This window comes from Rhododendron vialii, chromosome 11a (genome assembly GCF_030253575.1).
Source record: "Rhododendron vialii isolate Sample 1 chromosome 11a, ASM3025357v1".
Classification (NCBI taxonomy): domain Eukaryota; kingdom Viridiplantae; phylum Streptophyta; class Magnoliopsida; order Ericales; family Ericaceae; genus Rhododendron; species Rhododendron vialii.
Genome location: NC_080567.1, coordinates 32107719 through 32210490, shown reverse-complemented (window position 1 = coordinate 32210490; position 102772 = coordinate 32107719). Strand labels below are relative to the sequence as shown.

Below are 102772 nucleotides of genomic sequence, written 5' to 3'. Positions count from 1 at the left end.
TGAACCAAACAGGGTCGACAGGTCCACTTGCCTACGCGGTTTTCTTGAAAATGGAAAAAAAAAAAAAAGCACTTTTAAAAAAAATGCTATCCCCACCCCAGATAGAGGTTAGAAGGCACTAAAATGTTTATTGATATTTGCAAAATCACCCTCGGTTTGAATTTTGAGAAAAAAAATATTTATAAAGAGTAGAGGAAAAGAAATAATTTCATTTTATTAAAATCATGCATAAAAATTTTGAGACCCAAAATGAACAAATTGAATCGATCCAATTCACTAGTGTAAATGATAGACTAGTCTTACACCACTCGTGGAACTCACGCTTAGACTAGTTGTTAACATAATCCCTACGTTTCACTTCAATGGACTTTAATTAGGTTGGAGAAAGTCTCTCAAGGAGCATCTCCAACACATTTCCAAAACTCCAAAATAGAGTATAAATGTGACATATAGAAGAAAGATTATGTAATTTATCTCATTTTTTTATTCAACTTGTTTTAGTTTATAGAGAAATTTAAAGTAATCCAACATCTTTTTCTAGAGACTTGTCGTTTAGCCAAGTGCATTGCACGTGGTTTGTTTGAAGCCCAGCTGTTGACATTGTAGTTGTTCTTGGAGAGGGTATATCATTGAAATCGAGGTCATGAAAATTATTAAGATATACTAATAACTTTGTTATACATTCCATGACCATCATTAATTATGCAAATTAATTTGTAAGATTAATTTCACCCATTTATGCATCGGTTTTCACTTCTTGTGCATAACATTTCAATCAAGATATTGAATGGGAGAAGATGGTACATATATACCAACCAAACGGACAAAATGGAGAAATTTGGGAATTATCAAGAAATTAAAACACTGCAAGCATGATTATTTTTTTTAAAGGGCGGATCATCAATTGTGAAATTGACATGTTTTTCCTTGTGAACGAAATCAGTATTATTATTATTATTATTATTATTATTAATATACGTTGAATCCAGAATACATAAATATACATAGACGCATGGAAATTAAGAATTAAGATACCATTCAAAACAATGATGTGGCCACTGGAAGACTTTTTGCTTGAACATGTCTTCATGATGTTTTTGTTTTTGTTTTTTTTCTCTATGTATGGGATTTTAAACCCGAAACACTACAAAACACATAGAACACAATTAAATCAATATAATCAAAGCCTGTGATTAGAGAGTCACGATGTCGTAGTCTTAAAATTGTTATTGCCTCCCCATGAGAGTGTTCCGATGAACAATCAATAACTCCAAGATAAAATCCAAATCACGGCCAAGCTAGAAGTACAATGAACCGTCTATGATCAAAGTGGCCCGAAGATATACAAAGTATAGTGTACTGATAATTAAAGAGAGGATGAGAGGGAGGGAGGGAGAGAAGATGGTTTTTTTTTTTTTCTTTTACGTTAAAAGGTAAGTTTAACGTTAGAATAAGAAGCCTTATATAGGGATATGTTGTGCTTCTCCACATGAGACACAACTCTTACATGTACTTCCTTTATTCCTTTTTTAAATTTCAGTATTTCATTTTGTGTTGTCCCTTAATAAGTGTCTATTTTGTAAAGTTAGTGGGTAAAAGTTGGTACATTTTTCATTTTGCCCCTAAAAGTATATTCCATTTTGAAAAGTTAGTGAGTAAAAGTGTAATAATGATGTAATAAAGTTGGTGGGTAAAAGTAGATGTCTTCATAGAGGGTAAATAGGAAAGTGGAGGTAAAAGTTGATGTTAAAGGTATAAATATGATAATAAGTTGGAGTTACGAAACGGGATATTTAAAAATGGACAGAGGGAGTATCTCCTATTAATGAAGAGACACCTATTTAAATGGTGACTCTTGGAATTATAATTAAATAATAATACTTTAAAAAGAGTTTTAAAACTTGCATAAATATTCCAACATTCTAGCGGTTCAACAACGGTTTCCTACCCAAAGTAAAAATATAATACATAAGAACATTACATTTTAGAAAAGTTAAATGTTATTTCCAAATCAGAGTTGTAAACATGATTATATATACACACACACATGAATATACAGTCCGTTTCCCATAAGGACCACCTCATTTTAATAAAATACTGACCTCCCTTTCCCGATCGAATTTCGATGATCCGAGCAGTTTTGTTTTTTTTATCGAACGGTTCAAATAAAAACTGCCCAAATCAAGCCTTTCCGGGTCTTTTTTTTTGCCGATTTCTCTCGTGTACCTTTAAAATCACTTTCTGAACATATTGAGCGGCTCGGATCATCGAAATTCGATCGAAAAATAAAAAAAAATGAGGAGGTCTGTATTTTAATTAAAATGAGGACTCCCCATGGGAGACTGACTGCATGAATATATACATATATAAGTTAATACATATACATAGATGATAAGGGAGTTTAAATCTAGAACCAATGTATGCTACTTTTGAGATCTTTTTCGGGACAAGAATTCTAGTAGTAATAGTCGTCCCAAACAGGGTTGATGGAGATGATAAGTTTTTTGTGGTGGTATGGTGTGTTGCTGCCCGAAGCAGATTGTGCTGACGAAATAGCACACAAGGAGGTTTTTTTAAGAGGCACCCATTTGTGTTAGTTTGTAACCGTTTTGTATTTTTATTTATTTAAGAGGCACTCGTTGGTGTTCGGTTTGTAACTGTTTTGTGTCGGTTGGGAAGAGGCGTAGGATGAGCCAAATATTAATTGTAAGTGTTCGGGGCAAAAAGACAAAAAGTAGAAAACACCTTCGTACATTTAATAGATGTAGCATAGATATAGATGTGTAGTCTCCAAATGTAACGTTCCGATTTCGGACACGTTAATTAAATCATTTTTAATGGATTTAATAATTCATAAAACTAATTTAAGAAATTAAATTTTATTAAATAGAGTTTAGCAGTGAAAATCTCAAATACTAAATTCAAAACTATTTAATTGTCTTACAACTTAACAAAATAAAACAGAGTTTGACAAATGTGATAACATTTTTGAAAATTCAAATAACAATACTTTAAATTAACAGAGTGAGTTTCTAAGGGTAAGACATTAAAGCTCGACAAACTCCCCTTCCTCAGCTGGGAGATCCTCACCCTAATACTGATCATCTAGTAAAGGATTGTGTTCTTCGGTCTCTTGATTACTTGGCATGAAATGCCAACCCAACGGCACTATAATGAATTTTGAAACTCAAAAGATAATCTCAACCCTACTACCCCTTACTCTACAGTTAGCAGTTCAATAATATAACAATTGATAATACACATAAGGTACAGAATAATAGCACATCGTTTTTTTCTTTACTATCCATCATCTTACATTACATAAAATCTAAGGATCCTCTCCATGAGATCCTTTCTTCTCACATCCACTAACTACAACTATCTCATGGGTCCACCCTTCCTCTCGCTTATCCTATACCAGGGTCCTAGGTTAGCGCACCTAAATTATATACTTAACATGTTCCTCACTTAAGACCATAACAGGAGGATCGAGTTTTCCCATGACGTGTCGTACATTATGGTTGGACATCCACTACCACTAACTATAACCGTCTCATGGGACCTATTCCCTCTTGAACAAAAGAAATCCACTATCACTAACTATAACCGTCTCATGAGACCTATTCCCTCTTGAACAAAAGAAGTGAATTTTCCTATGACGTATCACACATTAGCGTCACAACAATTCTTAACACTGGGCCCCGCAGGTAACCCATTTCAACACAAGGCTTGGCCTCATTGGTTTCCCATTTCAACATAGAGCCCCATTGGTTACCCTTGCCATAGCCTTGGCTTAAATCACAATCCACAAACTCACACTTCCAACACTTTACCATTTTCCATTTACTTAACATCGTCTATGCAACTCACTACTCGTAACCACCCAATGCACCTAAGTCTGAGCTAACATGTACAACATAGCAACTTCATAAACAACTCATTTAATAACATCATACATTTCAATGTGAACACAAACATGACAATTTAAAAGTACGAGTAAATACGTAGAAGTTAGAATTGGGTCGATGCGGTTTTGGATTATAAGTTTTGTAAAGCATGTATGTTTGTATGTTGATCTTATTAACCTAACTATTAAAATTTAAAGTACTTGAATTTACTAGTCCATAGCCTGTACTTACAATTATAATAGCTAGGTTAATAAGATCAACATATTACTATTCTTGTTACAAAATCCAACCCAAAATCTTAAAAATTACATCTTTTATCATTATGTTTTGGGTCTTCTGTGTTGAACTTCTACTAAAATTGGGGACTAACATTCTTCTACTAATTTTATATCTATAAATATATATATACACAATACATTGGTATGTACATTTTGGAGCTCCTAAAAATAGGCAAATATTTGGGGCAATGCGACTGCATTATCGGCGTATGCTCAAAGCTGGCCTGCCCATACAAAATAAAAAGTTAAAGAAAATAGAGTAAATTACAAAATCTCTCATCAATATGTCACATCCATTCACCATTTTGGAATCTACTATTGTATCATACCTAGCTAGATTTTGAGTTCCTTGTATGGGTTATGTAAAGCCGGTTATGAGCTAAAATTTGACGTACATCCGCTTGAAAATTTACAAATTTTAGGATCCCTCCTACTTTGGTACCTTTTTTATTATAGTTCAACAAAACGAACCCCGTCTTTCAGTAAAAAAAAAAGTCCAAAAATTACTCATGACCACAAAGTTTTGCTCCTGACCATGAAGAATTGTTCTTAGCCGCAAAGAATTACTCCTGACTGCGAAGATTTGCTCTTGGCCGTCAAGAATTACTCCTAGCCAAAAGGAATTGCTCCTAGCCGCAAAGTTTTGCTCCTGACCGCAAAGAATTGCTTCTGGCCATAAAGAAATGCTCTTAGCCGCGAACAATTGATCCTGGCCGCAAAGTTTTGCTCTGGCCACGAAATGCAAGTGGTTGGCCAAGTTAGAAGAAAGGAAATGGATCGATGGAGTGTTTCAGCTTATGTTTCCTCACCTTCATCCCTTTCTAATTGTACAAGGAAGTCTTGATACTACAAATTAGAAGAAAGGAAATGGATCGATGGAGTTTACGACGAGTTAGATGCTCTCGAAGCAGAGAACGGAAAGCTCAAGGAACAAAGCAGGGCCAAGAAAGAGCTGTCAAGAGAGTTCGAGGAAAGCTCACAATGAACAACTTGGTTAAATTCGCACAATTTAACTCACTTACTGAGAGACAAGTCCAACAGCTAAATGCCAAGCCCGAGGAAATATCTGAAGTGATGCAAATATAAATCCCACTTGCAAGAAAAGGAACTGTTGCTTAAGCACCTCCAATTTCGCTAACGAGAAGCTACAAGTTGAACATGGCGAGGAAATTAAAGAACTGGAGGGAGAAAACGAGGCGTTGGTGTCAGCTATAGATGAAGAAACAAAAAAAGCACAAGATTGCGAGAAGCCGATCGTTGGTAGTAATCAAGAAGCTGAGGGACTCAAAAGACAATTGTCGATTGCACAGAAGAAGTTTTCCGAAGTGGAGGAAAAGCCGAGGCATGTGAAGAGCTGAAGATTTTTTCCCGCAGTGGAGGAAAAGCCGAGGCATGTGAAGAGCTGAGAAAGCGAGACGATCGGGATAATCAAAATGGGTGTTCACGGTAAGTTGAAGTGGAGTAGTGAGCAGTTTAGACGTCTTGAAGAAGCTCATAAGAGGGTTCAAGCTCTATTCCAGTTTGAGTAATCAGAGTGGGAGAGAGAGAAATCAGAACAGTTTGAAGAGATTTCTTCACTGCAAACAAGCTTAGATTCACAAACTAGAATCTCAAGAAAGTAGTCATAGCTAATTAAAGACCTGCAACCAAGCCTTATCTCACGAAGAAAGATACTGGAAATTGAGGTGTTTGAATTAAGGTTGCGCTGTGAGAACGTAACTTTGGAGTGCCACCAAGCAAAATCCAATATCAGAGACTTGACTCTTAAGCAGGATAAAGATATTGCAGAGCTAAGAAAAGCACTGGGAACCAATGAAATCCGGATTAAAGAAATGGGGTACAGAATTACCCACCATGAGCAGGAGAATCAGGAATTGGTGGGATTTCTTAAAGAATTTCGACAGGCTCAGATCCAGAATGCCGGAGGCCATGCATTGAAAAAGTTGCAAAACAGGCTTCGAGGTTTGGTGCAGTAGTGTAGCCAACATTCTATTAATCTCAACGAAAAGGAAGCTCAATGGAGTTCTCAGTTCGAAAAGATGACGGGAAATAGAAACAGTTAGGCATCTTGTTTAAAGGGAAAAGACGATGAACTGTAGGAACTGCAGATGGAATTAGAAGGTTGCCGTTTTTTTGTTGGAGGTTCGGAATGAAGAGATTGATCATTACTCATCATGGTATTGAAATCAGAACTCTACGCAGCGTTCTCAAAGCTGTTTAATGAAAAAGCTGAATTGGAGATCAGCAATGAAGAGATGGAACAGACAATTTTTTTTTTATAAGAGAGCAACTGGAGAATGGAAACAGTTCCCTGCCAGAGGTTGATGGTTATACTGAGCAGTAGAAAGAGGAAGGAAGATTAATAGTACTAGTGAAGAGAGTTATGTCTTTGGATCATTTTAAATATCAGGAGAGCTTAATGGAGGAAGAGTGTGAGAAGCATAATAAAATGTTTGATGATCTATCTAACTTTCAGCTTCATTTGAAAAAACAAGTCATGCAAATGGAAGTTGCCCCGAAAAGAGAGGAAAAGATGTTTTGTATGCATCTGAAAGAGCTTGCTGTTAATTGTGAATTGGCCAAGAAAATTCCAGTAGTCGATCAAATCGAGATTGAACTGCTGAAATGAAAATCTAGTCCGGAAACAGAGAAAGTGTACCTTGAAGGCAACCAGAAAGTGCTCAAGCAAGAAAGAGAGCCTTCTTGGCATTGTGAAAGAGCAAGATCAAAAACTAGGTTATATTCAGCAACAGATTGTCCTACTAGAATCAAAAGTTGCAGAAAAAATTGAGGCTATGGAAGTTCTTAAGCAGGAGAAAAAAATTGTGCATATGATTTCTCGAACAAATTGCCAGGTAGTAGGAGCCATCATACAATTGTGGTGGTGAAGTGGTCGTGATTGTTGTTTAAAGACAAAACTAAGCTCCATTTCTGACTTGGTTCCATGACTTTTTTTTTTTTATCTGATTGGATCCATGACATTCAGTTCAGTAAACTCTCTTAACATGTAATTCTAGTGTTCGGATAAACTAAGGTGCTTCTTGAACATTGGGAGTACCTAGCTTATATTGTTTGGATTCCACATATGTAAGGCATTATACTCTTCCAAAACTGATGTCCATTGTGGTTTTATATACTAGTGTAGTGGTCGCCCACAATTGATACGTATATCGATTTTCCTAGGAATTTGCATCCTTCAATCTCTTGCCTTCTCAACTTTGCAGGAGTACGAGCTGCGTAAAGAGGATCTTGAAGCTTTGTTATTAGTTGAAGAGAGAGCTTGAGACAGCGACAGAAGGTTTTACCCGCAAGCCATCACATACACTTCTGAGCTTGAACTAGAAGACTAAAAAAATGAGTTTTTAGCTACGGTCATGAATTTTCATCGTGATTCATGTTTCCACCATATTCAGTTTTGTAATGGATTTTCTTGAGCTGCTACTTCTAAATGGATAGGAGCTCATAGCATGGGAATTTTGCTGGCTGTTTTTAGGGAGATCAATGGTTCAACAGTCTTAAATTTCTGCCCTTTGGGGTGTATTTGAACCATGACTTTCTAACTAAGCAAGGTTTTGAATTTCGATAAGCTTTTGGAAGCAACTTCAGTTTTTTCCAAGATTAAAGCCAAAGGTAGATGAGCGCGCACAGCTGTAAGATATGAGGTTATTGGAAACATGATTATGAGACATTGAGACCATTAATACTCAAAGCCATTTTTGAAAATAATAACAATGTACTTTGCATTCTCACCACCTCTAAGTGGGTACCTAAAAATCACAAGTCATTATACCGGCAACCCAACTATAAAGCCATGACAAACATGGGAGCCATGCTCTATCTGCATCAGGCTTATCCAAACTCTAAATCCTGATGCTAATTATTACACTGTATCCAATCATTGACCTATCCAAGACATTTTTCAGTACAAATTTTCTATTCTAATACAGCTTGTTGCTGCACCAAAAAAAAGGGATACACGTTTGATGTACCCGAAGATTGACGTCCCAGAGCTAGCTCTTTGTGAAGTAAGGTAAGTGTTCCCCATGTCCGCCATTACATCTTATTAGTCCTCTAGTGTAATAGGACCGGTCCAATTGTAGAACAAAAAATGGACACACGTTTGATGTATGTACCTGAACTTCTCATTTCATGCATCCGATTTCATAGGTCCTTAGAGAAAAAGCCTCTGGCCAGATTCAGTGGTTTCCCCATGTCTGCCGTTACATCTTATCTGCCGATTGCTGTAATGTCCTTCTTTGATAAATCCCTGTGAGGATTTGGCTCAGATTAATAGACCAAAAGGGTGGCCATCTAGAAGCCTTAGACATCAGCTGCAATTGCGCAGCCCAGAGAACAGAAGCAACAGAGCATTTAAGATATGGTCTTTGGCTGTGTGCCGCCTTATTTTCTTTCCGTTGGATACAAGGCTCCACTTTGTGCCTATTTATACATGTAGTTGTAGCGTGTATAGGAGTGGGTCTGAGATAAGTGCGTTGAGAGTGGAAGAGATGCTCAAGGTGAGAGAGAACCATGCAGAGAGTGGGAGTTGAGTTTGATGGAGGCAAGAGCGCATGCACACACACTCACAAAATAGAAGAAGACAATATGGGAGAAGAGTACTTGGAATTTTATTTCACTCATACTTCCAAAGACTAAATTAATTACGTGCTTATTCTAGGAATAACGGTATGTAGCTTATTACTTCTAATTATCATGCATTACACCCATGATCACCACTAACAATATTATTAGAGACTTTCACTAGCCTAACTCACACCTTTCAATTGCTCACCATTACTTAAAAAATACTCACAGTAACAAATATGAAAAGTCATAATAACCAACTAACAACTCTCGAAATAAAACAAGTTATATATTATTTTTCCAACAGAGTTGAGCTCCGGCATGGGGTGCTCCTCCTCCGAGAGAGATTTGTTTTGTAATCTGTGATTGTGAATAGATGAAACTTTTCTCTCTGTGTTGATTCATGTTTGGTTTTTGGTCCTTGCGCACTTCTTCTTCATAAGAAATGAAGAAAGGAAGAACATTGCACACAACTGTTTACATATTTTCGTACGTGTTAGTTCAAGACGAGAAACAACTAAGTAGAATTTCCAATGATATTGGCATCTCAGAGGTCTCAATTTTCTATGTATCATCTTTCTAAGATAAGAAACCTACGCAAACTTGTAGTTTGTTCAAGTCCTCATATATATTTGATGGTTTGTTCAAGACAGACCATCACTACGAGTTAGCTAGATGTTGCTGTTAATATGCATAGATATAAGAACAAAGGCAGAAAAGGTTCGCACCTTCCTCAGGCATACATAGAGAATAACTCTGATCCCATGAATGTTGTATGCTGCTAACGTATTGGGATACTTCTCCCTCTTTTTCGAAGTACAGAATGTGAACTCCACACTCCTTAATATGTCGATCAATAATCCCGAACGAAACTTCCACTTCATTGCCCTCTGTCAACAGATTTGCTTCGAAACAATGGCTTAACCACACCACATCTCCACCTTTTTCCGGAATGCTAAAGAAGCTTGACTCATAGACGGTCTTCACGCCACTGCTCTTGTTATTGATTTCAAATTTTAGGGGCTGACAATCTCTCTCGTTTCCAGGTTCTCTCTCTTCCAGAAGTGTATACACCGCACAAAGATTCAAGCCTCGAAAACCAAAATGAGGAGATAAGGTGGCAGTAAATGATATGGTGGATCCATCGTTCTTATTGCTAAACCAATGTGGAACTTCTCTCCCAGGAAAAACTGTGCTGAATACATTATCTTCATACAGTATCTGGGAAGATGAAATCCATGGTTACAACCATTAAATGCATATGAGAGAGAGAGAGAGAGAGAGAGAGAGAGAGAGAGAGAGAGAGAACCTGAATGGGGCACTTGACAGTCTTCCCCAACCTTTTCCGAAAGGCAATCTCAACATCTGCCATAGAGTCCAAGTTGAAGAAACCAATACTCTTGAGCAGTTCCACATCCACATCTTTGACGGGTAAGAACTTGTAACTGTCCTGAATGTGAGATAAATTAAGGGAAAGATTATCAACGATGATTTCAATATAGGTCCCAGCCTCGAACGTCACTTTTTCCAATGCATCGCACCTTTCGACATCCAGTTTATGTAAGATGTTTGATGACCAACGAATCTGCTGGAGCTTTGGACAACGTGATAAATTCAATGTTTGGAGGCCTGTAAGATCTTTAATGAAGTTTGGTAGACTGGAAACTGGATTTCCACCTAGAACTAAATGCTGCAACTTGGAGAGCTTAAGATCCCCGGAAAATGCAGCATCAGTGAGATTGCAATCAGAAAGATTTAAACGTACCAAAGAGCTTGGTAAAGTGGCCAATGACATTTTTACCCTTGGTTTTGGAACCCAAGGCCAAAAAGATGCTTGTGATACAACCTCCATAGTAAGGAAAAGATCAGTATCCATTCTACTTGCTTTAAGCACTTGCAGTGATTTCATCTTCTCAAGCTCCTCCATTGCCCCCATAAGGTTTGAGCAACCGGAAATATCTATTTCTACAAGAGAGTCTAGCATGCCAATATTTCTTGGAAGCTTTCGCAGATTTTTGCAATCTTGTAGATTTAGTGACTCTATCATCTGTAGTTCTACGATAGATTCATCGACCTCGAACAAACTTGGACAAGCTTTGAGAACCAATTTCTCTAGGTTTGGGATTCTCGAGAAATCCGGAGTTTTCACAAGTTTTGGGGAGTGACTGAGATTTAAAATTTTCAACGATCCAAGAACCTATTTCGAAAAGACACGTAATGCAGACAAGTTTAAAAGATGCTCTTCTCACGCAACTAAACAACCAAAATCATTATTACAAGATCTTAAAAAGAGAAGCAAAACATAGTATCTTACTTTAGTTCCTTTCCAAAGTTGTTTCAAGTTGCTATAACGCATGTCAAGAGAGACCAAGTTCTCGAGAGGAAAATCATTGGGGAAAGATGTTGATGGAAAACCACGCCAATACAACCATTGTAATCTCTTGGGAAATGCCTTGGATGTTCCAAATAGTTGAACACCACTCAGCTTGAGTAGTCTCAAATTGTACATCTTTTCAAATGTACTTGCTTCAATCACAGGCATGTCAAAATTTCTCAACATGTTCATGTCCAGTACAAGGCCTTCAATTATTTCCGTTCCCTTTGAAGAAAATTAAAAACAAAAAAACGATTGTTAGTTACTTGCAAGCATGTGCAAAAATGTTACACACAATCATGAGACGAAACATGTTTCTTACAATTTTTTGAAGCAAAATGTTGAAGGATTCTCTAGGGCGCCAAATTCTGCTACGCTTCTCCGGATGCTTAGATTCACGGCGAACAATTTGTTTTCCCATGTCCTGAAGTAACTGATGCATTTGCAGTGTCTCATTTTCAATTGTTAAGAGATTTCTATCGACAAGGTTATGAATTCCAGCAAGTGGAAAACAATCACATCCTTCTAGTATTTTGATCGTTTTATTTTTCTTTTTTCCAACAAAGAAACAAACTATGTCTAGGAATAGATCTTTATCGTGTTTATCATTTAGAGAATCATAACTTATTTCAAGTTTTTTCAGAATTGTGTTATCAGAAATTGCTTCCAATTTCTGTAACTCACTTTCCAAAACATCTATATTTTTCCGTCGTACAGAAGAGCCCAATACTTCAAGGGCTAAGGGAAGCCCACCACAATGGTGCACAAACCTTGTTGATAACTCCAAGTGACCTTGAATAGGATGTTTTTGCCCAAAAGCATGCCAACTGAAAAGCTCAAGTGAGTCATCGAAGGATAGTTTTTCAGGCCTGAACACCTTATAAATTTCATGAGCATTCATCATGCTCTCGATCCTAGTGGTTATGATAATTTTACTTCCTTGCATAAACCAATCTTGTTGGCCAGCTAATGCAGATAGCTGGTCCGTTTGATCCACATCATCAAGGACCAGAAGAACTCTTTTGTTGGCTAAGATATATTTCATCCTCCTACATCCATCATCAACATTGTTCACTTTGTGCTCTTCTTTTCCCAAAAGATTTGAAAGAAGCTGTCTTTGCAAACGGACTAATCCGTTGGGTGCTTTAGCAACTTCTCTAATATTTGAGAGGAAACAAGCAGCATCATATCTACCATGGTTTGAATTAAAAACAACTTTAGCAATCGTTGTCTTGCCTATTCCACCCATTCCACATATCAAAAGAATGCCAACCCCCGTTTGCCAATTGTCATCTTCTAGCCATGAATTAACTTGCATAGTTTGCCAATCCATACTTACTAGATGATCACCAACCATCAGATGCTTGCCAACTAGCTTCCTTTTGAGTTGACCAACAATTTCGTCAATGAATTTGGCTTCATACCTAAAAGTTTAATATGTGGAAAATGAAGCATGGTAAGATTAGAAAAGATTTGAGAGAAAAAAATCAGAATTTCCTTGCAGATATCCAAACAAACGATTGCTTAAAACATCTTACGCTAGTTTTTCTCTTCTTCTTTTTTCAAGTTTTATCAGTAAGAGCAAGGGTATATTAAAAAGAAGGCATCTAGTAGATGCCTTGGACAAAAAAACCGAAGGCCACGTACAAAGAGGTTCTATGCACAACCACTCATATAAGAAAAAAAACAAACTAGCTATGAACTGAAGTATTTGATAATGAGTAGCATCACTTTCCTTGGACTCCCAACGATGCAAACTACAAAGGTAAAGGCTTTCATTTCTACCTAAAGAGCTTTCCACACCATCAAAATGCCTTTCTGGGGAGAGTTATGCATGGCAACCGGAAATGGCACACAATCGAAGAAGAAGGGGTTGGATTAGAACTATAATAAACTCAAAAGTGTCATAAAGCTTTTAATGTTAGTTGGAATGCGGGAGAGTGGCTCATTAACTATAACTAGGACTAGGAGAAAGGAAAACCTCTTATAGGAGATCCAGACCAGCTCGCACCCTTTCACGTGTCCGTTATAACGGAACACGCCTTTTTGTGTTTCCATTCTATACAAGGTTTATATTTGCAACCTGCTTTCACCTCTTTTGGAGCCCGTTCACAAGGAGATTTGCTTTTGCTTTAAATGTTCCCGCTGTACTTGATGGTGAGATGCCCCCCACGGATTAGGTTAGCTGCGCAACGCCTTAACCACCCCCTCTCTAACAGCACAGTTCTTCCATTCTATACAAGGTTTATATTTGCAGCCTGCTTTCGCCTCTTGTGGAGCCCATTCATACAAAGATTGCCTTTGCTTTAAATGTGCCCGCAGTACTTGATGGTGAGATGGCCCCCCAAGGATTAGGTTAGGTGCGCGTTTCTTAACCACCCCCCCTCTCTCAGCACGGTCCTCAATAAATTTTCCCTTCAGTTATTTCTCCCATGTCTCTCTCTCTCTCTCTCTCTCTCTCTCTCTCCTCTTATTATGCCCAAAATCTCTCTCAAAACCTAAACTACAAAAAACATACCATAAAAAGTAGAGAGAAGGAAAGACGTTACAAAAAAACATACTAGAAAGAATCCTCAAAACATATGAACTTCTTCGAAATGACCGAAGGCCACAGAACCCACCATAAAAGGGCAAGTAAATACAGATACAGATCTTCAAAAGAACCCTAAGGTTCTACAGATGATACCCCTACCGACCTTTAAGAGGGATTCACTCAAGAAGTCCAAATCCTAGTGAGAGAGTATTGCTATGTTTATACTAAAATCAGAATCGTTGCCAGATTATGTTTCCTTTGTATAGAGTCCAAATCACTAAAGAAACTCCAAAACCAATCTTTAAAAAGTCCAAAACAGAATAAAATCCGCTAAGCCACGTATCGACAGTTTGGACAAACTCAACCACCGTCTGGAAGGAAACAACCGAAAGCTCTGGAGTTAAAATCACAAATGGGCTGTCTGGGCGACTGTGACCCGGAATTTAGTAATTTACATAACAAAAAATCGAGCCAGAAATCTCACATTTGCAACAAGATTAATGATGTGGTGGATACTTAGGCACTGGTAGCAGGTGTGGCAGTCAAGCACTAGTAGTAGATGTGCATGTTGCAATAAAATTGACGAAGAGGGTGAGGTGGTAGTGAAGAAATGAAGTGTAGCAAAGATAACTTGAGGATAAGAACACTAGTATGGTGATTACAAATTAATAGGTTATGGTTTTCCAATACCAACCCAGTAAATTTGGAGAAGGTTTAACTGTTGGCGTCAGAAAGAATAGTTGTAGGTTAGCAGTTCGGAACTAGTTTTCACCATGTACAGCAGAGATGGTACATGTGGGAGATTATTCAGTGCTCCTGGGGCAAGGACACATGGTGCCGCAACCCCTTTTTTCACCACACATTTGTGTGAACTCCACACACTTTGTGGTGAAGACCACACAAATGTGTTGTGAAAGGAGGGGTTGGAGCACCACATGTCCTTGCCCTTGGGACATTGAATACTTTTTCTAGGTATATACATGTGGTAGAGTGTGCTAACTTTATCTACTCTTATGACATGATATTTTAACAAATATAAGGGTCGCAACAAATGCATTACCAACATAAATAGTTGGCTATCAGCTTCAAAAGAACCCTAAACCAAATTATTCCTTTGTATGAAATAACCTTGTTGTAGTAGTTTATGAGGAATTCATAAAACAAATCTTTTGCTTTCATCAACTCAACTGTTAGTCATATGCTCGCGCAATCAACAATTTGCATCTTTTTTTCACAAATCAAGTGTCCCGTCTAGTAGCGGGGCTCAATTGAAGCCGGGGCAGAGAGCTCCCATACGGACAGGCCCCAAATCTTGGGAAACCAATTCCACCATCCACAAGCAGAGAGTCCTATGAACTTATCCCAATCCTTGGGACCAATCCCACTGGGGACGGAGACAAGAATCTCGCAGTGGGGTCAATATTTAGATGTATACCTATACCTGATCTTCTTCTTATTTGCTAATAAAAAATTGAACATCTATTACAACTAGAAAACGTGTGTTTGGAAATTTTCTTTCCAGTTTCTTCTTAATTCTGCCTCCACTTTTCCTCTTTATTATTCTCTCTTCCTTTCCCTTTCCATCCTCAAGTTCCAATCAGAGTTAATTTTTGGTATTTTATTATAACTGTAAAGAAGAGAGAATTAAGGAGAGAACTTTAGTAAAAATTAGAAAAATACCAAATACTAATCTCTCAATTACCCGTCAAATTGATTTTGGGAAACCATCCCGGCCATACTCGCAACCTCTTTAAGCGCCGCACTCCATCCCTTCACTTTTTCAGCCGCCGCTTCCTTTTTCCCGAAACCCAGATTTTTCGACTGCTCCTTAATTTCCCACGGATCCACCTCGTAAAACACGGGCAAAACGAAGTGATCCGACCTCTTGCAGAGCTCGAGAATCGTCTGGAGTTCAAACAGGCACGCCGTTGAATTGGCGTAGTTTTTCGACAAAACGATCACCGACGTCCTGGAATTCACGATTGCCTTCTGCAACTCGGGTTTGATAACATCACCCCTGTTGATCTCGTCGTCGTCTCTGAATGTTTGGAACCCCTCGCGCTTCAGAGCGTGGTGGAGGTGATCGGTGAACTTTTTGCGGGTGTCTAAGCCCCTGAAGCTCAAGAAAACATCGTATGATTCGTATCTACCTCCGGGATTCGAAGAGGCGGAGGGGTTTTGGGATTCCGGAGTAGCCATCGATTGAAGAAATTAAAATGCAGAAGTAAATGAGCCTACGAGGTGTTTCACTTCCACTTCAACGGGAGTATCCAATCCCTTAAGCACGAGGAGTGGGCATTGATCACGCTTTTTTTTGCGGATCCACCAACGACGGCGCAGAGTTAGCTAAACGCATGCGACTTGAACGAGATTCTGATTCTTTTCATATTAGTAATGCGATATTGAGGTGTTCCGGTTTTTGGAAAAAAGAACTTTTTGAAAAAGAATGCAATTTCAAGCTTAAAAATAATGTATTTATGCAAATAATTTTTCTATCAATATGGATCTTGTTTGATAGATCTCATTAAGATCTTTTAAACGGTGCAAAAAAAATTGAAATTTTTTTTTTATTTTCATTATATTTGAGTTTAAAATTACCTTCGTTTGAAAAAAATTTTTTTTTTTGTAAAAGTGGAACACCCTCTGTCAAAGGCACTGTGTTTGAAACCGTGGAAGGGGCTCCGGATCCCCTGTCCCATTTTGCCTATCCCACTCCTCTGTCCCAGTCTTCTGCATGTGCCACGTAGCCCACTCCTTCCTCCCCTCCACCAGAGTTTACTTGCCCAGTTAAAATGTTTTTTTTCTAGTGTGCACTACTCATACTATAAACATAGTATAAACAAACATTTGAAGACACCAAAAAACATAGAATTTGAAAAATCAACGTGATAAGTTTTTTTTTTTAATCGAAGTATATTCCATTAAAATGCGAAATGGCACTTACAGCGATTCCATCCGAAAATAGTGACAAGAAAAAATAACACCAACCCATCACAAAGCAAACAATTTGTCCATTTTTTTAATCGAAGTATATTCCATTAAAATGCGAAACGGCACTTACAGCGATTCCATCCAAAAATAATGACAAGGAAAAACACCAACCCATCACAGAGAAACAAAATATCCGAGTCACTAACATCCCGCTCTTATGTTAGTGACTCAGATATTTAGTTTCTCGGTGATGGGTTGGTGTTTTTCCTTGTCACTATTTTTGAATGGAATCGCTATAAGTGCCGTTTCGCATTTTAATGGAATATACTTCGATTAAAAAAAATTGACAAATTGTTGGTGTTGTTTTTCCTTGTCACTATTTTCGGATGGAATCGCTGTAAGTGCCGTTTCGCATTTTAATTAAATATACTTCGATTAAAAAAAATAACTTATCACGTTGATTTTTCAAATTCTATGTTTTTTGGTCTTAAAATGTTTGTTTATACTCACTTTGTTTGGTTGAGGTTTTTTATTGAAAACTATGTCGAGAGTAAAAGTTACTCTCAAAATAATGAACCAAGCGGAGTGACTATGTTTATAGTATGAGTAGTGCAGACCAGAAAAAAACATCTTAACTGGGCAAGTAAACTCTGGTAGAGGGGAGGAAGGAGTGGGCTACGTGGCACAAGCAGAAAACTGGGACAGGGGAGTGGGACAGGCAAATTAGGACAGGGGATCCGGAGCCCGTGGAAGGAGGAGGAAATTTAAAAAAAAATTAAAAAATTCCCTGATTGACAGTGAAAAGCAGAGAAGAACGGGAAATTCTTCGGTGCCGAGCGGGCATGGTGCCAAGCACATCTCGGCCGTCCAAACGTGTTTTGGACGGTCCAGATCTGTTTGGACTTGAGGGGACATTTTGATAATTTTATACTCAAAAAATATCCAAATAGATCTGGACCGTCTAAAATACGTTTGGACGGCCGAGACAGTACTCGGCACCACGTGGCACCGTGCCTACCCGGCACTGAAAAATTTCCCGAGAACAAATAAAATTCCCTCTCAACTTTCTCAATCTTTTCCTAACAGCCCCGGTGAGAAATGGTGAGATAAGAAAGGGGTGCAATTTCTCACAAAATCTCACCATTTTGATGAGATTAAGTTAGAAAGGGAAGGAGCTAATCAAAATATTTTATTTATACACTTTTCTCTCCATTCTTATCAAAATAGTCAATTCAAATGCGTAATTTGACTAGAAATCAAAACCCTCTTTTACTTTTTCTTTCTCTCGAAATCACTCTATCCAAAGCATCCAAAGGGGCGGAAAAAGAACAAGGGAAAGAATCCAATCACTTCAAAGAACTGCACGAGCGGCAACTTTCCGGTGAATGTTTCATATGTAGTTATGTAGAGCGGCAAGCAAGGGGGAACGTACTATTCCCTCAGTTTCTTTTTTAAGTGTTTTGTAACTCTAATTTATTAAAAAGACATAATCATTATACCTTTCGCATCAACTTTTTCCTCCACTTTCCCTACTTATCCAACATCATTATACTTTTACTCACTAAGTTTTCAAAATGGAATCTACTTTTAGAGATAAAATAGATAATACACCAACTTTTACCCTCTAACTTTACAAAATGGACACTTATCTCTATCATAAAACAGGCAACATACAGTATTACTATTTCTTTTCTACATGGGCAATGTCCTCATCGTGATAAATCAATTAACGGCTTGCGACTAACGTTACAATGAAAGATTCATAAAGAACTCAAGACAACCTTCAATCTCTTTAAGAGACGGGAGAGGATCCCATTCCAATGCAAAAAAACATCGGCACCAAAGACAATATAGCGAACATAGACACAAGAAGAGACGTGCAAGGTTCTAGCTTTAGTTGACAAATGGTCAAAAGCTTTGATAGTGTAATTATAAAACAGAAGGGTGTGGGGACAAGTTGTTGGAATTGTAACACCCCGTCCCACATCGGAAGTCTATATGGATGATCTTGGGCATATAACAAACCTTGTGGGCTACTATTAGTACCTTGTGCTTAAGCTTTTGGGTCATGTGGTGTGGCCTGTGGATCAAAATCAGGGTACTAGGCCAGTGGTCTGCTTGGGGCGTTACAGGAACGACTTAGATTTATTTGATCTAAAGGCTATAATGCATCATCCCACTTCCTGGTTAAGTGCCCATGGTTTTCACCTAAATCACACAACTGTCATCCCATTCCAATCGAGATGCGTAGTGCTGTAGGCACAGGATAGCACTAGTTAAGGGATAACCCAAAATAAAATACTAGGCTCTAAATAAGGGACAAAGGGAGTAGTTGATATGGGTTTTGAGGGAGAGTTGGGATAATGAGTGGAAAAGAATAGATAGAAATTATTAGGAAAACACACATACTGAAGATATTCCAGCCCGTGATTTTAGCACCTTATGGTCAATATCATTTATAGTAAATTCTGTAGTCATGTTAGCTGTAATCTTGCATAATCCCATGACTTATGGGATTTGATACTCTTGTACTCTGTATATATGGTGATCAAAGATGAATAAAATGTCAAGAACTTCCAGAATTTTACAGAAATATTGGAGTAATAAGAAGTGGATGGAAGCTCGTAAAAACTGTGCACAGAGAGAACTTAGTTAGAATGAGATTCAACCCAATATCCCTAGGTGTGAGATTGGGTCGGTTTTAGCATGCACTGTGATGAGTGAGTTCCACTGAGATGTCATTCTTGTAACTTGAATCGTTCATTTAATAAAATTTGAATCGTTCATTTGATAATAACTGTATGATCAAGTTGAATTTGTCGTACACTTTATTTTTGGAATCAACAAATCATTTGTATTACTAGAACACAAATATTGATCAAGTGTGGTTATCAAAATATGGAGTGACCAAATCATTTCCCTCAAGTAAAACTGTGAAAGTACTCACAAAGTAAATTTTAGATGTAATTTTGATCATAAGTTTTGCAAAACAAGCAGTTTCAATCATCGAAGTATGCCGTTTCGTTTCTTAACGGAACCCTCCAATCCCGAAATGGACCTGGAGAGGATTCTTTTCCTTTTTGATACCCAATGAGTTGTATATATTGATACAAAAAATCATAAGCAGGGTCTATGATTATAAAGTAAAATCACCGTAGCATTATTTTTTGATCATGCACTTGTTTTGGTCTTCTAGCAAGAACAAGTCAATAAACTACTACAGTAATTCAATACTCCAAAGACCACTCCAAACCTGACTGCTTAAGTTTTTTCGTACGCGAAAGATAGGACAGAGAGCGCCATGTAATAGAAAAGAGCATGAAAGAAGACAAAGGGCTCTATAAAAAAGCCGAGGTTCTCTTAAACACCTCTAAGACTTCAGCCAAAAGAAACAAGAAAAATAAACACTAGCAGAAATTCAACAAATAGAGTATTGGGTCAGAGCAGATACGAGACCTTTACCATTTTGAGATCTCTCAAGAGAATCGTCCAATACACATGAAGCATGTCCCAGAGACGCTAATTGCAATTCAACCAATTGTGTAATGAATTCATGGTGGCTGGCAATTCATACTGGGTGAAGAATTCAGTGACGCGGCTTGCAATTCAACATATTTGTAGACACCCCGATCTGACTTCCCGATCGTTTTACTTTGTTCTTCGGTTTCTTGATTTCCCGATGATGAATCAGGTCAAAAACAATCTCGAGAATTTGGAATGGCTTGAGTTTGGCATGTGAGGAACCCTTTCTTAGCCCTTAAACCCTTGAATCAGAACCTGGACCTTGGGTTTGAATGTCGCGCGACACACTAGGACCCTCGCGCGATGGTCCATTTGCCAGGTGGTGGTCAAAGTCAAAGCTTTGACCATTGACCCTCGCGGGGTTGGCTGGACCCTCGCGCGATGCTCTCACTTCATCGCGCGATGGTCAACACCTGTCATTTTCACCCAGATTGCGTGGTGGTCAGGGGGCTACAGGCCTATGTGACCCCGTTTTCTCGGCTGAACAGCGATCTGGGGGGGCTCCCCTTGCACCACCTCACCCCCCATTCTCCCATCACCTTTGCCACACCACTCCTCCACCAAGCAATTGTAACCAGCATTGTTGGCTGGTTACAAGGCCTTTGCTAGCCACCAACTAACCCCTTTTTCTATAAATACCCCCCCCCCCCATGCTTTCTTGCAAAGGGTTACCAATCTCTCTCCAAGAAAGAAGAAGGCAAACTCAAGCACAAACATCTCACACCCCACTCACTCTCACATAATCACCCTCCAAATCTCACCATCTCATCATTCAAGCCATCTACAAGACACTCAAGCAAAGGTATAATATCTTTCTGCTCACTGTTCGAACCCCTGAGGGGGGCTGGCAGGGTCAAGGCTGGTAATCGATACCAGTTCTGGCCCTAAAGCTAGCAGGGTTTCAAGAGCTGTTACCTGGGAAACCCTCGCGCGATGGTCCCATATACTCGCGCGACAATTCTGTCTGCGTGAGATTGGACCACGTGGGGAAGGGACCCTGGTCTTTAAGTTTATTATTGTGTTTGTAGTCTTTTTAAAGTCTTTTAAGGAGCTTTAGCTCACTGCTTTGCTGTTTTGCATGTTGAAAATCATTGTTTAGCTTAGTTTATAACACCTCTTGGTTTGGAATGCTCTTGGGATGCTCCTGAACATGTCTCAGAGCCCTAAGTATGCAAAGCAATTCCCGGAAGTCCAGTCTGAACAATCGCGCACCTATGTCACTCTGTCGCGCGATGGTTCTCTGTCTTCCAAGGACTGCCCTTGCATGAGCAGTTTGGCCTTGGCCTCTGTTTAAACACCCCCACTGTTTAGGGGTTGCGTTTTTATAATATTTCTGTCTGTTTGTTGTAATATTGTTTACTTTCAAGTACCTATAAACTGCTTGGTTTGCACCTGGGTGAGCACTGGTCCTTCCAGAGCCCAGAAGGGGGTGAAATTCAAACCATTGGTGAAGCGTCAATACTCGCGCGAGTATATGGTTATGTCGCGCGATGGTTTGCTTGCATGCGGATGAACTCACGCATGCAAGCTGGCTGTTCGTTTGTGCCAAAATCATACACAGCGCTGTCTTGATGTATGATCGACGTTTTGAACTTCATTCCATTTATTACTTGTCATCTCACTCATCCATGCTATCTATCACATCTTGCAAACTGTTACAGTTTTAATCCCTTAAACTGTTCCCCCGTCCTAAATGGCTAAAGAATTGACTAATCAAACAGAATCGCAAACAAACACTTTTCGCAAATGCCTAAGTAGATACCGATCCCCGGATTGGGCGAGAGGGGTGCCATAAAACCCTTCCCCTCTCGTAACCCGGCTCTCGAACCCAGATATGGTTATGACGGACTGGTTCCTTAATTTTTTCAAATCAAACAGCGCAGCAAGTGCTTCGAAATACGGTTCCTTGGGTGTCGGACCTTCAAACCCGAGTGGCGACTCTGTATTTTGCGAGCGCTTGCTTTCCCCGCACGCGCTCCCTCGACCCGGGCCCCTTGCCTCGCGTCTCGGAATCCGGAAATTCCGAAAACGGGCACGCATGCCCACAATATTGTGAGCTGGTACTGGTATGTTGTCAACTTCCTCCGCTAACTCTGAGACTTGATCACCTGCGGCATCTCTGGCTTCTTTACTCTGTATTTCACAAGAAGTATATACAAGTTATTATCAAAAGGAATCATAAAGCATTAAATTTGTGGGATTTGGATTCTAAGGAAGCATGTCAAGAAGAATGGTTATTGGGTGATATATTTTAGTCCTGGATTGGAGTGGGAAATCAACACTCATTTTATACAAGGGGCATGGATTACCATTTCACTAAAAGCCAAATACTGACGCCACTTTACTAAACAATTTTACATAAAGAAACTCACCTCTCTTCTAACTCTTTAAACTGGCTAGATTTTAACTCCAATTCCTTCCGTTCTGCAGTCACTTGATCGAGCACATTGTTTTTCTGTTTCTTCAATAGCTGCTTCAATTTCTTCTTCTTCTTCCCCTTCTTCTTCTTCTTCTTCAATCATAAATAGCAACCAAAGAGACTTTATCAATATCTTGAACCCCAAAATGCACTTTTTCTAATTAAAAGTTCAAGTGCCAAGTGATAGGCATATCCTGAAGAAAAATACACAAAATGCACACGTGACTTGCCCTAAATGTACAATGAACCACTTATCACCCATGCAAAGATAACACATAGGTGTTTCAGTGCATCTACGCCTTCCTCACTTCAATTTATTCTACAGACATTAAGCCAATATGTATCAAGGCCAACCATAGCGTTGCCAATATTGTACCATAATTATGAATTTTTAACATATTTTGTTCTCTCTTAGTGACGATGCTTTTCTGTTCGAAGCAATTATTACAGGTAGGATAGGAAATAAATCAATAAAAGCAACACTATAAAGAAACCTAAAATTGGTTTATAACATCACAAGATTCACAACAACAGCTACAATGATCATTGTGTATCACTCGTGAACCCAAATCACTGCCTAGAAGTGGTCATGCAATTAATATATCAATATATTTCCAAAAAATAACATGCCCACTCATCTCCTAGGTTTTGGGGAATGATCCTCTCTGAATTAAAAAAGGTTGTCCAGTCGTCTAAAAGAAACCATTACAGTATAATTTTAATTCATAAGTGTTGGATTGGTATGTTCAAAAGTGTTCAAAAATTATGCAGTAGAAACCAATGTAGATTTTGGGCTTGGATTGGCATGTTCAAACGTGGTGTTGTACCCATTTAAGGATAGGCTCATAACCAGGACATTGTTTGGGAAATGATTCAGTAGAAACCAAACCAGAGCTCGGCCATGAACTTACCAATCCAAGCCCATCTTCCTTCTTCTTCAGCCCGGTTGGGATGTTCATTGACCGATATAACCATATCGATAATATCCCTATCAACACTGTGATTGCATAGGAATGTGAAGATAATGTGAATTAAAAACGTTACTTGAAGTATGGTGTCATGATCTCGTCCGGTCAGAGACGAAGTCCATTGGGACAATCCTTTGTGTTTTAAGCTTATCTTTTCAGGGATTCTTCCGAGTTTGACTGCAGTTGTGATTCAGTTCTCCATTTCTTCATATGAAGATGAATTCCATTGGGACAATCCTTTGTGTTTTAAGCTTATGTTTTCGGGGATTCTTCTGAGTTTGACTGCAGTTGTGATTCGGTTCTCTATTTCTTCATATAATTGCTGCATCCAAATATCAGGCTATGAATATAACTCCAGAGAATTAACTTTACCATGGGCTATTAATAAACTTTGGAAGAAGAAAACTTGACAAAAGTACACAAAATTATAGTACCGATGCCAATCGGAAAAATCCAGAGCAAAACAACCAACCTTTGACGACGGCGAGCTGGAACCAATTGCCAAATTGGGACCCTAAATCCCCATATCACAACCAGCCAGACCTCGAAACCCTAAATCTAGCCCTATTGCGCTGAATCGAAGTCTTTCGCCCCTAATTCAAACTGTATTCCTTCCACTCCAGTACTGTCGGACACCATGTGGACCTTTTCGTAGCCTAATCGCGCATGTCAGCCTTCGATTCTGCATGTTCTATTTCGAACCTTATCAACCATTTCTAAAGTACGAGCTAAAAAACGAAGTCTTTCGCACCTAATTCCAAATGTAAAGACTCGTAATTTTAATTCGTTATTCTTTGATTATTTCGAATATGGATATTGATATTTCGAATGGAATTACGTTGTACACCCTCCGTCCCAATTTGTTTGTCCAATTGTCGAAATTCGTGTCTTTTAAAAATATACGTATATCTTACATTTTATAATATTTTTTATGATTTTGAAGATGTTGTATAATAAAACTAATTGAGATCTATCAAACAAGATTCATATTGCATATTAAAAACATTACGAATTAAAAAATATAGACAATTTTTTGAGAAGTCAAACGCTCTCAAAAAGTCAAAAAGGGGACAAACAAATCGGGACGGAGGGAGTATTAGTTTGGTTGTACGGATGTACGTGTTCCGTTGTGTATTGATAGTATGGTGGATAGTTGAAATAATGAGTTTTGATGTCAATATGATGTTTTAGTAGCGATCGGGTTCAATTCGATGGACGTTGGTAAAATTTTGAATATTTTTCAGACTTATACCAGTACAGCATTTTTCCAGTACTGGTACACCATGATCAATGACGGTCCGTTTTTTACTTATTTGAGACTTGTACCGATACAACATTTTCTTAGTGTCGGTACAACTTGCAAAAATCCTAAATTCTCATCACACGATCCGAATCCCTTTAAATAGAACCTTTTACCATTTTCCACACTTAAACCCACGAAATAATCCTAGAATCACCCATCTCTCTTCTCTCTCCAATATCTCTCTCAAATCTCTTAATTTCTTGATGAATCTTCAACAAAATTTCAAGATCCAAGCATCTAGCACTTGAAATCTCTACCGGGCTTTGAGTTTATCACTCTGGGAGGTAAGATCCATGGATTTCGGCTATTTCTTCTCTCTCCTCTCAAATACAAGTTGATCCTCACTTGTTTATCTTGTCTTTGGATTATCTTGACTCTAGATCTCATAGCTAAGCTTGAGAGATGATTGTTCTTGGTAGATCCAAGTATGTTTCACTTGGAGAGCTTAGGGTTTTGTGCAAAACCCATTGGGTAGGGACTTCTCCTCTCTCTCTCTCTCTACTTGTGTATGTGTTGATTAAGTGCTTAGTTCCTAAATTCCTTGGTATAATTCTTGATTGTTGTTGATTCTACCCATGTTAGAAGAAAACCCCACTTCTTGCTTGGAAAATCCTAGATTTTGATTAGAGGTTTTTTTGATGCTCGAGTGTTCTCAGACCTAGGTGAGGTTCTTAAATATGGTTTGTTACTATTTTCAACACACCTTCGTGTTTCTTAGTGGTATCTACTTGATGTTGGAATTTATTTATGTGGCTCACATGCCATATCAATCATAATTATATTTTATAGTATTTATATTCGTAACTAAAATATAGGTATTAGATTTGAATGAAATATTGCCTAAATAGTTGGTGATGTAGAACACGTGGAGGCCCAATTCCATGATCAGCTGGACCAAGCCAAGCCTCAGAAGTCCAAATGGTGTTTAATTTCAGATTACCCAAATTGGCTAAATTCGGACGAGCTCGGAATAGGCTCAAACTTGGTGGGCTGACTTATTTTCGTGCTCCGGTTCATACTCATAACCCTAAGGTTGATGATGAATGGTGTTTTTCAGCCTAATTCCTTCGTTTAGGCTTTCAATTGCGTTATTCTGCCGTTTTAGGAAATATTTGTTTCGTTAATAACTTCTAGATCGTAATTCCTTTTAAGTTGATTCTTTTTGGGAAAGTCTTGTTTTTCTTTCCCGTTTTCAGTTTTAGAAAAAGCCCCAAATTATGGGACTTTTTAATTTCCAAGTTTATTTTTAGGGTTTCGGCTTATAAAAAGGTTTGTAACTTAGGGTTTATGCAGCTTTTTGATTAATAATATTGCAGAGATTTTCTCCTTCATTCTTGTGCGCAAGAATTGCTCGTTGCGACGAGTTGCTTATCTCATTTGGATTAGTACGCTAACTAGTCTCTCGTGAATTCCGCTGCGTCAGTTGGTGACTATTCATGAAAAGGTTTGGCGGCTATTCATGAATAGATATGATGACTATCCATGAATGGGTTTAGTGACCATTCATTTGTAAGGTTACAACTATTAATGAATAGGTACCTTGTTACTTCTTTGATTGAAGGAAGTATGAAAGGTTGTATCCATTGGGAAAGGATCCCGATCTATCTATATAAAGGCATGTGATTACCATCAAGTTACATGTGTGAAAACCATTTATATAGATTAGATTGAAAATCCTACCCATTGCTCTCCGAAACTATTAGTGAGAGTTTGTGTCGGTGAAGTATATTGGTTCAAGTTCCAAATGATTTCCGGACTTCTCTAGACTTAAACACCAAGGCAGAAGATAAGTAATTTTTCCGCTGTGTATTTATTTTGATCTCCCACATAGGTTTAGCACTTGAGAGTTTGAGAAATACACGAAGTTGGGATCAGCCTTGTGTTTTTGGTTCTAGCATCATATAAGTGAGTGTGCGCTTGTGCATTTAAGACACAATAATGTGGAAAGGGCATGAGATTGTTAATATAAGATTATTAATGCATGTTTGGCACGTTTGTGGCATAGTAATTTGGTTTAAACGATAAATTGTTGATGAGATGACGATAAAAGGTTGACTTATTATATGAGTAAATTGGAGCTTGTATGTCTTTCTTACTCTGTTTGCAACAATAAAGTTCTTTGTGTAAATGTGAGGATTGTATAGTATTGAGGTGTGATACTGGACATTCCTTACGTTTAGTCTATTGTGTGACCGAGGATAGACGATCTAAGTAGTTGTTATGCAGTGGTTAGAATATAGAAGTTGTTACAATGCAAGAGTGGTAATGCAGAAGCCTATTTAGGTAATGTTCACTGCAACACAAGGGGTGGAATTTGTCTAAGCGGATGGATTCCACAGCCGGTGAATGGAACATAAAACAAATGAAAGCGGTTATTAAGCCTTTAAACAGTTAAATCCTACACAATTAAACCAGTTATTAAGCCTTTAAACAGTTTAATAGGTGACCCATGACGGTAAGTAAACTACATGCAACATAAAACAAACGAAAGCAGAATTTGTCCAAGCGGATGGATTCTATAGCCGGTGAATGGATGTCACGGCCGTGGGATCCCATTGGATTAATGTACCAACCGACTAAACAAAGTCTGGGCTGGTGTTCTTCCTCACACCAGATTATAAACAATTAATAGAAAGAACAGATTAAATGCAAAAGACGGAAATTAAATCAAACCATAGGACCCTGGGGCTCACCACCTTGATCCCTCAGAGATTTATTGATCGGATTGCGATTGATTGTGGATAATAGTGGTTGATTGTGGTGTTAACTTCACAAAACCCTATAACAAAGTGGGTTCTTTGGGGGGTTTTCATTCTCGGATGCGGCTACTCTCAAGACATTAGGGCTTTTAGACAGGATTGATAGGAGATGACTTCTGTAGAATTTGGGGGCGGGTGATGGAATGGAGAGATGTGTATTTCAGAGCTCTAGATGATCCCTATTTATAACATTTCGAAAGGCCGATCAAATGGATGAGATTAACCCAATTGATATGGAAGTATAGGACTTTAAGACCTCTATGGTAAGTGTTTTCGAAACCCCGAAGTAATGTCTTGTGGCTGCTAGAGTTCGGGCGAACGGATCAAAAAGCTGTTTAACATTCCAGAATCTGAAAAACAACGATCTGCCGCTCGCCAAAAGGATGTTTTGGCCGAGAAAAGGATTTCCCAGCAAAAGACCAAATTTCGCGGGCTCGCTCCGGACACTCCCGAGCTCGATTTTGTGTGTTTTTTAGACCGTTGAAAAACTTGTTAAGTCTAATTTCTAACCCAAGTGGTTTGGATAAAAAATATTTAGTACAACAAAAGGAGAAACTTTTAAGTATACCGGGGATACCAAGCCCCATGGTATCCCCTCCGGTCCGTTTCTCATTTTTTGGTTATTTTTGGATGATCTATTTCGTTCATTTTGTATAATTTGGCAAGAATTTTAATCATACCAAAAATTGTGTTCATTGAATTTTATTTGATACATGATTGGCACACAATGAAAATTGAAGAAAATCAAAACTGCGCCAAAAAACACACTGAATTAAAACCTAGTTTTGCTTCTTCTTCTTTTTTTTTTGTGATTTTCACGTGTGCCGATCATGTATCAAATATAGTCCAAAGAACACAAATTTTGGTATGATTAAGGTTATTGCCGAACTCTACAAAATGAACGGAGCCGATTATTCAAATGTGATGAAAAATGGCCGAAAAATGAGAAATGTACCAGAGGGGATACCATGGGGCTTGATATCCCCGGTATACCTAAAAGTTTTTCCATCAAAAGATATGACGATTTTACCCTTGGTGGGTCAGAAAATGGATCATTTTGGTAAAATCATCGTATCTTCCTCATTTTAATCAGATTAACGATTATTATATGTCAATAAAGAGGGCTTTGAAAGTAAAACAAGATGGTGGACTCCAAAAGTATAAACAAGGAAGTTTGATTTATGAAAAATGGGTTGAAAGTAGACTTAATTGAAGATCGACGCCAACGGTGCTATTAAGGCTAATACACATGTCAACACAATTCTCTTCTCTTCACTCTAAGGGCGTGTTTGATTGCAAATTTCGTTTTGAGGGGATTCGTAATGATATGGGATTAGGATTGGGATTGAGGATGAGGTGGGATTATTAATGAGGAGATGAATTATTTATTCATGTTTGTTTTGCACGGGATTAGGATTGGGATTCGATTGAGAATGGGAAGGGATTGTAAATAACATGTTTGTTTTGGCTAGGATTAGAATTGAAATTGGGATTGAAGTGGGTTTTTAAACATGTATTGCTCAATCCCATGGGAATGGGATTACTAGTAACACACACCCCCCCCCCCCCCCCCCCCCATGGTATTGCTAATACCCCTATTTTGGGGGATTAACAATCCCATGGGACAACTAATCCCCCCTACAAAAACCTAACCAAACAAGGTATTAACATCCCCATGGGATTATTAATCCAATCCTCCCCTCCCAAACCTCCTATCAAACACGCCCCAAGTGTTGTTTGACACTCATATCACTCGTTTCAAAGTGGTCCTTCATCTTTTAAGAGTTCCACAAAGTTCCTAAGAGCCCGTTCTAGAACACTTTCTTAAAAAATAAATATTTATTTCACATTTTCAAACTACAAAAATAATGTAAATGAGAAATAATTTTTTGATTTTTTTTGCACCTTATTAAAGATCTCAATGAGATCTTTCAAACAAGATCCATATTGCATATTTTTAGATTTCAATAAGCCCATCATTTTTAAGCTTGAAATTGCCTTCTTAAAAAATAAGAGTTTTTTTTAAAGTTCCGGGACGGAGTCTAAGGCTTTCATAAGGTCAACCACAACAACCACTATCTTATTCATCATCGAAACGGTCCCTAAGGTGAGACCCGAAATACCTACTGAGTCAAATTCGGGTGTCTACGGATATTTAAAAAATATGGAATAGCAGGTTGCGGTCACACTGGAAAGATGTCTCCTACCATAAAAGTCTCGGCATATCCGGACAAAAAGCAGAAACTTCGGGAGGGCACAGAGAAAACCTGAAAAGTTTGATAAAGGTCATATCGGAGTAATTGGGAAACACTGCAAAATTACTCAAACACCCCTAAGCTTATCTAGCCAAGGCAACGCAATAAAGGCCAAATAGATGGGCCAATTTCGGCAGAGCATGACCAAAAGTGGTCATCGTCGTTACATGCCAAAGTGGCCAACGCTCCTACTCAAGTTGGTCTTTCCACGCAGGAAAATGTGACTATGCATATTCTGTTAATTAGAACAGAAAATGTGGCTATACATGTAGTCCAGAAACTAAAAAGAAGTTATGCGGTCAAGTTTCAAAGACAAGGGGGCGATCCACACAAGCCTTAAATCACAATAGGCTTAGAGTGAACTTTACCCAAAAAATAACCATTAAATATGCAAGTACAAAATACGTACCAATTTTGCCACTGAAGCTTGTAGTAGTGTCTCAAAACTCTTCATGCAAGTGTTTGGCTGGTGCTTTGTTATTGGTTTCAAATGCTCCCAAGGTCCCTCATACTTTGATGATGTTTTCTCTGATCAAGGAGAAAAATTCATACTTACCAAATACATTATCTCATAACATATTTGAATCTATTAATCTTTTATGCTTTTTGTTCAAATAAAGTAAATGCGGAAAAAAGTTCCATGCTATTCTCGTCACTGCACCAAAGCAATAATTTTAAATGCTGAGGGAAAAAAACGATAATTTTAAACAAAAACATAATTAAGAACAAAATCAAGCCAGCTTTATGTGCCTTACTCATTTTGATGCAATATTTTTTCCATTATCTTTCAACTAAGGGTACTAACATCAACTGGGCTGTTGACATGCAAGTTTAAGAATTCCCAATATGCTTTTTCGTTTTTCTCTACTTCTTGCAATCACTTCATATTCTTGAATTATAAGTTCAGTTGGCAAAGACCAAAAAAGTTATAAAAGACGGGATAAATAATACAAGGTCTAATGTGTTTATTCAAGTTTAGAATACAGCCTGGAAATAATAGTATAAACTTCGCTCAGCATGTGTTTTGTGTCTGTCATCTCCAATGTCTTCCCAAGCTATTGCTTCGTTTATATCGAACACAAAGGTTCAGAAAGTTGCTTCTTTTAGGAGGCGCGAGAGTGGACGTTGCATCTTTTTGCATTTTGGTGTCTCTTGGAAGAGATTCAGAACAGATGATTGTGTGAGTAATTTTGTTCATCATCTTTAAAGGAGGGTGGAAAAAATTATTCTCGATGATTGTGGTATTAATACGGTTGGGTTAGATATTTCTAGTGTTTTGAATAACAAGATGTAATAGCTTCTTTACAAAACTATCACATTTCTAGCCTATCATATTCCTAACCATTAGAGAGGCGAAAATATGTATGTGTGAAACATGTTAGGATTATTCTCAATGCCGATAGAAGTAATTCATCAAACACCTTATGTGCAATAATTTTTCGCTACCACAAATTATGTTCTGATCAACATGTTTGGGAATGCTTACCATGTGGAATTGTACAACTCGTATTTTGGGCGGAAGGCAACGGAATACGCACGCTTACTGGCCGTCACAAGGGGATCATGGAGAAGCCAGTGTAATTGATAGGAGTCGGTGAGGGAACGTATGTACTACTTCAGAGAGTCATGGCAGTTAGGATTGATCAATTCGTTTTGAATTGGACAGTATATATCAGAGACTTACTTTCGGTATTCGAGCGTTGTTTAGGGAACGATGCAAGCGTCGTTTGTAATTTGGGTTGAAAAGTTGTTTCAAGTGTCCTCAAGGGGTATTTTCGAAAGGAAAAGTGCAGGAAACACTTTTGGGCCTTCCGATTTCTCAAAGTAGTTGCAGACTAGCAGTAGATAGATACAAGCACAAGGGCAGAAAAGGTTCGCACCTGACTCAGGCTGATATGGAGACAAATTTGGATCCCATGAACGCTGTATAGTGCTCACGTATTGGAGTACTTCTCCCTCGTCTTTGAAGTACAAAAGGTGGGCTCCGCACTCCTTAATTTGTCCACCATCACGAGTAATAATGAATGAAACTTCCACTTCATCGCCCTCTGTAAACACTGGATGGAAACTGTTGGGAATGCCTTGTATTCTTTAGTCCCACATTGGTTAATTATGTTGTTCCCGTTTTTGTAGCCTATTATAAATAAGGCTTTTGGGGTACTTCTAGAAATTATCTTTTGGGCTTTCATATTGTGGCCTTTCTAGAGTTACGGATTATAGCCGGCTCTTTGTATCTCTTCTTCACGTTGGTTAGTGAATCCTCTCTCTCCTCGCCCGTGGACGTACCCATCTTGGGGAACCACGTACATCTTGTGTCTTTGTGATTTCTTGTTTAGTTTTCAATTTCTCGTTCTTAGCTTGCATTCATAGCGTTCGTTACAACAAACTGGTATCAAAGCCTTAGGTTGCAAAAACTAGGGTTTCGTTTCCGATTGTGGCTATGGCGGCTAAATTTGAGATTGCGAAGTTTGATGGGCAGAGCAGCAGTTTCAGTCTTTGGAGAGTAAAGATGAAGGCTCTGCTAACCCAACAAGGATTGCACAAGGTTTTGTTAGGCAAGACTAGTTCTGGAATCAAAGAGGAAGATTGGGATGATACGGATGCCAAAGCTCTGAGTTCTATTCAGTTGAGTCTGGCAGATGACGTTCTTCGCGAGGTGGAAGAAGAAACTTCAGCAGCAGGAATTTGGCTGAAGTTGGAAGGCATATATATGACGAAGTCGCTCACCAACAGGTTATATCTCAAACAACGTCTTTATACGTTTCGTATGCGAGAAGGTATACCTGTTAAAGATCATTTAGATGAGTTCAACCGTATTATTATGGATCTGAAAAATATTGATAGTAAAATTGAGGATGAGGACCAAGCCCTAATTTTGCTATGTTCTTTACCACTTTCGTATGAGCACTTTGTTACAACCCTATTGTATGGCAAAGACACGATATCCATGGAGGATGTTAAGGCCAGCCTATATTCGAAAGAATTGAGGAAAAAAGTGTCAGGTGAGGGTGATGCACATGCGGAGGGTTTGTTTGTTAGGGGAAGAACAACAGAAAGGGTGGAGTCGAGTAATAGGGGAAGATCCAGATCATCAGGTAAGAAGAAGGGAAAGTGCAATTATTGCAAGAAATCCGGGCACTGGAAAAGTGACTGTTTAAAACTCAAGGAGAAGGAAAAAGAAGACCAGAAAGGGGGTAAAGTAATTGCTGGAATTGCTGAAAGTTCAGATGAGTCAGATAATGTGTTATCAGTTACAGAGGGCGATTCTCGCTCTAATACCGAGTGGGTTCTAGATTCTGGATGTTCATACCATATGTGTCCGCATAGAGAGTGGTTTTCTACTTATGAGGCGGTCAATGGTGGTACAGTTTTGATGGGCAACAACATGGCTTGTAAGACTGTTGGTTCAGGAACGATTCAGCTTAGGATGCATGATGGTATTGTTAGGACTTTATCTGAGGTTCGACATGTTCCGGATTTGAAGAAAAATCTTATATCCCTGGGTGCTCTTGATTCTCATGGTTGCAAATTCCTCGGTGAAGGTGGAGTTTTGAAAGTCTCAAGGGGTGCATTAGTACTGATGAAGGGTCAGAAGCGTGGTAACCTCTATACACTCCAGGGCAGTACAGTTATAGGTGCTGCAGCAACGGTTGCTTCATCCAAGGTTTCAGATTCAGACTTGACTCGTTTGTGGCATATGCGCCTTGGGCATATGAGCGAGAGGGGGATGACAGTTTTGAGCAAACAGGGTTTGCTATGTGGCCAGAAAATTGAGAAACTGGATTTCTGTGAGCATTGTGTCTACGGCAAGCAGTGCAGGGTAAAATTCAGTACAGCTGTTCATCGCACCAAAGGCACGGTGGATTATTTTCACTCGGATCTTTGGGGTCCCGCAGAGGTAACTTCTAAAGGTGGTTTTCGATATTTTATGAGTATTATAGATGATTTCTCTCGTAAAGTTTGGGTGTATATGTTGAAACATAAGAGTGACGCCTTTAATACATTCAAACAGTTTAAAACTTTGATTGAGAATCAGACTGGTAAGAAAATAAAACGTTTGCGAACTGATAATGGTATGGAGTTTTGTCTTGGCGAGTTTGATAGATTTTGCAGTGATGAGGGCATTGTGAGGCATCACACAGTGAGAAAAACCCCTCAGCAAAATGGTGTGGCTGAACGAATGAACAGGACTCTTTTGGAGAAGGCACGTTGTATGTTGTCCAATTCCGGATTGGGCAAAGAATTTTGGGCTGAAGCCGTTTCCACAACATGCTATTTGGTGAACAGGTCTCCGTCGACTGCTATTGAGTGTAAGACTCCGTTTGAGGTATGGTCAGGTCATCCGGCTGATTATTCTGTGTTGCGTGTTTTTGGGTGTCCAGCTTACGCTCATGTGAATGAAGGTAAACTGGAGCCACGGGCCAAGAAGTGTATTTTCTTGGGTTATGCAGCAGGTGTCAAAGGGTACAGGTTATGGTGCTCTGATGATTTGAAGTTTTTGATCAGTAGGGATGTGACTTTTGAGGAAAATTATCTGATTAAGGGGTCTAAGCAGGTTGATGATACAGTTCAAGAACATAGTGTTCCAAAGCAGGTGGAGTTTTTGGGTGAATCTTCCGACTCAGGGAAGAAGCACATTGAGAAGCCAATTGAAGAGGAGTTCAAGAGTTCAAACACAGAGGTTGATGCATTAGTTGAGCAACCACGCACTATTGCTAAAGATAGGCCAAGGAGGGAGATTCGGCCTCCTGAAAGGTATTCGGCTTATTCTGAGATGGTGGCCTATGCTTTATCAGTTGCTGAAACAGTTGAGTATGAGGAGCCTTCAAGCTATACGGAAGCTGTTTTGAGCGCTGAGTCTGCACAGTGGTTTGTTGCTATGAATGAGGAGATTGAGTCTCTTCAGAAGAATCAGACATGGGAGTTAGTAGAACCGCTGAAAGGGAAGAGGATTGTTGGATGCAAGTGGATCTTCAAGCGCAAACCAGGTATTCCAGGGGTAGAAGACGCTCGGTTTAAAGCTCGGCTAGTGGCGAAAGGATACAGCCAGAAGGAGGGTGTTGACTACAATGAGGTATTTTCACCAGTTGTAAAACATAGTTCCATTCGCACTTTACTTGCTATTGTTGCATGTTATGATCTTGAGTTAGAGCAACTTGATGTCAAAACTGCGTTTTTGCATGGCGAGCTTGAGGAACAGATTTATATGCGTCAGCCTGAGGGATTTGTTGTTTCTGGTAAGGAGGATCACGTTTGTTTACTTCGTAAGTCTTTGTATGGCCTCAAACAATCCCCTAGGCAGTGGTATAAGCGGTTTGATACTTTTATGATAAGCCAGTCATATTCTAGGAGTGAGTATGACAGTTGTGTATATTTTCGAAAACTTCCAGATGGTTCATTTGTTTATCTACTGTTGTATGTTGATGATATGCTTATTGCTGCCAAGAGTGTGTCAGAAATCAACAGGTTGAAACAACAGTTAGGTGGTGAATTTGAGATGAAAGATTTGGGTGCGGCAAAACGTATTTTGGGTATGGAGATTTGCAGAGATCGAGTAGCTGGCAAATTATTTTTGAATCAGAAGTCTTATGTTCTTAAAGTACTTGAGCGCTTTGCCATGCAGAACTCGAAGCCAGTCAGTACCCCTTTGGCAGCACACTTTCGACTTTCAGCTGAGTTGTCACCACAGTCGGAGGATGAGGAGAAGTATATGTCTCAGGTTCCATATTCGTGCGCAGTTGGGAGCCTTATGTACGCCATGGTATGTACTCGTCCTGATATTTCACATGCAGTTAGTGTCGTTAGTCGTTATATGGGGCGTCCAGGAAAGGCACATTGGGAGGCTGTGAAATGGATACTACGGTATTTGTGCGGAACTGCAGGTGTTGGTCTATTGTTTGGGATTGTCAATTCTGGTGATCATGCTGTTGGTTATGTTGATTCGGATTTTGCCGGTGACCACGATAAGAGGAGGTCTCTGACAGGTTATGTCTTTACTCTGTCCAGAAGTGCCATTAGTTGGAAAGCTACTTTACAGGCTACAGTTGCGCTGTCTACAACAGAAGCGGAGTATATGGCCATTGCTGAAGCTGTGAAGGAGGCATTGTGGATGAGAGGTTTGCTTTGTGAGCTTGGTCTTGCACAGGGTGTGAGTTCAGTATTTTGTGATTCGCAGAGTGCTATACATTTGACTAAAAATCTGATGTATCATGAGAGGACTAAGCATATCGATGTCAGGTATCACTTCGTTCGGAATATCATTTCACAGAAGCAAGTTGAGGTGAAGAAAGTGGGTACGGCAGATAACCCAGCAGATATGTTGACTAAACCGGTTCCGGTTGCCAAGTTCAAGTATTGCTTGGGCTTGCTTGGTATTTGCAGTTGATCGCCCCTCGGGGGCATTTGGCGAGTGAGAGGTTAGAAGGGGATAGTTATATTTGGTGATTTAGTTCGGTGGAATTCAAGTCAAGGTGGAGAATTGTTGGGAATGCCTTGTATTCTTTAGTCCCACATTGGTTAATTATGTTGTTCCCGTTTTTGTAGCCTATTATAAATAAGGCTTTTGGGGTACTTCTAGAAATTATCTTTTGGGCTTTCATATTGTGGCCTTTCTAGAGTTACGGATTATAGCCGGCTCTTTGTATCTCTTCTTCACGTTGGTTAGTGAATCCTCTCTCTCCTCGCCCGTGGACGTACCCATCTTGGGGAACCACGTATATCTTGTGTCTTTGTGATTTCTTGTTTAGTTTTCAATTTCTCGTTCTTAGCTTGCATTCATAGCGTTCGTTACAACAGAAACAATGGCTTAACCACACCATATCTCCACCTTTTTCCGGAATGCCACAGAACGCTGATCTATAGACGGTCTTCATGCCACTGCCCTTGCTATTGATTTCAAAATGTACAGGATTTGGCAACCGAAATTCTCTCTCCTCCGAAAGTGTATACACCACACAAAGATTCAAACCTCCAAAACTGAAATGTGGAGATAAGGTCGCAGTAAACGATACGGTGGATCCACCGTTCTTATTGCTAAACCAATGTGGAACTTTTCTCCCAGGAAAAAAGGTGTTGAATACACAATCATAATACATTATCTGGGAAGATGAAATCCATGGTTAGAACTGTTAAATGAGAGAGAGAGCGAGAGAGAGAGAGAGAGAGAGAGAGAGAGAGAGAACCTGAATGGGACGCTTGTCTATCGCCCAAGAAAGGCAGTTCATAATGGTAACCTCAGCATATGCCATAGAGTCCAAGTTAAAGAAGCCAATACTGTTGATCAGTTCCACATCAACTTCTCTGATGGGTAAGAACTTGAACCTGTCCTGAACGTAGTATAATTTACTGCAATAAGGATGTGTGATGACTACATTATTAATGGACCCATTCTCACGAGTTATTTCTTCCAATGCATTGCACTCTCCGACAACCAGAGTAAGTAAGGAGGCCGATGACAATCGAATCTGCTGGAGCTTTGGACAAAATGATAAGTCCAAATTTTGGAGACCTGTAAGATCTTTAATGAAGTTTGGTAGGCTAGAAACTGGATTTCCGAGTAGTGATAAGTGCTGTACCTTGGAGAGGTTACTAAGATCCCTGGGAAATGCACCATCAGTGAGATTGCAATGAGAAAGATCTAAACGTACCAAAGAGCTTGGTAAAGAGACCAATGACATTTTTACCCTTGGTTTTGGAACCCAAGGCCAAAAAAATGCTTGTGATTCGACATCCATAGTAAGGAAACGATCAGCATCCATTCTACTTGCTTTAAGCACTTGCAGTGATTTCATCTTCTCAAGCTCCTTTAATGCCCCCATAAGGTTTGAGCAGCCGGAAATATCTATTTCTACAAGGGATTCTACCATATTAATATTTCTTGGAAGCTTTCTCAGATTTTTGCAATCTTGTAGATTCAATGACTCTATCCTTTGTAGTTCTACGATAGATTCATGGACCTCGAACAAACTTGGACAAGCTTTGAGAACCAATTTCTCTAGGTTGGGGATTCTCGAGAAATCCGGAGTTTTCTAAAGTTTCGGGGAGTGACTGAGGTTTAAAATTTTCAACGCTCCAAGAATCTATTCAAAAAAGAAACACAATGCTAAACAAGTTTAAAGGTGCTCTTCTCACAAAAGTTAATAACTGAAATATTTATAAGATTTTAAAAAGAGAAGCAAAATAGAGTATCTTGCCTTAGTTCCTTTCCAAATTACTTGTTTCAAGTTGCTATAACGTATGTCAAGAGCGACAAAGCTCTCCAAAGGAAAATCATTGGGGAAAGATTCTAAAGGAAAACCACGCCAATACAGCCATCGTAATCTTTTGAGAAATGCCTTAGAAGTTCCAGAGAGTTGTATGCCACTCAGCTTGAGTAGTCTCAAATTATACATCTTCTCAAATGTATTTGCTTCAAAGACAACCATATTTGCATTTCTCAACATCTTCATGTCAAGTACGAGGCCTTCAATTTTTTCTGTACCCTTGAAAAAAAATTAAAAAGAAAGAAAAATATAGTCAGATCCTAGCAAGCATGTGCAAATTCAGTACACATAAATGGGGAAAACATGTTTCTTACCATTTTTTCTAGCAAAATGTTGAAGGATTCTTTAGGGCGCCAAATTCTGCTACGCTTCTCAGGATTCTCAGATTCACGAAAAATAATTTCTTTTCCCATGTCCTGAAGTAATTGATGCATTTGCAGCTTCTCATTTTCAATCGTTAAGAGATTTCTATCAACAAGATTATGAATTCCAGCAAGTGCAGAATAATCACATCCTTCTAGTATTGTGATCGTTTCATTTTTTTTCTTTCCAGCAAAGAAACAAGCTATGTCCGAGAATAGATTTTTATCGTGGTTATCTTTGAGAGAATCATAACTTACTTCAAGTTTTTCCAGAATTGTATTACAAGAAGTCGCTTCCAATTTCTTTAAGTCACTTTCCATTATGTCTATGTTCTTCCTTTGTAAAGAAGAGCCCAATACTTTAAGAGCTAGAGGAAGCCCATCGCAATGTTGCACAAACCTTTTTGACAAGTCCATGTGTCCTTGAATGGGGTATTTTTGTCCAAAAGCATGCCAACTGAAAAGCTCAAGTGATTCATCATTGGATAATTTTTCAGGCCTGTACACTTCATAAATTTCATCAGCATTCATCATCACGCTGTCGAGCCTAGTTGTTATTATAATTTTACTTCCCGGAGAAAACCAATCTTGTTGGCCAGCTAATGCAACTAGTTGGTCCGTGTGATCCACATCATCAAGGACAAGAAGAACTCTTTTGTTACGTAACACATACTTCATCCTCCTACATCCATCATCAACATCGTTTACTTCACGCTCTTGTTTCCTTAAAATATCTGAAAGAAGTTGTCTTTGCAAACAGACTAATCCATTGTGTCCATTGGCAACTTCCCTGATATTTTGGAGAAAACAGGCAGCATCATATCTACCATGGTTTGAATTGAAAACAAATTTAGCAATCGTAGTCTTCCCTATTCCACCCATTCCACATATCACAAGAGTTCTAGCGTTGGTTGACCTATCTTTTAACCATGAAGTAACAAGCTTGGTTCGCATATCCATACTTACTAGATGATTGCCAACCCTCAATTGCTTGCCAGGTAGCTTGCTTTTGAGTTCACCAACAATTTTCTCAATGAACTTGGCTTCATACCTAAAAGTTCAATATATGAAAAATGAAGCACAATAAGAGCTGAAAAGATTTGAAAGGAAAATTCAAAATTTCCATGCCAATATATCCAAACATGCAAATGATTACTCAAAACTTCTTACACTATTTCTACGATCCTTCTTCTTTGTTTATTATCAGTAAGAGTAAGGGTATACTAAAAAGAAGGAATCAAGTAGATGCCATCAACATACATAAGGCCACAAACAAAGAGGTCCCATGCATAGACACGCATGTCAAAGAAACCTATGAACTGATGGATTTGATCCAGAGTAGCATCACTTTTCTTGAACTCCCAACTTTGCAAACTACGAAGGAAAAGGCCTTCAATTCTAACTATACAGCTTTCCGCACCATCAAAATGCCTTCTAAGGGTTCAATGTGAATGGTGGAGCTTTCTGGGGAGGGTTATGCATAGTAGTCGTAAATGGCACAAAAATCACAGAAGGGCTGGACTATTCTCTACAATATACTTAGAAATCATAAAGCTTTTAAGTTTGGCCGTTAGAATAGGGAGATCTAGAGTAGCTTCTGAATTGCGAGAGAGGAAAACCACTTAAAGGAGATCCTGACTTGCTCACGCCTTTTCACCTGTCCGTTAATCTAATGGAATACTCCCCTTTTGTGTTGTTGGTGCTAGGGGTGTGCAAAATAACTGTCAAACCAATCCAAATCAAATGGTTTAGTTAGGTTTTTTAGTAATGTAGTTTGGTCTCGGTTTTAAAAAATAGAAGGTGGTCTGGGGTTGACAGGGGTTTTGTGGTGGTGGTGGTGGTTTTGGCCGCTTTGTGGTGTTTGGTCGGCGGTGTTGCGGTGGTGTGCTGCACGGAGGTTGCGGTGGTGGGTGGCGGTTGTGAAGTTGTGGTTAGGGTTAGAGTTTTTCTGGGCTTCTTTGTTGGGCTTGTCCCTTTCCATTTGGGTTTTTCGGCCTTTTAGGGGTTTTGGAGTGTGTTTCATTCCTATTAATTGATTTATCTAGGCTTTTAGGTGTTAGGCTTGTCCCTTGGGGTGTTTCTAAGTTGGCATCTTGCAAATCTGGGAATTAGGTCTCGGATTGGGTACTTGTTGTCTCTCTCCTTGCTCTTGTTAATCTTTATAACATCTTCAAAGATTAATAAAAAGAAATTTGCTGTTAAAAAGAAAAAGAAAAAGAAACCAATATTAATGGTGGTTTGTGGATTTACATTAAGGGTTTTGGTTCCAAACTAATCTGAACCATATAATGTATACATATTATGTTTGGATACATAGAATAAAATTAATTAACTAATCTAATACTCTATTCCACCACCTTATTCTTTCACTTTCAAGATTAATTTCCTTAAATCGTATACATGATAGCATATTCCTATAACTTCAACACAGTAAAAGATACACGGTTTTGGGTTAGTCAATTGATTTTCCACTTTTTTGCTCGGAAACTAATTTTCTAATATAATACTCTACTTTCATGGCCTATTCCTTCACGAATTACTTTTATTCTACTCTTATTTAGTTGATTGATGTTAGTGAGTTTTGGTAATTTTAATATAACTTGTTTTAATATAAGTTTTGGTTTAACACTTATCTATGCAATTTCAAGTATTTTAAATAGTATATGGAGATGATATCTCTATTTCAAACAAACCATGGTTCAAAACCAAAACTGATCGAACCGCCTTTTAATAGTTTGAATAGTTTGGTTCTATAAATTTTATGGGTTAGTTTGGTTCTCCAAATTATTTTTGATTAGCAAAAAATGTTCCCCTATCATTAAAAATAATGATAAAAAACAAAATCCTGTAGCACAATCAACCAAATGAGTGCATATTAGAATGAGAACAAGCTCAACCTATCACTATAGATCACCTCATGAATTTTTTTTTAAAACAGGAAAAAAATAATAAACCTGTTAACAAGGAGCCAACAAGACACCCAAAGGGCCAAACGATTACTATAGATCACCTCACGATTTCATAATCCGTAGGCAGTGGCATAGTTTGGTTCTTGGATTACTATAAAACTGAACTAATCCGATCCATGCTCAACCCTAGTCCGTGCAACACGAGGTTAATTCTCCTATCTAATAGGAAAAATTTTAAAATACCCCCCCAACTTTTACTCTAAATTTCAATTAGACTCATAACCTTTTAAAAAAATCAATTTTACTCCCAACGTTATCTTCTGTTAATCAAAACGCCTCATTCTGTCTGAATGACTTAATGGATTTCGTTAAAGGCTCCGTTAAATAGTGTCTTGATTGAATTTCGATGATCCGAGCCGCTCAATATGATCAGAATGTGATTCAAGCAATTCAATAAAAAATTGCTAAAATCAAGCCATTCCCTGTAAATTTTTTTTTGCTGATTTCGCACAGGTATCCTTAAAATCATATTCTGATCGCATTGAGCGGCTCGGATCATCGAAATTCAATCGGAAAAGGGAAGGTGCGGACCGATCCAGATTTTATTCAAGTCAGGACGTTCGGATTTTGCTTCGGTTTGCACCTCCCCTTTTTCGATCAAATTTCAATAATCCGAGCCGCTCAATGTGATCATAACGTAATTTTAAGGTCACCCGCAATAAATTAGAAAAAAAAAGACTTGGAAGGGCTTCATCTGAACAGTTTTTTATTGAACAGTTCAATAAAAAACTGCTCAAATCAAGCCCTTCCTGGTCTTTTTTTTTTTTTGCAAATTTCTTACGGGTACCCTTAAAATCACGTTTTGATCACATTGAGCAGTTTAGATCATCGAATTTCGATCGGGACGTTATTTAACGGAGCCTTTAACGAAATCCGTTACTCATTCGGACAGAAGGGGACACTTTGATTAACGGAAGATAATGTTGGGAGTAAAATTGATTTTTTTAAAAGGTTGAGAGTCTAATTGAAATTTAGAGTAAAAGTTGAGGGGTATTTTGAAATTTTCCCTATGTAGTATATGCATACCATAGTAAAATGGGAGTTAATCTCAAAATTACCCATCAGATTCCTTCCGAGAAACCATCCCAGCCATACCCGCGACCTCATTAAGTGCTGCATTCCATACCTTCACTCTCTCAACCGTCGCTTCCTTTTTTTCGAAAACCAGATTCTTTGACTGCTCCTTGAGCACCTCAGGTTCCACCTCATAAAACACAGGCAAAACGAAATGATCTGACTTCTTATAGAGTTCGAGAATCGTTTGGAGTTCAAATAGGCATGCCATCGAATTAGCGTAGTTTTCCGATAACACGATCACCGACATCCTGGAATTCTGGATTGCTTTCCGCATCTCAAATTTGATATCCTCACCCCTCTCTATCTCGCCGTCATCTCTGAATGTTTGGAACCCCTCCCACATGAAAGCGTGGTAGTGGTGATCGGTGAACTTTTTCCGGGTGTCTAAGCCCCTGAAACTCAAGAAAATGTCATATCTACTTTTGATGAGTTGGGGATTCGAAGAAAAGGAGGAGGAGGAAGGGCTTCGGGATCCCGAAATACTAGCCATTGATTGAAGACAATGCAATTAGTCAGGTCCGAGTTTCCACTATCAAAATGAAAACAATACTACAAAACAGAGGGGAAAAGGTTTTTGGTGGATCCACCTATAATCGAAGATACTTATTTTATTAATCGTCAGGTCCGAGGTTCCACCAAACCAGAATATACTTCATTTATTACTCAAGCTAGGATTTTTTCCTCGTTTCTACCAAGTACCAACCTAGGATTTTACAGTATTTTAGAATCCTAATCTAAAGGGTAAAAGAGTCGGTAGACACCCACCAATGCCATGACCATGATGTACTCGAAAATGGCCCCAAGCAGTGGAGGGCGTATTTAGGTGAGCTCCCTTTACCCCTGTTTTGTTCTTTGATGAAAGAGTGAAGATCTGACGAAGAAACTACCTGGAAAGAGTTGTGTGGAGAGGCTTGCTAGTAGCCTGAGACAACTCTTTTTTATTTAGATGAGTAGTGTTAACTGTTAAGTGATACTAGCAAGTCTCGTTCATCTAACCCACTCAATATTAACAAATGTAACGTTAATAACGATGAACAGTGGAGGAATACTATCTCAAATTGGTTCTGGGGAAGAGCTATGCCCGTGTATCCTCTATGGAGGAGGAAACACCAATTCCTTGACTGCTCCACAGCAACTTTTTCTGGAGCCTGGAGGGTGTGGGCTTCGAATGGGCTTGTTCGACTAATGGTCAACCGTGAAAATACGGTAATGAGCTAATCTTTAACGATGTAATCAAAGAGGTTGATGAGATTTGATCAAGACAAGGGTGACCTTGTGGATAAAGAGTCAGTCTATGGGTACACCATTTACACACCGCGTTGTGTGGAATCTACTTTGGAGTTCAACACAAATTATTGGAACCGCTCAATTTGCTTTAAATCTCTTTTTGAAAATTCTTGTAAAAAAATCAGCTCAGTTGGATATCGGTAACGATTTGATCAATTCTTTGAGGACAGAACTGATAAGCCGTTACCAATATCTGACTGAGCTTATTTTTTTACAAGGATCCTTAGAAATACATTTTAAGTAAAATAATCGACTCTAATAATTTATATGAGATTCCGAGATGAGTTCTACACAATGCGATATGCATTTGGTGTACGCCCATAGTAATTTTGGAGGATAAAAGGAAAATTTTAGAATTAAGGAGTTTCTTCGCGTTTGAGTGTTTTTTTGTCAATCTCTCCAAGATCAGGTTTTGTTGACTTGGGAGGCCGTGTGGCCCCCATTTTCTCATCCTCAAACCACAAACCACAAACCTCAAAGTCTTTGCTCAACTGATTGGGTAAAAGCCATGCCTGGTGTGGCTTTGCAATATATACCTTTATAAAAGGAGACCTTGACTATATAAACCTTTATGAAAGGAGACCTTGACTCTGGTTATTGGCAAGGCCAGCAATGTAAATCTGGTTCATAGTGTGATGAGCCCATTCCTCCGTGGAATACCCGATTTTGGGGAACCGTGTAAATATCATGTTGTTCATGTATGTGTTTTGGTATGGTTTGATCCTTTAGGGCGATCCTTTAGGGCACAATAGGTTTCACACTTCATTTAGGATTCTTTCATCTTTAGAAGCTGAATAAAGCACTATGTAATATTTAGAATCATTCAACTAAGTACTAACTTAAGTTTATAAATTTTCCCGTCTAATTTAATTTTGCATTTATGTTATAAAATCTCCAAGACATAGTGGCTAAAAGCCTAAAAATGAATTCAAAATACTCTCAGTCTTATATATATATATATATATATATAGTCCCTTTCTCCTAAGGACCACCTTAACTTAATAAAATAAGGACCTCCTTTTCCCGATCGAATTTCGATGATCCGAGCCGCTCAATGTGTTCAGAGCATGATTTTAAGGGTACACGCGAGAAATCAGCAAAAAAAAAAGATCGAGAAAGGCTTCATCCGAGCAGTTTTTGTTTATTTTTTATCAAACGGTTCAAATTAAAACTGCTTGGATGAAGACCTTTCTAGTCTTTTTTTTTTGCCGATTCCTCGCGGATACCCTTAAAATCACGTTTTGAACACATTGAGCGGCTTGGATCATCAAAATTCAAACGGAAAATGGGAGAAATGGAGAGGTCCTTATTTTAACTAAAATAAGGACCACCTTATTTGAAAATGACTGTATATATATATATAGTCTATATCATAAAATAATATATGTCGGCCATCCGATATTGTTTTCCAAAGCATAGAGTGTCCGACACCGGTACTTATACTCAGTGTCGACGACACAGTGTTAGACTGTTAGTAGTGGAGTCGAGCTAGCCCAGAAGTAAATAAATAAATAAATAAACTATTACTATTACTATATATACTAATTTTTTTTCAAATTAATAAATGATTTGATGACGACACCACACTAGATTATTTCTCTACTTGAAATCCATGCTCTCCCCACAGCAAAAGTTAAAAGTTAAAACACTACCCTATTACGATTTGATGACAACACCACATGAGATTATTTCCTAACTTTAAACCCACCTCACCCTTTGTATACAAATTATTGGGTGGTCTTGGGACACTATCAGGTGGCGTCCCAATACTCCTAAACACTGCACATTTTCGTAGAGTCTACTCTAAGTTTATGAACCCCACACAAATGAGTGGTGTTAATGGATGTTGAGGCACCACGTGGCGAAATCCTGTGGCGAAATCCTGTCAAATGCAATTGTAGAACTTATTGAGTTTTTTTTCTTCTAAAATGGTGAAACTGAAAAGAAGATTATTAGTATATACTTTTGATATCTTTTATTTTTTAGTTGAAATGTTGGTTGAGCTTTTGATATGTTTTTTGTCGAACTAGATTATTAATGGTCATTACTATTTGATTAGTATTTTACTTATAATTGGTAAGAGAATTTATGTTTATGAATGACCCCATGTTTTCAAAACTAATCCCGGGGTTTGATCAAGGGTCTGTTTGATTAGCGAGAAAAATAAAATGGAAAGTGAAAAATGATAGAAAGTGAAGTGAAAGAAAAGAAAAAGAAAAAGTATTTTTTTTTCTCACATCTGTTTGATTAGAATGGAAGGTTTGCAAGAAAATAATAGAGAAAATAAGATAGCATTGTTTGGAGGGAATAAAATTGCCGAAATTAGAAGAGAAAATATGGAGGGAAGAGGATAAAGAAGGAAATTAGAATAATTGTTGTTAATTTTTTCGAGAAAATAAAATTTCCCTACACATTTTGTGAGAGAAAGTAAAATAAGCTCTTATGCTTTAGAGAGTTGTACAGGAAAGTACTCACTTTCTAGGATTTTCGTGTTAAGTGAACACAAAAAAAAGTATTTTTTTTTTCTCTTTCTTGCATTTATTTTCACTATCAAATTCGTACTACAGAAAAACATAAAGGGTTTTACCAACCTAGATTTATGTAGATATATAAGACAAGAGATCCAAACTGATAATAGAAGAGATAATAAATCCAGCCAGTAATCCAAGAGCAAAGCAAGCTCTTGGGAGAAGGAAAGTTTCTGTCTCTTGACCCTCTTTCTTGACATTCAAACTAACTTGCATAGATGAGGTAAAGTCTTGAATTTTTCTGTTATGGGTTAAGAGAGGACCTCCTCCTCAAATAGCCTAAGCTACATCTACCCATCATAAATGAGTACAACAAACTTTGGTCTGGATCTATTATAATCCGTTCAATCCAAAACCACCTCAAAACACTTGCATGTGATGTTTGTTATCTTAATAACATGTGGGACATAACCATTTAATGGGTCTTTTTTTTTTACATTATTCCACTTGGCCCACATGATAACTTATGTAAGTGCTACATACGGTAACATTAGGCGCGCAATAATTTGTATTTAGCTTTGCTTCAATTTAAACATAACACTATCATTAAGCAAACTACTAATGTGAGTCATAGCGGTTCCACATCGATTTATGACATAGTCCCTTCCATGTACCACAACACTGGCAACTTGTCTAACATATCCAAAGATTAGTGGGAGCAAGTTTATAATTTGACATTTATGTATGTTGACGGTGTTTTGCTTGCTACAGTGATCTTTATTGTTTGCACTTAAAAGCTTCTCTTGTTTTTTTTGAACTAAAGATTATATGCTCACATTGAGGTTTTCTGTTACTCTTGCGTTTATTAGCTACTCAAATTTAAGTTTTTTTGTTTTTGTTTGATGACCCATAAGATGACCTTTTTTTGCTTTATGTTAGCTTTTTTATTGAATGAAGATCTCAATCAATGACCACTCTAATTAAAGGGTTTACATTATTGAGGTAGAAAGAGCAAATAGAAAATAATGCAAAAATCATCAGTTGGGACATGGAGGATAAATATGATAGAATGACTATTCACATTGCATATTGTGATAGCTGAAAGAAATAATAGTACACTAGTAGACATGGTTAAAAATATGGTAACACCAGAGACTTGAATCCAAGATCTCTCCCAACATGAACTCTGATGCAATGTTAATTTACTAGTAAGGTAGTAATCACAAAAGTTTAAGTTGTTAGAAAATGGGTCTAACAATTAATGTCTATCAAGCTATTCAACACTATTATCATCTGACTAGGATGATATTTTGTGCATCCAATTTCTCTAAGTAAGCAACGATTATACACTTGTGGTGCTGAAGTGGTCATGATTGTTGTTTAAAGACAAAACTAAGCTCTATTTCTGTCTTGGTTCCTTGACATTCAGCTCAGTAAACTCTCTTGTTATAGTGTTTGGATAAACTAAGGTTTTTCTTGAACATTGGGAGTACCTAGCTTGTATTGTCTTTGGATTCATCAAACATAAGGCATTATTTTCTTTTAAATTGATGTCGATTGTGGTTTTACATACCAGTGTAGTGGTTGTCCACAGTTGATACATATATTTTCTTAGGAATTTGCATCATTGAATCTCTTTGCCTTGTCAACTTTTGCAGGAGTTAGCTAGAGTGGTGTAGAGAGGAACTTGAAGCTTTGTTATTAGTTGAAGAGCTTGAGACGGTGATGAACAACAAATTGATTCAAGTGAATTTTCTTTTCTGTATAGCTTCTATGTTTCTTCTAATCAAGTGTTGTTTTCTCGAGACTTCATACCTTGAAATGGCATATTCATTTTGAGATCGAATAGATTTGTGAAAATTGCCTTAGTAGTTGTGAATGCTGGAATAGTGCTCGACTGATTGTAATTACTATATATTTAGAGAGAGGAATATGATGACCGTCTGTGACATTCATCAGATATCAAATGCCCACTGAACTATTTTTATTTTGCAATTCATCGTGATTCATGTTTCCACCATATTCTGTTTTGTAATGGATTTTCTTGAGCTGCTACTTTGAAATGGATATGAGCTAAGAGCATAGCAATTATGTTAGCTTTTTTTTTTTGGGGATCAATGGCAGTCTTAAATTTTGCCGCGACTTTCAAACAAAGCAAGGTTTCGAATTCCGATAAGCTTTTGGAAGCATTTTCAGTTTTTACCAATGTTACAGTGGAAGTAGATTGAGCATAGCTGTAAGATAAACATGATTAGAGCATTTACATTGTGATAAGGAAATGAGTGTGGATAAGTAAATTTAACAACAATGCTCAAAAAATACTTCACATTGTAATACGCAAAAGTTACAAGTCTTTTAGCAAATGACCAAATTTCACTCATTCCATAACCAAACTTAACAATTTTTACTCAAAATTTAATAACTCAAAAACACCCCACATTGAAATCGTCTCATCAAGACAAATAATTTGGTATAGTCAGGTGCATAATTAGAACTCGTTTGCGATTGGACAAATGTGCATTGTGTATTGTGGGGATTGTTTTTGGTTAGAGATACAAAAATAACCAATGTGGAGGTAGAGATTGTTAAATTTAATAATGGACTAAATGAATAATCAAATGCTGACGTAACACATTTTAGTTATTGGTTTTGATTATTACTATTGCGGATACTCTTATGAGACATTGAGACCACCAACGACTATGTGGGTACCTAAAATCACAAGTCCATTGTAGCAGCAATAATGCGTTCGATCGACATGTCGGCAGTGATGACCCGTTCTCAGCTTGTTGGCTGCAAAAACATTTTGCTGGATTTAATAACATGTTGAAATTTGTGGTATCGACCCACTGGTAAGTAATTGAGAGAGAGAGAGAGAGAGAGAGAGAGAGAGAGAGAGAGAGAGAGAGAGAGAGAGTGTGTGTACATAAGGGAAAGGACTGTTTTTTCTCTACTTCGTATTTCTTGCTTTTACATGCACACAAGGCTGCCTTATATAAGGCCTTACCCGATTATAAAACCCAATACGTATGACAAGCATGGGAGCCCAAGCTCTTTTCTGTATCAGGCTTATCCCAACTCATTTTTTATGCTAATTACTACACTTGACGGAGATGCATGTATCCAAGCATTGACCTACCTAAATATCTCTTCCATGCACCGACAGCTTGTAACTCCAAAAAAGAATGCCACCCATGTGCTTTAGACTTTAGAGATTGTCCCATAGCTAGCTCTTTGTGAAGGTAGGTGTTACACAAAATGGATACTCGTTTGATTTACCCGAACGTCTCTCATTTCATGCATCTGAATTTCATAGGTCCTTGGCTAAAAACCTCGAGGTTCAGTGGTTTTAATAAGTGTGAATGTCCAAAACTTGTAGCAGCTCGAGGCTTCATATGACTTGTCACCCCATCTGTATCCTCCTCAGTGCTTGACGCTTCCCTGTAGCTTCTGCATGCATACAATTAGTAATTACGAACCTATGGTAAATTTAAACAACATGAACGAAACTTATTATGTTTGGGGTACACTATAAGAGGGGGAAAATGAAAGACAATAGAATCAGAAAAGATTTGAAAGGAAAAATCAAAGTTTCCATGCAGATAGCCAACAAATGATTACTCAGAATGTCTTACGCTATTTCTTCGTTTGTTCATCTTCTTCTTTTTTTTTTTATCAGTAAGAGGACAAGTATATTAAAAACAAGGAATCAAGTAGATGCCACTGACAAACAAAACGAAGGCCACAAACAAAGAGATCCTATACACAACCATGCATGTCCAAGAAACCTATGAACTGAATTAAGGATTTGAGTATTAAGAGTAGCATCACTTTCCCTGGACTCCCAACCTTAGTAGCACGAAGCAGGCATGGGGGAGCGGAAGCACCTAAAAGCTCCTAAGGTTTGGAGCATCTAAAGAGCGTATATAGATTACATAGAAATACATATATAAAATATTTTTAAATACTGAACCATTGCAGCTAGGAAAAGTGATACTTATTGAGATTTTTCCCGATCTTAAAGGGTAATTAATAGAAGTTAGATTTGCAAAACTTCTTGATTGATATGATTGTTATACTCTTATTTCTACAATGGCATTACTTCCTTAAAAGTAAGAACATAATTGTCTTAACAGTCGATAAGCTGCCATCTTGGGGGCGCCGATTCGAGCTCTTTTTTTGGGAGCGCACCCATTTTAGAAGGATCCTGCTACTAAGCTCCCAACTTTGCAAACTACAAAGGAAAGGGCTTTTTTTTCTAACTAAAGAGCTTTCCAGACCATCAAAATGCCTTCTAAGGGTTCAATGTGAATGGTGGGGCTTTCCTGGGGATAGTTATGCATGGCAATCGTATTCGACAAGATCACAAATAAAGTGATAACGGATGTCAATATGTTTGACTGAGAGTGTTGGATTGGATTCTTGAAAATGTTTGTCGCACTCGTGTTAGCACAAAACACGGTCATCACCCCTTGAGCTAACCCATAGTCAAATGCTTCATCCACAACATTTGGGTACAACCACCACCTGCCACTATATACTCGGCTTCGGCAGTTGAAAGGGACACACAATTTTGTTTTTTACTATGCCAAGCTACCAAGCAATTCCTTAAGTAAAACAACCACGTGAAGTACTTTTACGATCAATCGGCACTACTGCCCCAAACGGCATAGGAAAACATCGCCAATATGTGATGGAAAAAACCCTTTGAGCACCACATGACGATACTCCAAGAGCACTCACTCAGTGGCAACACGGGTACGCGAGGAGACACAAATTTTCGAAATGGGATGGCACAACGCATTTGGGGACACATTGAAAAGGTTTATCTATGTGCATTATAAGGGGATGTCCAAATTTAAAGTAATAAAGAGTGCAAAAATAAGATTCTACTCGTACCGAAAATACATAAACGCTACCATTCCCATACGTCGATAAACCACCACAAAAGTGATCCCACAAAAAGCATTTTCACATGTGTTGTTATAATCCATGCATCATTGTTTCTCACATAAAAGTAAGACTTCGAGTTTGCTATCTTGTTTGACACCTCCAAAGCTTCTCCCGAGTGTCTTGAGCGCGTTCTAGAATATCCTGGAGTGTCCAAATAAATAAATAAAAACAAAATAGGACACTTCTTATTTGACACTTGGACAAGAGTCCGAAGAGTGTGCGTGTCCGACACCGATACATGACCTCCAAAGAGGTGTCTGTGCTTCTTCACAGGATTATGACAGAAGATAAATAGTAGGACATAGATACGACGACGATATATGGGAAACTATATGTTAATTAAATGAGTTCTTAGCATAAAAGCATGGATAAAAACAAAAGAAAAAATGCAGGACTACATTTAAGTAGTTGTTAACTAATAGCATACCCTCGCAACGCGCATGAAAATGCGATAGTGATAAATATAGGACGGTAAGCATGGTGGCATGCACAACGGAGGACAAAAATCATTGCTTTATCATGTTGCAAAATTGTCGTCACTTAAATAACTGTATTCTATTACTTTATAATCTATCATGTCGCAAAAAAATAACAAACAGGGCAAGGTGGTGGTGAACTAAGAAGCACGGATACGAGACACAGACACGACATGATACCGACACGCGAACACGTCATTTCTCCTAAATTTAGGACACGAATATTAGAATATACTATTGGTATTAGTCCCACGTTGGTTAATGTAGTCTTATGTTAGAGTTAGTTAATACAACACCCTATACACTTTTTCTATCATTCTTTCTCTCACAAAAATGGCATCAGAACCGGACCTGAACCCTAACCCTAACCCTAAACCATCACAATCCTAAATAGCCACCGCTCACCTCTGTCACCGCCGTGCAGCCACCCACCTGACCAAAACCCTAAAACGCAGCCACCCAACCCCAGTCGACGTGTTGATCTGTTCACGCGCACTGTTCACACACACTGTTCACACCCAACCCCAGTCGACGTGTTGATTTGTTCACGCGTACTATTCACGCGCACTATTCACACACACTGTTCACGCAACTGTTCATCCGGGTCTCTGTTAGTTCACAATTCTACTCTTTCGCGCAACACGTTTGTCATTCAGTTGTTGGTTCGAGGTATTGATCTAATGAGGTAAGCTTAGCTCGTGATTTGTTGATTTTTGTTTTGTCGCTGCTCTACTTTGGGTTCTGTTTCATCGTATAATGGCTGGTAAGGTAGATCTATTGCTGGTTGTTCAGGTTTGGATATTCTAGTTGGTTGGTTGATCGGTTGGTTGTTTCTCATTGCATGGTGACATGTTTGCAATGAAATCTGGTTCCGATTCTACTTCTGCTGTCTCTGATGGGTTTGGTTCTTCATTCAACCATGGTTATGGTTGCAGCCGTGATCCTGGGTATCGTGGTCGGATTTTTGGCCATGCTTTTGGTGGGCATGGTAACATATCTTGTTTTGTTGTCTATTTCGTTAAAGTTGGTGATTGTTGGTTGGTAATTGAAGTTGGTTGTTATCGATCGTTGAAGTTGGTAGTTGAAATTGGTCCGTTGGTCGTTGAATTCGTTCATCGTTCGTTGGTCGTTTAATTCATTGGTTGTTCGTTGGTTGTTGAATTCGCTGGTCGTTAAAATCGTTCGTTGGTCGTTGAATTCGTTCGTTGTTCGTTGGTCGTTGAATTCGTTCGTTGATTCGTTGGTCATTGAAATTATTTCGTTGAAATCGTTGAAGTTGAAGTCGTTGAAGTTGATTGGTCGTTGAAGTCGTTTCGTTAGTTGAAGTCGTTCGTTGGTCGTTACCATTGAAAGTTGTTCCATTATTTTAACAAGTTGGTTATTTTTCTTTATTGCTCTTAGTAGTTGAGATAATTGTTTCGTTGGTTAATTTGTAACAAGCTAGAGAGTCACCAGCTTGAGGGGGAGTGTTAGAATATACTATTGGTATTAGTTCCACATTGGTTAATGTAGTCTTATGTTATGATTTTCTATTATACAAATAAGAGTTGATTGCGTTAGGGTTAGTTAACACAACACTCTATATACTTTTCCTATCCTTCTTTCTCTCACAACAACGGACACATCAAATGTGAAGTGTATTTGTATTATACTATTATAGAGGTATATTATGATTTCATATAAACGTCAGAGACATATTAATAAGCCCTTAGCATGTTCCAAGAGTGTTGCCAACATGTCCTGAGCCCTTCACATGTTCTAAGAGTGTTGCTAACATGTCCTAGAGTATCTACAATGTCTCTTAAGTAAAAGAAATATAATAAAAACATTGGACAAGTATTTATAAGGCATGTTCAATCGTGTCGTCTCCGTAACCGACACGTGTCGAACACAGATACGTAAAACTGATAGACGCGTCTGTACTTCTTAGGTGGTGAAGAAAGGAAGCATAGCAAAGATAACTTGAGGATAGGAAAACGAGTACAGCAGTCAAAAATTAAAAAGGTTATGGTTTCTCATTAACACCATCACCACCACCAATAATAACAGTACCCATGTAATCCTCATCAATGGGGTCCTAGCAAAAAAAGAAAAAGATAGAAAGAATACACGGATAGATTATTTGTTCAGAGTTAGTTTTCACGATGTATTGCGCAAGAGATGGTGCATATATGCATATATATGGATGGTAGAATGTGCAAACATTATCTACCCTTATGACGTGGCATTTTAACAAATATTAGGATCGCCACAAATGCATTACCAGCATGAATTATTGTGTCTCAGCTTCTAAAGATCCCTAAAGCTGTGCCTTCAAAGAAATTACCTTAATTTTGTCTGTAGCAGTTTCTTAGGAATTCATAGAACAAATCTTTGCCTTCACCAACTCAACTTTTTTTTCATATGTTCGCGCAATAAAATTTGTGACTTTTTTTTAATAACTCAGGTGTTTGGGCGAGTTTATGTGCACATCGACTAATTTTGGAGACCAATTTCACCATCCATTAACAGGGGCTCAATTGAAGCCAGAGTAGAGAACTACTATATGAACTGGTCCCAAATCCTGGGGACCAATCCAGGGGCGGAGCCAGTAATCTTGCAGTGGGGTCAATATTTGGACATATGCCCTCTTCTTCTTATTTGCTAGTAAGAAATTGAATATGTATTTTTTTTATCAGGAAAAGTTGAATATGTATTACAACTAGAAAATTATTTAATTTTGGTATTTTATAAGTGTAAAAGAGGGAAAAAAAAATCAAATCTATTGAGAATAAGCCATGTAAGAGAGAAGGAGAGAACTTGTAGAGACCCGTATTTTAGGCCTATATTTTTTTTTTATATAATTGTACGGCTTGTCGAGATAAACGGTGTGGATATATGGAATGACGTATTTGTGGAAGGATATAAAGGTAAATGGATGAGAGGTGCATGTGTGAGTGTGTGGTGTGAGGGCATGGGATTATTCCCCCCCACCTCTATTATTTCCAGGGAACACTTTCCCCTTCTCATTCTTTTCCTCTCGGCTGTCTCTCTCTAATTCTCTCGTCTCTCTCCGGCTCTCATCTCTCTCTCCCGACCTCTCCATCAAAGCCCACCAAATTGGTGCAAAACCCATACAAACCCACCTCCATTTTGGCTTCTATACGCGACTTCAACCTTGAATCTCGTGGGTCTAGCTCGGAGGAGGAGTATTCAATTTATTTCGAAGTTTGGAGAGCTAGGGCTTGCTCAAATTGCGTGGGTTTCGCTTCTCGACTTGAGGTAGGGAATTCTACCTCTTTTTATATGTTTTATGAGTGATTTGGTGCATGAATCGTGCTTGTAATGTCGTGTTTAAGTTTGGATTGAAAATTCGTAGTTGCTGTCAGAATTGTCTGTTTTTCCTGGATTCCTACCGGTAGGCCCGTCCTTTCTACCGGTAGAACGTTGTTACTTTACCAGAAAATCGATTCCCTACCGGTAGGAACTCTTCACCTACCGGTAGAACGATTGAGGAATTCCTTCGTAACCAGCTCAAACGTACAGCAGCAGCTCAAAAGCTGCTCAACGAATTCACTTTCTACCGGTAGGAATTCCTTACCTACCGGTAGGTCAAGTACAAAAATTGTTTCGTCCAACTGTTGACCTTTCTGTTCCCAATTTCTACCGGTAGGAACTTCTCACCTACCGGTAGGTCAAGTGCTTCTACCGGTAGGAACTGACCTACAAAAATTGTTTCGTCCAACTGTTGACCTTTCTGTTCCCAATTTCTACCGGTAGGAACTTCTCACCTACCGGTAGGTCAAGTGCTTCTACCGGTAGGAACTTTTTACCTACCGGTAGGTCAAGCGGTTTTGTTCAGATGTTGGCCCTTTTGTTTTCAAGTTCTACCGGTAGGACTTGCTTGCCTACCGGTAGGAGATTAGGAGTTTCACCTGCTTATTTGAGCTGCTGCAGTATCTTTCAGCTGCTTTCCTATATCTTTCAACTTACATGTCGAAGCCTCTCATCGACTCTAATGAGTTTGTCGTGTATTCTTCCAAGCGTTTTGGTGAGTATTGCTCGTTTCTCACTTAGAGTGGCATCCAATGGACTAGAGTGAACATGTCTAGGGATTCGATGAGTGGTATTGCAATCCGTTCTCTCTCTCGACTCGTAAAATTCTTAGATTCCTTTAGTACATGCTTTTACGGACTCCGAGTATATAAACTAGATAATCGGGCATCGTAGAGTCTAGTCGTGGATTAATATGTGGCGTGTGAAGGTACGGGAAATGTACTTAGAGGTACGGTGAGGACGCGTGAGATTATGGTGTACTTAAAGGAATAGGCGTGTAATAATAAATTAGTCCGAGTCTTGATATGGATGACAGTTAGGAACGGTTTGAGATGTAATCAACGTGGTAGATTGGTAGATTGTTTGGAATGCTTGAAGTGAAAATTGATGTGAGAAAGAATTGTTTGAAATGATGAAATAACTAGTGTCCTCTCGACTCGTCAAGCCTTTTAATCCTTTGACACTCTCTCTATGAGGCTCAAGTGTAGAAACTAACGGATAAAGTATGGTAGGATTATATGTACGGGCTTAGTATGCTATGTCAAACGTGAGTGGCTAAATTAATGAAAAGGCATGAACACGTATATTTGTGGAGTCACGTAATGATTAATTAAAATTCAGTGGTATAACCGTCAAAGGGATGATGAAATTGATTATGAAATGATGTCGATTATGAAAGGCGTGAAAGGTGACCCAAGTGGTCGTTATTGAGGGAAAAGACTCGGGGTGACCCTACGCTCGAGGGAACTAGACCCGAGGTGACCCAACTGATTCATATTATTGGAGGAAAAGACTCGGGGTGACCCTACGCTAGAGGGAACTAGACCCGAGGTGACCCCAACTAATTATTATTATTAAGGGAAAAGACTCGGGGTGACCCTGCGCTCGAGGGAACTAGACCCGAGGTGACCCTAGGGATGATTGATGGGAAATACCGGATTAAAAGAAAGGAAAGGTTTTGCAATAAATGGATTTAATGTAGATCAATGTGGACACGAGAAAGATTGTACTACCATACGAAGAATAATAAGATATTTTGATTTGATTATAGACAAATGTGGAATGACGTGAGTTTAATAACATAACTAGTTAAAGAAGTAAACGGATAGTGACATTGATCTGAAGTCTAGGACTCTTAGGCGATAATTCGCAGCTTGTTGGTAGTCATGTGCGGTATAGGCGTATCTGTCAGTACTCATTCATTCTCGGTGCATGATTCATTCAAACTACATATAGCTTGAGCTTAGAATTCTCTACTGGGCTAGTGTAGCTCAACCAAATCTTTCTTTTCAGGTTCTGATGCCGGGCAATAGATTGCATGCATTGTGTGCTTGACAGTAAAAGTCTTTTGGAAGCTGACATCACTGGTTATTTCGTCATCTTTGTGAAGATCTCATTTTGTTAAAGGTGGTTTTGTAACTTATTATTACTAAATTTTCTTTTGACTAAAGTTGTAATTATCTAAACTTAAGGACTTGTTTGTAAATTAAACAGGTGGGAAACTCATTTGGGTAACGTACATGATATGCGAGGTTTCTCTTTTATTGAAATGTATTACTTAATTATGTTGAAAATCGAGGGCGTGACAACTTGGTATCAGAGCGTAAGTTTAGAATACCTTGAGACCGTGGGGAGACTTTTGGTCTCATGGGTTCAAAAAAAAAAAATTGCTGCATCTTTTTACAAAATCACATGTGTGCTTGCATGAAGAGTCAGTATGTCGATGTGACATTGCATATATATATCACGATAGAGTGGCGCAAAATTGTTGACTTTGGTTGGAAAGGTTGGAGACCTATAGCACATAATTAGGTGGCTAATGTTGATGATTTCATTTCTTATGCTTCCATAGTAGGATGTCTTCAAGACGTGGAGATAGGTGTGGTGAAACCAGGGATAGTGAGCACCAGGGCTGTAGTGCAAACGGAGAGAATGAAGTGAGTCAATGTGCCAAGGATGAAGTGATGTTTCCTGAGATTTTTGAGTGTGGGAAAGGTGTCGAGACACTGGAAGGTGCGCAAGGTGGTGTGAATGTGGGAGAAACTAGGCATCGAGTCGTTACCACAAGATCATCTTCAGAGAGTGTTGAGAGTTCAGGAAGGAAGAAACCTAGAGTATCAGATCACTTTATTCAGGACCAGCAGGGCTTTAAGCCACCTTTTTATATCGGGACTCCAAGAGCTCTTCTCAAGTGTCAGACTGTGTGTTATCGATGTCGTCAGCTTGGTCATATTCGTTCTCAATGCCCATGGCGTGGGGGATCTTGTTATACTTGCGGTGAACGTGGCCACATGGCAAGGAATTGTCTTCGGGAATTGGGAGTACCTGGTGAGTCGAGCTCAATGCAGCAGGATACATATACGTCGAAACAACAACAGATGCAGTTCCGTAGCTAAACTACCACTTCCTCATATTCTCTAGCTCTTAGAAACGTCGCTTGTTGAGGTATTGTCTTTTTCTAGTTGTTTTACTCATTCTTTACAATACTTTTGATTTGGAAGCATTTCACTCATTGAGAATCCTATTCTTGTCCATGTTTGGAATAGAAAATAAGAAATCTTAGTCCACGCGTGTTGAGAAATATCGATAGATCATATTTGCCCAGATTAGAGGTTAATCATTCCATATTGAAGTGTTGTCCTTGACCTCTTTAAATTGTTTATATCGAGATTTGGTTTGATTTGGACAGGGATTGTTTGTATCCATGATGATTGGTGACATCTCAAATGTGATTTTAGAAGAGTTGTTTCTTTTATTACCATCTTTCGTTGGCCAAGCTAAATATTGTTAGAATTGTATCGTAATTTATTCTTCCGTGAAGTCCAGTGGGTGGATGACCCGTTATAATTCTCAGTATTTAAGTCAATTGTCATACGATCCCTTCCTAGCTTTTCTTGGACATATTTAAATTCTTGTAGCGAAGTATCTTATGACACTGTTGCTATCAAATTTGAAAAGTGTTTCTCGTTCCCTATTCAAGGTCTTATTTGACATCATCCTGCTTGAGATAAATTTTCATTGGTCAGTTTAGATTTCCTTGATGCGATTATCATTTTCGTCGTTTGCTTGTAACCGTTATCCCATATGAGTATTTAATTTGCAAACATCAATCTATTGAACCCAACCTTTGACTATGTACCGTATGAAATACAAATTCGTTAGCACTATCAAAATTTAGACCTTGTTCCCATTATTGCCTGCTTGGGCCATCATCCATTTTGGTCCCATGACTAAGAAGTCATATGATTTGAACTCATATCCGTTTTGTATCTGTTTGTTTGCCCTTGCCTGTTTGGTTGGTTCGAATTTCCATTGTTGGAGTCAATCTTGTGGTGACATATCTATTGATGTCTATTCATTGACACCGTTCAATACAAATTCAATTGTGGAAATTTCTTTCAGTGGTATTTTACTCTGTCGTGGTTCCTCAATTCTGGAGGCACATGATTCATCTTGTAATGCTTAGTCTCAAATTGTTGAAAGTTCTACTCATTTCTAGTATGGGAAATTTCCTATTTTGGATCAATTGGTTTGCGAGAGATCAGTCTCATTACCTAGTACTTATTCTTAATATCGAAATCTTTTGTTTGAGAAACGTTATCCGTTGACTCCCCTGACTTGTAGAGCAATAAGAGAGTTATGATCTGTCACTTCAAATTTCTTGGGTTATCATAAAAAGGTAGTTTGAATTGTTGCCAAACCGCCCTAAAGATTCCGCGTGTTCTCTAAATTTCGGATGCCTCGTTACCATTCTTCCAATTCTTGATTAACACTGCTTGAGTTTTGTAGCTTATTCGTTTCGTTTGAGATGACAAATCGAATCCTTCTCGAAATATAGAATGACCCAACCTAGAGTGAAAATTTGGTGCGACTTTTAGAAGGATTGGCTTGTGTTATGGACCCGCTAAAACAATTAATTCGATTCGCCAACGATAGTTGGAAGCTCGAGGGAGAATGACCGAAAAGAGAAAGGTAAAGATCGTCAAAGATTGCTAACTGCGGAGGGTTGACCAAAGGATTGTGTTGACCGTCGACGTCACCTAATGTTATTTGAAGAAGGAGAATCATGAATTTCGTAAAGCATAGTTGCGTTGGGGTTTGTCTCGTTCTGGCAGAAAGGAAGCGTTCACCGTAAGAAGGATAGTTTAAGTGTCGGACACTATGTACATGTTTTGGGATACCCAGGCGACAACCGGTGAAATCCACTTGGAAGAGGCGCTTGATCACCGCCCATTCTAGATGGAAGTCTCGGGAAGTCAAATGGATTATCTGATTATACTTAGGAGGTAAGATCTCTATGGTGAGATAGATAATTGTGTATAGGATTTGTATAATAAAGAAAAGTTTAGAAACTGTGAATCGTTTGACGTTGCCGCCTAACTTTTTCAAAATATGTGACGCATTCTGTATACGGAGATTGAGGAGGTATGAAATAAATCCATTGCATGTGTTAGAGAGGTCCGAAATTGAATTAGGAGCTCAAGTGTCCTATGATGAGAAACCGATGCGTACCGTAGACTCGTGTAATCCATTGTTGAAGGGTAAGCCGATGTTGTTAGTGCATGGTTACGTGGAAATGGGGGTACGAAGTTCAAAGGATATACGCGTGTTTGTTGTGGTCTGCTTGATATGAATCTAGACATAGACTTTGATGGTTATTGAATTGTTGTATAATGGATAGTGTTACAGTTGGAGTATGTTGATGTGATGCTTGGCATGATTAGGCTTGCCTTATCTAATTTCGAGGACGAAATTTTTTTTTAAGGAGGGTAGGGTGTAGAGACCCGTATTTTAGGCCTATATTTTTTTTTTATATAATTGTACGGCTTGTCGAGATAAACGGTGTGGATATATGGAATGACGTATTTGTGGAAGGATATAAAGGTAAATGGATGAGAGGTGCATGTGTGAGTGTGTGGTGTGAGGGCATGGGATTATTCCCCCCCACCTCTATTATTTCTAGGGAACACTTTCCCCTTCTCATTCTTTTCCTCTCGGCTGTCTCTCTCTCTAATTCTCTCGTCTCTCTCCGGCTCTCATCTCTCTCTCCCGACCTCTCCATCAAAGCCCACCAAATTGGTGCAAAACCCATACAAACCCACCTCCATTTTGGCTTCTATACGCGACTTCAACCTTGAATCTCGTGGGTCTAGCTCGGAGGAGGAGTATTCAGTTTATTTCGAAGTTTGGAGAGCTAGGGCTTGCTCAAATTGCGTGGGTTTCGCTTCTCGACTTGAGGTAGGGAATTCTACCTCTCTTTATATGTTTTATGAGTGATTTGGTGCATGAATCGTGCTTGTAATGTCGTGTTTAAGTTTGGATTGAAAATTCGTAGTTGCTGTCAGAATTGTCTGTTTTTCCTGGATTCCTACCGGTAGGCCCGTCCTTTCTACCGGTAGAACGTTGTTACTTTACCAGAAAATCGATTCCCTACCGGTAGGAACTCTTCACCTACCGGTAGAACGATTGAGGAATTCCTTCGTAACCAGCTCAAACGTACAGCAGCAGCTCAAAAGCTGCTCAACGAATTCAATTTCTACCGGTAGGAATTCCTTACCTACCGGTAGGTCAAGTACAAAAATTGTTTCGTCAATTTCTACCGGTAGGAATTCCTTACCTACCGGTAGGTCAAGTACAAAAATTGTTTCGTCCAACTGTTGACCTTTCTGTTCCCAATTTCTACCGGTAGGAACTTCTCACCTACCGGTAGGTCAAGTGCTTCTACCGGTAGGAACTGACCTACAAAAATTGTTTCGTCCAACTGTTGACCTTTCTGTTCCCAATTTCTACCGGTAGGAACTTCTCACCTACCGGTAGGTCAAGTGCTTCTACCGGTAGGAACTTTTTACCTACCGGTAGGTCAAGCGGTTTTGTTCAGATGTTGGCCCTTTTGTTTTCAAGTTCTACCGGTAGGACTTGCTTGCCTACCGGTAGGAGATTAGGAGTTTCACCTGCTTATTTGAGCTGCTGCAGTATCTTTCAGCTGCTTTCCTATATCTTTCAACTTACATGTCGAAGCCTCTCATCGACTCTAATGAGTTTGTCGTGTATTCTTCCAAGCGTTTTGGTGAGTATTGCTCGTTTCTCACTTAGAGTGGCATCCAATGGACTAGAGTGAACATGTCTAGGGATTCGATGAGTGGTATTGCAATCCGTTCTCTCTCTCGACTCGTAAAATTCTTAGATTCCTTTAGTACATGCTTTTACGGACTCCGAGTATATAAACTAGATAATCGGGCATCGTAGAGTCTAGTCGTGGATTAATATGTGGCGTGTGAAGGTACGGGAAATGTACTTAGAGGTACGGTGAGGACGCGTGAGATTATGGTGTACTTAAAGGAATAGGCGTGTAATAATAAATTAGTCCGAGTCTTGATATGGATGACAGTTAGGAACGGTTTGAGATGTAATCAACGTGGTAGATTGGTAGATTGTTTGGAATGCTTGAAGTGAAAATTGATGTGAGAAAGAATTGTTTGAAATGATGAAATAACTAGTGTCCTCTCGACTCGTCAAGCCTTTTAATCCTTTGACACTCTCTCTATGAGGCTCAAGTGTAGAAACTAACGGATAAAGTATGGTAGGATTATATGTACGGGCTTAGTATGCTATGTCAAACGTGAGTGGCTAAATTAATGAAAAGGCATGAACACGTATATTTGTGGAGTCACGTAATGATTAATTAAAATTCAGTGGTATAACCGTCAAAGGGATGATGAAATTGATTATGAAATGATGTCGATTATGAAAGGCGTGAAAGGTGACCCAAGTGGTCGTTATTGAGGGAAAAGACTCGGGGTGACCCTACGCTCGAGGGAACTAGACCCGAGGTGACCCAACTGATTCATATTATTGGAGGAAAAGACTCGGGGTGACCCTACGCTAGAGGGAACTAGACCCGAGGTGACCCCAACTAATTATTATTATTAAGGGAAAAGACTCGGGGTGACCCTGCGCTCGAGGGAACTAGACCCGAGGTGACCCTAGTGATGATTGATGGGAAATACCGGATTAAAAGAAAGGAAAGGTTTTGCAATAAAGGGATTTAATGTAGATCAATGTGGACACGAGAAAGATTGTACTACCATACGAAGAATAATAAGATATTTTGATTTGATTATAGACAAATGTGGAATGACGTGAGTTTAATAACATAACTAGTTAAAGAAGTAAACGGATAGTGACATTGATCTGAAGTCTAGGACTCTTAGGCGATAATTCGCAGCTTGTTGGTAGTCATGTGTGGTATAGGCATATCTGTCAGTACTCATTCATTCTCGGTGCATGATTCATTCAAACTACATATAGCTTGAGCTTAGAATTCTCTACTGGGCTAGTGTAGCTCAACCAAATCTTTCTTTTCAGGTTCTGATGCCGGGCAATAGATTGCATGCATTGTGTGCTTGACAGTAAAAGTCTTTTGGAAGCTGACATCACTGGTTATTTCGTCATCTTTGTGAAGATCTCATTTTGTTAAAGGTGGTTTTGTAACTTATTATTACTAAATTTTCTTTTGACTAAAGTTGTAATTATCTAAACTTAAGGACTTGTTTGTAAATTAAACAGGTGGGAAACTCATTTGGGTAACGTACATGATATGCGAGGTTTCTCTTTTATTGAAATGTATTACTTAATTATGTTGAAAATCGAGGGCGTGACAGAACTTCCTTATATTTCTTATTTTTATTTCCCGAAAAAAAAGTACTTTCGTCTATTTCTAGTAAATGCATTTGCTTAGTATGGTTAAATATCAATCCAGCTGAGCAAATAATAATAATCCCATCAATCCATGAATAATTCTCCAATCTAGTATATATCCATCCTCCTAAATAATAAGAACCAGTTTGAGGGATGCCAATTTTTGGCTAATTTTTCCAATTGTACCCTTCAGTTGCAACCCGTTCAGTTTACCTTGGCTGCCCAAAGTTGTAATTTTGCCATGAGGGCCACTTATGGACCGCATGCTGCCATGCCAGATTATTTCCCCTCCCCCTCTCTCTCACACCACCCACGAGCACAAATATACGGCGGATCGTTCGAGAGAGAGGGAGAGAGAGAGATGAGGAGCGATCGCCGACGACCACCGACCTACCCACCAGAGCGACGGCCACCACCACTACCAGTAGCGCCCACCACCACCTCCAGCGATCACCGGCGCACCCCTCCCCTTTCCCCGGCGTCTCTTTTTTTTCCCCCCCCCCCCCCCCCCCCCCCGGCACAGACGAACAGAGGCAGTGAAAGACGAACAGGTTTAGAGACCCAAAGAGGGAGAGGTAGATGCGAAATCTTGGCGTCTTTCAAGGTATATCTGGAGTTTTCTTCCACGTAATATCTCTTACTCTCTCAGTCCTTCTTGTTGTCTTCTAGAGCTTCGTTTGAATTTTTTTTGTGTTTTCTGAATTGCCAGCTTTCCATGTCTTTGTTATTAGCATGCTATTTCTGGAGTTTCCACTGTATAATACCTTCCTCTCCCTGTCTCTCTTGCTCTTTTCTGGGGTTTCCTTTGAATTTTTTTACTTTTATCTGATTTGCCGGCTCCACAAGTGTTTGTTAGTGCTAATTTCTCTGGGTTGGATGTATGCTGTTGCGATTTTCGCCCAGAATTTGTCTTAGGATGTAAATAGCTGCGTTTTCCGTTCAGAAATTGTCTTTCAATGTATGTACCTGTAATTTTCGTTTGGAATTTGCCTTTGAATAAAGTTTAGATGACTTGACGGATTTGTAGTGATTTGTAGTTAAAATGTGTTTTCCTTCTTCCCCAGAATTACAGTTTGTGCATTGAGAAAGTTTGAGTTCTCTGAGTTGGATGTATATACCTGTGATTTCCATTGGAAATTTGTCTTTGAATGAAAAAAGTTTGTATTTTTGCTCCGAGTTTATATCTCTTGGGGGATTTGTAGTGCTTGTTTTGTCAATGTATTGCGATCGATTGTCAATTTTATAAATTGATTATTTATTCAGAGTTTTATATTCCATATGAAAAATTTTCCATAGTCGTCAAATCATCGAGACTAAGGAAAATTTTCAGAAATAAGATGGCTTTATTATCCAATGGCTTATTTGAGAGGGCTGTAGGAACAGAGTATTGGGGGAGATCCAATATATAAAGCGTTAGTAGGTCTCTATTGTTGAAGATGATATACTTCTAGCTAACTTTGAGTTTAGGCTCATCAATTTAATCCGGATCATCATCTGTGAACCAGAGGATCCATGGCTAAAAAAAGGCGGCAATGTATCACATAAAACTCTTGTAGTCTTGTACTTGTTACGATGAAGCAATTCAGACCAATGAACAAGCTAAAAAAGCTTGCTCTAAAGGTTCGAGTTCTCAGAATTCACAAAATTAGATACCAACTACTGATGTGGCTGAGCTTGTCTTTGTTTCAATGATATTATGAATTACTTTATGTCACTCATACTGAGGATTGTGATTTCATTGTGGATTCTAATTTGACCTAATCAAGTTTGCATATAGCACAAATCTATGGAACCAATTCTGTTGAAGCCCAAGACATGAGGTTGGCCTATTTTGCATATTTAGGTTGAGTTTATTTGTCATGTTGAGTGAAGACTGATAAAAAATAGTTCACTTTTGATGTCCCAAGATATGGGTTTAGGCAATGAAAAAAGTGATAAAGAAAGGCAGGCAACCTACCTTTTTGAGGCCAACAAGGCAATATTTGTAATACCCCTAATCTTAATTATAATTAGAGTTTGATTATGTGCTATGTTTTGAGTCAATTATGTGAGTTAGGAGTCTATTTTACTTGTTAAATGAATTAGGGCACATGATAGGCCATGTACTCACACACACATGATACTCTTTCTTGAAGTCTGATAAAACAAAAGAGGCGAGAGGTTCTAAAACTTCTACGTTGTTCCTACCTTGTAACTATCTTTAACGTAAAGAGAGAGAGAGAGAGAGAGAGAGAGAGAGAGAGAAGAAGAAGAAGAAGAAGGGGAAAATTAAGGAAAAACCTGTTGGCTTTGAATTGAAGACTTGACTTGGTAATTTATGCTTCTCCTCCTTGATCACATGTTAGGGTATTTGAATTCCATGTCTAAGTGATGAATTTTATGGGTCTTAGTTTAATCACAAGTTGGATTAGGTAGAACTCCTGAAGAAGCTCAAGAACCCTAATTGAATCCCTTGAATTTCATGTTTAGATCTTACTTTGATCCATGAATTTGATGTTTCTAGAATAGCTCTACTGTATCTACATGTTTAAGTATGTTTTGTGAAGTTCTAGAGTTGGTTTTGATGTGCATTGAAGGGTTTTAGGGTTGAAAATTGAAGGAGGAATAAGATGAATTTTTCTGGAAAATCTGCAGAATTGAATCTGCCTTGTTCTTGAGGAATTTTTCTCACCAACTTCCCGACCTTAATATTTTTTGATATTTTTATTGAAGATGCCTGTATGTGTCTACTTTACTGTGTAAAATTTTTAGAACCTAACTCAAAATGTGGAAGGAGATAAAATTCATTAACCGACCGCTGTTCTGGTATCTGCAGTGCTGACAGCATCGTCGCACTTTACGGAAACGGTCATATTCTTCAGCTCGGGCGATGAAATTGCGATCCGATTTCTGATTTTGAAACTAGACTTATAGACCTAAAAAAATGCATGAAGATTGTGTTTTAGTTATTCCTGTGCAAAGACAGATTTTAAGTTGAAGTTAGAACTGCAGCTGTTTTCACTAGGCTAGGTATCTAACTTCTTCAATTGTTCTCAAATGTGTTTAGGACCTCATTTAAGTTATATTTATGCATGTTTAACAGTTTCTAATTGTGTTTCCATTGCCTAATTATTTTAGGAGGTTCGGGTGACACGTAGATACGAGGTGAGTGATTTAATACTTAAATTACATGATTTTGAACTTGTTTTCTTTAACGAATTTATTTGAACAAATTTTATGAATTGTGTATTCCATGGAATAGCAATGGAAGGTGGACCTATTTGTGAAATATTTGCGAATCTATTTAATGGCATTCCCAACGTCCGGTCTTGCTAGGGGACGGCTTAATGGCTAGCAAGGGTGTTTGAGGTTGGTGTGTGTTTTGGGATAATGCGTAGACATCTGGCTTATCCACTACCGGGGACGCCTGGTAGCTTTTGAATTTTGAATAGCGGAATGTGCATTATATTTGGCCTATGGATTTGAGTTCTTGTTTTGAAATTCTATCAAATTATTTTGCATTGTCCATGGAAGGCATGTGAGTTATGCATTAATCATTCGCACGAGCTTTGGCTTATGCATTTTCTTTTCCACCTTTAAGGAAGCGACGCGTAGGGTGGGGTGGTGTTTTACTTTTGGGATGTGTCATATTTCTTTTTGGAAACTTGTATAGAGGAAATTATGTTTGTGGACACTTAGCTTTGTACATGGTTTGTTAGCTTTTGAATTTGTAGTTTGTAAGTAAGCACAACTCTGATAGGCTTACTTTTGGTTTGTAAAACCTATGTAAAACTTTGGTTTGTTATCAATAAAAGCTAGCTTTTGCTTCCGCTGTTAAGTTTTAGTCCCTTTTGATTATCACTTGTTTAGGTGATATTTGATTTGAGATTTGGCCTTAGTGAGAAATCACTGGCATTTGTCATGATTACGACCTCAAGGGGCGGGTCAGGGTCGTGACAATATTGGACTCACTAGGCATCCTTGGTATAGTAGTATATGTTTTCTATAGCTAACATTTTTGGGTTGCTTGAAGGTTATTGCACAAAATGTTTCAGAAGACGAAATCAAGGCCTTGAAACAAACGTTCAAAAGCATGGATACCGATGGGAGTGGCTCAATCACATACGATGAACTCAAAGCTGGATTGACTAAGCTGGGCTCAAAGCTTACTAAATCAGAAATAATAGCGCTTATGGATGCTATTATGGATTGACTAGGCTGAGGAGGGAAAGATTTTTACTTTGTTGCGCTTATGGATTAGGAGGGAAAGATTTATTCTGTAAAGGAAGTTAGGCCTCCACAAATCCCTGAGGATCCTAATCCTCTTATTAAGAGTGCAAAACTTCGAGCGCCAACTCATATTATCTCTACAAATTCCGGTGTCAAAGGTATGATATGGACCTTTATATTTGTTTCCTCTAGGCTACTTGAAGGAACCAGACTTGAATTTCACTTTTAACTGGAAATAAGTCTATTATATTTGTCTTTTTCTCTCTATTTGCAGGTGAAAAGTCATGATACACTGGTATCCTTATGCCTTCCATCGTTGAACAGGAGTATGGAGTGGGTGATGTTATTTTCCTGTTGTGGTTCAAACGCAGCCTCCCCCATTACTGCACAAAGTTTATTGAGGTCTGATTTTTCTCCTAATAACATGTGCTATAAAAAATTCCTTCCAATTTCTTTTTTAATTTTTGAATTAGGTCGTGGGCTTGTAAAAGAGATTTTGTAGACTACTATTTCTCACTCTCGCATGTAACCTTACCAGATCTGCATAATGTTATGTGCCGACCATGGTCCCTGTGTTTGGTGTTCATAACACCATGAAGTAACTACTTCTGTCCAGTGGGCCGACCCAAGGATTTTTAGTACCCAAGGCCTAATAAAAAAAACTGTGCTCTTTTAGAGTTAATACCTAACAAGTTTTACTGCAACAATTACAATACAAGAAAGCCTAACCAATATAAAGTTATATTAATTATTACATACGAACACAAAATACAAAGTTTCCAAATAGGCAAATACATATTATCTCAAGAACGCATAAGTATCCTACATCATGGAAAATCCATTTACGCTCAGCTTCCAAAATAAAGTCGTGTTACCTAAAGGCATAAGCAACTGGATCCCGGAACAAAGACGCATTTGATTGTTAATTTCAATGTGGCAGATAGATAGAGGCATGTATTTCAAGTCCCGGTGACGTTTGGACCTTCCTTGTTACAGTTACGTGGGAAAAGTGGTTTTATGGGAAAAGTGATTATCGATGGCTATGTGCGATCGAAGAGCCCATTATATATCCATAGAGATTCCACAACCAAGCTGTCCATGAACACTGTCGAGGTTTTTTAAGACATTACTCAGAGATGAATGAGGTTATGGTAGTGAATCATAAGAGAACCAATTTTTTCATAGAATTTTTAATGTCAAGTGTTTCCAACAGAATTGAGAAACATAAGTATAATTTAAAAACTCCGTATTCATTTTGGTATAAACCTATTCTGATGGGTTACAAAGAGATTTCATTTAGACTGTTCAAACCATTACATAATAGGTGCATGGAACGTGTTTGATGAAATGCTGCAAAGGGGAAAAAAGAGTTCCTCCATCAGATGATACAAATTTCCATCTTTGTTGTAATATTGGGTTGAGTAGGATTTCCCATGTACTCTGTTGAAATTTTTCACTTCCCGTTCACCGAAGAACATAAAACTTTAGACCTCCTCTTTTAACCAAGATGGTTTCGATCAAGTATATTCTTATTCAGTGTGTTTGTGTGTATTTATTGATTACTACGTGATTTTTAGTTGAGGAACAAATTTTGGCCGGACAGCGGCTGGTCTCTTCATTTCTAGTGCAAACTCTTATGATCTTGGCGTTTGCGATGGCAAAAAATTGATTATATTGAAGGATTACGAAGGGAACCAGAGTGGGGACATTTGAGAGGTTTGCATAAAGCAATCAAGCCAAGTGAACCAACTTTAGTTTCCATGTATTCCACGATGACTTGGCTTGGAAAAAATCTAGAGGTAGATTCAATCGTTCACTGTATCTATGCCCATTGACAAAAATGTACTCATCACTCTTTTGGCATACCTAGCATTATCTCAAATTGTTTGTTATTTCTAGGTTCATGTGTTCCAGTCAAAGGCTTTTTGTGCTTTGCAAACTATGACACCAATTCTGCCGCAAAAATCACCTTTTAGAATATGCAATATGATCTGTCTCGTCGGTCCATCAGAGACTAGGTGTTCACCCTGTTCTCGCGGTAATGTCAGCTGGTCACTTCTTTAGCATTCCTCACATAATGGAAAAAAAAGCATTTCCATAGAATAAGCTTTACTTTTTTATCCTGATTTAAGAACCTCTTACGAGGCGCTAGAAAATCCAAAACTGACATTTAGCAGCAATGTGAAGTTGAGAGCTGGAATTAACAAGATTTCTTTGTTTAGCGTTGTTGTTGGTCTTCCGGTTGGTTCTCACTTTCTAACAAAAGTTCGTGTTCTTTGGATGGCAATCATGGTATTGGACTCATTATCATACCATTCATTTTCAGAATGTTGGTGTGCATTATGCGACATAGAATACTCCGGTTCTTGGTCCGGTTACATTGGAGGGTCAAAATGACAGGACAAGAGACTTAAAAAATCTAATGTGGTCCAACAATGTTTGTTCACTTTTTATGATATTTTTATGCTCCACCTTTCTTTTGCTAGACTGCATAAGCAATTATGGAACTTACAAAATCTCTTTTGTGTTTCTCGATCTTGGATTTATGAAATCATTTGTGACCGGAAAAAAACACAACAGACTCTACTTCATTTTCTTTTTCCTACTTCATTTTCTTTTTCCTGTACAATGAAGACAACCCCCAGTTTTTGCTTTCCCTCCACGAATTCCTCGACAAATCTCACATTCAAGCCCAACCTCAAGGTAGATTGGCAAGGCCAGCAATAGTGAGATATCATAAAGCCTAATATGGAGATATCATAAAGCTAGATAGAAATCGTTCTAGATGCTGATTTTTAATCATTAGATCACATTCTGATGACCTGTTTCTGCGTCTCTGAGCCTTTATTTCTTTCACTTTATATTTTGGCACTTGTTTTGGTTTTCTGCTTCAGATTTGAAAATTTTTGATATGAGAATTTTATGGTTTGGGTTTGGCATAAAATACTCTTCTTCTATACACCCATAGAATCTGAGCATTCCCCAACCCAATTGATGTTTTTAGGTTTTCATGGGTTTATATTAAATTCCAATCAAGAAAATGTGAGCTAGAAGAAATGAAACTACCGCTACTTGCTTGACATACTTTTTAGTTTTTTGTGAACACTTCCTTATTTATGAAATATGAGCGCATAAAATTCCTTCCTTTTGGAGTACAAAAAGTTGAACAGTTAATATTCTTGTATGGTACTGGAGTTTATGTTGCTTAATAAATGTTCTTTCCTTATAAGAATGCAAAAGTGATTGGCCTTTTATTTTCTCTTTTCTTTTAAATGCATAGCCGAGCTTTTTATGACAACAGCCTCTCACAAGAGGTTAGCGGAGATGCTCTTGGAGAGGTATGCACTTGCACTCTTACATCTGTCTGTGAATTCTACTCTGAGTTTTAATAATTACCTCAAGGCCTTTTCTTTGGTTTAATAGGAGTTTAAAGGCTATGTTTTCAAGATTATGGGAGGATGTGACAAGCAAGGATTCCCCATGAAACAAGGAGTGTTAACAACTGGTCGGCCCCGTCTCTTGCTCCAAAGAGGTGGGATTAATATTCTGTTGAGTGTATCTTCAAGCTGGTCACAGTTGTTTTGGTGCGCTGTGATCTTTTTCAAATGATATTTTGCATTTGCCACAGGATACTAATCTGGAACATCTTAATTTTGATTGGACAGGGACTCCATGCTTTCGTGGACATGGAAGGTGCACCGGAGCGAGGAGGAGGAAGTCTGTTCGTGGGTGCATTGTGAGCCGAGACCTTTCTGTTCTGAACTTGGTTATTGTGAAGAAAGGTGAGAGCAAACTTTCCGGCTTGACTGACACTAACAAACCAAGGTTGAGGGGTCCTAAGAGGGCATCAAAAATTTGTAAACTCTTCAGCCTCTCCGAGGAAGACAATGTTCGAAACTACGTGAACACGTACTGCTGGACGTTCACAAACAAAGCTGGTAGGTTTTAATGTTTTTTATAATGTTAGAAGTTCGAAGTGATTCATTTGGCAATAGAGTTCGTTTTTCATGTATTTTCAAGAACCAAACTATGGTGTTGTGATGTTTTGTTGTTTTTACCCACATTTTGCAGATGGACCTTTACTGTGGTTTTAGACTAGATGGATCAACATGTGCCATGGGCTAGATTATTTTCTATTTTGCTATGAAAAGTTCTCTTTCCAAGTACTTTTCAATCCAGCAAACTATCTACTCTATATGCAAAGTATCATCACTAAATAGGTTGCGCACTCTGTGCTTTTCCTATCTATCACCACTGCAAACTCTACAACTCTTATGCTCCTTCACCATCTATGGATAAAGTGCAGACTATGTAGAACGTATGTAAATTATCTAAACTTTTGCTACTTTGATGAATCTACGTAATATATCTTCCTACCTATTTTCATGTTCTATTGCTTCCAGCTCTGAAATTACAAATAGGACGTATCTAGCCTATATAAAAACTTGTTCTCTTCAACGGGCATGCATTCGTGCTGTGCACGAAGGAGCACCTAGTGCATAATAGTAAAAGGGAAAGGGGGAGGCCGGGAGGGGGCGTGGGGAGTTAATCTCAAAATTACCCGTCAGATTCCTTCCGGGAAACCATCCCAGCCATACTCGCAATCTCTTTAAGCGCTGCACTCCATCCCTTCACTCTATCAGCCGCCACTTCCTTTTTCGGGAAATTAAGATTTTTCGACTGCTCCTTAATTTCACTCGGATCCACCTCATAAAACACAGGTAAAACAAAATGATCCAACTTCTCACGGAGCTCAAGAATCGTCTCGAGTTCAAACAGGCACGCGGTAGAATTGGCGTAGTTTTCCGATAACACGATCACCGACATCCTGGAATTCATGATTGCTTCCAACAACTCGGATTTGATATCCTCACCCCTGTCTATCTCGTCGTCGTCTCTGAATGTTTGGAAGCCCTCACGCATGAGAGCATGGTAGAGGTGATCGGTGAACTTTTTGCGGGTGTCTAAGCCCCTAAAACTCAAAAATATGTCGTATCTACCTTCGACTTTGGGATTCAAAGGAGAACACGAGGAGAATTTTTGGGATTTCGAAGTAGCCATTGAAGAAAGCGGAGCTTCGTATTTGCTCAGAGCTGCTTTCTTTTCTGGGAGTACAATTTACTAGTATTAGGGAAGGAATTCTCTGCACAAGTGGAGGAGAAAAGGTCCACGGAAATGTACACTACTCGCCTACGCGGTTATTGAAAATGTTGGCAAAAAGTACACATTTTTAATGCTAACTAACGTTGTGCCCGTTTAATGCATGGAACAATAGAAAAAAAGGGGGTTCATGTTGATGTTTTTTTTTTGTTCCTTATGCATCGAACGGTCATAACGCTAGTAAAAAAGAAGAAGTAATTAAATGCGTAGGTAGTTTGGAGATTAAAACCAACCTTGGTATGAAGAAGTAATTAAATGCGTAGGAAGTTTGGAGATTAAAACCAACCTTGGTATGCTCTACGTGAACAAATTCTCATAACAATTAGTCAAACTTGTACCAAATTAAAAATCCATGAACAGATTCTCGCTGAACTTGGTGCTCAAAAATCTGTGAACAAATTCTTGAAACAAACGGAGGATACTTAAAATTACGCTAACAATTTCTCATAGCAAATGGAGCCAAAGAACTAAATCAAATATACTGGCTGAAGAACACAGCCAAATATATGCCTAGCTAGCACCATGGTCAAAACTACGTAAATGTGTAGGTACGCAGTTTGGAAATGGAAACCGACCTTTGAGCAAATGGTATTTGCTTCATGAACAAATTCTCGTAATAATTTTCGGATTGAGATGATTTTTCTTGAGGCCCACAAGGTTTTTTTTTTTTTTTTTTTAAACTATTGAGCAGCTCGGATCATTCGTGTGGGAGGCCAGAGTGGGCCCTACACTCATGCAGTGGGCGTGCGGTAGATGGGGTATTCGGTGGGTGTATCATCTTTCGGAAAAAAACATGCAATTTTCGGCTAAAAAATAAAATTCTTTCTTGCATAATTTTTTAAATTTTTTAACACCAAATTGAAGAATTACGGAGATCTTTAACTTTGTGTTTAGTAATTTTAAAAATTATGCACCATATTTTTATCCGGAAATTGTACGTCTTATCATTAAGAGATTATTTTTGGGGACAGAGAGTGTATATTAATTTTGGGTGCCATCTCCCAATTGAAATCCTAGCTCCACTGCTGACCAAATTACCACATCATTATGACCATATTGCCATAGTTGTAGATATAGAAATTTTCACCCATTGCGGAAAATTCTCCATTGCCGCCTCTCGTTGGAGTCTGGGCGTGTCTAAGCCGCTCTTGGACTAACAAGCCTTGCCATACTTTTCAAAATTACTATCATCATTGCTAGAGTTTCAATTTTCTTCGATGGCTGCCACTGGCCGACTCTTTTTAGCAGTCAACTAACAACTCTCTCTCTCTCTCTCTCTCTCTCTCTCTCTCTCTCTCTCATCCAGAGGTCACTGGACCTATATCCACTGTTTTAGGTTGAAACTCTCCTAAAAATCTAACCGTGTTCTAATGGATCATTAGATTTTAATACTTAAAACCATAAGAACAGAATTGCCATTTCTGTTCAAACTGTTAAAGCTTTCTCCTGTTCATCTCAGCATGGCAATATGTTTCCTCACCTCCACCATCATCCCTTTCTAATCGTAAATGGAAGGCTTGATACTACAAATTTAAGGAAGGAAATGGATGGATTATTTTTTTTGGATCCGCAATGGATGGAGTGCTCTAAAAGCAGAGAATGGAAAGAATTGCTTCTTGGCGGCGAAGAATTGCTCTTGGCTGCGAAATGCAAGAGTTTGGCCAAGTTAGAAGAAAGTAAATGGATCTATGGAGTGTTCAACTTATGTTTTCTCACCTTCATCCCTTTCTAATTGTACAAGGAAGTCTCAATACTACAAATTAGAAGAAATGAAATGGATCAATGAGTTTGTGACTAGTTAGATGCTCTCGAAGCAGAGAACGGAAAGCTCAAGGAAGAAAGCGGGGCAAAGAAAGAGCTGTCAAGAGAGTTCGAGGAAAGCTCACAATGAACAACTGGTTAAATTTGCATAAGTTAATTCACTTATTGAGAAACAAGTCCAACAGCTAAATGCCAAGCCTGAGGAAATATCTCAGGTGAGGCAAATATGTGAAGACCTCAAATCCAACTTGCACGAAAAGGATCTGTTGCTTAAGCACCTCCAATTTCGCTAACAAGAAGCTACAAGTTGAACATGGCAAGGAAAATTCAAAATCTGGAGGGAGAAAACGAGGTGTTGGTGTCGGCTATAGATGAAGAAACAAAAAAAGCACAAGACTGCGAGAAGAGGATCGCTGGTAGTCATCAAGAAACCGAGGGACTCGAAAGATAATTGTTGATTGCACAGAAGAAGTTTTCCGAAGTGGAGGAAAAGCCGAGGCATCTGAAAAGCTGAGAAAGTGAGACGACGTGATAATCACAATAGAGGAGGAGAATATGGATGTCCATGGTAAGTTGAAATGGAGTAGTGAGCAGTTTAGACGTCTTGAAGAAGCTCATAAGAGGGTTCAAGCCCTGTCCCAGTAGGAGAGAGAGAAAAATCATTACAGTTTGAAGAGATTTCTTCAATGCAAACAAGCTTAGATTTGCAAACTGGAATCTCAGAAAGTACTAAGTAGTCATAGCCAATTAAAGATGGGCAACCAAGCCTTATCTCTCGCGAAGAAAGAAGAAGAAAGATTCTGGAAATTGAGGTGTTTGAATTAAGGTTGCGCTTTGAGAACGTAACATTATAGTGCCACGAAGCAAAATCCAACATCGGAGACATGACTCTCGAGCAGGATAAAGCTATTGCAGAGCTAAGAAATGTTAGAGATTTTCAAAATAAAAGAGTCGTCGTTTTTGGTTTTGTAAATTTCCTTTGTTTTCTTAGAATGCTTATTTTCCTCTTTGTGAGCTTTGTCCCACATTGGTAAGCTGAGAGATGTTAGAGTGGTATATATTAGGAAACATTCCTAATATAAGTAACTAATGATCTAGTGTGGTACAGCCCTTTGGTGCTTCGCACCATACCGGCAGAGCCTACAGGTGCGACGTGGATGACACGTGTCACACGCGTGGCAAGTGAGTCACACGGAGCGGTTCCGATCGGGTGCAACTCGAGCCTATAGGTGCGTTGGTTCGTAGAGTTGCGATCTGAGCCGTCGGCCGCGAATGGGCTCGATCCAACGGATTGGATCAAATCCGATTGGGTGTGAGTGAAACAGCACACCAGTTCGGTGTGACTGGGTGTGACTGATCGATCTGGACCATAGGATCTGATCCAACGGTCAGATTAGATCGGGTGCATACCCATTCTCAATGGGTGCGTAGTGGCCTATAAATAGACCACTACTTAGCAGAATCCAGTGCTCATTATATACACACATAATCCGAATTTCTCCTACATCTCTTTCGATATTTTTTAGCATTCATTTTGCGTTCTGTTTTGCTGCAGAAAATAGAACACAGTGGTTCTCGGTTCTTAAATTCGTTCAAGCAGATATTCTGTCCGTTTCGTTAGTGCAAACTGAAAACGGAAAGAACTTCAAGTTCGGGCTTCGATTTATCTTGAAGGCAGGTTTGCTGTAACCCTTTGCATACCGGTATTGGTGGGGGCAAATACTGTCTTTAAGAAAGCGACATAGTCGTGACTCGAAGTGTATTTCAGCATTTGTGGAGGTTTCGCCAACAGTTCAGAATTGCAGCAGCCAATTTTCCAACAGGAAAAGCACTGAGAACCAATGAAATCCGGACTAAAGAAATGGAGTACAGAATTACCCACCATGAGCAGGAGAATCAGGAATTGGTGGGATCTCTTAAAGAGTTTTGGGAGGCTCAGATCCAGAATGCCGGAGGCAATTCATTGAAAAAGTTGCAAAACAGGCTTCAAGGTTTGGAGCAGTTGCATAGCCAATGTTCTCTGAATCTCAAAGTACAAGAAGCTCAATGGAGTTCTCAGTTCGAAAAGATGAACGGAAATAGAAGTAGTAGGCATGTTGTTTAAAGGGAAAAGACGATGAACTATAGGAACTGCAGATGGAATTAGAATATTGCCATTTTTTGTTGGAGGTTCGGAATGAAGAGATTTCATTACTCATCACGGTATTGAAATCAGAACTCTATGCAGCGTTCTCAACGCTGTTTAATGAAAAAGCTGAATTGGAGATCAGCAATGAAGAGACGGAACAGACATGCAGTGCCCTTCCAGAGGTTGATGGTTATCCTGAGTAGTAGAAAGAGGAAGGAAGATTAATACTAGCGAAGAGAGTTGTGTCTTTGGTTCATTTTAATATGTGGAGAGTTTAATGAAGAGTGTGAGACGCAAAATAAAAAGTTTGATGATCTATCCGACTTTCAGCTTCATTTGAAAAAACAAGTTGTGCAAATGGAAAAATTGCCCCAAAAAGAGCGGAAAAGATGTTTTGTATGCATCTGAAAGAGCTATTATTTGTGAATTGGCCAAGGAAATTCTAGTAGTCGATCAAATCGAAATTGTACTGCTGAAATGGAAATCTAGTCCGGAAACGGTGAAAGTGTACCTTGAAGGCAACCAGAAAGTGCTCAAGAGAGCCTTCTTGGCATTGTAAAAGAGCAAGATGGAAATCTAGGTTATATTCAGCAACAGATTGTCCTACTAGAATCAAAAGTTGCAGAAAAAAATGAGGCTATGGAAGTTCTTAAGCAGGAGAAAAAATTTGTGCATGCGATTTCTCTAACAAAGCCAGGTAGTAGGCAGCCATCATACGGTGGTGAAGTGGTCGTGATTGTTGTTTAAAGACAAAACTAAGCTCTACTTCTGACTTGGTTCCATGACATTCAGTTCAGTAAATTCTCTGAACATGTTAGTCTAGTGTTCGGATAAACTAAGGTGCTTCTTGAACATTGGAGTACCTAGCTTGTATTGACTAGGGGTGGCAAATTGGACCCAAACTCATTAATCAACTCATATCCATTCACTAAAAAATAGCCCAAATCCAACCCATTTATTAGTTGGGTTAGAATGGGTCCAACCCATCTAACCCATTTATTAATTGGGTCTTAATTGGGTCAACTAAAATGACCCAATAAATCATGAACATGACCCAAAAAAAAACCTTCATCCACTCTTAATTCTCCTCCTCCTCTCGACCTCTCTCGCCTCTTTCTCTCTGTTCATGTATGTCTCTCTCTCTCTCCTCCTCCTCCTCCCTCTCTCTCTCTCTCTCTCTCTCTCTCTAAACTACTGTGTCTTATTCACTTCTTTGCAATCCAAAAAAATCCCAGATAATTTATTTTGCAAAATTCCTTCGCATTTCATGGGTTTCCGTGCGTAAGATTCGAATACCAATGCTATCGAGAGAGAATGCGTATTTTTCTGTTTTAATGTTCGGAGCTCACACTACCATTAGGATGTAGAAAAAAATACTCCACCAAATTCTGACAAGGTAAACTACAATAGAGAAACAAACATGCAACGAATAAATTCTGAATAAATGCAAGCAACAATGGAACTACATCCACGGGACCGAAACCTGATTTTACTATCACCAAACAATTCCACAAATAGGTAACAAAGAGATACAAAAGATCTCACAAACACTTCTAAAGATTATGAGTTTCGGTCAAAAAATTATGAGTTTCGATCAAAATTTTTTACTTTTCCGATTCTTCTCGCCGAGACGAATCAATAAGTCACAAAAGTTACGCAAAACTAACAAATACAAAAAAAAAATTGAATAAAGACAAAAAAATAAGTTATTATTTCACTTATGAAGCCAAATCCACCCTAAGTGTATAGGGTAATTTGGTCATTTAGTAGTAGAGGGATAGTATGTTAATTTTAATGTATATGTATATTTTAGTCATTTAAATTTACAGGGGTAAATATGGTCATTTACTGTATATTGATATTTAAGTCATTTTAAATTTTAGCATATAGTAGTATGTAATTGGACTAATGGGCGGGTCGGGTTTATTTTTAAATAAATGGGTCGGGCTGGGTATGGGTAACTAGACTCATAATTAATGGGTTTAAATGGGTTATTGACCCATTAAAGACTCAACCCACTTACAACTTACCCATTTTGGCTTAAACCCGCCCATTTGCCACCCCTAGTATTGACTTTGGATTCCTCAAACGCAAGGCATTATACTCTTTTACAACTAATGTCCATTGTGATTTTATATACCAGTGTAGTGGACGCCCACATGCAATTACTCTTTTACAACTAATGTCCATTGTGATTTTATATACCAGTGTAGTGGACGCCCACAATTGATACATATATCGATTTTCTTAGGAATTTGCATCATTCAATCTCTTGCCTTGTTGACTTTGCAGGAGTTAGAGCTGCGCGCTGCGCAAAGAGGATCTTGAAGCTTTGTTATTAGTTGAAGAAAGAGCTTGAGATAGCGATGACTATAAAATTGAGTTTTTCTCTACGATCAGGAATTTTCATTTTTGTATAGGTTCGATATTTCTCCTGATCTAGTGTTATTTTCTTGGACTTCATACCATGACAGAGCGTACATTTTCAGATTGATTTGTGACAAATGCCTCAATAGGTTTGAATGCTCGAATAGTGCTTGACTCATTGTACTTGTATTTAGAGAGAGGATCATCAGATATCAACTGTCCACTTAACCATTTTTATTCTGCAATTCATCGTGATTCATGTTTCCACCATAGCCGCACCAAACACACTACGATCAAGCATCACTTCATTGGAGAGGCCGTGGAAGATGAAGAGATTCAACTCAAGTGGCGGACATCTTCACCAAAGCTTTTCCAAAGGAAAAGTTTCAATATTTCAGAGAAATGTTGGATGTTAGGCCATCCACAGTGGTATAATCAAAAATTAATTATTTTTAAAGTTAATAATGTTGGTGTAAAAGATGGCTCACAATAGTATAATTAAATTTAGCAACATACTTAGAAATAATCATTTTTTGGGCTCTGGATAACCAAAACTAGCAATATTTTTCAATAATCAAAATTTGTGGCCCTCCACGCCACATAAGTTAACTAGTTCCAAAATTTGTATACACGCGTGTTTCAATTGGTATTTTTTTCTTCTCTTCTTCGCCTACTCTATATCTTCTTCACTTTACCCACAAACTATTTCTCTTTTTTTCCCTAAAAAAGTGAAGCTCATATCTCTTGATCATCTACAATTCAACCCATCATCGCCGAATTAAGGTATTTCACTCTTCTTTTCCATTTCTATTTTTTTTCCCCAAAAAAATTCATAATATGAAGGAAGAAAGTCACCGATTTTTCTCCAAAATTAAGAGAGGGAATCGATATATTTTTGCAAAAAAAAAAAAACGTAAATGGAAGGAAACAGAGGGGGAGAGAGTGAAATTGTAATGGACCATTATTTTGGTTATGGACTAAAAGTGACCATTGTGAAGCTCAATATTGTTAAGCTTAACAACCTCTTAAGTGAATAATCGAAAACTGATGTGTCAATTTTTTGTTATCCTTTTTTGATTATACCACTGTAGATGATCTTATAAAAAGGCATTAAGGGGGAGTGTTAAAATTTATTTCTTGTTGGCCTTTTTATTTTATTTGGACCAAATTAGTATGTTTGTATTTGGGCTAGTTTATTTTTATTATGTTTTGCCATTGGGCTCTCTTAATTTATTAGGCCCAAGTTGCTTGTGTACGGAACCCCTAATATTTAAAGTCATTTGGAATGAGAAAAGGGCAAGAGAGCATCCCCTCATTTTACGTTTTTCTGCTGCTGCTCAGTTCCAGAGAGAAGCCTCTCTCCTCCCGTTTCTTCTTCTGTTTATGCTGCAAATAGCAGCCACGGTTTTGTCCCATTTTCTTGATACTTCTCCACTTAAAATCAAGTTGAGGCTAGGGAAATGCCAACAAACCACGCCTGTATCCAGACAAATTTCAAGCATGGCAGGTCAATTAATGCTACTTTTGTATTTTTTTTCCGTTTTTTTTTTTTTGAGAGAGAGAGAGAGTGTGTGCGCGCGCGCGCGCTCTGCGGTTGATGGTGGTGGTCAATGGTGTTTGTGGTTTGGGGCAAAATTAGGGTTTTGGTGGAGGTGGGTCGGTATCATGCTTTGTAGCATTATTGATTTATAAGCCACAAGGTGGTGTAGAGATAGAGCGTGGCCCGAATTGTGGAGGCTTGGCTGCATAAGTTGAAAGAGGTTGGCTTATTTACGCAAGCTTCATGAATTCCTTATTCAGGAAGTCGCGCGATCTCGATCATCTATTTCGGTTTTAGACGGTTTGGATTTAAATAAAACTTTTTTAGAGAATAGTTAAACACTTCCCTGAAAAAAGTTTCATTAATATCCATACCGTCCAAAAACACTCTAGAACGGTCGCAATTCACCTCCATTAACAATGGTTCACGGATCCCTCCGTTAAAAAGATTTTCACAAGTTGAAATCATGGGGGGTGGGTCTCTTGTATGTTGACAACTGACAAGTGTCCCTCTTTGCAAATAACTTCCTTCATAGCTCTTTGGATGAGTGTCCATAATAACTTGTAACTTCCAAGTAAGAAAAACCCAACTGCTCCTACCTTGTTCGTTTTACAATTTGGATTTTGAACTTTATCTCTGGGCACGGTCCCTAATAATTTTTTTATTTTTTTATCTCTCTCCATTCATTACTCAAAATCCAAATCCAAAATCCCAAAACGAACATGCCCATGCCAAGATTTTTATCCAATGCATCAAAATAATTATTTTATAAAAAATTATTCGGTGTATCTCGCTTCATGACTGGGGCTTTAATTAATTGGTTCTTGTTCCAAATTATAAAATTAATGTGGCTCATTAATTTTTAGTCCGAGAATCTCATAAAAATTGGCCCAATTTAATTAATATCTAATCAGATAGCCCTCCAGCACTGGCCAACATTTGAAACTGCGAGCGTTCGATTTGAGCAATTAATGGAGTGACCAGGACAATACCGAATTTTCACTATAATACTTTGTGCGATATACTAAAGCAAATGCTCATGGTTGCCATGATACACCATTTGGGAGATTTCTTAAGACATGGTCATGATACATATATCCCTCAAATGACCCTTTGGATTGGATTGTTGGGAGATTTCTTAAGTCATGGTTACCATGTTTTTGAGTGTTACTTTGACAATTACCATGTATTGGTCATTTTGATACTTGAGAGCATTGAAGGGGGGGTAAATAGACTTCTTGGTCTACCGCGCGCATAAATAGATTCCTTCTCTCTTCCCTCTCTTTCTCTATCTAACACCACAATCCCAGTATAAAAGCTATAGTTGATCAGTTCTACTGCTTGTGGAGAGCGGGAGAGAGAGAGAAGTAGAGAAAAGATTAAAATCCTTAAAACACTGTGATCTTGATTCGTCCAAAACCCAATATCCTATCCATGGCTGCAGAGACCTCTAACTCAGACTCTTCATCAAATCTCAGAATTATTGTCCAGCATAACCCTTCAGACTCTCAACTCTCTCAACTTGGTATCAAGTCTTGGCCCAAGTAACTCTCTCTCTCTCTCTCTCTCTCTCTCTCTCTCTCTCTCTCTCTCTCTCTCTCTCTCTCTCTCTCTCAATATTTATATGTTCATAATAACACTAACTCTTTTTAATTTTTGTTGTGGGAAAACCGTACCTAATAAAAGATGGGGTTGTTCTCCTGGGAAGTACCACCTGAAATTCGATGCAGAGATGACGTGCTATCTCTTAAGTGGAAAAGTGAAAGTTTACCCAAAAGGGTCTTTGTTGGCGGAGTTGGGCGCCGGCGATCTAGTGGTAATACCAAAGGGACTGAGTTGCACTTGGGACGTGTCCGTCACCGTTGACAAACACTACAAATTCGACTCCTCTTCGCCTCCTCCTTCATGCTCCTCCTAATAAATCCTCCTTTTTTTTTTGGTTGAACATCTCCTAATTAATCTTGTTGGTATATTTAGTCAGAGATCACTATACGTTTGGATTAGAAATCCATGTTGTTGTTTTTTTTATTTAAGTTGATGTTTATAAACATGTTTGGGTTGTTTAGACCATTAGATGTGGGGTGGAAGGAACTGAATATTGAAGGAAAGTGCTACAATACACACCCCTTATTTGGGTGGGAAGTGCTACAATACACACCCCTTATTTGGATGTGTATCATATGCACCTTTATTGAAACACACTAAAATGTTATGATTCCCAAAATGTTATGAATCTATTGCTAAAAAGTTACGAATCAATAATGAAAAGTTACGAATTTTTAGTATAAAAGTTACGACACGAAATAAAATATTATGAATGACTGTTCCTACAAGTAATTTTTCATGAGGTGGCACAATATGAACCACACAATAGGTGCATATGGTACACACTTTAAAGGAGTGTGTATTGAAGACTTTCCCATTGAAATTATGTTGAGACTGTTGGTCGAAGAAAGGGTAAATTTCCAGAAATTTTGAGTGCTGCTATAGGTACCGACCCTCCCCTATCGAAATCGTACCGACGGCCGCACCGGGCCGTCTCCGGCCACCGGATGTGTATATATACACGAAAAATAGGGTGTTTGAATCAAGTACCCTACACACTTCGGATGCCGTTGATTCCCGCGAGGCCCTCTCGTTTTTTTTTTATAGAATTTTTGGACGGCTCGGATCAGTCATCCGGTGGCCAAAGACGGCCCGGCGCGGCCGTCGGTACGATAGAGGAGGGTCGGTACCTATAGAATTATTGAAATTCCATTCATGCCAATATTGCGTGTCCTAATGCAAACTAAACTTCTTTTTTTATGCGTGTTTCTTTGACTGGTCAAATGCATTAAATCTAGAGGATGTGTTCTGTTTGGATGAGGCAGAAACGATGAGGTTTTCGCTATCGTTCATTGTGGGTCTTATCGAGCGTTCACATCAGTAATCTGAATCGTTCATCTTATAGGGTTTGCAAATTAATACGTTGATGCAAAAAATCAGCTTGAGTGGACATCAATATCTATATCAAAAGTTAAGTTTTATAGTAGTTTATAAAACAGACAACCTAATTCTCTCAGTTTTTAAAATTAAACTGTTCATGACCATTTGTTTTATATACCAAAATTGAATTTTTGATATAGCAATTAATGGCCGATCAAGCTGATTTATTTTTTACGTGTACATATAAGTTTGTTGACCCTACAAAATTAACAGTTTAGATTACTGTAATGAACGCTCGGTATGGCCCATAATGGATGGTGTGGCGGAAATCATGGGGTTCCCACCTCATCCGAAAAAAATTTAATCTTTTAAATGAATCATGAGAGTGAATTTTAAGGAGGAGAGAGAAACTTTACTTGCAGACAACTACAAAGATTTTCATTTAAAAACGAACATGTATGTTTTGCATATCCCAAAACAAAAACATGAACTACAAAATAGAACAGAAAATGTAGTTTATACTTTATAGCTGGAAACATATGAGCCTTTGCTTTGGCACTTGATCCTTCTCAAGACAGGATGGTCCTTTCCACGCCTTTTGTAGGTCATTTCCGAATCCGCGTCAATGATCGTAATCGTTCATTTTTTAGAATTATTGAGACCATTAACCACAATAAAAATTACGTCTATTGAATATTTGATTGATATGCTTTCAAAACATATATATGTTGCAAAAAAAAGTCTCAATTCATGAGTGTTTCAAATTAATCTCATTTTCCTCAATTTTTACGACACAAATGTTTTTTGACACCATGCAAATAGTTATCTGATTAACATGATAATTGATGAGTTGATAGTCTGGAGAGCTCTTCAAACTAAGCAATTTTGATTACTAAATTAAACTTAGAAAGGACTCACAAAAACCGTGGCCAAGACTATCCAGTCTCCCGTACGTCCTAAAGGTGTACCGGAGAGCATCCAATCCTTTCCTTCAATGGAAACTTTAAGTAGTGTTCACATTTCTTAACCTCAAACTATATACTCTGTGTCAACAGTACGACGAAAAGGAAAACAGAGGTGACAAATGGGCATGTTTGGACGGATTAAAATAGGTCGCGAGTTGAATATGGACAGATTGAATACGGGCTAATAATAGGTGTGTTGAAACGGATTGAGTCAAATATGGATCAAGTCATACACAAACCCAACCCGACCCGGTCCGTTGTCCTTCCCTTTCTCCGTTTTCTACCCGTCATACATAAAACATGTGCACGTCCTAATCAGACAAACTTGATAGACTGTACGTGCGAATTAAAGTTGGAGCAAAGCTCACTATGAGCTGACTCCAAAGGAGTTTAGCCTAGTAATCTTTCAGTAATATTTTTTGTCTTTATCCAAAAAAAAGAATCGCCTTTGTTAGTTTTTCGTCAATTTTTTTTTTGTGATTTATTGGATTATTTCATCTGTGTTGAATTATTTTTTTGTCTTTAATAAACAATTTTAATGTTTGATTGTAATTTTTTACATTTTAGACTAATTTTTTCGAGACGAATGAATAACCCAAAAAACAATGACGTAAAACAAACAAAGGCAAAAGGCAAATCGCATAATGAAAAAAAAATCTGGAAAGATTATTAGGCCAAAACAGCCCCAAGGAGTTTGGGCTAAATTTATGAGATTATTTGAGAAATTGTTTGGGAATTATTTTTTTCGATGAGACAAAACAATAATATCCACAGAAATCTACCGTTAAAGTTATAAAACTTCACATAAAACATTAATTTAGATAATAATATAATTAGTCCAAACCTAGCCGGAGATAATTGGATTTAATAATATTGTCTGAAAATTTGAGTTGGCTTGGTTAATTGGTTTTATCAATACTTGGATATGATGGAGCTGAAAGATAAGATGGAGTAGAAAAGTTAGTGGCAAGCAACTTCATTTTACAAGGGAGAATACTGAAAAGAGAGCTTTGGCTAGGACATCCATATTTTTCCATTAGGCGCCAGGACTTTTTCCCTTGCGTTCCAAAAATTCCCCCGCTTCACCTATCCCAAAAAACATGGCCAAAATCAAAAGTCAGACACGAGAGAGAGACCCATCCAGAGACGGAGGTAAATGAAGGCTTATTGGGGTCCCTAGGTTAGACAAACATTTTAGACTCATATTTTTTTGAATATTGTACTCATGGTGGTCCCCTAGGTTAGACTTTGGAGAAAGAAACTATAGAAACAATCATTTACACGTGAGGAAGATGCCTAGAACCAAAGACCACATGGGTGGCCCCCACTTTGAAATTGTACCCCAGAATAAATTAGGGGTTTCTTTTAGCCGACAAATACAATCGACATTCTTAAACAGTTGAACAAAAAATAATATTTTAGGGCTTTACCGCTTTAGCTGACGACCTGGCTCTCTCTCTCACTGCAAAGTTGGAGCACCCACCTCTGTTCTCTCTCAAGTCTCACATCTGGCTTTGGAGTCTTTGGACCGCAGGTAATTCCCCCCTCTCTCTTCCTTTGGAGTCTGGACAAATTTGAATTTTAATATATTTGTATCAGTTGTATAAACTATAAAGCTCCGATCTTTGCAATATTTTTATCAGAGCATTGACCTGGCTATCTCTCGCATGTCGCACCTGATTTGTACTAAAAAAAGATATGTTTGTTTTGTATTTGTAGTTTATTGATATGAGAAGGGTATCTACCATTGATGGGTATTTCAAAAAAAAACCCAAATTGTTCAATTTCAAAGGTCAATGCTGGTGAGATCTCATTGCCAACTTCTACAACTATTGATATACTAATAATTGAAAAAATTGACATACTAGAGGAAAATGCTGGTGAGACTTCATTGCCAACTTCTACTACAAGTACTGATATACCAATATTCGAAAATTCACCTACAAAGTATCAAAAAATTGAAGTTAGGGAAATTGATGTGAGTTTCTTGGAGCGTGATCCGGGATTACGTCAGTAGATATGTGACTATGATGTTAACCAACAAGATGAAATTCGACGAGCTTATATTAAGCTAGGTCCTTGCCAACCTATACTTCCCAATTATCCAAAATCTGGAAAAGAAAAGCATCTATGCAGTTTTCAATGTGCTTCATTCAAGGCATTTCCTTTGTGGCTTGAATATTCAATTGAGAAAGATGCAGCTTTTTGTCTTCCGTGCTTTCTTTTCAGCAAGTCCACTGGAACATCTGGTTATCATAGGCAAGTTGCATTCACAATTGAGGGATTTAAGTCTTGAAAGAAAGCTATGGATGGAGTTCGTGGTGGTTTTTTTAATCATGTGGGAAAAGATCTGAGCTCTTTTCTTAAAATTTGCCCAAAAATCATGCGAGGATTTGATGAATCGATCGCAACACATACAAAAGGTGCTAGATAATTTCACTTCAGAGCAAATTGCAAACAATAGACTACAGTTGAAGGCCTCAATTGATACAGTAAGATTGCTCGCACATCAAGGTATTGCTTTTAGAGGGAGAGATAAAAGTGCTAGTTCAATGAATCGGGGAAATTTTCTCGAAACATTACATTATGGTGCGTCTTTCAGTTAGAAAATGGTTGACTTGATAAAGAATGCTCCCAAAAATGCAACTTGCACATCCCCACAAATTCAAAAAGAAATCCTACATGTTTGTTCAACCAAAGTGCAGAAGGAAATTCGGGAAGAAATTGGTGATGCAAAGTTTTGTTTGATTGTTGATGAAGCTCGTGATGAATCAATGAAAGAGCAAATGGCTATAGTTTTAAGATTTGTTGACAAGTGTGGTTTTGTGTGAGAACGTTTTTTTGGGGTTGTCCATATTGTCTCGTCATAGTCACAATATTCAAAATATTCGAGGACAATGATATGATGGTGCGAGTAATATGAGGGGTGGATGGAATGGCATGCAAGCTTCGGTTTTGAAGGATTGTCCATATGCTTGTTATATTCACTGTTTTGCGCATAGATTGCAATTGGCACTAGTGACAGCATTGAAAGAAGTTGGTGTTGTTTATTATTTTTTCACAAAATTGCCTCCAATTGTCACTATAGTTGGTGCTTCGTGCAAACGTTTGAGGAGTTGAAATTGGCTCAAGCGAGTGATATTGAATATTTGTTAGCCATTAATGAGCTTGAGATTGAAAGTGGACTTAATCAAATTAGCACTTTGCAACGACCTACCGATACTCGTTGGAGTTCTCACTTGAGATCAATTTCTAGCTTCATAAAGTTGTTTAGTCCCACATGTGTTGTTTTGCTAAAAGTCCAGGCTAAAGGAAATAGTTCTCAAAGAAGAGAAGCAAATCGGTGTATGAGGAAATCACCACATTTGACTTCGTTTTTATGCTGCACTTAATGAAAGAGATTATGTTGATAATAGATTCTCTTTGCCAAGCTTTACAATGTAAGACTCAAGACATTTTAAATGCCATGAATCTTGTTTCATCTACCAAAGAACTTCTTCAAAAACTTAGAGATGATGGATGAGATGCTTTAAATTCCATGCAATATTATTTTGCGAGGCACGGAATATTGATGTTCTTGACATGAATGGTCGTTATATTGAGAGAGGCGGTCGAGCTCGCCATCAACAAGATGATTTTACTATTGAACATCATTATCAAGTGGATATTTTCAATGCTGCAATAGATTATCAAGTGCAAGAGTTAAAACGCCGATTTGGTGAGCATGCCATGAAATTGCTTCGTTTGGCTTCAGCTTTGCATCCTCGAGATACACATGCATTTTTTTAGATTGATGATATTTGTTGTTTGGTGGAGAAGTATTAAGGCCCACACGGTCGTGTTCATGGATTGCTTAATTTGACACCACTTGCAATGCCCCAAGCAGACTACTAGCCCAATACCGTGATTTTGATCCACATGGCCCAAAAACTTAAGCCCAAGGTACTAGTAGTAGCCCATAAGGTTTGTTATATACCCAAAATCATCCATGTAGACTTCTGATGTGGGACGGGGTGTTACAATACCTTAGGCTTAAGCTTTTGGGCCATGTGGTATGACTTGTGGATCAAAATTAAAGTACTAGGCCAGTGGCCTGCTTGGGGCATTACAGGTGGTATCAAAACTTAGGTTTCGATTTTATATTGCATTTGGCATTAAATTATGTCTTAGAAGAAGTCCAGGTCCCCGGAGTCCTATAGGCATGTAAGTCGTTATTTTATTTGTCTTTTTTTGTGTTAAGCTTATGGTCTGTTATATGATATCTTCAAATTAGGGAATGGTTCGTCCACGTCGTAATACTACGTCAACAAATGAGGGTCCAACAGTTTGTGGCCGAGGTCGGGCTACTTCTACAATTCGTGGCCGTGGTCGGGCCACTCCTTTAGCACGTGGTTGTGGTCGCGCCAATCCAATAGGCCGTGGGCGTGGTATTGCTGAGTCCAAAATTTTAGATGATGCAGCTGAAACAGAAAATGATGTTTACCCAACCGACGTTGCTGCAAATCCAACTGATCCAATTACATAAATTATTGCCAATGATGATGCACCCACAAGTTCTGTTAACCCAGCAGCTGCTTTTCAGGCCTTCCAAACTTTTATGGGATTATTCACAGGGCAGCAGGCTTAGGTGGCACCAGTAGATGCAAAAAGGTCTCTGACATTGGACGAAGGCAATATTTTTGATAGATTTCTGAAGATTAATCCACCGTCTTTTATGGGGACTGATAAACCGTCGGATGCTGAGGCCTTGTTGTTGCAAATGGAAAAGATTTTTGATGTGTTGAGTTATTCTGAGGCCCAAAAGGTGTCTTTTGCCGCATATAAGCTGCAGGGGGGCTGTGCATTGGTAGCCGTTAGCAAAGTAGCATTACAAAGACAAGCAGGATGAATTGGTTTGGAGCAATTTTAGAAAGGATTTTGAGAAGAAGTACATTCCACCCACAGTCAAGGATCAAATGTGAACTGAGTTCCTAAATTTAAAACAGGGAAATATGTTAGTGGCGGAGTACCAACATAAATTTGATGAATTGTCTAGGTTTGCAGGAGGTTTAGAGGAAAAAGAAACAGATAAGGTGTGGCATTTTCAGAAGGGACTTCGGCCTGATATTCATGGAAGAGTTTCTTTACTTGACGCTGAGTCACTACCTAAACTTGTGACTAGAGCTTTGACAGTAGAGAACAATTTGAAATAGGGGAAGATGAATGAGGTGCACCAATCTAAGAGATTTAGAGAATGGTGACAATTAGGACAGAGCAGTGAGGGTGGTAACTCTAACAAGAGGACTTTTATGCCAACGCAATCAAATGGTGATGGGAGTCAGTAGATTGAGTGGTTATGCAACCGTTATGGAAAATCTCATTATGGTTATAGTTGCGATGGCTCGCCTAAGTTATGTTACAATTGTGGACAAGCTGTCTCTGATACCACTTGCAACGCCCCAAGCAGACTACTAGCCCAATACCTTGATTTTGATCCACAAGGTACTAGTAGTAGCCTACAAGGTTTGTTATATGCCCAATATCATCTATGTAGACTTCTGATGTGGGACGAGGTGTTACAAATAGTCCCCTACTTAAGGTACCAATTTTCTGTAGTGAAGAAGGAAATCTTACATTTGCAAGATTGAGAAATGAAAATCCTACTAATACAAAAGGAAAATCTAGAAAACAAAAGAAAAAGAAGCTAAACGGTAGGAGCTCTGTGATTCTCTTGGGCAGTGGAGACGATCTTGAAGTAATGTGGGACGCTCCAAGTCGCCAGGGCATGGAACCTCTCCCAAGTAAAAGCAAGAAACTCCTACTCTTGCTTTCTAATATTGGCCTCTGCATTCAGCTGAATCTTTTTTGCAAGAAGAGGACTGAGTTGAAGGACCATCTTCTGGGCCTTCCTCTTGAATTTGGCCTCTTTGGCTGGAAACTTCTTCAACAGCATGTTGTGCTTCTTTCGAAGCTGTTTAGAAGCAATGGTAAGGAGTTTGAAGATGTAGTCTTCGTGTGCTAACACCCTATTATGAAGCTTGGACAGTTTAAGATGCATGAGTTCATATTCATGGTGGTCCTAACTGAACCCATGGGCAGCTATGTTGGATTTTAGCCACATTCGAATAGTAGGCAAATGGGCTAAGAAGGCGTTGACGTGGGAGGTGAAAGAATCAGGAGAGAATTTAAGGACTTCACAATCCCATAAGAAGTTCAGAAAGGGTACATGCTCTTCTAGGATGTTAACATCCAGAAAAGCAAAGGCAGCCAACAGTTCTTGGGCCTCTTGGGAGTCAAAGAGAGGGCAAATTGGGTTCTTGGGCCTCAGGCTGGCCAACCCTTCGAACCAATTGGGTTCGTCTGGAAGAGGACAAAGGGGAGGGGAGTCATCAACAAAGCCTTCTAGGTAATGAGGCCTTCGAACTTCATCCATCCAGTGGGAGAATTGGCTTTTCACCCTCTTTTGTAGTTCACCATAGCCTACGAAACCAGGCATGCCATCATTCTCTTCAAGTTTGTACGTAGAATGTTGGGCGAAGAGAGGATGAAAGAAGGGAGTCTATGAGACTAATGTGAGGATAATCCCTAATGTGAGAGGGATAATAGCGGCTCATTGCCATTGAGCGGTGATGATGGAAGCCTGTTCGAACAGGATGCACACCCATCACCACCAAAACCTTCTTAGAAGGTGGGTATGAATGCCAACTTTCCCATTCAGAGGAGAAAGAGTTGGAGTGAGTGGAGGCATGTTGGTCCTAGTCATTGGTGACCATTTTAGTCTCATCAATACCAGAAAGTATGATGGGAGAATATGGAGAAGACGAGTGGGCATGATCATTTATGATCTTGCCAGAAAATGGTGAGGTGGAAATCTTTTCTAGAGCTGGAGATCTCATGGACACTCATGCTTTCGAAAGCTTGGTTAATCTCTGAGATGTGAGCCATTGAAGAAAAGATGGGGACTGTGAAGTCAATTGGGATGGCTACTTGAAGTGTGAATTAATGACACTTGAGGAAGTTAATTTATAGACAAATTAGTGAGAAGGGAACTGCTTGTTATCCAAATTCTGAGGCATGTGTAAATGCAGTTACACATGAAATGCCCATACTCCCATGATTCCATGAAAATAGGAAGAAGCCGAAACGTTGGATACTTTAACACTTGTTTAAATTTTTTTAATAGAGTATTAATGCGGAGGGTATGCTTGCATGAGAAAATTATTGGCCCGATTAGAAAGTGACAAATGGCCATTTGTAATGCATTGAATGAAGCACATGAAGCATGAATTGCACTGGATCCTACATTTAAAAGAACAGTGTCGTTTTACCTAAATCCAGTGTCGTTTTGATCAACAATTGAGGAGAATGTAGTTATGGCTAGGTGTCACACAAAAATTAAAAGAGGGAAATAATCATGCAGTTTGAAGTTAAAGAGGCAAACGCTGTCGTTTCAATTCCTTCAAATGCGTGAGTGGGCAGTTATACTTGCCAAGCACGATCAAGGAAGTTGAAGTATGGGCATGAAAACTACCCAATTCAACCACGATTTGATCAAGGGGAGTGGGGATATTGGAGTGACTGAACCACTACTAAGCAGTTTCAAGTAAGCACTAAAGAACTTTGGAGGGAAAGCTTAAATTCAAAAGGAAGAGAAACTTCGAAGATAGTTTGAGCGGGAAATTAGAAGCAGTTGAGAAGATCCAAGAGCTTGCCTATAAATAGAAGAAGTTGTAAAAGGAAAAATCCCCAGACAAATCATCAACAATAGCTATTCTATACTTGGTTTGTTATTAGGCAGTAATTTAGGACTTAAACTTTGTTCGAAGTAGTTTTTTTTTTTATAGGCAAGACTAACATTTTATTAAGGGAAGAGGGGAGGGGAATCCAATAAAAAGTTGGACAAATATAGCCACATTTGGACAAGCCCAACCTTACAGGGACAAAATCCATTACAGGCTTTACAGCAAAAGGTCTAGAAGCCCAGATAAAACAATACAAGCACAAAACCTCTAAATGGGTCAAAAATACCCAGATCTAAAGAATTAAGCCCAATTTGAAGAAAACCCTAATCCTAAAACCACTAATTTGTGCACACCCAACCACTACCACCCACCGATTCAGACAAGCAACCAAACAACCAACAACAGATCCCTGCCACCAAGCTCCACCACACCACCACCAGTAAAACTCATGGAAAATAGACAGATCCGTCACACCCAAACATTGCCGCGGAAGCATCAGAAGTCGTTAAGCAAACACCAAACCACCCAACAGTGATAAAGGCAGACGACCAACGCCATCCATCAACACCACTGCAAGCCCACCCTAGCCGTTAGGCAAACCTCGAAAAACCCAGCTAGCAGCAATCCAAAGAGGAAGACAAAAACGGTAGCTTAATGGACGAGAAGCAGGGGAAACAAAGGGAAAACCAGTAGAATAGATGCACACAAACCAGCAATACTAAGGGGTTGAAAAAAGAGAGGGACAACGAGAGAGACAAAAGGATCTAGAAACCTTTACCGATGTTGCAAGTAGTTAGGAGTAGTTTGTAGCAAGTAGCAATCATTTTGTAATTTGTTCTTGTTTTTTTCAAAGTTGGAAAGTCATTTGGGAAGCAAGCTGTTTTGATTTTCTATCAAGGTATCTTGTTCCTTATTGATTTTTGAATTTCTTGTAAATCGTTGTGTTGTTTCAATACTTCAAAGGAAAAATCCTCTTCATTGAGGTAATTGTACCGTTATCACAATTGCCTGATTAAGTTTGACTTTTATAAATTAAATCTAAAAATGATAATTACAAGCCTTTTCTGACATGCTCGCACCTAATTATATATATTCCAAAGTTAGCCAAAAATCCTAGCCAAACAAACTCATATTTTATTTTTTCCCTTGTTCAAAATAGCATATTGAAAAATAAAAGAATCCTCCAATTCTACTCTCTGAATTAAAATGAAAGTACACAACAATTTTATAAAATTTGAAATAAAAGTTTGTAATGAAGATGAAAATTAGAAATGTAGAGATGCATGTGTATCACTATTTGTTATCTTTTTTTTTTTTTGGGAAGCAGATTTTTTTATAAAAGGAACCCAACCCAAAACCTCAAAAAGATGGCCTGGAGAAACTCTACACTAGGACAAACCCTAGCTGTAGCAAACAAGACTCTGATTAATAAAGATAAAAGAAACAAAGAAATCAAACTAAGCTTAACAAAGCACCTCAATAGAAAGACCCCAATCCAGAATGAAGCCTCGATTCTTAGTAGTCCTAGTCATCAACCTCCAAGAACTCATACAAGTTTTAACTTCCTCCACAACCAATTTTTCCACTGATGTGGTGTCATGCTCAACCTGCTGGAAAACTCTTCCATTACGTTCTTTCCAGCTATAATACACACAGACAGCAATACATAGTTTGAAAACATTGGATTGCATAGAGTTGTCCTTGCAGTGAATTGAGCCCCAATGCACCTCAGCTAACAGATCACAATTATCCACCGTCGAGAAGACTCAGAACGTCACCGCCAGAGGCCGCTGTGCAACGATCTAGGGTTCCAGAAAAAAGGTCCGGCTTAGTAGTAGTAATGGTGGACCTGCTGTTTCGATTGGTAGGCCTAGTAGATCTCTGTAACCTGCGGGGTCGAGGATTTTGCTTTTTAGAGAGAGAGAGAGAGTGTGTGTGTGGACTGATGGGATCATGGGAACAATGGTGTTAGGGTATAGATGTCTAAAAAATGATCAGAACTCATGATTTTGACGCGTTCTTGTAAACTTATAAGTTTGAAATAATAGTGTTAGGGTTAATTGTTTGCTTCGACGAGACGAATTGAAAAAATATAAAAATATAAACCGATATTGAAAAAATGCAAATAAGACGGCACTTTAAACAAATAAAACAATTGTTTGATATTTTTTTCATCTTTAGTCAACTTTTTTTTTGAGGCATAGTTTTGTACTTTTTAAACTCTTCTTGTCAAAAGGATGATTAATCCAAAAAAATATCACGCAAATCTAGCAAAAATTCAAAAAAGACGAACAAAACACATAAAACTAAAAAGAAAATTAAGTTTACAAGAAGGCAGTATACATGTTATAGCTCTTTTTGGACCTCTTTTGAAGTTATGGGATCGTGTTATAGCTCTATCAATGCTGCGGAACAAACGGTACCTCTTCTGCCATGGGTACCTCTTCAACAATTGGAAGGCTGAGGATTATAATTATAATTATGTAGACACTCTAATTTGGACTGTTCAGATTAGTTTACTTTCAATTTTTGATTCTCCGATGATGAAACAGATTAAGAACACCTCGGGAATGTCGAGTAATTAAGTTTTGAGTGTTTGCAAAATCCTTGAACCTAGCCAAAACCCTACTGGCACGCGTTGGTAGGGAACTCGCGCGCGCGGGTTAAATGGACAGATGTTGGTCAACAGTCAAAACTTGACCATTGATCCACGCGCGCGCGCCAATGTGAGACCCGAGCGCGCCGGTCAAAGGTTGTCCTATTACCTTTATTTAGCCATGATCAACAGAACTTTTGGGGCCGAAGGAAGGCTCTGCTTGGCCTAAAAATCAGTCTTCACTAGGGGACAGCCCTCACCCCTTATCTCACCTTTTCCCTTCTCATCTAATGAGAGAGAAGGCTTAAAGGCTAAGACACCAGCCTTTCTTTGGCTGGTATCTCTCTCCCACCCTCTATATATACTCCCCTTTCACACTCTAGCAAAGGGTTACAAGATTTCACACTTGATCATTCTCCATACAAACCCTAGTTCACACACCATTTTCATATCTCAACCAAGCACAACTACCCTTCAACCACTACTCAAGCTTTCAATCCAACACCACTCAATCAAGCCTCAAACACTTTAAGGCTCAACTACATTTCAAACTCAATCCAGGTATAGCATACCTACTGTTTTCCTGTTCTGATCTCTGAGGGAGGTTGGCAGGGTTAAGGCTGGTAATTAATCAATACCAGTCCTAGCCCTAAGGCTAGCAAAATTTCAAAAATCGTAGTGGCAAGGACCAGTGCGGGCCGGTCGTTAATACACGCGCGCCACTCTGTGGCTGCGTGCGCAGATCTTGCGTGAGGCTTGGGGTCTTGTTGTTTTATGTTCTCCTTTGAATATAGACCACTACAGGAATGTTAAAAACCAATCTACTGTTTTTCTTTGTTAAAACGGTTAGCTTTTAGTTCAATATTCATACCTACGGCTATGGAGTACCTTTAGGGTTCTTTTGGACATGTCCCAAAACCCAGAAACATGTAGGGCCAAACACTGGTTTTGTAGGTTCAAACTCGCGCGCGTCTGTGGACTACCCGCGCCTGCAAGTTCTCCTCTGACCAGTGAGTAGCCTTTACATGGGTAACTTGGTCTTAGGTCACTATTTTGTCCCAACATCATTTATGGGGTGTTTTGTTAATTTGTAGGGTTTTTCAGCCTTTAGACTTTATATTTTAAACTGCCTACAAACTGTGCGGTTTGTCCTGGGTGTGCACTGGTCCTTCTAGAGCCCAGAGGGTTAAAAATAAGAACTGTAGATTTGAACCCACTGGTGCACGCAGGTTTTGGTGTAGCGCTCGTAGGTTTTATCAGCATGTAGTGACTTAATCAGTACATGCTGGTTTCTTCCTGCGCACGACACTCCAAAATAGGAGCCTTCGAGTCTATTTAAATTCCCATAGGAGTCTGTTTTCATCCTATTCTAACTGTCTCCACAGTCATCCATGCTATCGATTACATCTTGTAGAGTGTGTTACCGCTTTAATCCCCATTAAACTGTTCCTCCGCCCTAATTAGCTAAAGAATTGATTAATCAAACTGAATCGCAAATGCCTAAATAGAGACCGATCTCCGGATTGGACGAGAGGAGTGCCTTAAAACCCTTTCCCTCTCGTAACCTGACTCTCGAACCCAGATATGGTTATGATGGACTGGTGCCTTCACCTTTTCAAATCAAACAATGTAGCAAGCGTTTCAAGTTCAGTTCCTTGGGTGTCAGACCTTTAAACCCAAGTGGTAACTCTGAATTGAGCGCTCATCTGCACAGCGCTCCTTGATCCACCTTACATTTTTAGGGCACGTTGCCCACAAATTCATGAGGATCAAGCTTGCAGGATCGATTTTATTGTTCTGGTAATTAGTTTTGTTAGGCTTTTGGATTGTACTCTGTGGTGGTTTTTTTGTACTTATATGTTGTTATGGGTTGGTTCATGCCAACTCTTTTTCCTTTCACCTTCTTGGGTCTTGAATCGCATATGATTATCTTGAGACTTATGTGCCAATCTTATCGGGATGTTTGTTTGGAATTGTGATGTCGGTTATCCTTGGTCTTTTTAATTAGACTTTGTAATCCTTTTTCAAAAATTAATAAAACTTATTTGCCGTTTAAAAAAAAGAATATTAAAAGAACGGGAGTTTTGCTAAAAAAAAATCTTCTCCATTATCCTTATGTTGCGTTGGAACCAATTTTAGGGATTTATGACTAATTTTAAAATCTTTTTTTTTTACGGTTTTCCGTTAGAATATTGAAAGCAAAGGGCATGTTGTGCAAACGGGATGCGTGTTGTGCATGATCCGAGCCGTCGAATCGTGCATCTGACAGATCGAAATTCATCTTAACAATAGACGACTTTATTGCTGACATGAGATCCAAGTCGTCAGATGCACAATCCGATAGCCAAGATTATGCACAACAGGGCCCCCGGTCCCATACCATTGACCACTCAATGGTATAACATTAACCACGGCATGACATGTTAGTTTTTTCCCATTAATGTGGCCCACTAGCCTTCACGTTTTGTGCATGTGGGACTCCAGTGTTAGATAAGCCAATGAAGTGATATGGTTCATTACGATAACTAATTATAATTATAGATGAAGGAAAACTCCTGATAATAAAAGAGACCTTGATGGACTAGGTGTCTTTTAATAATTATCTCTAAGGCCCTCTTCTCTTCTTTATAAAAGGTAGAATACCCACCCCTTATTCTAGAGGTTTTTTCATCAATTAAAGTTACTGGAGTATTCTAGAAAAGTAGAGACAGAGAAAAGAAGGTGAGCCAAGAATTAAGGTGTTTCTAATTAAGGGGTTTGTTCTCTATAATCACGATGGCCAACAAAGATACGCTATTTATTGTTCTTGAGATGTGTTGAATTCAAGATCCTGTTATATCTGTTTTCCGCATAATAGTTTTAATACAGATATAGATTTACAGTTGATATCAGAGCATGGTTTTCTGAAACAATACATCTTGGAATTTACTCTTGTCAAACGTACTGCCATCTTGGGATTTAACCCTATTGTTAAACTCTAATTAACGTTACTCCTACATATTTTGTTTATGTACTGCCTAATGTTTCGTCGTCAATTTAGAACATGATTATGATGATCTCTAGTTCTCTGATTATTGGATCCTATTTATACGTGGCTTCCTAAAATCTTTTATCGTCATGTTAGGCTTGAATATCTACTGGCTCTTGCTTTGAAACCGTAGATAATTATAATATTAAATGGAATATTTTATGCTACTTTGTTGTTTTCATTCGGATAGAAAATAACATTTTTATATCATTCAATTGCTTTTTGATTGCCGTCATCAATTCACGGCTAACAATTGAATATAGTAGCATAATCTATTTACTGTTTTGTTGGTTGCTAATGTTTCGGTCAGTTTATGATGTTGTAAACATGATCTCGTTTTCGGTGATGGTTGGCACTTGAATATCATTTTGTAAAGTTCACAAGTGAACTTCTGTTTCGATTAAAGTACTGCCATGGATTGATAATGGTAATTGATCTTAGTTCTTTATTTTAACTTGTAAGTACACATTCTGTTGGGGTTACTGGTTGCATGATGATTAAGTAAACCGGTTTATCCTAAATTTATTGAATCTTTGGCGAATTAAATTACCGCTTTTTATCATGATTATAGGACTGAAAAAATCACATTACCGCATCTTTTATGTATTCGTGATTTTATTTTATGCGATCAGCAATAGAGGGAAATATCATGATCACATGCTTACAAAGGATTAATCTATTTTTGACAGATTATGTTTTCTGCAATAATGAATGATTATTTTGAAGCATTTAATTGGGAAAGTTTTTCTATTACTGTGTTACTGTATATGTGATAGTTATGGTTATATTAAATGTCATTGAATGGATAATCAATCACATAAAAGAATACTTAATTATATATTTTATTTTTCGGTAGTAGTGATTGAATAAAAGAATGACATCCTTATAACTCGAATAAAAAAATAGAGTATATCATTGGCTAGTTTAATACTCATAGGAATTACTAATTTGGTAGTCACCAAAGTGACCTAGGTTAGTGAAACTTATGAATATTAAACTACATCAAAGTTTTGTTAAAAGGGTAACAATTAAGTCAATGATATTCTCGATTGTAGTCATAATTATAAGAATGAGACTAGGCCTAAAGGAGAGTCACATTTAAATAATTATGAACTGGGTAGGGTGCGTAATTTATGCAACTTAGCGGGTTAGGATTGGATATCCAAAGATAATATGACTAACTTGATAAGCTGTATAAATTATTTAGACCTACTTAGGTGATTATGTTGCACCTAATTAATGAGTGAACAATAAATATACTTAGGTTTCGCCCAAAGGAGGACCTAGGTGATGTCAATAGTTCATCATTATAAATTATTTAGACCTACTTAGGTGATTATGTAGAGACCCATAATTATTTTCTCAAATTTTAAATATTTAATATGTATTTGGATTATCAAAGTGTGTATAACAATGTGGATATGAGTTGGGTCAATGTGAGACGACTTGTAAGTTGTGGGAGTTGACATGATACAATAGGAGTGAAAGGGTGAAAGTGTTATTTGTGCTATATAAGTCAAAAAAAAAAAAGGGGAGCAGGAGATTTTTGTTTTTTCTCTTTTCCTTTCCTTTCTTTTCTTCTTCTCCGGCGTCTCTCTTGGCTCTCACCTCTCTCACCTTCTCTCTTCGATTTCATCGACCACAAGTGAGACTTTTGAAAAATCCCAAGTACTAAAGTTGTTCTACGCGACGAGAGCTTCCCATCCATCGAAGAAAATTCACGATCAGAGCACTTCGAAGTTTCCTCCATGTTCGGGCTTGCTTCTAACCCTCGAGGTAGGAATCTCCTACCTTCTTTACATGTCTAAGTGTTAGTTTGATGTACAAGAATCAAGTTTGATCATCTATTTTGAGTCTTGAATAAATCTTGTATGCTGAAAATTTCGTGGGTTCTGCTAATCTGTCTTTTTGGAGCCTTTCTGCTAGGAATTAATTTTTGATGCCTTCATAACAGTTAAAGTACGTTTCAATACGAAGATTTCGGTACTAAGATCATGAAAAACCGATAATCACACAATTAGTTATGAATTTTTGATTATCGACTGTTTCCTGGATACGCGAATCTGTGCGTGGCTGTCTTCTTTTAACTTTCTGGGCATGATGAACAATTTGGTGGCTTTGGGTCTTTTACAGGAGCTGCATATTTAAGTTAAGAAGGGATTGGCGTTGGAATCAAGTGATTCGGTTAAGTATACAATTTTTGGTGAATTTCTAAAGTAGGGTTGGTCGACCAGGGCGAAAATGGTTGCGAAACTGTTTTTCCTTTGATTGTTGGGTTAATCTCCTCTCGTTTTTGAACCTGGGATTTTTACTGAGCGTAGGGCTTGTAGTTGTGCAACTTCTGGCGTTGGTCTCAATATTTTTGGGTTTAAGATAAAAGGGTTATGATTATTCAATCAATTTTACTTGTTTCCGTCCTGGAATTCATGTTGTTTAATTGGATATAGTCTAATGTGAATGATTAACTTTGCCAATTTGACATGTAGGGATTTCTCTCCTCCTTTATGCGTTTATGAGTTGGTTTGATGTGTTTAAGAATGTTTAAACGTCCGTATTTGTTGTTGAGAGAAATCTGTCGAAACTAGAAATCGTATGCTGAAAACCCAAGTCCTACCGGTAGGAGTTTTGGCTCTACCGGTAGGAGGTTGTGTCCTACCGGTAGGGAAAGAAAAATCCACTTTTTTTTTAAAAAAAACTTCGAACGATCATAACTTAAACATCCGTACTCCATTTGGGGCATATTATATATCGAAGTTGATCTACGGAAAACTATACTTTCTAATGGTGGTAGCCTTATAATCAAATTCTAAACCTATAAGAAGTTATAGTTAAAGTACGGTAGGTTGGTTGTTAGAATCCATACCGATTTTGGAGGTTATGTCGTATTTGAATATTACGGGTGATTTGGTACGCTCCTAAGTGTTCGAGGTAGATACGTTATATGCACCTTTGCCCTTAGAATCATTTGAGTGAGACACAAATGTGCGTTTAACTATTTGAATGGTCTACCGAGCCTTAGGGTAGTAGGCTATCATACTTGGAAAATGTTTGTCGACGCCTAGTGAAAGTATGAGGTTGAGATGGTTGATTGTATATTAATGTTGGATTGGGAATACTTGAATGACGATGATTGATTATATTTATGAAATGAAAATGTGAGTTACAACTATTAATTTCCTTTTGAACTATGAATCGGAAGGTGAAGTCGTTCGTAGCTACTTGCATGATGTTGAGTTTGTGATCAATTAGTAAATACTTGATACTAGAGTAAATGGGTTGGTAATGAGATTAACGATGAGAATTGTGGGAAGTGTGGTGCGACACGGTTAGCTAAGGGGATATATATATATATATATATGTATATATATATATGTATATGTATATGTATATTTTGAAACAAGAAAAGGGGAAGCGGGTCCCATAACGCCCGGCAGGAGCACTCGCTCATGATACAGACTAGGCCCACCAACAGGTGTGGTGCTAGGGCAGGGGAAGCGGGTCCCATAACGCCCGGCAGGAGCACTCGCTCATGATACAGACTAGGCCCATCAACGGGTGTGGTGCTAGGGCAGGGGAAGCGGGTCCCATAACGCCCGGCAGGAGCATTCGCTCATGACACAGACTAGGCCCACCAACGGGTGTGGTACTAGGGCAGGGGAAGCGGGTCCCATAACACCCAGCAGGAGCACTCGCTCATGATACAGACTAGGCCCATCAACGAGTGTGGTTCTAGGGCAGGGGAAGCGGGTACCATAACGCCCAGCAGGAGCACTCACTCGCGAGAACATAGATGAGAGTTCGAGGATGAAAGCCGATTTTGAAGGAGGAGCAATTAATGTGGAACACTGATGACGTTATTGGTAACTTATGAGGAAATTCAAAGGAGTTATGTTCATTCTCTACTAGAGTTGTTATATTTTGTTTACCTTAAAACATGGAGCTGTCGTGTATGAAAAGGATTTGGGATTTGGGATTTGCGGGTGAGTTTCCTTATTGTCGAGGTGCGGTACTATTCGATGTGTCATTGTTATTTCGTACTCTAACTATGCATAGTGTGTGTGTATTTTTGGTGAGAGGTTGGCTCGTTATTTGAGACAAGAAAAATGATGCTTCCATTAAAGAACTCAGATTAACCTTTAGGTCTCTGAAATGGAAATGAAAAGGCAAGGATTGATTTGGGTAACGCCGTAACGGTAAGCTGAGATTTTAAGAATATTTGTATGTGTAGGTGAGAGTGTCAGTGTTTGAGAAATGGAGTTAAATACTTCCCAGCATGAGTATGGTATTTTGAGTTTCACTTTTGAGAAAACCGATATGCTTTTGAAAAATGTTTTCCTTGATATCTGTCTTCACTTATGCATATAATTTAGGTATGGATATCTCTACGAGCTAGTGTAGCTCACCCTATCCTTTCAGGTACTCGTCATGACACTTAGCTTGGATTGCATGGAGTGCACATTAAGACTTTACTTGAGAGCTTCATTGGAATCTTTAAGGAGTGGTTTATCATCAAGTTTACTTCATGTCATGTACTTTACTTGCAATTGAAGGTTATACCTTGTAATTAGATCATATGTAAAGCTATGTATAAAGTCCTCTTATTGATTATTATGAAACCCCTTTAATTGTAAACGTTTGGGAGACTTTATGTAAGAAAAAAAAATTTAGAGAGAAGAAGAAGCGACTTGATTTGCTGTTTGGATTTACACGACATTCAAGGGTAAATATAATTGAGAGAAAGACTTTGGTTTGTAGAAAATATATTATTATTTTAGTTAAAAATCGTGGGCGTGACAGATTATGTTGCACCTAATTAATGAGTGAACAATAGGTATGCTTAGGTTTCGCCCAAAGGAGGACCTAGGTGATGTCAATAGTTTATCATTATAAATGTTTATAATTCTCAAAGATTTTATTATGTATTGTCCTATTTTGTTTCCTATTACAGTTCC

At 38.5% G+C, this 102772-nt stretch overlaps 3 protein-coding genes and 3 long non-coding RNA genes across 6 annotated transcripts; 5 read left to right on the top strand and 1 right to left on the bottom strand.

Moving 5' to 3' along the window:
• Window positions 1-7867: 7867 nt before the first annotated feature.
• On the bottom strand, window positions 7868-72743 carry LOC131307847 (disease resistance protein RPV1-like). The gene is made up of 6 exons (XM_058334565.1): window positions 72191-72743; window positions 11467-12568; window positions 11085-11369; window positions 10080-10967; window positions 9499-9991; window positions 7868-8453 (listed from the first exon to the last, which is right to left on the bottom strand). Exons 1-6 carry the CDS (start codon window positions 72688-72690, stop codon window positions 8407-8409), a joined length of 3315 nt encoding a protein of 1104 aa, XP_058190548.1. The 5' UTR covers window positions 72691-72743; the 3' UTR covers window positions 7868-8406.
• LOC131307866 (uncharacterized) lies at window positions 67419-68205 on the top strand. The gene is made up of 3 exons (XR_009194244.1): window positions 67419-67787; window positions 67904-68031; window positions 68168-68205. It is a non-coding gene; the product is annotated as an uncharacterized LOC131307866 (long non-coding RNA).
• LOC131307864 (uncharacterized) lies at window positions 68256-70343 on the top strand. Its single transcript, XR_009194241.1, has 3 exons — window positions 68256-69428; window positions 69529-69667; window positions 69956-70343. It is a non-coding gene; the product is annotated as an uncharacterized LOC131307864 (long non-coding RNA).
• On the top strand, window positions 70512-71879 carry LOC131307858 (small ribosomal subunit protein eS6y-like). Its single transcript, XM_058334583.1, has 4 exons — window positions 70512-70967; window positions 71053-71161; window positions 71295-71567; window positions 71701-71879. The coding sequence occupies exons 1-4, from the start codon at window positions 70902-70904 to the stop codon at window positions 71721-71723; spliced, it is 471 nt and encodes a 156-aa protein (XP_058190566.1). The 5' UTR covers window positions 70512-70901; the 3' UTR covers window positions 71724-71879.
• Window positions 72744-81926: 9183 nt separating the features above from the next.
• LOC131307859 (uncharacterized) lies at window positions 81927-82658 on the top strand. The gene is made up of 2 exons (XM_058334584.1): window positions 81927-82129; window positions 82272-82658. The coding sequence occupies exons 1-2, from the start codon at window positions 82020-82022 to the stop codon at window positions 82501-82503; spliced, it is 342 nt and encodes a 113-aa protein (XP_058190567.1). The 5' UTR covers window positions 81927-82019; the 3' UTR covers window positions 82504-82658.
• A 16586-nt stretch (window positions 82659-99244) lies between these two features.
• LOC131307861 (uncharacterized) lies at window positions 99245-102494 on the top strand. The gene is made up of 2 exons (XR_009194239.1): window positions 99245-99596; window positions 102237-102494. It is a non-coding gene; the product is annotated as an uncharacterized LOC131307861 (long non-coding RNA).
• Window positions 102495-102772: the final 278 nt, after the last annotated feature.

What these genes read in the sequence shown, in the direction of transcription:
- LOC131307859 (XM_058334584.1), top strand. Translation starts at nt 82,020, where the DNA reads ATGGCTGCAGAGACCTCTAACTCAGACTCTTCATCAAATCTCAGAATT. An exon ending in GGTATCAAGTCTTGGCCCAA is followed by an intron (nt 82,130 to 82,271) that starts GTAACTCTCTCT and finishes ACCTAATAAAAG; the next exon opens with ATGGGGTTGTTCTCCTGGGA.
- LOC131307858 (XM_058334583.1), top strand. Translation starts at nt 70,902, where the DNA reads ATGCATAGCCGAGCTTTTTATGACAACAGCCTCTCACAAGAGGTTAGC. An exon ending in GCGGAGATGCTCTTGGAGAG is followed by an intron (nt 70,968 to 71,052) that starts GTATGCACTTGC and finishes TTGGTTTAATAG; the next exon opens with GAGTTTAAAGGCTATGTTTT. An exon ending in CCGTCTCTTGCTCCAAAGAG is followed by an intron (nt 71,162 to 71,294) that starts GTGGGATTAATA and finishes TTGATTGGACAG; the next exon opens with GGACTCCATGCTTTCGTGGA.
- LOC131307847 (XM_058334565.1), bottom strand. Translation starts at nt 72,690, where the DNA reads ATGGCTACTTCGAAATCCCAAAAATTCTCCTCGTGTTCTCCTTTGAAT. An exon ending in ACATTTTGCTTCAAAAAATT is followed by an intron (nt 11,370 to 11,466) that starts GTAAGAAACATG and finishes TTTTCTTCAAAG; the next exon opens with GGAACGGAAATAATTGAAGG. An exon ending in TCTATGTATGCCTGAGGAAG is followed by an intron (nt 8,454 to 9,498) that starts GTGCGAACCTTT and finishes AAATCCTCACAG; the next exon opens with GGATTTATCAAAGAAGGACA.